The sequence below is a fragment of the Sylvia atricapilla genome, chromosome 1 (genome assembly GCF_009819655.1).
Source record: "Sylvia atricapilla isolate bSylAtr1 chromosome 1, bSylAtr1.pri, whole genome shotgun sequence".
NCBI lineage: Eukaryota > Metazoa > Chordata > Aves > Passeriformes > Sylviidae > Sylvia > Sylvia atricapilla.
This window is the reverse complement of record NC_089140.1, coordinates 67,697,582-67,841,760: the sequence shown is the minus strand read 5'-3', so window position 1 is coordinate 67,841,760 and position 144,179 is coordinate 67,697,582. Positions and strand designations below refer to the sequence as shown.

The 144,179-nt window shown below is 38.4% G+C and overlaps 1 protein-coding gene and 1 long non-coding RNA gene across 2 annotated transcripts; one reads left to right on the top strand and one right to left on the bottom strand.

Annotated features, from left to right (window-relative positions):
- The first annotated feature begins 37,522 nt into the window (after window positions 1-37,522).
- On the top strand, window positions 37,523-141,459 carry CDYL (chromodomain Y like). The gene is made up of 7 exons (XM_066325253.1): window positions 37,523-38,050; window positions 84,908-85,574; window positions 130,165-130,421; window positions 131,003-131,175; window positions 134,203-134,413; window positions 138,491-138,634; window positions 139,557-141,459. Exons 1-7 carry the CDS (start codon window positions 38,027-38,029, stop codon window positions 139,713-139,715), a joined length of 1,635 nt encoding a protein of 544 aa, XP_066181350.1. The 5' UTR covers window positions 37,523-38,026; the 3' UTR covers window positions 139,716-141,459.
- On the bottom strand, window positions 52,874-62,328 carry LOC136364999 (uncharacterized). Its single transcript, XR_010744245.1, has 2 exons — window positions 60,007-62,328; window positions 52,874-53,023 (listed from the first exon to the last, which is right to left on the bottom strand). It is a non-coding gene; the product is annotated as an uncharacterized lncRNA (long non-coding RNA).
- Window positions 141,460-144,179: the final 2,720 nt, after the last annotated feature.

Genomic DNA, 144,179 nt, shown 5'->3' with positions numbered 1-144,179 from the left:
CACATGCCTCATATGCCTATCCTCTCTGCTGGAGATGCTATATAGCATTTTAAGCCTGATGCTAAGCCCACTTTGCTATATCCTGCTGTTCAACAGAGCATTTTACATCAAATGCAGAAGTGCAGTAACCACAGCTACTCAACATGCAACCTCTAAGCTGGTTAACTCTGGCTGTAAGCAGCACTTGTGTAGGCTTATCTGAACAGCATTAAGAGGAACCTCTTCATTTAACTTTGCTATCAATTTATTTTTTCGTATTTTCATCACATTTTACTTTTGATTCAGTTCTCTAACCCAAATGTAACTCAATTTACATTCACATTGTTGAATCTAAGCTTGACTGTCTCCTACATCACTCCCCCAAACGTGCCAATCTGTAAAGCTCAGTTCTTTGAGACAAGTTAGGGTTTGGGCTTATACCAGGTAAGTATGTGACTTTTGGGAATGGATGGATGTAAAAGGTCATTGCAACCAAAGGAACACCTCTTGCCTCCATACCAGCTTCTTCTACCAGATGAGGGGCAAAATTGTCTGCTGATTCCAGGGCTCTGCCTCCCCAGGCAAGGTGGGGAGAAAAAAACCTCCTGAGACTCAAATACAATTCTCCCTATCATTATGCTTCTTCTCAGTGTCATCCTGGTAGTAGGAAATATTCAGTTCAAATTAAAGAAAACTTCAGAAATGAAGGAAAAGTTAATTTGACTCTTGAGTCCTCCATCTGCTTCTTCTTCTTCTTCCTCTGCTGTGGAAGAAGTTTCTCAGTGGTAGTTGAATAGAAACACCTAGTTGTTGTTTCAGTCCTGCTGGCTTTCCAGAAAGAAAAAATCGAACTTCCCAAGCAAACTTCCATGGAAATTACTGTCCCCACTCACTTCACTCTTCCTTGCTCTTCTGTCCTGTGTTCACAGCCATACTAGACAAAGCAGTGACTATCCAGAGGAATGACTGTACCTGAGTTTAAACCCTGGCTTTATATACGGTGCAAAAATCATTGGCCAAGAGTCACACAGAATACTAAAATAATCTTCACATTCATCATCCACAATAATTTTCTGGATATCTAATTAAAAATCCATTTTCTAGACTCTGAGGAATACCAATGATTCTTAGAGATGAAAATATTAAAAGTGAAATAAATAGTAGATAAATAATTGGGTTGTTACACCTTATACAATATTCCCCCTGTCACATAAAATGTATGCAATTTATATTTGTCAGGAGTCTGGAAACTGGAAAAAGAAGTGAAACTGAAATACCTCCCCTCAGACATTCTTCCTGTTGCACAGTCTGCATCAGAGGAAGACACACTGGAGGAGGCTCAGTCTTCTATTGAGATGCAAAATTATTAAGTCAAGGTATTCCTCATCTACATTGTGCACAATTTACCCACTGGCTCTACGACCTTTTTATTTAGATAATTTTTGTTGATTTTTATATCTTCCAAAAACAAGTGACATCTGATTTTTCATAATGTACATTGAATAGTTTCTATTAATTAAAACTATTTTGGCTTCGCATCATTCTATCTTTTAATGCGGTGGATTTTTTTCTCCCTTCTCCAAATGTATCCTATTCATGTAAGTTTCAGATGTTTTTAACTGTCTTTAAATTATTCTAAGTACAGAGCTTGAGTTTTAATTAAGTGTCAGATCAAGTGAAGATGAGTGAATATCTGTTCAAGTTCAGTGTATGTTTTCTGTGCACAGAGTGCAGAAGATTTCATGGTGCTGCCAGTTTAAAGAGGTGGGAGATGAGAAAGGTACCTGTAAAAGGGTACCTTTTGTACTGATGCTGTTTCTACAAGAGCAAGTATTGCGGACAAGTAGAGTGGAAGAGCTGGGGCTGAAAAGCCAGTAAGCACTCTGTACAGGTTTCAGGGCTTATGGATCATGATGTAAGCAGGGCAAGCACAGCTCTGGTACTTCTGTGCCCATTTCTGCACTCTTCTTCATTCCACTCATTGTTTATGTGGTACAACTGTGAGAAAACCTGCCCAGGCATGCTGTACAAGAGGTGCTGAGGGCAGCTTCATTATCAGATGAGGTGCTTCCACCACCCTTTCTGGAGAGTGCTCAGAATAATTTCAACAGTGTGAAATTTATGAAAGAAAAGACCCTTCGTTTTGAAGTTCTGAGCACAAGTTTTGCGAGGATTGAAAAGTGATGAACTGGATCGGTTTGAAGCCCAGTTTGCATACTCAAAATAATGAAAGAAAAAGTTCTAGTGAGACAGACCTGAGGATATCTTTTATTAATAATGCAGACATTTGGACTGTCTCCAAAAGTCATTACTTTGACAACCAGAGTCCATAAATTTTAAACTATAAATGTATTTAAAAATACATTTGATATTGTCTGTTATTTTTTACTAGCACTAGTAAACATTTACTAGCGCTTTATGACATATTGTTATAGCACTTTCATCATGTAATTTCTCAATCGACACTTGTTTGGAGAGGTTCTGACACTTACTTTTAGTTTGGTCCATCAATCTTATTCTGTTTGCAGAACAATAAGGAAACAACATCACAACCAAAGTAATACAGAAAAAATTACCTATGCCTTTGCAGAATTTGACATGTATTATGTATGTTACAAAAATATTATCCTGACATGAAAAAAAACAAAAAAAAAAAAAAAAAAAAAAAAAAAAAGGATGACCAAGCAAGGTTGGTTCAAAAAGTCATGTGTTAATCAAAAATGTTCAGCCTAAAAGCAGTCATGAAATTCAGCATGGAGGTTTAAAAAGTAAAAAAATCCTAGGTATGTAAAAAAATATTATTATGTCTTCAGCCTAAGGTAGACTAAAGGTGAGCACTTGTTAATAGTTTTAACATAGACTCTGTTAATAGGAAACTGTTGTTTCACAATTTCTGTTGGGTTTGTCATTCATTCATTATGAAAAGAAAGACAGGATTTGCTGAAGCATATACATTGCCTAGCTCAACCACAGTGCATTAGGAGACTTGGATATTGCTGGCAACACAGATTTCCTAGAGGACAACTCAATTAGCGTGCAAGCAAAGATAGGAGGACTACTCAGCATCAAAAAGACTGAGTTATGAAACAATTATGAAAAACACCTAGCAATAATTTTAGCAGTTGCAAATCAAGTATTATCTTTAAAGGCAAACGAACAAAAGAAGTAATTCGGTTTTCGTATCTGCTCTGGGCACCAACCCAAAAGCATGGTAGTACTGGGTCTGTGTAGCCCAGAATCCACTTTTGGATGGTTGCCAAGAGCGGGTGGAGGTCTGAGGCTCAAAGATAGTTTTTCTGCAGCACATTTTCTGGCTTTCTTGTAGAGACTTGGGTTCATATCCTGCTCTTGACATCCGAATTTAACAGGCATAATCCCTCCTCCTGGTGGCAGTTCTTTAGGTACACGCCAAGGTCGGTGATCAAAAGCAGATGGCTGGGGAAGAGTACAAAAATGGGACAAGTATATGATGACACTTTTCCAAATACTCTCCCAGCAGCCAGCAATTTGAGGAAGCATCTGGGACACAACAAAATTAGGGAATCTATCACATCTCTCTCTGGGAAAGCAACATGGCTAGGGGCATGTCCCAGTGCCTGTACATAAATGCACACAGCCTGGGGAGCAAACAAGTGAGTTAGCAGTTCATGCAGTTGTAGACCTGTGACCTCACTGGGATTACAGAGACATGGTGGCATAGCTCATGGGTTGGGAATGCTGCAGTAAATGGATACAGGCTTTTCAGGAAAGACAGGCTGAGACAGCAAGAAGGAGGGTTTAAACTCTATGCAAAGAAGTGGCTAAAGTGCATGGAGCTTTGCCTTGGACTAGGTGAAGAACCAGCTGAGACCTTATGACTAAGAACCAAAAGACAGACCAACACAGGTGATGCTGTGGTAAACATGCTAGAGACTGCCTGATCAAGAAGAGGAAATAAATTACGCTTTCTTTAGACATCCAGAAGCCTCATTATTGCACGTCTAGGTACTCAGCCATCCTAATGCCTGGTGGAAGGACAATAAGGCTGGGCAAGCAACCCAGGAGTTGTCCGGAACACATCAATGTCAATTTTTGACACAGGTTATAATGGAGTTGCTTAGAGAAGGTGTTCTCCTGGATCTCATACTCATGGGCAAGTCACTCATATAAAGATGAACTGACTTAGCTGCCATGACTATAAGATCATAGAACTAAAAATCCTGAGAGGAGATAGATAAATAGAAAGTTCACAACTCTGATTCAGAAGAGCAAGTTTTGAGTTAGTCAAGGATCTGCTCAGTAGAATCCCAGTAGAATCCAGTAGTCTCCTCAGTAGAATCTCTGAGGAGACCACCTTAGAGGGCAAAGCAACCTATGTCAACTGTTTATCTTTTAGCAGAACTTCCTCAAGACAGGTCTACTCCAATGAGGAGAAAGTTGAAAAGAATTAGGAATACCAACACTCAATTGGACTTGACAGTAGCAAGGGATATAAAAGGCAAGGAATAAGTACTTCCACAACTGTGCTGGCAGAAAAAAACAAGGCCAAAGAAAATGAAGGATTGGTGATTAATGAGGGAGAATTTAGTGAGCAAGGATATGGAACAGGCTGAAATATTCAATGTTCTTTTGCTCTAGTTTTCACTAGTTAGATCTTCCTCTGACAGCCCAGTTTGCACTGCCTAATAACTGAGAGAGTAGGAGTGTAGAGGGAGGTACAATTAGGGAGCTCTTAAGCTAATTGGGCACATATAAGTCTACATGACCAGATCAGCTGCATGGAAAGGTATTGAGAAAAGCCAAACACCTTACTCATCTTTAAGGAGGGCAGGAAGTATGGGAAAGTACAGACTGGTCAGCCTCACCTTAGTCCTTGAGAAGGTAAAGGAGAAAATCCTCATGAGAACTATTTCCAGCCACAAGAAGGAGAATATGGTGACTGGAGCAGCCAGGATGAATTGACCAAGGGCAATTCACGTCTGTGTTCATTTGTTACAGTGAGATGGCAGGCTGTACATAATGGTACAGCAGGAAACATCCTAGACTTTCACTTAAGCAGATCTTTGACATGGAATTCCCATGGCAATATTTAGACAAATGAGTAAAATATGGACTGGATAAGGTGGGTAAAAATTTAGCTGGACCATGGGTCTTGAAGCACAGTGATCAGAAGTAAGAAATCCAAACAGACTGACAGTTACTAGTGATTATCCCTCAGAGGCAAATACCAGTAGCGAGAACATTCAAGACCTTTATTAACAAGCTGGATGATGGTCTAGACTGTACTCTCAGCAATTTTTCCAGATGGTAGAAAACTAGGGATAATGAATATGATGCCTGGCTCCTGTGTAATTTTATAAGTATTTAAGCTAGAAAAATGGGCTGAGAGGAACATCATGAAATTCAATGAAGGCAAAGTCCTGCACCAAGAATAAAATAACCCCATGTAGCACTACAAGGAGCTAACAGATTAATAGCTGGAGATGAGCTCACCTTCAAGCTAGATCAGGCAGGGACTTTCTTCTTGGAGGTGCACAGTGGAAGACACAGTGGGAAACCTGGGAAATTCTCACTCTGTACAGGTTACTATGAAGGTGGTCAGACCTTCAGTGAAGCAGGTGCCCAGAGCAGCTGTGAAATCTCCTCCTTGGAGACTGTGTCTCAGATGTGAGACCCCTCTGGACACAGTCCTGGACAACCGCCTCTGTCTCAGCCTGCAGGGTCTGCTGGACTACAAGGGGTGGCTCCCAAATCTGGGTGATATTTCTTATTTCCAATTTGCAGCACAGGGACACCCTGAGCCTGAGGCTCTTCCAATGTAAACAGTAATTCTCAGTCTTTCATATCTCTGCAGATTAACAACATGCTAAGTGAAGAATCACTTCTTCCTTAGACTGAATCTGCCACCTGCTTTTGTTGCTTTGTAATTCTTATATATGAAGAGATAATGTAATTAATTATTTCCTATCTTGTCCATACCACTCAGGGTTTTATCATACTCTGACATTTCCTCCTCAAACATCTTTTCCAGGTTGAAGAGCACTAATCCACCTATTTGCTGCTTCTGTAGAAGCCATTCTCAAATTCTTTTAGATGTTCTCTAAACATTTTCCAACTTTACTCTCCACTTTTTGAGGGCAGGGGTTTTGGCCTAAGGGGTCAGCAGGTCTTCACACAGCACCCTGGAAACAATTGAATCATGTAGTCATACTAAATCTTCTGTTGTATCCTGTGGTGTTTCCCTAACAATTAATAATATTCAATTTACTTTCTTTACTTTGTATTAAGCATTGAGGTAATAGACCCATGCAAGACAAGAGACCATCCAAAAGGATGGTTTGAAATGTTACCATCTATATTTACAAACTTAAACAAGATTTGGCTATCAAGAATCTAGAGCCTAAGGAGCTACTAACAGTTTCCAGTTGGAAATTTATTCTACCACAAGACATGTATGTGAAAGCTGGAAAGCCAAAATGGGCAAAACCAAACATCTAAGCCTCTTCAAAAATCAAATGCCTGAAAAGAGTGCTAGGCATTACATACCCACATTCACCAGAAAGTTTGGCAGACACATCTTTCCAAACTTATCCAGAAAGGAAAACAGAAATATTTAGAGGACAGGTTAAGAATGAAGCCAAAGCATATGCCATAACCTTGTCACTGAGAAGATGGAGGAACAAACACAAGAGCCTAAATGAAAGTCCTGCAAATATTTCTCAGTGATGGAAGATTGATGGGACTTGACAACACTGAGTATATACAAAGATAAACAAGGAACACTGGATGGCCATTTTTGTGCACCTTTAGTGATTTGTAATTTTGCATGTTTCAAAATTTTGCAGGAAGGTTTCAAAATCTGGCTGATGACACAGCATGTTGTACTGTGATAAGAAGGTAACAAATAGCAGCCTGTGAAACAACTCTTGTCTACATTTTGTCATGACCAGACCTTACACCAGTCTCATGGCCATTTGCAAACAGCAATCTGTTTACTTGTATATTTTAAATTCTGGATACATCAAGGAAATGTAAAAACTGGAACAAAGAGGATGCAGTTCAAGATTTATAACAATAATGCCATGTGGTTACTCTGTTCAAGCATTTAGAGGACTTGATAAGTCAACTAAGAGCTGCGGGTTTTTAAAACTATATTGACTCAGGTCCTGCAGTTTTCATGGAAGAGGCAAATCTTAAAATAGGATTTTGAATGAGCAGAATCTGCCACTGTGGTTTCTCCAACTATTAAAATACTGTTCATAGTTGTCAATTAATGTGTTAGTTGTCCTTCCTTGTCTTGCCATTGGTTAACAATCAGCCCTTATAGTTTAAGGAGTGTTGTGACATGATTGGCTGCTTACGTATGTAAAAATGGAAAAGAGCTAACAGGAGAAAATTGTTATCTGCCTGCCTTCTAACTCCACCTGTAATTAGGACACAGTCTACCTGCTGTTCTAAAAAAAAAAAAAAGATCTGATTATTAATTGGATCTGATTACTTATTTTAATATAAATGTAAACTATTGGTTTTGTCTTCAGAGTGGCTAGGTAGTGCCCAGTTTCCCAGCAGAATAGCAGGCACATTCCACATAACGTTTCCACCTGCTGTGCTTTTCTGTTCCTAACCTAGGAGGTAACAGTGGATTAACAAAAAAGCAGGAAACACCCCCCCCCCCATTAGAAACCCAGCCTCTTCACATTCCAACAAAGCCAGAGGGAGTATCACATACAGGTGTCTGCAGTTTCACACCCACACTCCAAAGGAGATCAAGTGTTTGACCTATCAGTCTTCAGAGAGTACTTCAAAATCCTGTGGTCAACAGGCAAGCCAGTGGAAACAAGACTGTCAGAAGAGCCTGTTCTAACAATTTTTAGAAGTCTCTATATTTATTAATGCAACACAACCTTTAGAATATACATCTTGTTTAAAAAAGTAATTTTTTTTTTTTAGGGATTACAGACAATGGTAGTGATAATATCATAATGTCAGATTTCTGCAGGGAATTTAACTTAGTCATGCATAGCATTTTCATTGGAGGAATTTGTGTTCAAAACAAGAAAAATCAAAGAATCTCACAATAAGTAAGATTAAAAATATGGATGATTTTTAAGGTTCCTTACAACCTGTGATAAGAGTAAATGGTGAGCTGCCACCCTGCTGTGGGGATAATTTGTATATTCTTCAAACACCTCCAATGAGTCCCATAATAACCACTATTTTTCGTAAAGACCTGAAGAAAATATGAAATCTTTCTGGAAGTGTCACAGAAGACATGAACTGCCACAGCACGCCAGCTCCTTGGCCAGACTCTCTCTGCTTCACCTTTCCATGCTGTATTGTATCTTCAGGGTTTGTGAAGTGTTCAACTTCCTGTAGTAAAAATGTACTTTCTCCCTTTCAGTTATGCTGTCTTCAACTGGAAAAACTCTACTTGACCAGTTCAGCAGACTTCCACTTGCATATTCTAGATGTCTTTTTACCTATAGCTGGCTTTGTAAGCCATTCTTCAGATGTTTTTCCTTGTTTCTCTGACATGGAAGTCACTGGTTTGATACAAGAGAAAATTTACAAATGATGGGGTACTCTTCCCTCTTTTTGCCTAGTCTGTTCTTCCTCTGCTTCAGTTGCATCTTCTTCATAACCAGATTTCTCATCTGATGACCCCCTCCAACCCTGTTAGTGAGTCCTTGCAGATCAGGATGCATTCTTATAATTTATAGTATCTCCCTGCTTTTCTCATTGCTTTTCCTTCTTTATCCTTTCTTTCACAATAAAGAGTATGTTTTATTCTCTCCCATTAAAAAAAAAAAAAATCCAGTCTTTCCCCCCTATTTCCACTCTCAAAGATCACACTTTAATTTCTGTCAGGTGTGTCACACCCTGATTCCACCCTCTTTTCAGGTCACCTGAGGTTTCAGAACCATTCTCTTCAACTTTTTATTCAATTGAACCTACAGTAGGTATTACTATACTGATCCACATCTCCTGAGGCTCAGTCAAATCAGTCCCCTCTCCTCACCATCCTCACTTGTCACTTGCCTTTATCACAAAAGCCAAACTCCACTTTTGAATTATTTTCTTTCCCTAGCTTCAGAGACTTAAGCAGCTTTGTTCTTTCACATTTCTCTTGCAAATTACGCTGTTACTGTGTACTTTCAAGGACCATGGGTATTTGCACATGATTGTATGGAATTCCGATTTTGGCTCCTTTCCCTCCTTTGTGCCTGCCTATCTCTCAGTAGTTTCATCCACGAACACAACTGCTATTTCCATGGAGAAACTCAGATTTGTACCTCTGCTTCATCCAAAATATCTTGGCTTGTCTCTCAACTTCAGCCTCTTCTGATAGCTATCAGTTCAAATGCAGTATGACTCAAGCATTTCACACACTCCTCTCTTCCCTAGTCAGTCCTTACAACTTCCCTCCTTTACAACAACCGTGAATGATGGGATCACCAGACTCATCAGACAGGCAGGTGATGCAAACAAGCTTTTAGGTCCAAAAACCAGAACAAGTTTTCATTTTACATCTTGTTTCTGGAGTTGGAAAATTCTAAGTCTTTACCAAATTTTTATAATCTTTGCCTTCAAACCCTACAACCTTTTTCAGCTGCTCTTAAGAGAAACAACATTCACACTATTGCTGCAAAGATTTTTTTCTAGGCTTCCCTTTTTGATTCTCTTCTCTAGTTGTTTTAGTGGGGTTTTTTCTATCACATAAAGAATTAGCTGAGTTTTGCTAGATTTTTCTAAATAATGCCTTCCAGGCATAGTTCCACTTTTCAAGCTGTCCTGTTCATTCTCGGTATGTCAGTTTTTGTCTGCAACTGATTACCTGTAGGAGTTGTCTTGAGTTTTCCTTTACCTCTTCATAGGTTTGAAAGGACAGCCCTCCAAATGACCAGCCCTTCTGCCCCAGTGGATGTGCTAAGTATAGGAGTCCCTGGTGCTCCCACAGTGGAAATAGTAATGATTAATGTGTACAACATGAATTTTTAACCTACTAAATCAAGATCAAATATGTGTTACTGAATCAGCACATCACGTAGGCTGGAACAGACCAACAATACTCTCTAGCCCAGCCCCATGCTCAAAGCAGACTCAGGCGGAGCAGGATTCCCAGGACTGCATCTGGATGCGGCACCTTGTCCCCTCTGGACATCTGCTCCAGTGTCTAATCATTTTCATAGTATCTCGCCCTTTGACAGTGTCCCTCCAAGAGCATAGATTCCTCTTTTGTATGCCCCCCAGTCGGGTATCTGTAAACAGCAAAAAAAAGTTCAGACTTCTGTTTTTACAAATAAAACTGTAGGCTGAATGAGTAAATACTGAGAAATCTAGAGTTTGAAGTCAATACGAGATATGTTCAGGTAGGAGAGGGTATGTTCTTTTTTATTTTTAACTGACTGGAAGTTAACAAGAAGTTAGAAGGATATGCTTGATCTTTGTCACTTGTCAGCTAAGTTAAAGTTTGATGTCTTTCTCTATGAGTCTCAAAGAAACACTGAGGTCTTGGTGAAGAAATTACAAGATGAGATTTTTTGATTTGCATTATCAGAAAAAAACCAAAATGCAAAATCAAATATTAGGTCACTGCAATGCTCATTCCTTTGTTTATAACATTTAACGTTAACACCTGAAAGAAAAAAGGAGGTGACTTGAAGCTAACAGGCTTTTCTTAATGTACAATGCTACAGTGCTAATATTCCTATTCCAGGCATCTGATTTTACAACAGTGAAACTGTTCAGTCCCTATCATACATAAGATACAATCTCAGGTAATTCATATGAAGTGTTCTTCAGCCCTAGAACAGTGGTACTGCAACACAATTTTTAAAGGAACATTGAGACTTCCAGGGTTTCTTTGTTAAGAAGGCAAATGAAAAAGGGAGATAAAGACATATCCTTCATTAAATTCTTGTGATGGATTAACCTCTGCCAGATGTCAGGTACTTGCCAAGCTGGTCTATCACTTCTCCCCCTCAACTGGACAAAACAGACCAAATTCATCCTCTTGAAAATTCTTTGGTACATTAAGTTTAATATAAAAGGAAACAGAATAAAATATGTTGAATCTGTTCCTACTGAGCAATGCTTCCATGTCTGTGTGTAAACAAAAAAATACATTCACTCCCAAACTATTCCCTGTTTCCTGACTCACTATCATCATCCAGTCTGTGACTGGTTCCTCCTTTGTCCATAACCAACAGTTCTTTTGAGGTCTTTAGAGAGGTCTATAGATAATATGGAAATCATATAAATCACAGATGTCTGCTCAGAAGCTGAATAGAGCAAAAAATTTGGGAGGTGTTTTACCATTCGGAAATCTTTCCTTTCTACATGCCAGCACCCCATCAAAAGCTCCTGACATTAGTTGTCTGCTCCTGAGAGCTGCCACTTCAGTGCTGAGTGATTGATTTTGCTTGTCAGGGACTAACAAGACTTAATGTTTCTCCCATTGCCTTAACACTGATCAGCTTCTCTAAAAATCCCACTTTTAATAATGAAATTGTAATGCTTCAGCAAGGCGTATGATCAATCTCACCTAGTTCTAGCTTATAAGCCTTTCTATCTGAGCTGCTCATATTTGGCTCACTCAAGTCAAAAAAGAAAGAGAATTTATAAGGAATGATTAATTTGACCTGTTTTAAACATCTACCTTATGCTTAAGCAAATCAGATCCAGGAGTGTAATTTTCTCTCTCATTGATTATAAAAGAAGTCTAGACAAAAAGTTCAAAAGATAGATACTGTTGACATCTACTTCTGGTCAGACAAATCTATCTCTTCTTCTGTTTATATTTTTACATCAATGATAAAAGTCAAATGTTTAATTCTCAACACATAAGATCCAAGCACAGTTTATTGGTATGGTGGACCCTTTATATATTCTTATTCTACAATGTTTTATATATATAAATATATTGAATAATAATACTTCTCTTCATAGGGTTCATAAACCAAAGTTTTCACATCTTCATAAACCAAAGTTTAGGCATCTCTGTGTCACCATTTTCAGAGATGAGTGGACCAGCTGTGTTTGATAGTTTTCAGATGCACAGAATGGTTAAGAAAAATAGATATTTCAGTAAACATCCAGAGAGATATGAAGTAGTCTGTTCTATGTATTGTTCACATGTACAGTTAATATTCTTCCAGCACAACTCTTGAAGGCAGAAGTGAAATAATCTCTATCATTTGACATCCTTACAAAAGCTCTTTTTAAGGACTTCAAAATTACCTGGAGATGATGAGAATACTGAGGACTACACCAAACAAGTTAAGAATTTTGGTTATTTGTCTGACAAAACATATCTGTTAAAGCAGCAAGGTTTCTGGATATGTATATTTTAATGCTATTTTTATTTTATATGTATCTTTATATACATATATATTTATATATATATTATATAATGTATATATATATATGTATATTTATATTTTATATGTATAACTTATTCCAAGTTATACACTTGAAATGCATAAGAAGGACATGGAACTGTTGGAGCAAATCCCAAGGAGGGCCACAAAATTGATAAGACAACTGATGTAATTCCCTTACAAAGGCAGGCTGAGAATGTTGAGGCTGTTCAGCCTGGATAAGAGAAAGCTGCATGGGGACCCCACAGCAGTCTTCCATGATCTGAAGAGGACCTACTGGAAAGCTGAAGAGGGACTCTGCATGAGGAACTGCAGTGATAGGACTACAGTTATTCAAAGGAATAATGGGTACAAACAGAAAGAGGGGAAATTTAGGTTGAATTAGGAAGAATTTCTTTACTGTGAGGGTAATGAGATACTGCAGCAGGTTTCTCAGGGAGGCTGTGGATGCCCCAGCCCTGGCAGTGTTCAAAGCTTCGAGCATCCTGGTCTAATGGAAGGTGACCCTGCCCATGGCAGGGTGGCTGGAACTAAATAATCCCTAAGGTCCTTTGTAACCCTTAACATTCTATGGTTCTAATATGCTCATGTGACTTTCATCAAATAATTAGAAGATAAAGCATTAAAAAGCATCAGACTGCTGTTCTTCTGATCTTACTAAGGGTGGGATTTAGCTTACTGATATTAATCATATAGAATATAGACTCTTTCTATCTAACTGAGTTGTCAAGGCTCCCTCTATAGTCAACACAGAGAGACTGGCACTTCCCAACTATGTTTAACCAAAATGTAGAATAAATGTCTAAGGACATTAGCTGAGTCCTTTTTGAAGTTTCTAACTCTATTCGTTGATTAAAGAAGATCTGCCTGATTATCTCAGAATAAATAAATAACTTTTAGATGAATAGAGGCATAAGAAATTAGGCTGTATCAAATTTTATCTTACTCACGTAGTAGCTGTTAACTTGTAATGACTTTGGCCAAAGATGTATACGATGAAAACATTTTGGTAGAATGTGGTAGTATTTTGAAAAGTCAAATTACAACAGCCATCTGAATATTAGGGAAATCTTCACAGACTTACATTTCATCATGCTTATTGTAGACAGTGTTGAAAAAATTTCACTGAGCAACCTATAGAGTATCTTGACTTCATTTGTTTGAGGCAGAAAATAATCGTCATGCATGAATCTTAAATACTATTTTCAGAAGAAAAATCATTCTGAAATATATCCCACTATCTTTAGCTAGAGACATTTTATCTACAGTGTTAAGGAATTATAAAAGAAACTCTTGTGAATCGTTTAGCGCATTTTTAATAAGCAACTTTCCCTTGACTTGCTTAGAGATTTCACAAAGGAGTCTTGCTCTTGGAGCACGCCAACTTAGTTACAACATGAAATTAAAGGTATGATAAGGGAGGGTTCTCAAAACACACCTACCTTTGATCCAGTGCACTGTTAGAACGGTGATCTAATAGTCAGGACAGGGGAATGGAAGAACTGTTTGAAGCTTTGACATTGGCTCTCTGTGACATTGCATAAGTCACAATTCTGCAAAGTCAGAGAAAATGATTAAGCCGGGGGGAGGGGAGGAGGCTCCTATCCACTTTCAAAAGTACAGTCTCCATCTGAGAAGTGGAAAGACTGAAAATAGAATTCAATCCTTACAATGAATCTGGCTCTCAAGAAAGTAATATTCCCCCTAATTAAAGGTTGAAATAGTACAAACACATTTTGTCTCCCAGCACGACTGAAATGGCACACCCATGGCCCGTTAGCTTTTTTTACAACTGTATTTCAGTTCATCTCTATAATTGTTTGTGATGTCAGTGGTTTAACTTTTATAATTGGCAAGATGTTCCAGTGGATGGATTGGAATTCTCCAAAGGATGCAGAAAATGTTATGTGTAGGAAAATTACATACTTGGTTGCAAAAAAATTATTTATTTCAACAATGAATACTGGGCAGATTCTCTAGAGATGACTCTTGCACCTACACAAAATCCCATTGATGTTAATGGAGCTTCATGTGTTGTCAAGCAGATGAACTTGCAAAATTAGAGCTTTAAAGCAGTAATTTTTAAAGCTCTGTGACCTCGAGCAGACTGCTGAAGAAGTGGATCATAAGAAACAAGCTCTGTGTAATCAATGAAGTCCACTTTCTGCCAAGTTCTCACCCTACTTCTTTCCTTTTCCTGCTGCAGTGAATAGAATATTGACCACTACCAAGAATATCCCCCTAATTAACTTCTAGACTCCATCCCTACTGTACAGGTTAGGAACTGCCTAAGCTCTATCCAAGAGCCCTGTGAACTAATGAAGTAGATAGGATCTCCCTCAGAACTAGCACTTCACTTTTGTGCACTTCTCTATCCTCCCTTTCTGCTTCTGATTTTTTTTCCTGAAGAAAGGAGGAAAAATAAATGTTTTTTGCTTTAGGTGAACTAGGTGCCAAAGGAGCTACATAATTGGGTCACTAATATTGACAAGTCAGGGGACTTCTACTCCCATTTTAAATTTCGTATGTCATTGCTAAATAAAATCAGGAAATTCCTCTTGCAGAGAAAAGGTGTTTATTGCCAGTTCCTCATTCACTTTTAGAAAAAGTATTTTCTTTGACCAGGAACTACACGAAACATTTAAAGTAACAGGTAGGGAAAACCATATAGATATACTAGTAAGTCATTAGGTTAACTTGCCAAGGAAATGTGACTATGCTAGTTAAACAATTATTCTTCTAAGATTAGAGTATTGGAAAAGTGTGGCTAGGGAACAAGTGACACAGAAGAAGTAAAGTAGTTAGGATAGGTTGGGAAGTAAAGTAGATAGGATAGGTTTTCTTCTTCTCCAGTTAAGAGACTGGGGAGGAAGAAAACAAAGAAATTCGCTTTGTGATTCAAAAGGTGAGAAAGACAGAAGAGATCACAAAATAGGAGGAGACAGGAAGAAAAGGTAGTCAGAGAATATAACCCAAAGGTTACACGTAGTTCTGTAGCAAATTTTTAAGTGTGTCAGAGCAAACTTGAACACAGGGCTCAAGGCCCTCAGCCCTGGTGCGACTTCCACCCTTTTCTTCTTCCTCTTCTTCTTGCCCTTTTTTTTCCAATGATGACATCATGACCATGACATAAAGAAGCCATACTTCCTCAGTGCCTCCAGAGTTACAGCTGCACTGAGAAGAGCCAGTACACTTCAGCTTGTTATGTTGTCTATTTGTTTCCAAGGCCTCCCTGTGACATGCAATGAATTTTATCAACGTTCCAATCTTAAATGTTTTTAGTACAAGAATAAAGAAGTTTCCTGTTAAGTTCTGTGCTACCTATAGGCTTGGAATGTGTGGATGACTTACCCAAGAAATGTAGGAACCTACATCAAAGGGTATAGAAGCTGACTCAGTGAATATGGAAACTATCTATGATACATACCTGATACTCATGCATATGTTGGCGACTATCCCAGGCTTATGCCTTAACTTCTGCTTTGTCCTCCCAGATGTGTCATCATTGTGAAATTTTCAGAGCTCTGCTTACTAAAATGGATTGTATATTATTTCAAAATAATCCTGTTTTACTGCAAACACAGATCATTCCGTGTCAGGCTTTTTTCCAGTACCTTTAAGTTTTGAGTGATAGAGATGTAGAAGTAAACATGGGTTAGAAGTTGTGGCACTGAAGAAACACTAGGAAAGAAACATGATATGATTCAGACACAGATGCTTTGCCAAAACTGTGTGTAGTGTAGAGAATCTTTGTGCTTGGCTTTAGTCACATACTATTCAGAAGAGAATGTAAATCTAATCATCCCAAACAAATCATGTAGCTGCTCTGGAGGCTGCATGTGTTATGATGCTACTCTGGGAAAATTGCTAGGCAAGGGCAAAAGGCTAATCATTAGCACTGGTGTTTGTGCTCATCTGGTCAGAGACATAAACAGTCAAAAACAGCCATCCATCTCACTCAGCTGGATATAACTCACACTTGAAGTCATATGCAGGGTCTAGCCAGTTTGTGCACTCCTATGCATGCTTCCCTTCCTGATGCACACTTCATAGGCTGCTGGGCAACTCAAGCCTCTAAAGTATTTTTTTTCTGATTAGCTCTTGATCTATCTTGTCCACAATTGTTCTGGATCCGAGGGAAAAAGATTTGCAGAATCTGCTATCTGTATATTTAGAGACAGAAGCATTTCACTACCTCTGCAATGGAAGTCCCTTGCAGGGAGGCGTGAGACACTGCAAAAGTGCTGCTGATATTCTCTAGACGTGAGAGAGCATCATGGGATTGGCTGAAAAGCTGAAGGAAGGTGACTCTGCTAAAGGCTGCTAAGACCCAGAATACATCCAAAGTTAAATAATTTTCTAATTAACTGAAAGATATTTAGTATTAAAGGAATATTGGAATAAAGCAGCACTGCACTGAGAGACCTGAGCTCTCACCTCATTATTGTACCACAAACAGTGTGGACCATTATGTTACTCCCCAGGAAGAAGCATGTCAGTGAAAACTGCTCTATCAGACAACAGTTAATAAGGTTCTCCCCACCTTTATTCTCATGTTGCATCAAGTTTTATCCTACATATGTCATGTAGCATCCCAAGTTACATAAGTACCCAATGTGGTTGGATCCAATGAGCATGACAAAGCTGGATGTTGCTGATTAAGTATTTGTGTTGTTTGTTGGTGTACTACACTTCTAACCTACAAAGGATCTAGTTAAAGTTTATGATAAAAATGCGTGACTGAACAAGACTCCCTAAACCACAGTTCCTCTAAAACACTCATATAACATCAAACTGCATAGATATTTTAATATTCTCAGACATTTCTTGCCCAAATTTTAATGCTGGTCCTTCTTAGAATAATTGTATGTTTCAAATCTGGCCAAATTCAACAGGGAAAGCAGCATGTTAAAAGATCCTGAGAAGAAATAAGAAGGGAGTCATGTCTAGGTAATGACACAAATAAAACAATTTGTACAACAGGAGTAGGAGTCCAATTACAAGCCTGTTTGCAAGACAGAGTAGTGCAAAATAAAGAGGTGACTTATGGTAACATGGTAAAGTCATCAAACCCAAACAGCACTTGGATAGTATGAATTCAAGTCTTGCCATTGTTAAGAATTTTTATATGTGTAGTTTGCATTCTGAAGGAACCCTTTCAGGAACATTTGTACTGAACACAATAATTCAGGTTTAAGAGCCAATATTTCAAAATGCTTTCTAATCAATGTGCATAAGCAGATTATTCTCAAAATTTATGTGCTTAGGAAAGAATTAAAAGTGCAAGTTTAAGGTAATTTGCTTCAGTTGCCTTTCTACTCAAAGGGACTAATTTTCATAAACAAGGTGCTTGATTTACATATATAAGCACATTATCTTGAAAATTGCAATAGTAGTGGCTGAAGCAGAACTACTGCTAGAAACTCAAGATCTTTTGACTAAAGCACTTCCAATATGCAATGTCCACAGTAGAACACCTTTCAATTTTGAATGTGTTCTGAAGTCTATTTAAATAACTGAATGCTGGTGTGTCCAGACAATGAATCATTTTCTTCTGCAGGAAAATCTTGAGACATTTAGTCCAAGCATTCAGATGTAGTCCTCCTCAGGAAATAGCTGGGTTTTTTTATCAAGAGTGCTTTAAATTGCATGTTGACAATGCAGTTGTTTGGAAAACTATCAGACTTTGAACAAAGGTAGGTGAATACATTAGGTTGACAAGTTATCTTAACCCCCAAGAACTCATGTGAAAATCTCTCTTAATTTCCATTGTCTCCTCTCCTATTGGTATGTATGAGCTATTTCATATTTACTCCAGAGGGGCTAAGGTCCCTTTCTTAAATATTATCCATTCAAAATCAAGTGAAATGATCTAGGTCTCTCCCATACAGTCATTATTCTTACTGTAATGATCAGATGTTTGCCTCATGGCCTGTCAGTAGTTTACTGTGTACAGTCTTTGCAGTAGTCTGTCTTAGACTTCAGCACACAAACCTTTCTCATGGTGGCAAAACCAGCTGGAAGAGTTTTTATCCTACCCCACCCCGAGCCATTAATTTCTGCATTTCTCATAGGAGTTCACTGCCCAGTTTTGTTGTGCTAATAAGACTGTGAGGTTGTGTTGTAACATGGACCGGCAACGTAATCTGAGGTTAAAAATTAATGTGGTTTTTACCCTAATCCAAGTTTCTGGCAATAAGCAGAACTGAAGTATGATTGGAGATCTGACTAGCAGAACCTGAATTTATGTTCTGAAGTAATGCTGTGCTGGCACATACATCTTCTGAACCCTGAGAGTGATACATTTCACCTTTCCTCAATGAGGTGCACATCTGTAGGCTTCTTCTTCGCTCCTCATCCCCATGCTTACTACAGCTTTGTTTTGAAATTGGGTAAAATAGGTATACATTTTAAACTGTCAATAACAGCAGTATAACAGTATAAATAATAGCAGTTGTCTTATTTCAGATTTCACTGGAGCAATTGTCATCTGGCCAACTTTCCAGGAATTGTCCAGATGGAAAAGTTATCGCATACAAGGAGTTCACGCAGTCAGTTTACTCAACTAACCGTTCACTCTCTGTCATGAAGCTTTCATGTGGTATCCTCTGTGTAAGTTCCAGGTGTGCATCCTCATTAGCAACACTTTACTGAAAAGAAGGGAAACTGATTGCCACCAAACTTACCTACTAAAATTCACCCTAAACAGTGTCTCTTTACATTATTCCCACATGTGAGCTGTACTTAGGCTTAAAATCACTGAAAATCTGTAATACTAATAAAGACCTTAAATTTGAAGGGACCAGAACCTAGAGGATTGGAGTAATGCTCGGGAAACACTGACAGCAAAGAAGTGATTGTTTTCCTGCTATCAGTGTTTCTATGCGTAAACATATATAATACATGCACAGCAGGGAGCTGGAGCTTTATTTAGTGTTTAGATCTTCCTAAAACTTTGAGCAGGAATGAGCTGGGATGCTTTGGAAAGGAAGTCATATGGAATAGAAGTATGAGAAGCAGAAGAGTGTTATCATACTTAGCTAGCAATGCTCTCAAGGCTTTTCCAAAGAAAGCCTAATAACTACTGAGCGAATTTTTCAAGAAAGAGTCACAACCTTGCCAAATTCAATTCTTTGTCCAAAATTACTGGAATGTAGCATCTAGTTAGTTAGTTTTATTCAAACACAGAGGGAGAAAAATCCACAAAGGTTATATATTTTGTTTCAGAAGAAACTTCCCCCAGAATCTCAAAATTAAACAAACCTTGTGGAAAACGGTAAGTCCAAATTTGCGTCCAGATGACTTTTAAGTTTTTTTAAAAATAACAGTAAAGTGAAAATAAACATATAATTGAACATGTTGAGCAACTACTGAGGCTCTCTGTAACTAAAAATTACTTAAAAAATTAAATTGCCTACCTTGTGACAGGGGTTAAGCTATGGAGAAATAAATTCTTTAGTGAGCAGGGGGAGTACTGAGGAAGCTTGCTTTTTTATTTGCTTCAGTCCTTTGTCCCTAAACATCCACATCACAGTTCTTCTCCCAGAGACACCATAATGGGATTAGCTACCTTGCTGCTGATGATCACTATGTTTGAGGGAACTCTGAGATCTTTAGCCTTCTGTTAATTTCATTTGAAATTATTTAACAGATTTATAGGTCGTTAGAGAGACTGTAATAAAATATATCACATAAGCTGTAATTTATCAAGCTACCAAATAAAAACATTCTTTCATTTCCAAAATGAGAATTTCCTTATGAGAGTGTGCCTTATAATACACAGCTTATATAATTAATATAAAGAGCAATTTTCTTATGTAGACAGTTAGGATTCAATTAGGTAGCAAGACTCCAGTGGAAAAGACCTGGACAAAGCCAGGATGCTTCTTAGGAAACCAGCTCTCAGATAAAATGCATTAGCTGATAGTCTGTGTATTCTCTGCTATGCAAATGCAAATAAAATAAGTTAGCACGTAACTCTTTTACAACAGAAATAAAACTGTTGTGACAAAAACTTATGCTATATTTCCACTGTAAAATAACTATTCATTAGTGACTAATGGTATGTCTCCCTCTCACCATTATAGTGAAAAATGTTAGATGATTACTAAGCAGCTTTTTCCTAAACCTCAATGGAAAATAATGTATTATGTATTCTTTTCTTAACTTTCCTCTGAGAAATAAATAGATTACAGTTGATAAGTGATGCCTGCTTTTCAATGCATTTATTTTAAATTGTTGTGACCTGCTTAAAATACTAAAATTATTTATATGAGATTCTCCTATGTATTTCTTATGTGGGTGAGTGACTCAAAATTTGGCGGCAAAATAGCTTCTGTGTCAGGGATGTGCCTTTTGTAATCTCCCTGATGAACTGCCACAGTGATAAGGCTTTTATGAGAACCACTCTTTGCTCATGTCCAGCAGTGCCTCACCACAATTTGACAGCTACAGTCCCTTAAGAGTCTTTCTGCACTGAGGTGCTGAGCTGGACAATCCCTGTCGTCACTGCTCCAGGCTGCTGTAGAGCACTGCTGGCATCAGAGCTGGAAACAGGAAGACTCCTCTCTGTGGTCTTGATATTTTCGCACTGACAAGTCAGTACCAGAGAAAGAACCTGAATGAAATAAATTAGAAAAATAGGAAAGTCAATCTGTCTGAAATGCTAAAATGTAGCAAAAGCTTGGATTGGGGGAGTTTGGATGGATTTTGGGGACAAGATAACTTGTTGTTGTTATTGGTAAATTTAGAAAAGGGTATCAGCTTCAGGAAAGTGAGTTTGGGACTAATATATCTAGTGCATGAGCAGGCTGAAACAGAATGGGAAGTTGAACGGAATCCTGAAACTAAATAAAGAAACTAGAGCAAGAGTTGAAGGAATGAAAGACAGAGAGGTTGGAAGTGGCAAGGACAACAATGCTCATGGAAAATTGTAGCAGGACTGAGAGAAGCAGCTCTGTGTTTGTGTGTATGTGTGTGTGTGTTTGATGCAAATTATACAGAATAGGGAGCCAGAGCTCCTAATCTTGCAAATGGCTAAGCACTCTGACCAGAGCAGGAACCTGGTGGTGAACCACAGCCAAAAACACAGAATGAGGGTCTGGAGCTGCAAGATTAATCCTGTACCTGCAGTCATACCACTTTGGCAGTAAGTGAATGACAGAGAAACGATACTCAGATTCTAAAGAAAAGGCGAGGGGATGGAAGGGCCAGCAAGACAAACCTGAGTGGATGTGGACAGCAAAAATCTACCTGTGGTGAATAAAGTCCTCTAGTAGATCACACCCTGGCAGCACTTAGACCTGAACCCAGGTTTCTTGACTGTTCACATTCTTCTGCTGTCAGCAAACACTTGTGAAAGTCACTAAGGTTTGAGTAAGTCAGTATTTGGTCTTCAGTGGATTTGAGATCACACTCCTACAGAAAAGAATGAACATGCATTCTCTCTTGTCTCTGGCTGCCCCTTCCTTGCTTCAGTATAATGAGTGTGGGCTTACAGGAAGAGGTGATGCAGCCCACAGAGCTAATCAGACACGGGACACTATTTCGCAGAGATAGCTTTCTGTAAGATCCGCAAGCTGATCTGATTTACTGTATTGCCACTCAAGTGCTCATGTTGACAAAAGTTAAAATGGCAGAAGCTGCAGCAGAGACAGATCTGAATGCAGGGAATATCTTTACTCTCAATTGTTTTGGACTTTCTGGCCCTACATTCACTTATACCAGCCCTGAAATGAAATTATGCCCTCTTTCCCTGCCATTTATGGACTTTATGGAGAGGATAACTTAAGGATACTTTTTACTCACTAATTGAATTGTAGGAACCTCCTTTCTGTAACTAAAAATTATAACCCTGCTAATGAATGGTAATGCTGCAATCTGCATGGTGCCACACAAGGAGATCTTTAGTTTCATTTCTTCAATTGTCTAGAAAAAAACCCTAAAATTAAAAAAAATAATATTTCTGAGTTAGCAGATTATGAAACTTGTAAAACAAGGATTCTGAGAAAAGGAATTAAAGTTGCCTAGTGGAAAACCAAAATGTAATGGTATAACTAAAACCAGTATTACCACAGCTATAAAATAGTGCTCCCTCAAAGCAGCCCCAGAGTTCTTGATCTTGCAACTTCCATAATGTTCTTTTAAAGTTTCCTGTGCACAAGCAGTAGAATACAAGCTCGTTTGAATCTCTGATTAAGTATTTTAGAAAGGATGAGAAAAAAAGGAGAAAGAGGAATGTGTGTTTATAGGTATAAGCAAGCAACGAAAGGCACCATAGCTGAAATAAAGTGAAATAAAAGACACATCATACAGCTTTCCTGCAATAAAACTCAAAACACACCAAGGATTCTTGAATATTCCCTTGAGGTTGCTTATTGGCACCTGCAAAGCAAAAAGAACTCTCTGTATTGTATTAATTATAATGTCTCTGTACCACTACAAATAATGCAAAAGTACTTGCTTTTTCACTCTGTGGGAGAAGTGGAATAGTCTGTACCACTCAGCTTTTTAAAATAACTTATATTAATTACTTGAAATTCCATTTACAGAATTCATTTTGCTGCACTTACAATTTGATTGAATTGTATAAATTTTAATAAAATTTTAATCGTTGATTAGGGAAAATGTGTGAAGTTTGCAAAAGATGGCTCTAAGCCAACAGAATCACTCTGCCTTTATAGGAAGTGGACTTTGGTTTGGCAACTCAATTCATTACCAACACACTCATGGAGGAAACATTTCCTTTGTAGGGGCTATCTACTTGGAGATGGTATAAATGGTATAAATGGTATAAATGATGGTATATATACCTGCATAAAGTGAGATTGACTGGAGCAGGCTGGAGCTGCATTTGCAGAGTGGACTTTGAAGAATTATCAGGCTTGTCCCCAAAGGGATGGTAGATGATGGCCAGGCTGTCATGTTGGTCACCGCCTGGCTCAGAGCAGAATTCTAAACCAGCTAGTTTCTCAAATAAGTTGATCTCTATAGAAGTGATTTTCTTTAGACTGGACCAGAAAAGAAGAGGCCCTTACTTTGCTACTCTTTATATCACCGAAGCCAAACAGATTGATGAGTAGGAGGACTTCTATTTGCACTTGTGAGGTTGAGCATATGCATGATGAAAAGTTTTTGTGCTGTTTGCACAATAATTATTCCCACTTTTCTCCAAATAAAGGGCAGTTATATGCATGTTCTCAAAGGATACTGTAGATGCAAAAAAGTAATTTATAGTGATAACTAACAAGGTCTAGCTTCAATTTTCAGAGCAAAAAATGAACTGCATGAAATGGAAATGGAAGGCTCTAGGATTTAGTTATTTTGTTTTTAAGACAGAGTAATAGGATTAGTTCACTTCAGCCATTGTTGCTAGCTCTGGCACATGGTAGAAGAGACATATCGTAGGACTTAGCGAGCCTGAGTTGGCAGCTCTTTTCATCAAAGACTTGTCCTAGTGATTTAATTGTGGAACATGTTCATTTTTCTGTGTTTTGAAACTGTTATATGTTACACATACGATTATGTGATACGCAATTAATATTCTTATCTTGGAGCAGAGGACACATTGGACGATAACTGGAACTGAATGTGCATTGATCAAAAGAACCTCCTCTAAATCATTATTACCGAAACTTACAACAAAAAACACAACCAAAATGATTTTGTGGAAGTTGTAAATTGGTTGAGCAAACGGGAGACTCACTTGCGGATGAGGAGGAACATATTTACACCAATATTCATGGGTTGGCAGCAATACTGCAGACTCTCTGAAATGCCTGTGAATATTAGTAAATTTTAGAAAATTGTTCCACCACTATAGTAGTTGATCCAAGTGTGTAAAAGCCCGCTTAATTAGAAGTAAAAACTCAGTACTGACACATTTGAAAGGTTTGTTGAGCTGTAGCTTGAAAGCAGATTCGGTGGATACTACGGTATCACAGAACGAGTTAGAAAAGGCTTCAGGGAAAGTGTCAGAACAAACTGTACAGGCTTTTTTGCCAAGTGTCATTATTTTCTATGAATGCATTGCATTATCTGGTAAAATAGCTCAAATGTGTCACCAGGTATGTCATGCCCACCTGCACTTGGAGATTATGCCTGAAAAGATCAACAGAAAATCTCTAAAGAGCAAATTCCACATTATTCACACTTTGAAAACCAGAAATGTCAAAGCTATTTGCCACAAGTGTATAGCAGCTTGGTAGTATGGACAGTGATGGAAATCTCTATTACACATTTCTTGATTCATTCTATGTATAGCAAAAGTATAAAAAAGCCAGTGTGAAAAAAATCTTAGGAAAAAAATCTTAGTAAAAAAATCTACATCAGACTTAATTTGAAAGGGTTTTTTTAAATAATGAATTATTTGGTTAGGGTTGCAAAAACAATGCGACTTATGAATTCTAACTCAAGTGTATATATAAATTAAACTAAATTAAAATATGCTTTCTGAGCAAAATTACTTACAGTGGTGGCAGTGTGGCCTTCCACAATATTGTTAGTGAATACTGAAGTGCAACTGTACTGCTCTAGAATTTAATGGACTAAATTCCTAACATCAGAAGATATACCATCTGCTGTTTAAGATGCAATAGTTTAAACAGAATAGGAAAAAAAGCACATGGAACTTTATTCCTCAAATAACATTTTGAAAAACAAATTACTTTTTTTTCTGTGCATAACAATAATTATAACCACTATAGTAAATTATAATATTTTTTCTCTTCAGATTGAGAGGATGTTGAAAAGACCTTTAAAAGATATTGAAAAGAATGATTTTCATGCCATTTGAAGGAGAATAACAGCCTCTTGCAAAAGCCAGAAAGAAAAAAGGAGTCTTAAAGAGTCAATGAGGGCCTCAAAACTTAGAAGTGCCTCAAAACTTTATTCACAATGAAATCTGGCTGAAAATGTTCATCTCTGAATGGAAGTCAAAGCTGACCAGTCTTTTAGACTTAGGGATCCATTTTAGGCCTAGTGCTCCTTGATATCTACATAAACTGCTTGAGGGCAGGACTTGAAGGAATACTAAGTTTGCCGATGACACTAAATTGGGAGGGACTATTGACTCCCTTGAAGGTAGAGGGGCCCTTCAGAAAAAAACTGATAAATCAGAGGGCTCAGCAATCACCAACTGTATGAAGTTCAACACGGGAAAATTCTGGATTCTGGACCAGGGATGGGAGCAACCCTGAAGATACGGACAGACTGGGGAATGAGACGCTGGAGAGCAGACCCATGGAAAGGTACCTGAGGGTCCGGGTCAGTGGCAGGTTGAACACAAGTCAGCAGTGCCCTGGCAGCCAGGAGGGCCAGCCCTGTCCAGGGGGGATCAGGCCCAGAGTGGCCAGGAGGGCAAGGGAGGGGATTGTCCTGCTCTGCCCTGCACTGGGGCAGCCTCACCTCCACTGCTGGGGGCAGGTTTGGGAGGCACAATATAAAAAAGTCATTAAGCTGCTAGAAAGCATCCAAAGGAGGGCTACAGAGATGGTGAAGGGCCTTGAGGGGAAGCTGTATGAGGAGCTGAAGTCACTTGGTCTGTTCAGCTTGGAGAAGAGGAGACTGAGCAGAGACCACACTACAACTTCCTCATGAGGGGAAGAGGAGGAGTGGACACTGATCTATTCCCAGTGGTGACCAATGACAGGACCCAAGGGAATGATCTGGAGTAGTCAGGGGAGGTTTAGGTTTGATATCAGGGAAAAGTTCTTCATCCAGAGGGTGGATGGCCACTGGAACAGGCTCTCCAGGGAAGTGGTCACAGCAGCAACCCTGAAAGAGTTCAAGGAGTGTTTGGAAAATGCTCCCAGGAACATGGTGTGACTCTTAGGAATGGTCCTGTATAGGGCCAGAATGTGGACTTGATGACCCTTCTGAGTCCCTTCCAACACAGGATACTCTATGATTCTATGATTCCATATCTCTAATTACTTCTGTCACTAATAGAAAAACTGTAGAGATACATTCACTTGATTTTGTTGCATGCAGGAGAGAAGAGATGAGAACAAATTTAGCAAAGGTGACATGGGTCTACATTAAAGGATTTGTTTCAGGATTATGAAAATCAGAAGACAAAGTGATAAAAAAAGCCCAAAACACCCCAAGAAATTATAATCTGATCTTTCAGATTTTGTCCTAGTGGAAGACTTAGAAATAAATTAAATTGATGCTTGATTACCATTTGTCAGTAATCCAAAAATTTAAATTTCTCATCAAATTTACCTTAGTAGACTCTTAACAACCAGAACTTGAAATTCCACAAAGGAATTAATTCGCTCTTTCCAGGCATATGATTGTTTTTTGAAATAATATCCACATGGAGACTTTAAATTTTTGCCAATTACTTCCCAAAAATATTTATAATCCCCCAACAAGATTTAAATAGAAATTGCCTTTCTTCAGCAAGCCTGAATCAGCAGGACATCAGTATACATGTTGAAGACTATTTATAGTGAAGGGGAAAATCTGTGTACGTGCATAGGTGTCTTGCTTTAAGGTTTATATTCTACTGAAAACAAAAGTTCTTCTCTTTATATCCTAGAATGCAAACCAAATTTTTACCTTGGGCTGCTCTTCAAAACCCAAAGATCCTAACAGCCATGCAAATACTGTTTTAAATATTTTTCAGTGTGTCAAGAATTGCGGAGTATGGTTATTAATCTTCAGCTTCATAAATTCCCCTCACGCCCTGAGATTCCAAATTAGCTGACAGGGTCAAAAACTCTCCTTAACCAGTTGGACAGAAAATGAACCTACTTACCTTGTTCACTGCTGCATTTTCATCAGCAGCAATGTAATTGTGTTTCATGTTACTGAGAAGGTACCCATGTTGGAAGATGGCAAGGCTTCTGTGACCAGAACAAATAAGAAGGTGCAAAGTGGAATTTGAAAATACATATATTTATCTTCAATAAGTACTGCGTTGTATCATCTCTGTTGAGAACATACCTACAGCTGCTCTTCTCATCAGCTTTCTTTAAGAAAACTCGTATTATATATCTTATGTGACATTTGCATGAAAACAATGAACATATGTTTTAACTGACCTTAGAATATCAGATAAATGCAAAAGTATTGTAGTCAGTTCTTTCATTCATGGGTCCGTGTTTATTTTACTTTTGTCAGATATTGTTTTCTTCTTACACAATGTAATAGGAATGTGACAGTGACAAGAGCGGGTGTGTCTTTGAATAATTTTTCATGCTGAATTTGGATCTGTCTTTAATGTGAGGTTTCTGTACTATACATAAGGCACTGGATGCATGATTTTCAGATCTTGATGTGAGTTTTCACTTCCAGCCAGGTGACAGACACAGACATGTGAACACCTGGGTTAACCTTCTGTGGATGAGAGTGCTCCCGCAATGGAGCAGTAGCATCATTAATATCTCCACTGATTTTTAAACTCACTCTTGTAAGTCAGGTTATTTGAGCCAATATACCTTTTCTGACTGTGTCAGTTGTTAGAGGTTGCCTTCCTTGGCGGTGAAGGAATTGTGAGAAGCCATTTGATGACTATCAGCATGACTACGTTATTTCTGCATATCCCTGTGAAGTGGATTGGTTCCAGCTGGACCTTAACCAAAATTGAACTAAATATGTGCTTAGGCTCTTTGGCGTTTCTAAAATCTCCTTTTCTCGCAAGCTTTATTCCAACTGCTAAATAAAGACGTCTTCTTTCAAGGAGCTGTTTGTCAATATCAAAAGAAAAACAGGTGCCTGAAACCAGTCATATCTGCAGCATGATAGACATCGGCACAGTGCTTGCCTCCTGAATGAAAATAAAAGAAAAGCAAGATGGCACACAAACAGAAACCCAGCACCAGACAAGTCAGAGAGGAGCCAGAGGTGAAGTCACTCCTGTAACATTGGAGATGACATGTTAGGACTCTGGAAAAGGGTGATACCAACTCCATTGTCTACTCCTACAGCTACAACTCCCTGCAGAAAACCCCACAACAACTCACGATACTTTTGAGTTTATTACCCCTTGAATACATTCTCTGCCTATGAATGAATACTTATCTTCAGCAAAATTTTATCTGCTGACTCTAGAAGTTGCTTTATAAAACTTTGACCTTTGAAGTCAATGAGAATATTATCACCTGAACAATGAGTATGTCCATAAAGCATAAAAAATAGTTTTCTCTTATTATATGCCACTTGCTGATGATTTTCTTTGGCATGTTTCAAGTATGCTCAAGAACAACTAATGTAAATTTGAAGAATTTGAAATAAGCCCATGGCTTCCAGTTTCCAGCAAAGCAGGGAAATTTCTTCTCTGATGCCATCTCTAGTTTCCTTGACATGTTCCACATGACAGAGTCTCTGAATAGAGCCAGAAAGATGAACAGTTACTCTTCTCTGCTCTGGACTTAGACAGTTTTTAAAGAAATATAAATGATTTCTGATACATTTTTAATGGTTGACAGGGTTATGGTTTTTCTTCCCCTTGCCATTCTGCAGAGCTTTTAGCAAAAAAAGTCTATTCCTTTGGGAAATCCCAAAAAGTTCCAGACTTTGCAGGTGTAGAAAATCCTTTATTGCACTTTAGAATCACTTCCACATACAGAAACAATTCCAAGTAGGTCTGAGGTCTTTTGCAGATATTCCTTTCAAGCCTTCATCTTATCTGAACCTTGAACTATTACAGTCAAGTTAATCAGAGCAGCCTTTACAGGTTCAAAAGATTCAGACAACAATTCCAATACGATTTTTACAAATTTTCAAATATTTTTGAAATAGTTCCTCTCTGATATATGTATAATATGGGAAAGATGTAACATTATGATGTTATATATAAAGATACTATCTTCTGCACTCATTTGGGCTTACCTGCGTGACTAATTCATAACTATGCTATTCATGAGTAATGGCATCATCCCATATTTATTTTAGAGAACTTTATAATAGGTAGTGCTTATGCACGCCTGTGATGATCTAAGATTGTATCTTTGGAGACTGTTACACTGTTTTATTATAGCTAATACATATAGTAATGTCTACTGTTAATGCTGCTTGACACTAGTGAAAGACATTGCACATTGCTATCTTTGCTGTCTTTAAAGCATTGGATTGCAACTTTTCAATATATGGCCCTTGACGAATTCTTGAAGGAGTACTTCACCTGAAAAGGTTCCATTTGTGATTGAGTTTGGTTTTTTGTTGTTCATGTTTGCTTGTTTGTTTGCTTCTTTTTTCCCAGAACAATGTTCAAAAAAATGTTATTCTTTGAATATCTTTTGTAGTTTTCATTATTGGGATGTGCCAACAATACCACCTGATAGTGGATTGACTCCTTGAGAAAGTATTAAATGGAGTGAGTGTCTTGATATCTTCTTTGCTCACCTCTTTTTCTCACTGCCTAGTGATCTTAGGGTAAGATTACAAAAGGCAGATGTAAGGAACTGTTAAAGGCAGGATTTCCTTACAAACTCTGTTCAAACTGTGCTCACTTCAGCAAGCCAAGATGACAAAAAAATACAGCAACATCAACCAAAACCACCACAGGCATTTAGTTAATTTCTCTGTTTGATTAGGCATGAGTTGAGATAATTTTGATTTATTAACTTTATTTTGCTGCTTTTAAAAATAATGAATGTGCTGCAACAAAATAATTAATACCAAAAAAGGATAGTAATTGTGACTTGTATGTTTGACTTTCTAGAGGAAAACTCATTCCCCATTACATTCCTGTAGAAAGACTGGTAGAAACACATCCATGCCCTTCTAAAACATGATCTCCTTGGGTGAGGACGATGAACACAGTCCAAGATGACATAGAGGCTTGATGGCAAAACCTAGTAAAGTGTTTACTAGTGAATCTACCCTTGTCTTTTGACAGCAAAACTTGTATTATGGTACCAAATGGTTGCCAGTGAGCAGCTGCCAAAATATAACAGAGCAAATCCAGTAGAATTCGGCCTATCCTAATACAGGCAAACTTCTGGAACAAGGCCTTTTGTTCCAGTGCCGCCAGTCTAAACAACAAGGCTATTGACTGCATGTGCCAGCCTTTGTTACTGGGGGCTACCTGAAAAGATTAAAATTGCATGAATCTGCAATTTCAGATCCATCAATTTTCAGCTGCAAAACCTCCATCTGTAAACTGACCCAGGAGGAGTAAACTGGTGACTTAAGCTTCTATGTTAAAGGGTCATACTGTCATAGTCTACCCCTAGGAAATGAATTAATTTCCAGTGCCAGTGCTAAATAAGTCTCAAGAAGCTGTAGCATAGTTTTGATCTTTCATATTGCCACAATTATTGCAAGAGGCCATTAATTCATCTATGGACCGTCAGTCTAATCAGGGAGTCCCTTAGACAACAGAAAGGAAACAAAATGAAAAGCATTCAGACCACTTCCTCTTCCACTTTGTCACAATTTTACCAGGCAATATACTGACATCAACATGCTTCTCCTAAAAGGAACTGTTTGTGAATCCTCTCTAAGACAAGCCACTAAAGATTCCTTACCTTTTGCACCACTTCCTTTAAAGAATATAGTATTATTTTTGTTCAGGCTGCATTGAATCCACAGTGAAACCTGCAGGCTAATGATGAATCAAGTATACATTTTACTTACTCTTCTCTATGCTGAAAGGCAGCTTGCACAGTTTTGTGAAAAGTTTTTCAAGCACTAAGCCTAACATTAGCATAATATTCTTATATGAGTCAAGCTTCTGGTAAGAAGTACTGGTAGAACTAGGCTGCACTGCAGTGTACTGAAAAATATCTACATTATGATGATCACAGGAAGACTAAATTGTCCTGGTTCTGGCCAGGACAGGGGTAATTTTTACAGTAGCCAGGAGGGGCATGGCTAGGACCCAGAGGTTATTCTGTACCACCTCACACCATTTTCCAGGGATGGGGAAGGGCTCCCTTCTGAGTCAGTATAGTGTGGCAGACGGAGCAGTTGGGTACTGTCTATTGTCAGGGCATTTCCACGTGAAGTGTTTGGGTTTTGTGTCCCCTGTCATTAGTATTATTGGTTATAGTGTTTGCTTTCCTAGCTCATGGCTGTTTCCAGTAAATTGATGTTGAATCTTCAAACTGAAAAAAACCCCATAGATCTTAAGTTCATATTGTTTATTCATTAAAAAAAAGCATTTATATTGCTTTAGAAGATGACTTTCCTCTACATGGCTTAGTTTTCTCTTTTTCAGTTATTTAAGAAGAAAAGATTGTTAGGCTTTTTTATTTTTCTCACCTGAATGGAAAAAACCGATGGTTTTTAGTCTTTCTCTAATTTTCAGAAGAAACACCCTGTTCTTTCTCAACGTTTACAAATGTCCTTACTTTCCTAAAGGAAAACAAGTAACACTTTACCACCCAAACTAACATTCTCTTCACTGGAAAACACTGGCTATAGGATTCAGAAAATACTTGATAGGACATGTTGAGAAAAACCAAACTGCTGACATTTACACTCTTGAAAAGTCAACCTGTAAACACTATACCCATAACCAGAAAAAAACCCAAAGTTCTCTATGAAAAAATATCCTGCATGAGCTGTAACAGAATATATACTTCATTAAAAATCTGTAAGGCTCTCTGCATTCTCTGTAAAAACACAGAATTTCAGATGTCCCTATTCTCCACGTACTTACTCATTCTAGAAGTGTACTTAGTCATGAGAGCGCAAATTACAAATTCAAAGAGAAAAGCAAAGAATGTCTGTCTTTCAGATATGGCACCTACATTTGCATCAGTCCTCAGCCTACCCTCTTCTTAGACTGTGACACTTCCTTTCAAAAACTGAAGAGGACATTCCCTAATTTAATGTTCAGGTAATGCACTCTTCATAATGATCATTGCATTGACTATGAGAATGAGAAAATTGTTAAGGCTGATCAGACATTTCAAGTGTTCTATAAGGACAAAATTATCCTTCATCTTCACTCCGTGCTCCCATCCCAACCCAACTATTCAGCTAGGATTTTGTTTTCTTAGTCTTTTTATAAACCTGTTCTCACCCTCAGCATGGCAAGGGAAGCTACATTCCAGTGGTAAGGCAGTACTACTTTGAATAGAGCCAAGGAGTTCAAGGAGGTAGCTAAAAGTTTTTATCTCTGACGTGGATGCAAACATCTGAACTCTGCTGGTGACCAATAGGGTGAGCTGAAAGGGCGAGCAACGTGATGGCACAAGATTATTTTTATTTTAAATTTTCAGTTTGAGGCTTTTAAACATAAACTCATTTTAAGTTAGGTAATATTGGTACATCTTCACTTTCTATGTGTGTTCTCCAATCACCTGTTCGAATTGCCTTTTCCGTGCCACTTTTGTCTCATTCAAGGCACAAATCCTCTTCTAGGAATAAATCAGAAATGTGTAGAACATATGTGGACTAACCAGGGACTTAAAGATATTGATCTCATCTCTGTCAGCATTGGCTTCACGGCGCCCATAGTTAGGGCTATCTATGTCTGTTGCAGATGGAAATTGCTGCATGTAAGATTCCAGTTTCAAGCGTTGCAGAACTAGAAAGGCGGGTGGGGAAAGTGTCAAGAGAATGCACAAAGAGAAAAGTAGGTCCTGTAGATAAAATGTGCGTTCTCTTCCATGTAATTTAGTCCTAATTCTGTTGTAAAACTTCTGTACGATACTAGAGCAAGCCATTAAAACATAGTCAAGAGTGAATTCTATAACTTTGGAAAGTCAATTCAAGATATTTGGTATCCACCTAGAGGTACAAAAGCATCTAGTATTTACACATGTAACAAATATCAATTAAAATGCTACTTTAAACATAAAAGATACTATATTCTATTAGGATTTTAAATCTAGGCCTCTTTAATTGAAGGCAGAAGTCAGTGGACAACTGACAATATTTGCTGTAATTTCATGTCTTAGTTCTACACGGGTAGAGACTGGATAACAAAACCCTCCTTATTTAATGGGTATATTGCAAAGAAAAATTATTAGTTCTTACACAGACGTCTACATTGGGTTTATCATTGAAGTCATCAAAGAAACAGTAGTGTATTGATCATATTCTTTGAAAGCAAAAATTTGGGGAAAGAAACTCTTCTCATCAATAAAGAACTAAATATCATAATGTCAGTCCAAAAAATTACCAAGAATATATTACTCTAAATATTGCTATTCCTTTCTCCAGTTATTTAAACTTGATTGTGTTAGTCTTACTCTAATCTAGAATCAATGTTTTTCAGATCAATGGAAGGAATGTCTCAGTAGTTTAGAGAAATAGGAGTTCCTCTCTCTCAGACTTTCATGTAAAGAATCTTGTCGAACAGTTGTTCCTTCAAGTGATCCCACTTTCCTCCATGTGTTGAAAACGAACCCATTTTATCTGCCTGAAATGACTTCTCCTGAGACTGCACTCACTACAAAATAGGAAACATAACTCTCAGCTCTGGAGAGCTGGAAGTACAGACTGCAAGAAATACATTTTTCTATAGTTTCTGTTTCTCCATTTTAACTTAAACATCTCAGACCACTTAAAAGACGACAGACTGAGATGGAGATGAGGAAGAGGTGAGGAAACTAAGGGGGACAGAATTTACAGAGAATAAAAAATTCCAAGGATGAGCCATACCCCAGAAGTTGAGGGCAAATGAGCATAGGATCAAAACAGGAGAGAAAAAATATTAGATGCAAAGGGGTATTATGCATTCCAGACCTAAACTGCCAACATAATTTGGCCATTACAGAGTTTTAAACCATTCAGTTGTCTTAGATCAAGAAAGCCTGGGTTATAGAAACGTGAGTAGGATTAATCTCAATTTTCTCTAAGCGGTGGCAGAATAGGTGACATAATTCCGATCAGTAAAAAAAAGTCAACAAAATAAATAAAGTTTAGACTTTGATTCAGCTGACCAGATATAGGTATCTGCATTAGGATGAGATGAAGCATCCACCAACAATGCTGACTGTCTTTCCTCTGACTGAAAAAGTGCATAGTATGATATGATCAGGTGTTAACACCTACAGCACAGACCATCCCATTTAGCCATATCAATCCTGCCTTTTGAAATCCTCTGGCTAATCACTGGCTGTACCTCAACGACTAAATGTTTCCTTTCTAAGCCTTACTCCCAAATACTAAACGGCAGATAATCACCCTAATATAACAGATGTTTTTGATAGTCACTGTATAATCAAGAGTCACGATCTTGTGAATAAATCTCTGCATATCAAACACTGATCCCTTGGTTAGAGCAAATCCTAGAGATGTAGACCCATTCCCATCCCATACAGATCTCCGTGGTATTTTCAATACTGTAAACTTTCTGCTGGCTGTGACCTACCACCACAACTATTTCAAATTCAGCTGTTCCAGCATATATGAAGATCTTCATAGACATTACAGTGGCACACAGCAAGGTCAAAATTGAGTTGACCTTTCAAATGAACTCGATTCCATGATCTGTATTTGGCCCATAAATTAGAACATTCTTTGTTCTGCTAAATGGAAGAAAAATTGTGCTCCTGACTTTACCAGGAGTGCCACTAAGGCAATTGTCCACTTCAAACTGGAAGCTCTGTTATGCAGATTGCAACACTTCCTGCCTGGCTGACATCGTCTGGTTCTTTTCCAAGGTGGATTAACTGAGGCTGTTCAACCACCTCTGAAAACATTTGCCACTGTCGGAACTCAAACTGGCCTGGTTTTCCAGTCTTCCTAGACTGCTCCATTACTGCATTCCATACAACTTCTCTTCTGGAAGTATTTGTGTGAAATGTTAGGAAAGCCATTTAGGAAGCTCACAGTACGGTTGGTTTCAACAAACAAAATATTGTTGAAATTTGATGCGTCCTGCCTCCAGTAAGAAACATATGAAACACCTTAAGAAATAAGAAAGAAACAATGATTCCAACAATTCATCATGCAACATTTAGACAATCGGATTTCTTTTTCTAGAGAAAGCAAGATGACAGTAAGTTAACATGGAACCTTGTGTAGCAAAATACAACTGCAAAAACTGGTCACAAAAACCTGGTACCTCTCAGATGCTTGAACCATAGCACTATCACATGGTATTTTTGAATAGTGTGATTGATTCTCCTGAAAAGTCTTACCAAGCAGCAAGGACAAATGGTTAGAGTGGAAGGCAAAAAAGAATGAATGGCAATGCAAGCAACAAATATGTGTAAAAGAAGAAATTCTTTCACTATAGATGAATTGTAGAGTGTGGTCAGAACACTAAAAACTAGTGTTAACTGACCTTTGGCTCTTTCCTTGAAATACTAAAAATGGAGAAGTACTGATGGACAGTATTTCTTCTGAATCATCCAGAAAATCAAAATACCTAAGACCTGGCTTACTGCAATGGTGAGACCCTTAGTACAGATTAAGATGTTCTATTTTCATGCCCTCGCAAAGCAAAGGAACATGTTCAGCAACTACTGCTGCCGTCTCTTTGCTATCATGTGAATACTGATTACCGTCAAAGACTGTCCTTCAAAGGGATGCTACAACAGTGACATTACACTGTGTACAGCTCAAAAAAATATTTGGACCACCTCTCAGGAATGGTGATTAAATGCTAATCTTCAGAAGGCAGTCACAGAGTCACTACATCATAACCATCTTAATTTTGTGCATAGGCCCATCCTTCCACTAATGATCCTGCTGCTGTCACTGAACGACACCCTCTTTCACCACCTTAGATTAAGCCTTGCCCTTAAAGGTACCAAGGAGTGGATTAGAAACCTTTTTGTAGACTAGTTAGAAGATTAGGAAAGTATGAAAACTATGAAAGTTCTTAGATGTTTTATCTGCACAAATGATGTCCATCTCGAAGTCCAGTACAGAATTTCAGTCATCTAGATGAAGGCTGTTGACCTTGGAGACATTGACATATTTGTCATAAAGAATGGGCAGATTAATCAAGTCTGAGAAAGGGATCTCCAGCGCTTTCTACATAAATCATCCAAAAGCCCATAAACAGACCAATGTTTTCCAAACGAGTGTCCTCTGGACATCAGTCCAAAACTTGTCCATCAAACCAGAACACTTGAGAATATTTTCTTTGAAAGACCTTTGAAAGACTTTGAAAGAAAAAAAAAATAAAATCTTTGGTCAAAAATGAGTTGACTCAATGGGTTGGCTGATCACACGAAAGTGACAAACTCTGTGTCAGCCTGTGCTGTTCCGTGGCAGAGAATGGCTCCCTGTCGTGCCACGGAATAGGAAACACTCACTGGAACAACACTGCGGTGTGACAGAACACGCAGTTTGGCATTCCTGGTTTTGTCCCACCCTTCAGCCCTTTTGAGATGAGAAACTACGCCTTGAAGAATCTTTTCTCGAAGAGGTAACTCGTTACCTCTACCTTTGCGTAAGGAAGCCCTGCATTCATCAGGTTAATGGCTTGCTATGCAGCACCTCACGTGCGGCACCCCCAGATGACACACGAGGTGACAAGAACAGGTTGCGGGGTGTAACTAGCGATGGACTCATAAGCAAGTCAACAGTTCAGCCCCTTTCTGTTGGCCCATCGTCCCACGGAGGCCCCGGCGGGGCCTTCCCGGCTTGGCGAACACCGTCAGCCCAGAGATGGAAGGCACATATCCGGTGTTGGCAGCCACCTTCGAGGGCTGCTTAGTTTCCTTTACGGCGAAGGCATCCAACCGAGGAAGTTTGGAGGGGGAAGCAGCGCGTTGTATGCGGCACCCCCGCAGGGCGAGGGCCGGGGCGATGGTGGAGCCGGCGGGGGCGCGGAGCTCGGCGGGTCGCGGCGGGGCGGGCACGGCGGGGCCGCGGGCGGGGGCTCGGGGCGTGCCGAGAGCCCTGCACGTGCCTGGGGCCCCGCGTCCTCCCGCGGCCGCCCCGCTCCCAACTCCGCGTCCGTTCCGCGGGCACATCCCACACGCCCGCGCCTATCCCCCCCCCCCGCGCCTCCCGCTCCCGTCGCCCGCGGTTTCCCGGGCGCGGCCCCGGGCGCGCGCCCCCGCCGCCCCCCGCGCGCCGCCGGGCTCAGCTGAGCAGACAATGGGAGATCAAAGCCGGGATGGGGTGGGGGGAGGAGAGAAGGAGGAGAAGGAGCAGCAGGAGGAGGAGGATGGTGCCGGGCGGGGGGGGGGGGGGGTCGGCTGGTGGAGCCAGCGGGGCGGAGAGCGGTGGTTCGCGTGTGGCGCTGCCTCTCTGCGCTCGATTAGTGTTCCTGGGGAGGGAGCGAGCGAGTGTAGCCGGCGGCGGACGGAGGGGTGCGGGGGGGGCGAGCACGCGTCTGAGTTCTCCCCGCGCGGGTGCGCGCGCTGCGTGTTCCCGCGGGCGCGCGCTCGGGCGCGCGCTCGGGTGCGTGCGCGCCGGACTGTGCGAGGGCGAGCGGGGAGAGCGAGCGAGTTGCGCAGCTGCCGTGCGCGCACCCCCCCCGCCGCCGCCGCCGCCAGCGCCAGCAGCAGCAGCAGCAGCAGGGGCAGGAACAGGAGCACCTCACTGGCATTTAACGAGCGGAGCTGCTAGTTGCGCTGGAGAGAGACGCGCAGGGAGGAGGAGGAAGAAGAAGAGGAGGAGGAGGAGGAGGAGAACGGGAAGAGGAGAAGGAGGAGGGGAAGAGGAGGAGGAGAAGAAGAAAAAGAAGAAGAAGAAGAAGAAGAAGAAGACGAGGAGGAGGAGGGAGAAGAGGAGGAGGAGGAGGAGGCCAAACGGACACCAACTGAAACAAAAGTATTTCCAAACCAGCACCCAACTCCACCTTGTGAGGCTCCCCCAGCATGGCTTCCGAGGAACTCTACGAGGTAAGAGCCCCCGAGCCCCGCCGGCCCTGCCCCCGGCCCCGCCGGCCACCCCACCCCGCCCCGCCGCACCCGAGAGCGTTTTTGTTGCTCCCCGGGAGCGCCGCGGGCTTGTCACCCACACTTGCCGCGGCTGCTGCCCCTTCCCGCTGGGCCCGGCGCCTGCGTGTGTGCCCAGCCTGGCCCCCCGCCCCCCCTTCCCTCCCCAGTTTTGCCGGAGGAGGACGGAAATGTGACTGAACGGAGGAGACGGCAAAGTGTTACCGTGGCCTGCGCTCCCCCCCCGGTCCTTTCCCCACGTTCACACAACACTTGGACTCCGTGAGGGGAAGGGGGGGTGCTGGATGGGGCGAGCGGCGCTGACAGCCCCGGCAGCGAGCACGTCGAAGTGCGAGCCCGGCGCTGTGCAAAAATGTGAGCGAAGCCGAGTTATTGCCTCTGTCCGGGCCGGGGGTGGGGGGGGAGGAGGAGGGCAGAGGGGCTTTCCCCTTGGATTTGTGTCCGTGCCAAAGTCCTGTGCCACCATCGTGTGCCTTGGCCGTGCAGCAAGCTGCGGCGGTGCAGAATATTAAAATTTAAACTCTTCGGCTCTTCGTGCTCCGACGATAGGGTTGAGGTTGCGAGAGAAGCCCAAAAGATTGAAAGTTAGGGCTCTGACACGCCATCCTTCGCTCGTCACTCGGGAGGTGGTCAAAGCGTGTGCTGACGGGAGAGGGAGGTCTTGGGGTGAAGAAGGGAACAAGGTGACAGCCGAACTTTGAGTTTCCTATCTCACATGAGGCAATTTCACATCCTTGCCCTTAACTGAAAAGCATCATGGTTCTCTTGGATTGAACTTCCTTGTTTTTATTTTTACAAGAAGTCATCCCTTGCAGTGAAAAGCCGTTGTTGTTTTGGAGCTGTTCGTGCCTTTTGGGTAGAGAAGTGGCCTCCCAAAACCAAAAATGTTCTTATCTGATTCTTAATATGCATCCAGATAGTGATCTATTAAAAATATATATCCAGAGGCTGGAGCTCTTAAGGTTAAAAGGAGGCAGATAGCCTTCAGGACACTTGACAGAAGATGTCTTACTGTACAACTGGTGCACATGTATCTCTCTTTAATGGAGTTACGTCTCCGATGCCGTCGGTGAACAGACGCTGTGGAAGTCAGTGGAAGGTGCCCTGGGTGGGCTCGTGTTTTAAGCAAGTTGACTGTCAAGCAGGGGTGCTGAACTGATAGACTAGAAAGAAGACCAAAGGCCTGTATTCCCAAGACAGATAAATCATGGTTAATTGCTTTGGCAAGTTTCCCCGTCCTCACAATGTGGCTTAAGCCAATCTTGAAGAGATCATCCCTGGAAGTAGGAGGGAAATTTAGGAACCACTCTGCCGTCTCGAGGGATTGCCAAAAACTTGCTTTGAGTTTGGAGAAAGTTCTGTTGGGTTTGTGGAGTTGGGCCTGTAGACTGTGCTGTGGCCGGTACTTGCTCTTCGTGTGCTGCTGTGTTTGATCAAAGACGGACAGTGAGATATCGGTTTCGATGGGCGCAAAGAAATGACTGGGAAAATTCTGTTTGCTGGGCATTGGACTGGGGCTAAGGATGACCATTGTGCATGACTCTTCTTGGCTGTGTTCTTAAGTTGTGTTCAGAATGCCGACTTGTTGGCTCAGTGGTCTGTGGGGCGCAGTCGTCCTCTGGGCAGGTGGCGCGTGGTGGCCATTGCGCAAATGCTGCATTTGGAAAACACCTGAAGAGATACTCTTTAAAAATTTTAAAAGTCAAGACACATTCTTTAGTCATTCAAGTGCAAAGTTTATTTAAGATGCCAAAATCGTTAATGCTTTGGGACTCACGTGTGGTCAGGCTGTCTCTTTTTTTGTAAATTGTGGTTCATTTTTGACAAGTTTTGTCTTACAATGGATTTTCTAGCCATGTCTGAAAAATCGTAAAATAATAAATTTTTTAAATACAGTGAGCACTAATTTGGAAAGGATATAGCTGCAAGTTGACCTGGAATGTTAATTGTTAAGTAATTTAAACTGTTTTGTGAACTGCCTGTGTTATTGATTGTGGGTTTACTTTTGTTTCATGGTTGTCTTATTTATAAGTCATGCCATACAATATTGTTTGAATGTGGTGTTTGAAATCTGGCGCCATTTGTTATACTTCCATTTTCCTTTCTGGGTCTTGATCTGGTGTCTTGATCAAAAAAATGTTGTGTAATCTATTTGCAATTGTTAGCTTAAGTATGAATGCCAACTATTTCTGCTGATATGTGTCATGGTTCTTCCAAAATACAAATGAAAAATGCTCCTATAAAAAATGAAGGTAAGTTCATTTTTCTTTTTTTTAAAAATAATCTTAATGGATTCACTTGTTTGTGGGATTCTTTTTATTCTGGATGTCATGCCTGAGGAGAGGGAGCCGATTTCTATGTAGGCCAGTGATTTGGAATTCAAAGATCAAGACCTTGAAATCTACTAATGGATTGGCAGTGTGACTGTGGGGCTGGCTGTGTATCCTCAATGTCATTTGTTCTCGTGCATTTTAGAGGTTGTGGTGATGACTACCCACTCTTTTTTAAACTTTTTTTTACTTCTTCTCATTTTTTTTTTTTTTTTTTTTTAACTGAGGTAGAAACATTGAAGAGACTTTTTTTTTCTAGATGGTAAATCAAACAATCAGTAATATTGTTAGCCTTTGTGGATGAAGCAAATAACATACTTTTTCTGTTTGCAAGTTTATTTCTTCAAGGGACAATGTGTTTGTTAGTGAGGTGGACAGATACGGAGAAGCTGGTGAACAGGACAGGTGAAGGAAAATGTAGGAAAAGGTGCATTGGGTTTTTATTTCCCCACGTTTGTTTCAACAAGCATTGACATCTTATCTCTTTGTATGTGCCTGCTGCAATTTGTTTGCATGGTTTTTGAAAAATCCTTTGTACAGCCTTTGGGCTGATGGTGGTAGGGTTACCACATTCTTCAGTGTGACAGCTTTCCTTTGGCTTACTGACCTGTTTCCCACCAACTGAAACATTGTTGGTCGGAAATGTTACTTTTTCTCATCATCTTAGTGGAGTAATTAGAAGTAGACCTCATTTCCAAGGTTCATTCCAAAGCGAACTATGTTTGCTCTCTCTGCAGTCCCTTGACCTCTTTTGGCAAACTCTGGCGAGTGATGTCTGGGATTGAAGTCATCCCGAGTTGTGGTTGGCATGACAGGTTTGTTTGATGAAATGTGGAAATGGTTCCATACAAGTGCTCCGTGGGGGAACTGTGTGCTAGCTAGCAGGTCAGATGTACCGAGTTGCAGTCGGTAGACAACTACTAATCTGTGCTGAGTTTGGAAGAGTCTCGTTCCTCTTAAAATTTAATTATTTGTTATTGTTTTAGGGGAGGTGGAAATGCATTGAAGTTCTCTGCTGTTGGGCATTGTATCTAGTCAAATTACTGAGTTTTTCTGCCTTTTCTCAGGGAACTACTGGTACACCTGATATCCATAATATACACGGCCCACTGGATCCATTTGTGTAGCTCTGGCTAGGCTTGGGTCACCATTGCTGCTCACATCAAAACATTTTTACTGGGTTTTACTGATGAGTAAGCAAAACATTTTGTGTGAACTTTGTTGGAGCACCTATGCCATGATGCCTTTTCTTCACTCTATTTCACATTGGCATTAGTCATAAACGTAGTGTTCTAAGGTGTCTTAACCAATTTCCACTACAACATTACAGATTAACATATTGAAAGGCCTGTACTTCAAAATTATACATTTTTGTATGTTTTATAGAATGGAAAAAATATATTTATTTATTTTTAATTCTTCCAGTGCCTTGCAGAAAACATCTGCATTTTTTCGTACCGGTGTCTAGTATTCTCAAGGTGATACTTCACTTCCAATGATGATTCAGTACTTTCGGTTTTATTTTTAGAACTAAAGCCTTTGACATTAAATTATATGCATACAGTGAAATTACAAACTGAAACAAATTTTGGGAGCAACTGGCTGAAGTTCTGTGGCCTGGCATTAAGCTATGTGTCAGGTTTAATCTCCTAATAAGTAAGCCCAAAGACACATATTCCAAGAAAATTTAAGCTTTGTATGTAGAGTAGTGGCCACAAGTCAAAAAAAGCAATCCTATAGGCTGTTCTTCATTTAGTGTGCTAGTTTTTTAAGTGATAGACTGTAGAAAACTGATGGAGAAATGCTGTCATTTTGTCGAAAATTTGATACTGCATAGGAATTGCTCACTTAAACCCAAAGTTTCTCTCACAGCCCTAGTAACACTTCAGCAATCAAATCTTCATCATGTTTTGTGTGCATTTACTGGAAAGTTTAAACATTTCTTTTGCTTAAGTTAACTGAAAGGGTAGATCCATTATCTACAGTATACAGCTTGGAGTTGTAGTTTTTTATGGATATTTGATGAAAAATTACTATTAACAACAAATTAGAATTGGCTGTTCAGGTAATAGCCATTTTTTTTCTCATTGAAATGGGTTGTTTTCATTCAACTCGTCTTGCAGGAAGTCCAAATTGTCTTGGGATCTGTCTTCTGCTGCTTGTTTCTGACATGCTGATTCCCAAGACCTTGGTTAATGATTTTGTTCATAAGGAGGGTCTTATAGTCATTGAGGTATAATGCCTGAGTTTTTATGAGTTTATTTTGGCAACTGGTGGAAATGTTACTGCTTGTTTCAGGACAGGTTAAAGACATAAATTTGCTTGAGTGACCCTACCCAACTAAGTAAGACTAGGAATTTACTTCAGACATGTTTGTGTTGCTTCCACCTGTTAGGAACTGCACATCTGACTTAAAACAGAGTTGAGGATTAGCTGTTCATCCTCCATGGGTGACTTTCACTTCTTTAGATCAGAGCACAAATGCAAGAGCACTGCAGGAACGGAGCCATCACATTTAGTGCAAGAAACTTGACTTTTCCATGTCCCTTGCTGAGCTGCTTTTTGCCAGCATGATTCGTCCCAAAACTCTGAACAAAACTGAGGACTAGTGCCCTGTCTTCTGGTGCTGCTGCAGGGAAAGTGTCTGAGCTGCCCCTGGGATTTTCTCTATTGTGCCCTGCCCTTCATGGTGCCACTGGCCTGGCAAGCCTTGGGGTTGCTCCCAGGGTGAGCTCAAACACGTGCAAGCAAAGGAATGAACTTCTCTATGTCCTGTGTGGAATGCGAATGGTTCACAGATATGGAGATGTCTTAGCAGGTTTTATGCACAAAACTCCTTTATATGTACATGTACAAAATCAATACAGTAAAAAAAAAATGTTTCTATTTTTTTCTGTTTTGAATTGCTCATGTCAATCACAGGAAAAAAATGGAAGGGAGAGAAAGTGGGAAAGAGATGCCTCATCCGTAAAGCACGTGAGACTCTGATAATTCTTAACCTTCACAGTCTGTCTTTTCCTGTGATTTAATTACTTGAATTTTTTGGTCAATCAGAGATTTGCTACTGCAGTGCCAGTCACGTTTCGAGTTACAGAACAATTACTTCCAACTTGCAAGACTGTACTATCACAGAAGGTTGCTTCCACTATGCTGATGTTCAGTACCTCTTGAATGAGGATAAATTATCGGACACAAAGAACTTAATGAGACATGCCACAGCCTCTTGTTCTTCAGGAAGGTTGGCGTAGCTGGAACAGCATCAGCGATGCTGTGTCCCTTTTAGACCTCTCAGTAGGTGCAGCTTCATTTCTTCCTGACTGCTGCAGCACTTCTGATCTATGCCAAAGCAGTAGAAAAAACAAAGTTACTAACAGTTATGCTTTCATCTTATTCAACCAGAATATGTGATAACTGGATGTGCTGATCTGTTGGATATAACAGATAAGCAGCTCTATAACGCCACTCTTATTCTTCTGTAATAAATTCTGAATCTCCTGTTACTGGGCAGTGTATTATTTTTGTCTATATGTTGGAAGCACGAGCTCCACAAACTGTGTTTGCAGGGCACAAAGGGATTCACAAGTCTCTCCCTGTTCTCTTCTGTGCCTTTGAGGTTTTGAATGGCTTGATGCCACGTGATAGATATTATGGGTCAGTAAATACAGGGTTGATTATGTTTTTAATCTTAGAATAAAATATTTATAATTCACATATTAAACATACCATGTGGTTTGTCTGACAGTATGTTGTTAGTCCAGAAAATATCTTAAAAGTTTGGTATTCTATATTATCAATTGTATTTTCCAGAGCTGTAGTATCTCTCTAAGAAGAGTTTTTATTTTTCTAGTTTCTGATGAGCTTTTAATATTTACACACAAGAATTTTGTTCTCTTTGAAATTATTTCTTTGAACTTCTCTCCATATTACTTAGAGGAAAAGAAAACTGGCATGTTACTGGCTCAGTACACTATAAAGGCAAAAAATATTTACTGTTTTCATAAACATCCTCAGGAGATTTACATGTGTCCCTTAATGGTGACCTGTGGCAGATATTTTTCAAGGCATCTATTAATATGTATGAATACATAGGATGGATGTGGATTAAAAAACATTTTTTAATCATAGATTTGTAAATTACTTTAAAGCCATTTTGGTAAGATTAGTTACGAAAGAAAGCAACTGTTTTCTAAGTATCTTTTGACTGTAAATTAGTTGTATTGAATAGTGGAACTATTCTAAGTAACTCACTTTTGTTGTGATTCTTCAGTGAGGCATCACATTTTATTATCCCAGCACATACAATAAATTAGTAAAGCTCTGATCAAATCTTTCTTCTTGGCCATGTTAAGTGTGGGGGTTTGTTTCATTTCTTTTGTGGGGAAAGATAAAGTATGTATTTCAAGTGGCCTAACCACATTTGTAGTTGTGCTTCTCTAACTCTTCTGCCCCCACAGTTTCTTAAAGTTTACGCCTTTTAAGGAAGTTAAGTGTTAATGCTCATTCTTGGCTGATTGTCATAGTAGCACATGAAAAATCAAAACTGTTGTTTTTTTAATATCCTGCATTGAAAGGGAGGGGAGGAGCCCTTCCCTTCCCTTCCCTTCCCTTCCCTTCCCTTCCCTTCCCTTCCCTTCCCTTCCCTTCCCTTCCCTTCCCTTCCCTTCCCTTCCCTTCCCTTCCCTTCCCTTCCCTTCCCTTCCCTTCCCTTCCCTTCCCTTCCCTTCCCTTCCCTTCCCTTCCTTCCCTTCCCTTCCCTTCCCTTCCCTTCCCTTCCCTTCCCTTCCCTTCCCTTCCCTTCCCTTCCCTTCCCTTCCCTTCCCTTCCCTTCCCTTCCCTTCCCTTCCCTTCCCTTCCCTTCCCTTCCCTTCCCTTCCCTTCCCTTCCTTCCCTTCCCTTCCCTTCCCTTCCCTTCCCTTCCCTTCCCTTCCCTTCCCTTCCCTTCCCTTCCCTTCCCTTCCCTTCCCTTCCCTTCCCTTCCCTTCCCTTCCCTTCCCTTCCCTTCCCTCTTGGTTTGTTTTTTTTTGTTCAAATGACTTTGTGATTTTCATTTTGCAGAGACATTTAAATACTTTTCTAAGCATCTCCACTCCCTGTAAAATACTGGATTATGGAAATTTGCTTAGTTTGGGGAAAAAAGATAAAATATTTACTTTACTTGGGAGATGCAACAGTTTAAAGCAAATTGTGGGAAGTGTATTGTGGTGTATTTATCACAGAAAAATGTTACATGTACATTTTGGAAATGCGTATGTAGGGGAGCCATTGAGATACATTCTTAAGAAAGTGTTGAAATGGATATATATCAACTTCAAAATACTTTCAAGACTGTGCTGTGTTGGATGTTGTATTCAGTGGCTGTTTGGAAGTCTGTAATTTATGAAGTTCCTTCCATTACATGCCGTTCTTCAATGAAGCATCATCAGGATATTGCTGACATTTTTTGTTACTGATAACTAGATGTATTAAGAGTACAAATTTGTGAGAGTTAACTGAAATATAGTTTGGCTAGTTGCTAAATCATGCTCATTTGTTGTGTTTTGATTTCAGCACCTGATTTTCCCCAGTTCTATGTATGTATAAAACACAGCTCATGATAGCACAGCGTGACAATTACATTTTACTTCAGTGGCATGGTCACTTACAGAGTTAAAACCAACAGACCTGGGATTGTGTCTATAAGAAATAATGGAAATGTAAGGCTCTGTGTACTGACACAAAAGATCTATCCAGTTCAGCACCCTGATTCCTATCCCAGGTCCATAGTGTCTTACTGTAGAGAAAAAAAGAAGAGAAATGTGGCACAGCAGTAGTCACAGGGAGCTTTCATGGCTGGCTTTGTTGGGACAAGGCATATTTCAGCCTTGGTTAGAAAGTACTGGCAGCATAACCTGAGCTGCCCAGATGTTCAGAGCCCACGTTCGTTACCTGCAGACATCTGCCAAGGGGTTGTGGCTGTAGGCCACAAATACATTGTTGTTCCTGAATTCTGTGTTAACTTGAACTCAGATTTTTCAAGGCGAAGTTGTTAGTGTATGTGATCAAACCAAACAAACACTAACTCTGTGTGAAACCTTAGGTTATCAGCAGTGTGTGCTCTAGATAACCTACGGAGTCTTCAGCACAGACTTGATGTGCTTAAAGACTGTTTCCCAAAATAAGGTCTAGCTGGCAGCTTTGTGTGAGTACACTCAGCCTAGAAAATTTGGAGAGAGAAATGTGCCCACAAAATAAGACAAACTGTAATAGCACTTGTAATAATAACTCTAGGAATTAATCTCATTATTTGAAGTTATTTCTATTTTGTAAGTATAAACCACAGTAGATTGTACTGAAGTATAATATATAAAATGAGGGAGCCTGAAAACAGGAAAAAACAGTGTTTGTTTCTTCTCTGTAGGATTTTGCTATACAGTTACTTTATAATATAACTCCTAGGTGGCCAGTCATGTTTTCAAGACTAGCACATTTTTTTTTCACATGTTTTGGTCACAGGTAAGGACCAAACTTATCTTGGATTAGCAGTGCTTTCTAAAAACAAAGAAACACAAAGTAAGAGCAATGATGTTTACGTCAGACAGAATCTTCAGCTTTTATTCTTAGTGTATTTTTCTGTGAATTGGTTTGTAAATATAGTTACACAAAATAGATACATTCAAAGCAACCTGTCAGTTGAGTGAGCATTTCCAGCAAAACAATTTCTAATGTTTCCTGAAAATGATGCTTCGACCCCAGCTTGCAACCCTCTTTTGCAGCTGAAGGAGTAACTAACTAGGTGTCCAGGCATTTCCAAGTGTAACAGAAGATTTAATGGAGTGCAGTTTTAGAGCAGTCAATCAGTTTTCATTTGTGATATAGCAAAGTCAGAAGTTTCAAAGAGAAAATTTAAACTGTCGGTGCACATCAGGTTTTTTTGTAATGTACGTATGTAGAGAATGTTAAAGCCCAGCTTTGAAATTTGTTCTCTGTCTGGTTCATATGCTTAGTGTTACATGCTTTGGGTTTTGATTTGATTGTACAAAAGGGAATATGTTGAATCGGAGGAAAAAAGAACACTTGATCTCTATTTGGTTATAAAATGAAAAAACTTCCATAAGACAATATAATATGGAAGTCTAGGACAGGTTTATCATTATATGACTTTTGAAGGCATTGGCTTCTGAAGAAATAACATTAGAACGAGCTGTATTTTTACCCAGGTTATCAAGGAATGATCAAATAACAACAAAGAATTTTTTTCAGATGCTGAAGGCAAGTGAGTTAGCTTCCTGTTTCAAAGATCCATCAGTGTTTCAGATTCTATTTCGCTCCTGTTAGAGGCATCTCTCTTCTATCAGGGTAGCTCCTTAATTGATTTGTTTTTCCTCTCTCCCACATTGTACTCATCAGCTCTCCTGAGGTTTGTGCTTATTTATTTAAACTACCCAAGACTAAAATATTAGGTTGTGAATGAGAAGATGGAAATCACTGTATTTGAGGATGCTTCTTTGAGATGTAACATTGTAGGACTGTTAAAACATGGAAGCTGGTGCATCAAGCAGATGTTGATTTGACAGCTTATGTCAAATGTCAAAATTTCCATGACTACAGAAACCCAGTAGATATAAAGGATAATGGCTTCACAAAACTTTAAAACTGTACAAAGATGAGATCTTGTACATTTTTTCATCAGCAGGATATATGTGGCAGGTGTATGCAAACTGTATACTTCTCTACTTTCTTAACAGTAAAGATTTAATAACACGGTTGCTTGTCTTTTATTGGATTTTTATTTTAAATGTTTATTGAGGAAAATCATTAAAACACCTTATCTTTAAAACTAGTTCTTAAAAGGATTGATTTGGATTTTAAGCTCAGCTTTGTCCTGAAAATGATGTGATACAGGACAGGTATATTGAATAAGATGGTGTTTTGGGGGCTATCTGTGCATGCCACAAAACATGGATTTAGTGGGGAGATAAAAGGAGCGCTGGGATGTGGTATGGTTTCTGTCCCCATGAGTGTTAGGTTTTGAGCCACTCAGTGACAGATGAAACTTTACTGTTACTCATTTATATCTATACCCATATTATTTTCCTACATTTATCCAGATAAAATCACTATGCTCTGTTCTTCATACCTTCGGAGACTTAGGAAAAAAAAGCAATGATGGACGGCTATCTGTTAAGTTATACTTAGAGTTTGAGATGTATTTTTTCAGTACAAGTGAATATCTTAGCTAAACATAATGCTGGTATTGGTTTGTAAAATGTGAAGTTCTTTATTGGTGTGTGTTATTTAAATATATTCAGTATTAATTGAATTATCCAACTCTGAGTTCCTTGTTTAAGTAATTACAAACAAGCTTATTCTAAAAACTTCATTCCTTCACACCTGAGCATATGTGTGTGTATATATATATAAAAAATGTATATATATATATAAAAAATATAATCTATAAATATAAAATAGCAAAGCTAAGAAATGTAACAAAACTGATTTCTTGCATGCACACAAAATAATTTTTTTATTACAGTATTCTTAATGTCAAGCAAAAATAATGGGAGTTAATGAGAGTCATCATTCTAGCCTATATATCTCTATTTGTGGGTTTATTAATTCTATTAGTAAAATAATGTTTTATTTGACTCTTTATTTTTTCTTATGTTCACTTGTTTATATTTATGAAGCTTGAACTTAGTGTGCGACTGAAGGTGATTAATTTGGAGAAAGTGATTTTATATCTCTGTATGCTAAGACTTAAGGTATACTGAGACAGTAAATTATGAGAAGGGGAAGAAGAAAATAGTGCTTGACTCTAGAACCAGTGGAATTTTATCTTGTGATTTTCACTAAATTAGTGTTCTCTTTCTATTCATTTGTCCCTTTTGTCAATATTTGAGTTCTACCTTCTCAGTGTCTTTTCAATACCTGCCTCTCTCATTTTCAGTCCAGCCACCAGAAAATTCTTTTTCCATCCAACTTCTTCAGGAAAGGGCACTTTCAGTGTGGAATTGTCTGTTGATTGTTAAATAAGGATGTTTTCTGGTTTTCTGCAAGAATCTGGAACTTGGTTATGTAGTGAGAAAAAGGCCTATGCATTAAAATTGGTTTATCTTTTGTAGAAAGATGGGTAGGCAGGTGTTGTTGAGTGAAAATTGAGGTTCTCATCATTAGGATACCTGAGTGCTGTCTCAAAAAATATAATTCTCTCTTTTCTCTGTCACAGTCTAGCATTGAGTGTATCACTCAGACTCGGTGTTTCGGAGATGATTGCTCATCTCCCTGACAAAGTTTGAATCCCTGAGCCAAAGCCCAAGCAGAATAAATCCTTTTTCTTTTTTGTGTTTCTTTTTCCCCCCAAGTAAATATTGTCAGAACATCTTAGAATGAAGAGCAGGCTAATTGGGTCTGATAAAGAGAAGCTATGCTCCAAGTACAAGCTACAGGCAGACCTTTACAGACAGTCCCATTTTATATCGGTGTTTGGTTTTCATGGGGCTAACTGCAGAGAGGTATTCAATTTGCATGCAGTGTTCTATTTGATGTCCTCTGCAGTAAGTGAGGACTTTAGGCCAGAAGGCCCTTTAGACCATCTATGTGGAATTTCTCTGAAAGGTCATAGACTTCATCCTCTTCCTCTGTAAAAAAATATCTAAAAGCTAATTGGGTTAATTTAGTCAGTTAAGTTAAATATACTTAAATCTGGCCTCCTAAGCAGTAAGGTTTTGTTTCCTTTTTCTACAGTCTTCTGATCCTAATGCAGGATAATACCCAACTTTTCATTCATTATAGGCTTTCCCTTGGGGCCGTAAACTGTGTTAGTAGGTGAATGTTGCTAAGGGATTGTACTGTTGAAGCATAAAGAGTTTAGGCTCAGCACTGAACTACTGTGTTGTAAGCTAAAGTTTGTTATCTGAGTGACAATAAGTGATCAAGTAATGTTTTAAAATAATTGTTGTATTTTACTTCCTTTTATATTAAATCTTGGAAGGTGTTTGGGTGGCTACGCTTTATGATTGACTTCAATAGTCTTTGCTTGGATTGCTCAGCTGTTCCTTCTGTTTGAGCCACAGCAGCATCTTGGCCATGTTTTAAGAGGACTGGAAAATTGATCTGGCATCATTAAAAACAACCAAACGAAAAGCTCCAGCTCAGAAATGTTTGTTTGGTTGAAGCAGTTCCTCAGCCTGTTCCTGTGCGTGGCCATACATGTACTTGCCAGGATGACAAAGCAGGCGTGGAACGTTATTGGAGCTGTTGAGCTTCTGAGTGATGGCCACAAAAAACCAGCCTCAGTGAGCAAGCCCTAAGACCAGGGGAAAAACTATCCTGACCGTGTTTGTGCTGGTTTTTCCTGTAATGGTTCTTTGAATGGTGTGATATTTAACATTTAGGGGACTGTCTATTCCTTGTCCGCTTTCAGCTGTGAGTACTAGGGCTCTCTTCTCTGCAGCTTAAACAAATTTAAGTGCCACAAGTCTTGCTTGCCACCACTGTCTTCTCAAGGAAACCGCTCATTCTTCCTCCTTCCTTTGCACCCACACCGATTTCTGTCGCTGGCTGAGGTGAATGCTCATTAAGGAAGCTTGCCTAGCCGAAGGTTGCCCACTGCTTTTACAGAAATAGTTTTCTGGCAGTTTATTGACTGGCCAAGGTTGAAATCCAAGAGGTGCCGCTTCAAAGGAGGAGACAGAAATATATGGCATATTTGAAGAGAGACAGGAGAAAATGGGTTAGAGATGGGGGATGGTTGCAGCAATGACTTGGCTCTGTTGAAAAAAAAAAAAAAAAAAAAGGAATCTGTCAAACTGCAAGCTTAATTTTCAGCTGGATCAACTCGCTGGACAGACTTGCAGTGTGACTGCACAGCTTGTTGCCCGTGGCTGGAGCTGACTCAGAGCCGTGTGCCCGGACTCCACCTTGAGGTCACGCAGCCCGTGCGGGATGGGCTGAGGAGCAGCGCTCCTGCGGGACAAGGGCTGCAGCCAGCGGCTGGCGGGCACGGAGCTCTGAAGGCACTGTGCTGGGTGGTTACTGTGCTAGTGGCTGCTTACCCTAACATTTCTTGTGAAAATAGCAAACGTGTGCTTGCAAGAATTTGGGCTTCCGGTTACTTCTCAGTGTTGCAAAACTTACAATTCCCTGAATTTTACTGTCATCGTAGCAGTTGCAAAGCTTGGTGAAAGGTAGTACCTTTAGTCTGCTATGCAAGTAAAGATAATTCTGCAGCAAGGTAAGGCTGTATTTTCCTTGTCCACCTTGATTACACTGTAACATGCTCTGAGGCTGTTGTGCAAACCCAGTTTGAAGATGCAGGTGACATACAAGCGTAGTTAAAAAGTATAATTTATTTCTCAGTGTTCTGGTTATTCACTGAGTGGGCAGTGGGCAGGGAGTGGGATGAGACAGGATGTCTCCGTGTAGTTGAGCTCGGTTTAAGCTGCATTTCATTTAAAATGCTGATATTCATAAAGGTTATTTTTAGCCCCTCCAATGGACTTAAAGTTCAGAGTATAAGTGCTGTCAGTATCTTTTGGGTGGAAAAACTTAGGCTTTAATTACTTTTGGTTTCAGTTTCACGAGCAGGAACAAATTATTTTCGTTTTGAGTGTGTTTACGTAAAGGTGGGAAAACTGATAAGGAAAGTAAACTGCGTTGCTTTCTAAGTCCTTCCAATATGTAAATAAAAAACAGTTAGTAAGAAAAAATATCTATTAATTCTACAGACCACAAGGCCAGTGCTGTGTTATGGAAGTATTTGAGAATATAGAGATAATAATTGAGTGAGAGTTTAGAAAGCAGCTGAGTGCTTTAAGTGCCCCAAATCCAATGTTCTCAGTTCCTTGTGTGTGTGTAAGCCCCTTATTTTGCTTATATTAAGTAAAAATATTCTCTCAGTTATTTAGGTAGAGGTAATAATTAAGAAATTTATTATTTCTGTACAGTAAATATTATTATAAAATACAAGACTGTGTATTCAGCATTTAAAAGACAATTTTATTAAAAAAGATTTAATATAGTTATTACAAATTCTGCATTTGTATGCAGTTTGAAAACATAAAGTAGCTTAAAATATTGGTTATCCAGGGGTGTAGCACTCAAAAATTAAAATTGCCTGAATGTACATTCAGATGACTCATTGTTTTAACAGGTGCATGTAGCAATAAGTTTGAAAGCTATACTTAGCTTCTAAACCAGTACAATTTTATAGTATTGCCAGCCATTGACATTAGTCCTTCATTTAGTCAAAAAAACCCAAGCCAACAAATTATTTAATAAATAATTTAAAAGTAGAAAACAAGATTACAGTCAGAAAAAAATCTATTGATCATTATCTAGAAGTTCAGTCCAATATATTCAAATTTATTAACTTGCCAACAAAGTATTTAAAACAAACCCCAAAACAAACAGTGAATACTTTAGACTACTTATGTGAAAATCACTAAGTCAAACAAACTTTCAGTGCGCCAATTTTTATTGAGTGCCCCACTTAAGCAAGAGCAGAATGAAAATATAAAATCGTCCATTATTATTGGCTCTTCCACTCTTCCTCAGTTTCAACATAGTTTGAACAGCCAACCTGGCCTAGACACTAGGTTCACTACACCTGGAAAACAAGGAATAAAACATTCTGGGTTTGATTTTTCACAGGGTAAAAATAAATAAATAAAGTATACACTTAAGGATAGAAAGTTGCCTCAGGAAGTTCTGTAAGGTCTACATTTTATTTTTTTAGACATAAGGCAGGTTTTCCTTGTACTTATGTGACAGAGTAATCTTTCTCTAAGTGTCTAATTGCAAAGAAACTGTGCACTGTTATTTCAATGATTATTGACATTTTCTTGGAATTACTGATATGTCTAGGTCATTCGTCATATTTTTCTGAGAAAAAGCAGTTGTGTTGTCTTCAATTTTACTCTTCTGACAAAAGTGAAATGGTATGTAAGATCATTTCCATGAAAACAATCAGCACTGATAGTTATCATTGCTTATTTCAATGTTCTACAAATACTGGCTTTGTCAATAATACATAATCTCTCTAAAGGGATGATTTCCTAAAAATAATGAAATACAGATTTTACTGAAAATATAAAGAATGCAGTTTTGTCTCAAAGTTACATTACTTACAAATAAAAGGCACTCAGGTGTTTTATAATTCCTTCAATGAAAAGTCATTAGGGATAGGCATGAAACTGTCATAGTGCAATAAGGCAGAGGTGAATATTCAAATGTATGAAGATTCAGAGAAAATGCCATGAACAGTAGTGGCTATTAGCTATCCCCAAAAAGACCATTCATAATAGATTGTACAGACATTAATCATAAACCTTCTATCCTATGGGGCTAAGAACAATATGAAAATTCTCTTATCTGTTGAGAGCAAAAAATGCCAGTAATGGCATGTGTCTACTAGATAGGAACATTAATAGTTGAGACAGAAATGCTAAAAAAAAATACTATTCTATGTTTTTTAAAAAAACATGCTGTGAGTCAGACTACTGTTGTTTTCTGGCCAAAATCTGGATGTTTTGTTCTCAATTTACAGTGACTTACAAATAAATATTTCTTTATTCTGATAGAAGCAAACATATTTAAGTTTTTCTTTAGTCTACAGGAGACCGGATTTAAAATAAACAAACTAAAAATTTAAACCAACTGAAGATATCTAAGGTATTGTGATTTGTATTTTGGTTTGTGTTAGTTTTAATTGTTTAGAAGTGTAAATTAGATAGGATAGGCCAGGATGTGACTAGACTGGACAGGTTGATTGCAGAAAGAACTCTAAAAGGTTGAAATGAGAACTGCTTAGCAGAAAATTAAAAAATGCAGAGTCACTTCTTGTCCAAGTGTTGATGACCATTTGAACTGATCTGTGCTTACTTCTTTGTTCTGAAGCTGAAAGTTCTCATTGACCAAAATACTCATGTAGGTACAGTAAGCTTTTGTAAAGCACTTGATGAAGTACTGCTTTGAGGATTTGGGTAATGGTCTGGAGGAAAAAAAATGTAATCTCTGGTAAAATGCATATGTGCAAAAATGGATGGATTAATAAGTGTGAGGGCTGGTCTGTACCTAGTTAATAGGGATCATTGGAACATACATTAATATAGCTGAAGATACCTGTCCTGATAGTAGGGTCATACATGCAGAATGGAGAGTGGTGCTTTGGAAAGGAGTAATTTGGTGTTAAAATAGAGCAGCTAAAATACACATTGCAGTCTCTTGGATTGCAATACACATTGCAATCTCTTGGGATCTCAAGTGGAGTTTGGTGTACTGTTACCTTGCTATGTAGCTTTTAGTGAGATGTTAGAAAATTGTATCTTACTTGAGCCTAAAGTGAAAAAAACCACCAAAACCTAGACAAACTTACTAAAGATTGAGAAAAACATGTTAAGGACAATTAAAAACCTTAAAAACAAGTAAGTCAACAAACCCTGGTGTACAGCAGGAGCCTGAAAAAGCTCACTCTGTGTGGTATTTAGCAAAGGTGACTGATGGCCTGTAAGTACTTATATGGAGCAAAGATTTCAGACAGAGTAATCCTTTAGGTACAGCAGGTTTTGGATGACAAAATTCACGAGCTCAAAGCTGAATTCAGGTGTATTGCTTCTAGAAATAGAATAAATTTAAAATTGAAGTCAGTTACCTATCAGAACAGCTTATTTAAGGGTGTTCTGGATACATCAGGAAAAAAAAAAAAAAACAAACCTCTGAATTTTTCCAAAGAGATGCCTTTAGTTCTAGCACAATATGGTGATCTGATGCAGGAATTTTGGAGTTAAATTCTCTCTTATACAGGAAGGCAGACTAAGTAATGGTTGCTTACACAGGTCATCTACAAAATCTGGTTTGAAAAGTGTTTTCAGCATCAAAAGCACACCGTGCTCTGTTGTAACGTGCGCCTGAGCTTTTGATGGGAGGGCTGAAAAAAGAGGGGGAAAGGCAATGTTGGGGATGTAATGAGAGGACATAATAAAGAGGGGTTTAAATTTTATTTTATAGAGAGGAATTAAGTATGAGATTTATTAAATCAAAATATGTGATCATCCAAGCAACACATACATCTTCCATATAGCATTTCAAAAGATTTTTTGCATGCTAATTGTGTGAATTAGCAACCAGCTGGGAACAATACCCTGCTATTTGTTAAAGGAGAGACAATAAAGTTCTTCTAGACAGGAAAGAATCTACATTGTTAACAGATGACCTGAAAGTTCAGCTCATTGAAAAGGCAAATATTTTGACCAGGAGAATAATTCTTCCTGTGGAGCAGTATGAGTTGCCATGCTAAAGCCCTACAGCTATTTTTAACCATGTCACAGCTATTGAGCTTAGTCTTCAATTTAGTTCATAAACAGTGTAAAAAAGACTAAGTAGGTCTTTCTTTTTGATGAATGTAGAGGTGAATATGTTGGAATCCCCCCTTTTTTTGCAGTTTTTGTTTATTGTGTGCAATTTCTACATTGGTTTTAACAGTTTATATGTAGATTTTTGTCACTTGTCACTCTCTGCCACATTCTGTTCTGTTAAACTCCAGGAACACTAGTGCAGTGGAGTAACTGGGCGAAAGATGAAGTTACATGTGAAACGAAGGTTGTTACAGTCTAGGGGGAAAAAAGTGGAGGGTCTGTATAAAATCCTACTTCTTTCCAAATGACACAGAATTTTTCAAAAGTTTCTTCTTGAACACTTCTGTGGTTTAAAAAGTATTATTCCAGTTTTGTTTTGTGGCAGTTGTGCGGCAGAATTGGAGTTCAATATGTAACTTTTGAGCTTGCCTAGAGTCTTTTGGATGCTTGAGTATCTAAAGTCTTTATCAGAAAATCTTTAATTTCCAGTATTCCAGGTTTTTCTGTTTTAAATGCTGATATTTTTTTTGTTTTGTTTTTTATGATGATAAAGATCTCTGAATTACTTCAGTGATTTCCAACAGTAAAGTTGTTGCCTAAATTATGACTGCAAGTTAAAGTTCTTCACAAGGTATGTTTGTAATATAATTAGTATCTTATTGAAAAATATTTGTAGGAATGAAATGCTGTTTTTAAGACCTACACGTATCGTAGATTTAAGATACCTCATTTTTCAAAGACATTAGACTGGGAAATTATACATCAAAATAAATAAATATATTTTGACTTCAGAAACGGACATCACGGAGAGGCTTATGTATCTATGTAGGTAGGTTTTTGTGGCAGTCTCTGAATGTTATTTGTGATATAACTCCTGAGACTGTGTATTGTGTATTTAGATGCTATATGATTTCTTTGAGACATGCTGCAGATTTTGTGCTTAATCTGTGTATGTACGTGAGTCTGTACTGCATTTTTTGGGAAGAAAACAAGCATCTTATCTAATTATCATTCCTTGCAATGTAGAAAATGTGTAAGAGAACGTGACCCGAGCAGGAGAAACAACTATGAATCGCACAGAATGCAAAGCCCAATGAATTTTATTCTTTTCACTTTTGCAGTTAGTGTATTTACTCACTATATCTATCAAAATGGTGAAATTGGGTCAGGCCTAATCTTTTCCTTCTTCTTTCCACCACTTCCCCACTCCATTGCTAATGTTTGTGGGACAATGGGAAGCGGGCACGATGTACTAAATTTGTGATAACTTGATGGTTTGGTGACAGGCTGAGAAAAGACCAGACTACTTTTGAATATTATTCATGGAAATGAACTAGAAAATGTAACCACACGCATAAACATTTCTTATGTTAGGGCACGTTTTGATAGTTCACTCCAGCTTTTAAATAACTGCTTTGAGAATGACCATTTGACCAAAAAAAAGTGATACAATATAAGTGAATTGGCAATACATAAGTGTTACCACAAAAAACCACCAAAAAAACCAAAAAAGAAAAACTTCAAATTCAGCTTCCACCAAATTATGAGGTGATTACTCTTGCTTGCCTGATAAAGACAATATAAACAAACCAAATTTAGGTTAGCCCCTTGTTCATATATACTAGATAAATCTAATAAAACTCAAGGACCGTGCCTAAGCATATTTCTTTTTTTCTTTATAGATTTTGTACCACACTGTAAAAATACTGTTATTTATGTCACAAATTGAAACACTTTCAATTGAGGAAATGCCAGATTAAAGGTTGCCTGTGTGTTCTTAATTCTCTTTATATCTAATTTATGCACAGACCGGATCATAGGTCTTGTGGTCAGGGAAGAAAATCATTTGCAATCATAATTGCCAGAGAACTGGAAGGTTCACAGATTAGCACATCCTTTTGGATGGATTTAATGGGAAGAGGTTCTTCCCCTTTGGTGCTCCCAGAGGAGAAGCATAAGCCATGAGCAAAAACCTGCCAAGCTTAGGTTTACCTGTTTGTCCTTATTCTCAAGGACTAGAGATTCCCCACATATTTCTGAGGCAATGTATGTTGATAGTCCTGCCGTTTCCTCATCTCCTCAATTGGGTATTTCCTCTACCAACATATGTAGTCAGGATTCCATATAGAGACATTTTAGGGAGTTTATCCAGCTGAAAAATCTCCCTCATAACCCCCGATCATTTTTTCTTTTTTTTTTTTTTTTTTTTTTCCCTCCTGTTTTGCTTAATAGAGTTAGTTTGAGGCTAGATTTTGTTCCACAGACAGGTTCAGTTTAAATTTTGGCAATCCTATGCATATTACTTTAAACAGCCATGAAAGAGCATCCTTGAACTATCAATCTGCTGAGTTTCAGAAGCTGCTGACAACTTTAGAGGTGGTATAACTTCCAAACGAGACTGCCATTGTAATGAAACCTGATATTTTCCATTATTTCTCTACCAACTCTCTTATAATGAAGTATCTTTAAAGTGGCATGAGAATTACTTTAAAAGTATAGTAACTTTTTAGTAGAAATACCAAGTTTTTGTATTAGTTGCAAGCATCTAGAGTGAATTTGTTAGTTAAAAACTGGAGTTGTATCTATCCGAAACAAAAATGCAAAGTCCTCAAATTTTGAAGTTAAGAAAACTTCCTAGAAATTGTCTTAAGACTGCCCATTGTTTTATCACAAGAGAGCAGAGTCAGAGTTTTTCTCTTGTAGGATTTGCTCTTTGTTTTTCAATAATTTTCTTAAATTAGCATATGAGGATCTGATGATTTTGTTGATTTTTTTTTCCCCTTTGCATAGTGAAAATTATGGAGTAGGGAGACTACTTCTAGATAGCATTGCTGTGTTTCAGACAATCACTGTTGTCATCCAGCTGTATTGGTAAGGAGTTGGGACTTTTTTCCATACTATCAGACCTGTAATTCATAGCAATGATTTTATTTTTCTTTGTTTACATGGGTTTACATTAGTGTATCCAACTCATATTCATGGGATCAATTTTGTGGGCTCTTACCTGCTTCCTAGAAGCCATTGCTCCTTGCCTTTCACCATTTAAACTTAAGAGTAACTGTTTTTAAGAGAGTAATATATTTCCTGTCCATATAGCTTCTCTTGTGTTGCTTACCAGGCTTACAGAACAGCAGCAACCTGCCTACAATAAATATATTTATCTCCTTCAGTAGTAACTTTGTCAATGGAAGAGCAAGACAACCCCAGAGCATTCATCACTGCCGTCTACCTGGGGTTAGTGCCCTCTCTGGTCTGCTGGCTGAGCAGCTCATGGGAGCTCTCCTTAATCCAATTCAGTCAAATTGAGCCATGTTAGGAAAGATTTGTTATTTAAATTACTTAAGCTGATCTAGCTTATTTTGACTGACATGTTTAGGGAGTTCTTATATATGCAGCTCAGCCAGAAGATTTGAGAAGTGGTAACCGTCAGCAGGATGTGATGATAAGCTGGGACAGTGGGTGACAAAGAGCATGTCTTTCCCAGCTATGCTCAAACTGGTTGATGTGTACTCATCTACAGCCTGAAATTTGGGAACCTGACTTTTTCTTCATGGAGCACTCTGAAGGTTTTTGGGCCATTAAAAAGGAGAAGTCTGCCTGTGCCAGTTCCTCTCTGAGTGCCCCCATTAGCCACAATTTCACCCAGCACCACCTAGAGCACATTGGCCAAGAGGCTTTGATTGTCCACTTTTGAATGACTCCTGCCAGCATTATTTCATAGTTGAACTAAAGTGCAGGTCTCCCTCTGGTGCCTACTTTGTAAAAGCACAAGATTTTATAATTGGGCTGAGCAATTGAAAACCAACTGTATGAAAAGAGAAAGGTCTCTTTGTTGTCCTGGTAATAGCAGTTCTGAGAGCGCTGACAGTAACGTTAGACAGTAGACTAGTTTTTTCCTTGTGGTACAAAGTGCTAATCTGCACATACATTCAGAACTCTGTAGTCACCGTCAGCTGCAGCAGTGTTCATCCTCTGCACCTCTTCTAACAGCAAAATCTTCTTTTTGGGAAGTGTGTTTGTTAGTGTGTGGATATATGGGTAATGGATACCTGGATGTATATGCATATATGGAAATAAAACCAGTAAATTTTCATCAGTTCCTAACCTTTTGCACTTTCTTACTGATTCCTTTTAGCTGTTCATTTTTGGGAATTAGTTGAACATACAAACATTGATATTTCTAATACAACCAGAATGTTCTGCTTTGATGGATTTTAATCTAGTTTAAAACACTTACCCCGCAGCTGGAAAGGCTCAGACATTGGTACATTGAGAGGAGCACACCACCACACATCCTCAACAAAATACTAAAAACTGAGATCATCACTGTGGGAGAATCTTTTCATTTACATCGCCTTCCATTTCAGGCCCTCTACCTCTTTCAGAGAACCACATTTTGTGTTATCAGTTCTACCACTCAGGGCTATCTGTGTGTAAATTTTCCCATTCATATTCCCAAGAACACAGAGCACAAATATTTCTCAGAAAGATCCTGGTTATGCCTTACATCAAAAGAGCTCCATGCCTTTTGGACTTGGTACCTTTTGGTTGTACCTTGCTGACACAGAGAGTACTTTGACAACGCCTGCTATCAAACAAACACAAGTGATGTGTATGACTCAGTCCAGCACGTTGCTATTTCCTGATATAAGCCTGCTCTAAAAATGCCTCAAACAATTTTTAGGAATACAGTTCTTGAGGAATTCTGGTTAATGTTTCAGACACATGATTTTTTTTCATCCTTTGTTGTAAACCAACATGTGTCGAAACCCTTCCCTGGTATGAGAAACAAAGCAACATAAAAGAACTAGTTTGGACTGCCCAGCATGAGCAAGGTCAGGCTGATGCTTAGAAGTGATAAGCTGAAGGCAGCCCCCCATCAGGTCACCTGTCTGATACAGTCTTACAGCACAGCCTAATCCTGCATTTGAAGCTTGCCTGGGCCTATCTCTGGGGACAATGTCCAGCACAACAGCCTGCTTGGCTGAGACTTAGGATCCTTAGCTCTAAAGCAGAGGGACAAGGAAGCATGTGCAACGGGAGTTCATTGTGGGGAGTCCATTCTTCTTGGGATGTTCATTGGTGTCTATGTGGGGGACAAGCTGACAGCCCTGAAAAGAAGCCAAGTGATCTTTTGACTCATTCTTTGGAAATCTGCAGAGGATGATGATGTTCAGGGGTTTTTAGGGGTTTGTATGGGGGCTGGGGTGATGTCAGCCTTTAGTCTCCCTGTATTTCTCTACTCCCTTTATGTAAAACTAGTGTTTCTCCTGACTGTTAGGCCGTAGGTTTTGTATGTATTAAGTCAATACTGCAGTGGGAATGGAGGAAGGAGACAACATTTGTTTTTTGGGTGTTTTATTCCAGTGCTGCTTCCCGTGTGCTGGCTAATCTGTTTTTATGGCTGGATGTCAATCAGGTCCAGAAATTCGGTTAAAATATAAATATTATCCTTCACAGCAGAATTAGTTCTATGAATGAGTACAGTATGCATCTGTTCAATCACTATGCCAGTGCCAGTGTCCTTTTTTTTTTTTCTTTAATAATTAAAAAAAAGGGAAGCAAGGAAGAGCAGGTAGCAGGTCACCCAGTGGGGAATGCTTTTCTGCAAGCTGCCATTAAAGAGCTTCTGTTTATTCCCTTTAGAATGAATTCTCAGCTTGAGCATCTGGATGTAACTGGTCCTTGTCTTGTCCTCTTGTCACATATTTTTCGAGGTTCTTTCACAGAAAACAAAACAAAGTGTTGGAGAAACTCTTTCACACGTTCCTCATCTTCTTTCAAAAGGAATAAATTGGCCTCAAAATGCTTTGTAATTTTATTGTTCTCCAAGGCAGGTCAGTGGCCTCCTCTAAGAGCAAATCGGAGTACTAGATTACATCCTCACTGCTAGCACTTAGTACCTCCTTAAATTCTGCCCTTGAGTTTAAACAGCCTCTGAAAGAAATAATATCTGTGTTCTAGTGGTAGCAGATGTACATGGAGACATGGCAAAAGATTGCCTGAAAGGCTTTCAGTTTTCTGCTAGTAAAAATAATTGTTTCGTCCTGATAGCTCTGACAATTTATAGGGCTTTTGAACCTTACTCCTCCATTTCCTTCCCAAGAAAACTTCATTTCTTCAAGTAATTGCTTTAAGAATTTGTTTGTTTATAAGCTTCCAAAGTGTCTTGGAATCAGAGAAACCCTCTCTAGAATACTGTGTTCTCAACGTGCACTCAGTGCTGTGAAGGAATAGTGCTCAAAAAAGCTTCATAATAAAATAAAGAAGGCACAAAAGATTGAAGGAAGGTACCCAAATGTCAGTCAGAGTCAGATTATGGTAAAGTTTGATGTCATGTAGTTGTCCATCTACCTGTTTATACCCACACTAGATCCTCAGACTGGGAATCTCAGTAAGGATTGCACTGCAAGACAAATAATGAAAACCATTCTTCTATGTTGAGAATTCAAATTCAGACCTTAAAATGGCTGCTGGAGGGAAGGAGCTGTTCAGAATATATTGCACAACCATAGAGATACCTCAGAATGTCCAAAAGTTTTTCTTGAGAAAAAACAACACCTTTCTGAAAGGCAGTACTTAAGAAGATGATAATTTCAATGCTGTCGAGTTTCACTGTGTAGAAATAATTCATGTTTAGCCTGAGAGAAAAACTAAGTGGTGGTGCATTTCTCTTTCTCAAAATGGCCCTTTTCCTAATTTATTTTTTTCAGAATTGCTTAAATTATTTTTAGACACATCTTGAGCAGATGCCTTCAGTGAAATTTGAGTGTTACTTGTAGTCTGAGCCTATCTGCTAGACCACAACCTTAACTAGAGTTTAAGTACATATTTGATCCCTTGTGAGCATGACTGAGTGTAGCCAGGAACTCGTGTCTCAAACCACTGAGCCACGAAGCATCAGCCAGGCAGCTGCTGTGCTCACGGAGCTGTAGTCTACTCCTTGATCCACAGTGTTTTTCCAGCTTTTCCATTTGACCATTTTACTCCCGCCTTCCACTCCAAGTCACCTGTAAATCTGTTACTGCATGCAGTGCTAAAAAGTCACCTGCTTGTCTCTTTGATGACACTACTGCTGTACTTTGTATGTGCAACCTTCATACCCTTTGTGCTATCCTAATCCTCACCTTCTTTTCACTTGGCTTCTTTCACAGACACTGTTGCCTCTTCTCTTCTGCTTGAATCCTTATTCTCAAAAAATATTTCCTTAAGCCCTTATTAAAGAAACCCATACCATCTATTCTTCCACCTTAAGAACTGAACACAGCAAGGGATTTGGAGTTGTCTTTAATGTTCTTTTTCTGAGTGTTAGAGTATTGTTCCTTTCTGTTAACCCTCTTGTCCTCTTCACTCTTTTCTTTCTCTTACTGTATTTTAAATCTTTTTGGATCGACGATGTAACTAAGTGCTTACCAGCAGGATTTCAAGTTGTTTGTCAGGTGCCAAGCTGAGCATTTTTTAGATTCCCTCTGGTGTCACAGTATGATCTGGTTCTTCTGAGTTGATGTATTAGTGTTGTTGGTAGTCAGCAAAATCTCTCTCAAACTGCGTTGGTGTGAACCACAACACTAAGTATAAAACTAGGTATTTAAAGATGAAACAATTCAGAATAAAGTAAATGCTGGTGTCTTGCTAAGTAGTAGGATGTCCATTTCTGTTTTCTAAAAGAATACAAAGCAAATCTTGCAACTTTTACTTACGTGGAAAATGCATACTATCCATTGTCTAGACTGAATATTTGTTTTTTCCCAGACAGTTTTAAGATATATTTAAATAATTGTTTGTTTTCTCATATGTGAAACATGTACATATTTTTTAGGCCAGAAGAAGTTACAGAGGTGTACATGTATTGGATATACTTCATAATAGTTTGTTAAAGAAGCATATGTTGATTCATGGATCTGAAAATGGTTATCTGAACAAATCCTCATATACTGTGCTTGGGGCTCCTCATGTTCCTTGACATACTTCCCTGTTCATTTCCTAGGTTTAAATAGCTGTCCTCAGCTGTTGTGCATTAGCAGATCCTCACTGCTAGTCTAAAAAATTGGCTGAAACTGTTCTTTAAATTTAGAATTTGTTCTGAGTTTAATTTAGGCAATGTTTACTACTATAACTTCTCTTTCTCTGGAGAGAGGCTCAGGCAGTGAAGTAATAACATTTAACAGATAGAGTAACTCTTGTGTAGCTGTAGGAAAACTGAATCTGAGGAATTAAAAAGAATTATTCTTGACAGAGCATTAAAGTAATGATAAATTTTGCTAAATAAGCAAAAATATGCAGATTAATATAAAAATCTGAATAGGTGATGATATGATGAGGTGTATTTTAAATAAGTATTTAACTTCATTGAAAAACTTACTTAAAATATGGTACATGCATTAAAGTCTGAACTCTTTATAACTTACCAAGGTATAGGAAACAGCAGAAAAATATAAAATACTGTGTTTTTCTGCCATAGAACCTACGTCATTGAATCAGTCATGAGCAGGTAAATTTAAGTACCTGATCCATTCTTAGCAGTAGTGGCAAACCTTTTGTAAATGTACAATGTACACCTTCTTAATTCCACCTTACTCAGCTGTCAATAGAGTAATTTACTAAAAGCTAGGAAATAATTTTTCAATTCAGAAATCAACGTCTTATATATTCCTGTCTAAATAAAATAATAGGTATGAATTCAGATATTTTACTTCCAAAATCTTGGAGCATAGACACAAATCCAAGTTTAGCTCCCTGCTAAGGATTATGTTCTCAAAATGTTTATAAGAAAATAATATTAATTGAATAAAAAAATCAAGTATTTAAGTGCATAACCTATTTTTAGTTACATAATACTGAAATAAACAATCAGAAATGTAAGCTTCATTCATTGTTGCAAAATTTTAGTTTACAACCTATTAAAAATAAAATTTATATGAAACCCTGTGTCTCCTTAATTCTTTAAGGATTATTAATTATGCACTTCCTGACTGAATAAAAAGCAGTTAAATCGTTTCACACCTTTAACAGCACACTGTGTTGTCCTGTTTAGAAAAATCTGCTGACTATGCTTAAAATGTGATATTTATCATTTTGATTATACAATACCAACAATCAAAAATAGGCCTTAAAATGTTGGAGGCAGCTGCTGTTAAAATGTAAGATTCAAGCCAGCAGAAAACCTTGATTGAAATCAGGATTGCATCTGTGGTGTTCTTAGATTGGTTGCTTGTGTTGGGGTTTTTTGTGGGGTTTTTTTTGTTTGTTTGGTTTGATGTGTTTATTTTGGTTTTTTGGGGGGGGGGGTTGTTTGTTTGTTTTTGGCGGGTTTTTTGGTTGTTTTTGTGGGTTTTTTGTTTTGGTTTATTTGGTTGGGTTTTTTGGGTGGTTGTTTTTGTTTGGGTTTTTTTGGTTGGTTGGTTGGTTGGTTTGGTTTTTTTGGTGTTGTTTTTTTTTTTAATTCCAGTGAATCTATTCTGCTGCTCCCATGCCTCTGAGTTAATTCATTCTTATCTTATTAAAGCACCTATCTGGTGGAGCAGGGAAGGGTGTTCCTGTAAAGAAGAACTGAACAAACTGAATCATAAAGGATTTGTTCCCAAAATGTTATGAAAGAGAAACAAAACTGGATCTTGACTCTTTGGAAGCTGCAGATATGGTTGAAGAGGAGTAAAAAGATTATTGAAGTGAACCAGAGAAGCAGCTCTCGCTAAATTGATTTGATTCATTCCCATTGTGTGTGTGTGTCCTGGGGAGTTAAAAGGAGTAGGAAAGAGGGTGGGAACGAAATTGAGTTAAAGTAAATTTGATTAGTGGCTAGATGAAGAGAAGGATAGAGTGGGAAAAGTAAATTTAAAAAGCAAGTTGAGCAAGAGCTAGCTGAACTTTGTTCTAGCCCGTTTGCAGCACCTGAATTCTACTTTATTTTCTCCTTTAAAGTTGGCTTTCTATTTGCTGTGGTTTAGTTTTTTCTTATTCTCTGTCTGCAGTTGTTAGGTGATGGGGTTTGTTTTTGTTTTTCTGATAGCCAACACTAAAAAACTCCACCAAACTCAATTCGAACTTAATTGAGAAAGCAAAGGTGGAGTTAATTACTCATCAAAGTGTAGGATGACTCATGAGTCAGGAGACTCTTGGATTGAAAATGTCCTCAATTACAGGGGGCTGGACCTGGTTGTCCAACAATAGAGGATGGAGCTGAGTGGCTTCCAGGTGCTTTTCAATTGCAGCTTTTAGTCTGGGCTGAATAGGAACTTTTTGAGGTTTCCGTTTTGACCCATCCCAAGCTCCAGTTTCCTGCCTTGTATGAGAGCTGCCGGTGAAGTCATGATGCACTTCGGACAGCTGGTGAGTTTTATATGGTTTGAAAGAAGAATGCGAGCATGGGGGGATAAAAAATTCCTAAGTCCTCCCTCTGAGATCAGATGAACTCCAGTGCTACTCCGAAGGGAAGGGTCTGGGACTATAGAATACTTGTCAGGAAACTTCCCTCATAAGAGAACCAGAGAAATGGCGATGTGGTGAAATGACCGTCTTTAAGGCTTTGACTTGATTTGCTGAATCGGTAGGAACATTGTAATACTTGAGAATTTATTTGGTTTTCTATGAGCTCAGTTAGTAGGGGACAGTGGGGAAGAAGAGACGAGAGGAGGGAAGATAAAACCAGACTTTAAGACGTATTGGCACAGTGGGACAAAATGTTCCAAAGGTATATGCACAAGAACAGTTGTAATTGATCACTGAGTACTGCCGTTTCTCGAGTCATAAGAACTGTGAAATGATGTCAAGGAGACGGGAGAAATTGCAGTTCCAAGGAAGACTGTCTTCAGTGGGAACTGTATCTGATGCCTGCAAAGGCCTTCAAACCCAACAAGGTCTCTGAGCTGCACCCAGCTATTCTTTTTAAAGACCTTGTTGTCTGTATTGGTGTCATATTCTAGTTACTGTCAAAGTTTCAGAGTAAAAAAAATCTTTCTTATGCCTGTTAGCTGGCAGAAAAAAAAAAAAAAAAACAATTAAAGGAAAATAACCCAGTTATTCCCCATGATGACTAGCTTTCCACTGATTAAAGTAATTAAAGTGATTTTTCAGGAGCTGTAATATCCTTATAATTTGTATAAGTGGTGGGAAAGAGTAATAGTGAAATTATGATGGCCTGTTTTAGTTATTGTTTATAATTTACCTGCAACATAACAGCTTACCGTAAGCATCTTTAGACCTTTATGCTGTTCCATCAGCCCTAAATGGAGCTGCTGAAATTAATGTTTTGTTGGCATAAGTTAGCACAGGTGCCACAGAATGCACTTTCCTACACCTAGCTGCTCCTTCCTGCCCCTCTGCATGGCAGAGATTTTGATCAATAGTGATGTAACATGATACTGGAAACAAAGTTAAGTTTAAAGTATTTTTTTGTTAGTTGTAACATTTTAAACCTGGATCTGATTCTCCATCTAGTTTGTTGTGTAGCTAAAAAACCCTGTGGTAATGGTGGGGAGTGGTCTAAAGAGCATCAGCACCCATACTAAAAGGAAAATTGTATTAGATACCATTGTCTCCGTTATCCTGGTACTTTTAACATTAATTCTTATTAAATCATAAATTATCATTAATACTTTTAATTCTTACGAAAGTGTGTGTGGGGGTTATGTTTTAATTTAGAAGGCAAGACTTTTGTCTTGCCACAGGCCTCTGGCATTGGTATGCCAGGTATGTGATTGCCTGAGTATCACCTTGTGTTAGGATATGATTGAATTCCATTGGAGGTGTGAAGTGCTGGGACTGGGTGGAACATCTCGCTTCTGGGGTCGGTAATCTGGATCTGTGTGGTGGCTTTCTGCTCCTAAATGTGTTGTGTTTTCAGGTCCTGTGCTTTGCCTGATAGGGAGCTAATTAACCTTCAAACATCAGGGTCCTCGTGAAGGCATTTCTGTGAAGAGCTACCTAATACTTAGAATTTTCAACATGGAATTTCTGACAAACACGATTGGTTTTTTTTTTTTTTTTGAAGAGTTTGGGAGGAACCATAGAGGTTTCCTTGGGGGCTTTTTTTTTTTTCTTGGGTGGAAGACAATTGAAATGAACTTCTTAACAGCAGAAATTCTCATATTTTTTGGAAATGTTGACATTGAGCTGACTTGAGATCCTTCAACCTGCATTTTGCCTCTGTGGCATATCATCTTCAGGGATTTGCTGTCTAGGACCTGCAGTGTATCATTTACCCAACTGAACTGAGAGCTTCGGCCAAGTTATTTCTCCCAGAATGTGCAGAGAGTTTTGTGTCTTTTGTGCCTCCTGGACGGGCAGGTGGGAATTACTGCCTTCATAATGTGAGGAAATACATAGTTTTCTGAGGAAGGACTTGTGATTCTCTGAAGGGTGGAGGCTTTAGGAGCTCCAAAGAGAGGCCATCATGTCAACTTTTCTAGGAAAATGAAGTTAAATTGGTTTTTAATTGCATTAAGGCAGAGTGCATTAAGTTGCTTTAAGTGTCATGTTGAGATGTTAAAACTTGTATCAAAGAATTAAAAAGTATCTCATGATGTTATTGATCAGAGAAAATTTGCAGAAGAATTTAAATTCCTTATGACAGCATGGATTTAAGGAAAACAGCCTCACTGATAAGAAAATACTTAATTAGAAAAGTTTCTTAAAGAGTTAAATTTAATGAGTAGTTCTCTTTATGTTGCCTGCATTTTCCAAACTGCCTCTATAACACAGACTCTGAAATGTCACTGGTCTGAATGAAACAGAAAATAAGGGCTACTACTCCAGTTCAAGCACTTGATTGATCTGATGGTCGCCTTAGCTTTTCCATAAAGCTTCTTTATGCTGTCAGTGAAGTGTTAATCCTTATCTTTTTACTTATTAAACATGCCAAGTAGCTTTTGATATAAGGAATGCTCTACTGGACTAGCCCAAAAATCCACCTATGTAGTAATGAACAGATAAAGACAAACAAGATAACACAAAGTGAGTCTTCTTTGGCATACCCTTCTTGTCAGTGAGGAACAGTAATTTAAGAGCTTCCTGAGTTATGGTGTCTCCACTTAGTGTTTACTAATCTATAATGGATCTGTAGATCCTGAATTTGTCTAGTCGCACCACTATGCAATGAGACAATAAATTCTGTGACTTGGCTGTGTTTTTAATAGATGTTTTTCCCCCTACTAAGTACTTCCTGCTTTTTTTTGTTGTTGTTATGGGAAGTATAGAAAACATTTCCTATTAATTTTCCTATTCATCATATCATACACTTCTTAACTGAAGAGTCAGTATGTTCTGTTTTTCCTTCTTTGGAAACTGATAGCTCTCGCTACTTGAGGTCATCTGCTCTTAAAAAAAGATGTAAAAACACCCGTGCATGTGATGTGGATAGTATTTGAGTTCATACCATGCAGTTCCTGAGAAACTGAGGCAAACTTCAAAAATTTCTTTAATTATGTTTTGGGGTTTTCCAAGTTGGAAAAAGTTGTGATCCTCACAGTTCAACATTTTCGTATTTGTGATAAGTGGTTTAAACAAGATGAACCCCATGGCAAACAGGTAGTACAAAAAAAGAAGAGAGTGCTTTTAGGTTCTTTGAGGAGAAGATGGGGTGAACTAAAATAAGGTTGGACAAAACGTAAGAGAAGAGAACACTCAGAAAGCCACTGGTCCTCATAAAGATTTGTTTAGAGGCTTTGAGCTCCCAAGCTTGTTTTGGCAAAGGATTCAGTTTTACACGTAGGCTAGTGTAGCTCATCTTGCCATTCCTTGCAAGTGTCAGAAGTTTCAAAAAGAAGCCCCTCAGAACACCCCCTGTTCCTGGAAGTTGGAGTGTAAAGTTGTCTTGTCTGTCCAGTCCCACCAGTATAAAACATTGGCATTTCCATCCCGTAGACACGTATATTTTAAATACTGTCAGCAGAACCTTAATTTCAGTTATCAGTTTAACAAAGTCTTGAAGATTTTCACTTTAGTTCTGGATGTCACCACTTTCATTCTTCAGAAGTAGCTCCAAACTCTTTGATAAAGAGAATCGCAGCACTTTATTGTGGGAAGCTGTGAAGGTGTAAGAAAGAACCAGCATGACTTACGCAGCAGTGATTTTGGGTGTAAGGAGGCAGATTGAAACAGTAACTTTATGGCTGGTGGCAGAAGAAACCTTAGACTGCTTCTAATACACACATTACTCAGCAAAAGGGCTGTTGCTATCAAAATGTTAAGCAAAAAAAAAAAGAAAAGCCAAAAAAAGTATACTTTAGAAGTTGTTGGTCTGCAACAGTGTATCTCTTCCATATCCTGTCATAAACTAGTGTACGGAAAAAAAAGCAGCCTATTTTAAGTTCAGGTGCTGGTAGAAAGATGTCTCAAAGGTACGTACATACCACTGCATACAAGAATCCTTTATAGAAATAAACCATTTTCCCCCGGATTTCTTTTTCCAAGTGACACTGGGTGTTTATGTATAGTGGAAACCAAAATGAAATGTCACATCCATCAGTAACCTTATTCCTTAGAATTAAAGAGTTGTTTGTTTCACTTCTCTTTTTCTTCCCTCCTGTGAGATGTCACAGACTTATGGAACTGTCAAAAGAATAATTTCTTTTGGAAATCTGCATCTGGGTATTTAGATTTAATTTTTTTTTTTTTTTAAGATTGACTGAAATGTGGTTGTAGTTTGGAAGCAGTCATGCATTGTTTTTCTTTGGGAAACACAACTCTGAATGAAGATTCTACTTTGGCCCTTGAATAATTACTTCTAAATGTGAGATGACAAGTTAAAATGACCTTGTGTCTATAGACCAAAAATAAAACATTTTACTTAAACCTTCTTGTGTTTATAGCAAAAACTGATGTAGCTTCCTTACAATTTTTTTTTGTTTGTTTTCTAGATTGGAATGACTAAATTTTTATTCTCTGCTTTAGTTGTTAGAAAGCAAGTGTTCTTTAAACATGCAGTAATCAATGTAAGGAATACATAGAAGAAGAAATAAAGTCCTAATCCTTTCTTTTGACACCACATTGTACTTGAGTATTGTAAAAAGATTCATGTCATGAAACAAACCAAGGCTTTGGGTAGAAAAGTTTTTGAAAGTGAGTGACATTTCAAAACTGATATCCTTGTGTAATTGAAGACATTGTAAAAACAAGGAATAAAAGACAAACATGCAAGCAAGAAATTGAAAGGATTTAATTCATACACGTCCCAGTACTTTTAAAATGTAATTAATTAGTCTTTAAGAATTCTTGATTGTGCATTAAATTATATATGATACTGATATACAATTTGTAATTATTTTCATGCATATAACTCAGTATTCAGTCTTTAAAGTGATCTCCAAAAATAATGCATTCCTTCAGGTAACTCTCTCACCTGTCTGGTTATTTTTCAAGTGAAGGTTCCTGGGGTTAAATTTCCTTTCTGTTCATGACAAACCCATATAAACCGTGCTGCTATGCAACTGCCTCAATTTTCACCATAATTCCACATTATATTATTCCAGAAAAACTTGCCAATTCTCTATCTCCACTTCCTTTTTTCTCTGCTCTGTCTCACTTGCATCATGTAAGGGGATGATTACACAATAAACCCGCTGAAAGCCAAAACAATTTGGATGTATTTAAGTTCAGGGAGATTCATTCACCAGTTTAATTTGTAACGTTGCTGCTTTTTGGAAGAGGAAGGAATCAGCTATGTTCTTCATAGTAACAGAGCCAAGTTGTTCCAGATTCAACAGAATATGAAACAAAGATGTCTGTTGTCATGGATTTTAATTATGAAAATTAAAAAGGTGGGTTTTTTTAAGACCATGTCTGTTCAAGGGAAAAAAGCCCTAAATAAATATTACATTCCCCCAGAAATTATGTTCATACGTTACTACCATGTCTTAAAAGAAAGAAAAATTTATGAGACAGTGTTTTTCTTAAAGAAAAAAATTGGAAGAGCTATTAAAGTGTATTTAACTTTATCTAACACTTAGCCTTTTTATTTGAGCTAAAAAATCTATTTCCCATTGATAGCATGACTAATCTCACTCAATATTATAAAAAGCATAGCTTTAAAATGAAAATGTAAAATAATCACTGATATATGTAGAATCATAGAATGGTTTCCTTTTGAAGGAACCTTAAAGATCATCTAGTTCCAACCCTGTAGCCGTGGGGGTTCCTTCCTTCTTTTCACTAGGCCAAGGCTGCTCGAAGCCCTATCCAGTCTGGTCATGAACACTTCCAGGGACAGGGGATCCACGACTTCTCTGGGAAACCTGTTTCATTGCCTCACCACCCTCACAGTTAAGAATTTCTTCTGTATATCTAACCCAAATTTCTCTTCTTTCCGTTTGTGCCCATTACTCCTTGTCCTATCTACAGTTTCTGATGAAGAGTCCCTTTCCAGCTTCCCTGTAGGGCCTTTTCACATACTGGAAGGCTGCTACAAGATATCCATGCAACCTTCTCTTCTCCAGGCTGAACTCTCCTCAATCAAGATTTTAAAGGATATAGAGAGAAAGCCCTATGGAGAGTGGCTGAGGCCACTTGGTCTGTTTATCCTGTAGGAGACTGAGGGGACATCTCACAGCAGTCTACAGCTTCCTTACAAGGGGAAGAGAAGGAGCAGACACTGATCTCTTTCCTGTGGTGCCCAGTGACAGGAATGGCCTGGATTTCTGTCAGGGGAGGTTTAGGTTGGATATTACAAAAATTTTCTTCACCTAGAGGGTGGTTGGACACTGGAATAGGCTCCCCAAGGAAGGTGTTACAACTCCAAGCCTGGCAGACTTCAAGAGGCATACTGACAGTGCTCTCAGGTACACCGTGTGAGCCTTGGAATTGGTGCTGTGCAGGGCCAGGAATAGGAGTTGGTGACCCTTCCAGCTGAGGATATTCTATGATTCTGTGATAACCTTCTCAGCCTGTTCTCTGACCTTCTCCAGTCCTCTTATCAACTTTGTGGCCTTCCTCTGAACTTGCTCCAACTGTTCCGTCTCCTTGTGTTGAGGGCACCAGAACTGTACACAGTGTTCCAGGTGGAGTCTCATGAAAGCAGAGTAGAGTAAAGAATCATCCCCATCAACCTTTTAGCTAGTCTTCTTTGGATGCAGCCCAGGGCGCCACTGGCTTTCTGGGCTGTGACTGCACACTGCTGGCTCATGAGTTTTATTGTCAGCTGCCCTCCACCAAGTTCTTCACAGGGCTGCTGCCAAACACTTCTCTGCCCAGCCTGTGGCTGTTCCTGGGACTGCCCTGACCTGTGTACAGGACCTTGCACTTGGCCTTGTTGAACTTCAGGGGTTTGCACAGGCCCAGCTCTCCAGCCTGTCCAGTCCCTCTGGATTGCCATCCCTTCCCTCCAGCACGTCGACCTCCCCACACAGCTCGATGTCATCAGGGAACTTGCTGAGGGTGCCCTCGATCCCACTGTCCATGTCACTGACAAAGATACTGACCAGCACTGGCCCCAGGACCAACTCCTCAGGGACACCACTTGTCACTGGTCTCCACATGGACGTGTAGCCATTGGCTGTAGCCCTTTGCATGTGGCCATCCTGCCAATGCTTTATACACTGAATGGTCTGTCCATATATCCATATCTTGGTGACTTATTAATAATTATAAAAACAGCAAGGAAAAATCTGAATTTTTGGGTTACTCAAGTAGCAAGGTGTGAAACATGCGGTCTCATGAGTTACATGATAACATACTGGACACAGTTTACAAGAAATCCCTTTACACACAGTCTAGATGTTTTAGATTGCATCTAAATTTGTGCATTTGTTTTAGACAAAACAAATTCTGTTCTCTGTACCACTGCTGTAAGGGTAACAATATGAATTAATTTAGTTAATTTCTAGTAACTATGGAGATAAGATGAAGACCTGTGCTGAGTATACTGTGGTGCTAAAGTATTAAAAATGCTATCCAAAATGATCACAGAAGACCTCTGATATGCAAAAATATTTTTAAGTTATTCTTTAAAATATATTGAAGGTTATCACTAGCTTTTGAATTTACAGATGTTACTTGGCATGGACAACAAATGACTAGATTAATTAGCAGCACCTGATAAAAGAGAAAGTATCTGTTTTAATGAAGATTCTGAATTCCAAATATTTTTAAAATGTGGCTATTTCTATAAACAGTTGGACACTTGGCAAGGAATTTGCAGCAGAAATTCTTTGGATACACTGTCCTAATGCTGAGCATAAACACAAATGTATAGGAAAAAAAAAGGAGCTCTCACCTGTCCTTCCAGGAAAATTTTAAAGAAAGCAAAATATGCCTTTACATTTCAATGTTACTGCAACTGACTTGTGAAAAAATAACTATGATGCCATATTCTTATAGTTTGGAAACTTGTTTCTAAATAAATTATCTCTATTTTCTGGAGGCAAGGATTACCAAGGTTAGAAGTTTGGAAGACCAACCAGCAACCAGCTCAGCCTTGGCTGAGCATACTGTGAATTTGAGCACTTCTTTGTGCAAAGAAACCTACTGGCATTGCTTCTGTAGGAAAGAGGCTTTGTGAGCCTGTAGCTGTTTCTGAAGCGTTGCTCCCCACTGGTGACACTGGCCTGTGATGACTGTTTCTCAGGATAGGCAACTGTAAATAATGCTTATATTGCAATGTGATGATAATTTATGTAAATTTTCATGTTCTCATGTTGGTATTACTTTGGATATCAGAGTTTTTTGGATGGGGAAAGAGCAATATGGCTAGGGTGCTATGTATAAAGAACAACTCTTAAGTAAAAAAGTGTTCATGACTACAGTGCGTATTTAAACTGACTTTAGATATGAAAAGACACATGGAGGGGAAGAGAGATTCCAGTGTATTGCATACTTAAGTCTTGATACTCCATGCACACCTCAAATTAGTGAATTTGTCTATTTCATAAACAAAGAGGTAAGACAGTAATTTATTCTCTGCACTCTAGAAATAATTTGAGATTTAACAGTGAAATAACTAAGTTTGGGTCTAAATTGAAATGCTTTTTATATAATAAAAACCTGTTTGTGAACAGTTGTTCTACTACAAATATTGGCATAAATTGAAGTGAACATGATGATTTCTAATTTTTTTAAGAAGTTTGCAAATTTGCAAATTACTTCAGTGTTGGATCTGGAGAAATTAGTTGAATACACCTTTACAATGTAAAATTATGAGGTAAATAATCGTATTTTGGAGAGCAAACTGTGATGTGTGATTAGGAAAAGCACTGCAAATAGCAATATCAGATTCACACAGATTCAGAGGGAAAGGAATAAAAAGCTACTGAGAGTGAGGGAGACAGCATGAGAGGTTTTCCAAAGAACAAAAGAAGTTCTGCAGGTGGGTAAGGATATGCCAAAAAGCCGATATAGTATCCATATCTGGAGGAAAATATGTGTTTTTCCTCTGCAAAAACCATGTGATAGTTTGTTTATCTTTTTTTTGTAGTTATAATAGAAAGTTGACAGATTATTTTGTGTGACATCTGTGCAGAGGGAAAGACTGTAATGCAGACAGAGGATGTTCATGCTTGAGAAGGTAACTCTTGAGGAAGGACTTTAGCAAGCTGTAGTGCTGTATCATTTCTGCTTCAGTTGTCCTTTTTTAGGAAGAAGCTCTAACTATTCAGGGACTTTAAAGACCAATGGCTAAATCTGCAGTACAAATAGTTCAGGTTGCTTTAGTGTCTGTGTTGTGACCTTAAAGAGCACAATTTTTAAGTGTTTTGTCAAGAGTTCAATGGCTACTTCATGCTACAGCCACTGTTGAGGTGATGCTTTATGGAGGAAAATAAGAGGTGGTTTGAGTTAAAAATAACCTTCTAAAATATTTTATTACCCAGTTCTGGAAACTGCATTTTTTTTCCTTATCCTACTTCATTCAAGATTACAGGAAGTAGAAGATGCTTATTTAGAAGGTTTTTATATGTATATTGGTTAAGAAATTAATATTAACCATGTAATAGAAGCTACCCAGCTCTTTAAAAAAAATCTGAATTATTGAAAGAGGAGTTTAATTACCTCAACAAAAGCTGCTGTTAGTGAAGCTGACATTTTCCAAGCCTAAAACACTTTGCTTTTTCTGCTTTGTTCTCCTTGCCAAAGCGTGAGGGATTTTGAAATGGGAGGTGTTTTATTGACCAACATCAGAGTAATCAGATTATTACCTAGTGTCTTTTAGTATGCATATATGAACTGATGGTGGATAGGATCAGTAAGTAACAGAGTTTAAGACAGTGCATATTTTCAAAAGGCAGCAAAACCCAATCTTAGTCGTCAATCCTTTTGATTCAGGAGTTTTAATATCAGTGTAATGTATTAGGTTGAGTAATTAGTGATTTGATGTTAAAATGTATGTAAGATGCATTTCAGGAAAATGGTAATTGTTGGGAATGTATCTTCATGCAAATTACACCAGCAGGAGGGATATGTGTGTTAAAACCAGTGATGCAGTGTAGGGTAGTTTTATTTCTGATTGACATGTTTGAAGGGTAAAGCTTAGGAAGTTACAAGTAGTGATGAAACAAGAAAGTCATTTGAATACACACCTTACTGCAGAAATTGTGCTACTCATGTGTAGTGTGCAGGCCTAGTAAAAAGCTAATTATGTGTGAAGATCATCAACTTTTTTATATTTACTCTTGAGTCTTTTTCTTTTTTTTTTTTTTTTTTCCTGTTAGGAAGGTACACAATGAATGGACGTTGTAGAACCTGTTTTTATGAATAAACTTTACAACCTTGAAATTTTGAAGAAGAATCTTTGCCAAGCAGAGTTTGCAGCAATCACACAGCTTTATTTGTACCCTGGTTACAAAAGCAGATGGGAGAGTGTAGTCATGGGAGCTGCAGTGATATTAACTAAGAAATGAGTTCAGGTTCAGACTAAAGATGGAGAGACTTGAGACCCAAAACAGAGAAATACCTTTTTCCATCTGGAAAAAATAGTTCATCTACTAATGAATCTCTAAAAGAAATAGAATGTCAGAACTAAGAGGCAGCTGTGCAACAGCACAATCAACACTGAGGTTGATTAATTAGGGGGGAAGTTCTGTATCACCAGCTTTTCTAGATCAAGTATTGAGAGAAGTCCTCTTGCGGGCAGAGTGACCAGGGACACACATTCCTCGAGGACATGTTGGCATTGAGGTAAGGAATACAGAAGGAGCCAGAAAAGAATGTTGTTCTTAACTATGATCTAGAATTGTTTAGCATCTTTGTATTAAAAAACAAAAATTCAGTCATGGTCTTGTATCCAGGAACTTTATTTCTTATGGAAATAAACTGTTGATGCAAGGGTGAAAGGAGCCAGGTAGGAGGCTTCAAGTATGTATTGCACCTTCTTGGATGGAATGATTCCAGAGGAAGCTTTTGCTATTATATTTAGAACTAGTTCTATTATATATAGAACTATAGAATAGTTCTATATTTGGAACTATTTAGAACTATCTTAGAACTGGTCCTTGGGACCAGGACCTCTTAGAGGAAAAAGGAAAAAGACTGCTACTGAATAAGCTTCTAGGAACTGAGGTCTGTGTCCCTTCTTACTGAAGTTTGGTCAGGTTTACAGTAGATCTGATCTACAGCAGCAGACTTGTCACTGCTGTTTCTGCAAGCAGTAGGCTGCTGAAAAGCCTTATTTGGTGTTGGTAGATGAAACCATTGTAAAATTAAATGAAATTTGATAAATGGACTGTAGCATACCAAGTTCACTCTGCAACTGTCCTATGATTTTCTTTTTTCTGCTTTTCTTTCTTTCCCATTTCTGAAGTTTGCTTAGCTGTGACAAGGTGTTCTCTCCTTATGACATTCTTTTTAGATAAAATATTTTGAATCTTTATCAGTCATTTATACTTGAGCACTGTTGAAGGTCCAGTTTCTCTTGCTTTGAAAGCAAGTCTGTAACCCTGATGTTTAATATTGACAAATTCTTTATCTGCTACTCTGTACTATTGTCACTGAAGGACAAAGTGACAATATTTCTGTTGGCCTTATCCTTTAAGTAAATAGTTGTCAAGGTGTCGAAGCTGTGAGGTAGCTTTAGATTATTTCTACATTTTCCCAATTTATCACATCCAAAATACAGACATCTTTGGGTGAGAGTTCTTCCTTTCACATTGCCAGAGTTGCCAATAATAAGTATGCATTTGGTTTTCTATATTTGTTTATTTAGCAAAACATTGGCAACACCAAGTTTTGGATCTTCACTTTTTGTACTGCAGTGGCGAGATACAACAAGAAAATTTGGCAAGTGTAGACAGAATATTTACCTCTGGGAAAAAAATACCCAGGATTTGCCTCTTGACATGTAACTTTTACAATGAATTGAAGATGGGAAGTTTTCTTTCGTGTTCCATATGTGGATGATGCTGAAATCTTCTAGTAATGATAAAATTTTTAGTAACTTAATAACATAGTAATGCTTATGTAATAGCCTTGACTGCCAAAAATGTGTATCCTAAATCCAATGCTAGTGGTTTTAATAGTTTCTTCTAATTAGGACCTTTTTCATTTAAGATGATAAGCCTATCTGATGCTACTTGTTCTTATTTCAGAAGGAGGAAAACAGTGCATGTTTGGTAAGAGTCCATTGTTGCAGATGTTTGTTTGTATTATGTTTGTACAGATATTAATAGATTTTCATTCTGCTTTTGTGCAAAGTAGAAAATGTATGTCTGTCTTACCTTAGTGGAAATGAAAGTTTAGAACTGTTGCAAACCATGAGTTGATACAATGAGATAAAGATTTTCAAACCATTCTTGCTATAGCTAGGTGACTATAATTAGGGTAAAGCAGTTGATGAATTCTGCAGTAGGCTGTAACTCACATTACAACTGTTGTAACTATTTCTCTGTAAATTATATCTGGAAAGATTTGAGATGCTGGCAGTTCAGCATCAGTCATCACTGATGACTTGTGAGGAAGTAAATCTTAGGCAAACTGTTTATCCAGAGAGTTAATTCTCTAAAGCAAAGTGGCTTTGTCACAGGTCCTCCCTCCACACCCCTTTCCGATGTCCTGTATGAGAAAGGCTTTTTACAAAGATCTGCTTTCTGATTGTGATCTGCACTTTTGAATATGTCATAAAGGAGTTGCACATACAGTGATTGGTTTGTTTAATGTAGGTATGAGGTATAGAACTTCCTGAAATGCTTTTTCAGGAGGTAGCTGTGCAGTCAGGCATGGCATGCACCACAGCTGTGATTCCCTGGAATCACTGGCATTGATGAGAATGCAGTAATTAAACTATTTTATCTATTGTCTTTGCTAAGACCATGAAAGGATGCAAAACTTCAAGCTGATGAGAAATAATGAACTTCACTGGGACAATTGTAGTTTTATAGGCAACTTGATTAGACATTTATGTAGAGGGTGAGTTAAAATGTGAATTATAACGCGCAGGACACTGTATTAATTGAATCTTACAGATAGCCTCAAAGTTAGCTCTTGCATGACTTGTGTCCAGGAATCCTAAAGAAATGGACAGCCTTTGGCTGAAATAGAGTTTGGGAAAAAAGAGAAATATTAATATTTGTTTTAGCACAGCTGTTAAATTTTTGAAAGGAGGGTTGAGCTGTGTAGTTCTCTTTATTGCACTGCTAACATGAAGGACCACAGGAAGTGCATTAGTCCCTTGTGGGACTCCTGCTCATAGACATGAATGTGTTCCAACCTCACTGCATGCACTGCTGCCTCCAAAGGAAGTTGGGAGTGGTTGTGGGTTGAAAAGTGATGATCCTGTATGAACTCATCCTGCTGGTCCCAATTGCCTGAAGACAGTTGAGTTGATGTCAGGCCTTGGGCCAGATGAGGCATCATCCTTCATCACAGAGCTGTCACAAAAGCAACACAAAAGCTGCATCATCTGCTGTAGCTAATTTGACAGAAAGGCAATAATCTCTCCCCACGTTTATTTTGTACAGCTCTGGCTTCCAGAACAATATATATGTAATACAGCCCTCACCATGACCAGTCCTGTCCTGTACAGACAGTCTGGTCAGTCATGCCATAAGGATGCAGCAGCTCAGTTTACAGCAATTCATCGACTGTTAATCCAATCAGTCTGTTCTGCTAATCAAATCAGTCAGCTCCGGGAGCATGTGGCAGCAGGCTTATGTGTGCTCTCTCAGGCTCGTGTCAATGGACAGCATGGAGCTGCAGTGAAGATGAACTCTTGGATTTATATGATATCCCAGTGTAATTTTTTAATGATGCTGTTTAAACTTAAACCATACAATATTGGGTTTTTTTAATACTAGTTTTGATACAGATTTTGATATTCTAAGTGTATGTGTTAAACTGTTTTTAAAATTTCCCTGCTGGTGATAACTGCAGTGAGCAATAGTCTAACTTGGCCTTAAGTCATCCTATGGGGAATTATGTATTTTCTAATAAAATGTGTACATTTAAGATTTTAGTGCACATTTTACAGACCTTCAGGTGTGTTTTGGCATCCTCATCAAATATCATTTTGAATCACTGTTTTCCCAAAACTACTTTAAGTGAAACATGTTACTTAATGGTTTTTGTGTAGTAGGCTTCTATTCATAAGTTGATTTTTTTAAAACATAGAATGCTTTTATTTTATTTGCAATGAATAGTATTTGAGTACTGTTTATCGTTGACTTCTGGAAGGTTCTTATAAATGGAAGATACAATCACTTGGTAAACATTGCTGATTGCTTCTCATTTAGGTCTCATTTGTGTTTGAAATAGTTTCCAATTTAAGAAAGGGTGGCTGTTCACTTGTGCATACATATGTCATGTAAGACTTGCATTTATTCTAGCTCTCTGTCTCTGACTTGGGGAATATCTCCAGTAGTAATTTGGCGGAAGTGGAGAAAATCAGTAGAGTGAAGCAGTTGGTGCTGTGACCCCCACCTCTACATATTCTGCTTTACAGCACTTTTATTTTGGACTAGATTTAGTGGAGCCTCTCAGGATCAAATATCCATGCCACTACATGTATTGAAACTGTTCAGAGGTGTTAGTTGCTTGGATCTGTGTGCCCACTTAGGGGTTGAAGTGTGACAGATGCATTGGTTCATTTCTATTTCCAGTTTATATTTCTCCATAAAGAATCCACATCCTGTATACCAAAACTGGTCTGTGAATAAAACCATTCCACAGTAAGCAGGAATAGTGCAGAGGAGGGAAGGATTTGCTTCCAACTTGCACTACTGCTCTGAACAAAACCAGTAATGGAAACATAGCCTTCAGCTAAAAGAACAAGGCCTTCTCCTATATTTCACAGACAACAGATAGAGTATGAAGTCCAGTAGATTGTATTCTGTAAACTTTAAATTAATTTAGCCTGACATGAATGTGAAGACGTGATGGAAATGCACAATGGATTTATTATAAACAAGGCAATACTCGTTGAATATTTACGTGCCCACATGTGTTTATTTTGGTCTTTCTGGTTTTTGTTGCTTCCCACCCCCTGACAGATGTAGCTTTAGTTTAATTTCTTCGAATGTTCAAAGTGTGATCTTTTTAATAAATATACATATACAGTGACTGAGAGCATGCCTTATATTGAGTTTACAAATGTGCCCAAATTACAATGCTTTAGATTGAGAATGTTGTTTTGAATGTCATGCTTATTTTTATTGACCTGAGCTGAAGAGTTTTCATCAGGGATTAAGAATGCATGTCCTTTTCCTGCCAGTGAGGTTACTGGACCAGTCCAGCCTTTAGGTGTTTGTTATCCTCTGCTGAGAGTTGCAGTCTCTTAGATGTGTCAGAAAATACCGCATACGTGGCCGCTTTCCAAACCAGTTATTTCAGGATGCCTACATTAACAGGTATTCTTAATATCTAAACCAGGTCACTTTGACAGACCTACATTAGGGAATAATTACAGAAGAAGGTGTGCTGGCAGATGGGGAGGAGCTGTTGTCTCCGAGTACAAGACAGGGAGGAGGGGTTGCAGTGTTGCCATTTTCACCTGGTGCAGCTGTAGCCAGACAGCGCTTCAGCCTGCAGCCATATATTGCTTTTGTTTGTTGATTTGTTTGCTTGTTGAGAATTGCTTTGAGTGTAAGTTCCATATAATTCACTAATAAGAGCAATTAAAATTCTCAGGGAGGGAGAGCAAGCATGAACCAATTTTACCACGTCCATGGAAAGAAGGGAAATTTACCGTTTTACAGATGGGAAATCTCAGGTGTAGTTGTGATGGGTGGGATGATAATTCCTGCATTTCAGCGTTGGCTTATACCTCTGAGCAGCTCATTGTTTTTCAGTCAGTTCTTCTGCTGCGTGAGTTTTTAAATGTCATTGATCAGTATCCCCCAGGTGGGGAAAGTGATAACTTAGCTTGCTAAAATAAACTGGGGGATGTTTTGGTTTTGGGTATTTTTTGCCATCCGGGTAGTTTTTTGATAACTTTCCATCACACCTGTTTTATCTTTTTTTAATGTTATTTTGTCATCTGTTGTGATTCTTCTACAACACTTGAAAACTCACCATTAGGGGCAAATCCTGCAGTTCAGAACCTTTTAATCTCTAAAAATAAGTACTACCCCATGGCACAGGGCATGGGACACTGTAGAAATGGTAGTTGCCACAAAGTACTAGTCATCTTTTCTAGTGTGATTATGACAAAGGGTGTACCTTGTTCCCAGCTCTGGATGAGAAACATTCATGTAGCGGTTATCATCAGAAAAAGTATTGAGGTAGAATTTTCCTGAGCACTTTTACAAGTGCTTCTGGGGGAGTCAGACTAACCAAACTTGAGTTAATCCAAAAAAAGAAGTCCCTCATTAGAGCTCTGAAGCTGCACGATAAATTTCATATCACAGGTTAATTGTTGTAATTTTTGTGCTGTAAATAAAACAAAAAATGTATTAAAGAAAAAATAAAGGGTCACAAAAAAACATCCTTTTAATCAAATAGAGCACTGCCAAACTAGGTTTTGTTGCAGGCTTGGACAATACAGCTAAATATAACTGTTTTCTTTGTGCACTTCTGCTTGCTCCATAAATCATCCGGTTAAGAATGGATTTTGTGTCTCCTGTTCTAGAGTTCATCTGTTATCTCTACAAGGTATCTGGTTTTTTGGATGAGAGGGATGGCTTCCTACTTGAAAAGGGCATGTCCTTAATGGGTGGCCTTTCAGTGTAGAAAGAGAGTGGTAGAACTTTGTGCTCAGTAATTGATGCTGTTCATTACAAAGATTTCGTACTAGAGAATAAAAATACCTTGTTAGTAGTAAAGACCTTTCTCTGAGAATTGTGCTCTTAAAGTCTATTTTCGAAGGTCAGGAGAGGCAGAGAAGTTGAGCAAGACTATCAGTAACTGCTTTTTTGACAAGATAGGAAGTTTGATTCATGAGTTTGTTCTTAGTTTTTAATTTAACATTTCTGACTTAATATTTGAAGGTCTTTTTAGTCAGTCTCTACTAAGATTGAAGGCATGTTTCTCCATCATGACTCTTCAACTCTTGGAGTTGCATTTTCTTGTAAGGTGTCTTTAAATAGTTTAATGGAAAAGCAAGTTTCATTTTTCTAGCTGCATTTTTTTTTAATCTCAGTAACTACTAGAAGGATAAATAATCAGTATAAAAATATTTTCATGTATTTTAAGATTTTAAATAAAATTTGGAGAATTTATATTGCATGTGTCTCTATAGAGTGCCTTGAACTGATTAACAAGGCAAAGGTGGAGCTTGTTTGTATTTGATTCTTATTTTTGTGTTGTTGGTTTGGGTGATTTTTTTAAAGACCTATGCAGACAGAGCTGAGCAACATCCTGATGACACAGTACAACACCTGCAGGGTATCACATGCAGTTGTAGGGTATGTCCTTGTATTGCTGCTAAGATTATAATAGCAATTATAATTTACCTTACTGTTGAAAACCAGGGAGTACATTATTATAGCACACCACGTGTAAAATTGAGATGCGCTCTTAAGAAAATCTGTTGTCAGCAGTCATGTGATTTGGTAATGAATCATATATGTACACTGTTTATATGTGCACCATATATACTTGTATTTCCCTCCCATCCTTCTAAGCTGTTCTGTAGACATTCCATTTGGTTGATACTAGTCCAGTAAATGTCACTCTTTCTTCAGAGGTTCTTCTAAGTAGGTGTGATCTTGACTTTTATGCATGGTTTTTGTTCATGATGGGCTGGGAGTTAAATTAATAAGTAATACATGCCTTTGTTTTTTTGTTGTTTTGTTTTAATTATTGCCAAAAAGAAGAGAGTGATGAGTAAGAAAGCTGTGTCAGTCCCATAACTGAAATGATGTGGGATGGAGCATTTACCAGAAGAATCAGCCTGGTAGGAAAAAGGAAATAAATAGGGGAAACCCTAAGACTAGCCTTGCAGTTACATCTTTTTCTGTAAAAGAATTCCCTTTCCACAAGATTAGCATGATTGGCATAAGTTTTAGTCTGAATTTGTCCCTGCAGCTGCTGCTGTCTGCCCTGCCTGCTTTACCCCAGTGCCTGAATTCCTCCAGCCTGTGGGTCCCACATGCAGTTGCAGAATGTGCATGCTTAATACTTGTAACATAAATATCATCCCTGTTTGCGTATAAGTGAGGCATGGTGATTTGTTCAAGTATGTGTATCAAAGGCTCTGGCAAAAAAAAATTCTCTGTTTTCACCAGAAGCCTCTAAAAAAAATTATCTGAATTTGCCCCAGTTCCTAAGCTGTTCCATATTGTCCCTGTTCGCTAAAGGTTAGCTCACTGTAAGTAAGAGATTCTCACATATGCCTTATGCTAAGCAAGCAAATTATTCAAACAATATCAAATTGATAAGTTTGGTAAGGTAAACACACTGTATTTATACAGCATATTTAAACATGACTTCTATATTGAGAGAGGGAAATCGTGTCCACATTGAGGTTAGTGCAAGAGCTTCTCTGAGGCCAGTGCTGATTGTCAATTTTAATGTCACATTCAGATTCTTCGGCACACAAAATACTTAGTGAAGAACAATTTTGGTATTCTGGAAGAAGTTTTTGAGATAAAAGTAACAATCTAATGTTTGAAGTGAGGGATTTCCAGTCAGCAGTGAAAGGTTATAATACTATAGATCTACAGTACAGAATTACAAAACAACAAGACTATTTTATAATCTCTCTACACTTAATAAATTATTTACGTACAGGTCACTCTCTTGAGTTGTGTATCTGCCCATGCCTAATGCTTACTTTTGCTTTTTAACAGGTAGAGAGAATTGTTGACAAGAGGAAAAACAAGAAAGGAAAAACAGAGTATTTGGTGCGATGGAAAGGATACGACAGCGAAGATGATACGTGGGAGCCGGAACAGCACCTTGTCAATTGTGAGGAATATATACACGAGTTTAACAGACGCCACAATGAAAAGCAGAAAGAAAGCACATTAACCAGGACAAACAGGACCTCTCCAAATAATGCCAGAAAACAAATTTCTAGATCTACTAATAGTTCTTTTTCAAAGACATCTTCTAAATCTTTAGTTATGACTAAAGAACACGAGTCAAAAAATAGTCAACTTTTTTCTGCCACACAGAAGTTCCGGAAAAACAATTCACCATCGCTTTCTGGACGTAAAAATATGGACCTTGCAAAATCAGGTATTAAAATCCTAGTGCCCAAAAGTCCAGTTAAGAGCCGGACAACCGTTGACGGATTCCAGAATGAAAGCCCAGATAAAATGGACAATATAGAGCAGGATCAAGATGATTCTGTAGCACCAGAAGTAGCAGCAGAAAAACCTGTGGGAGCTTTGTTAGGACCTGGTGCAGAGCGTGCTAGGATGGGGAGCCGACCAAGGATACATCCATTAGTGCCACAATTGCCAGTGCCAGTAACAGCCACAATTGCATCAGCATTAACAATAAATGGAAAAGGTAGGTGTACAGGTTGTCATTTTGGTGGTGATTTTTCATTTGACGGGGGTTTTTTTTGCTGTTGAGATGCAGACAAATTACACACACTGTTTCAGCCATGCTAAATCTGGAGAACTTGACTTTATTTTACATAACTATATTACTACAAAGTCATTTGGAATTTTACCAGTTTCTGGTTTCCTTGCAGAGATTCGTTGGTATTTCTGTTTTCAGAATCACCATAAGATACATCTGTGTTTGCCTTGACATTGTGTGGTACACATATTTAGTGTACCATTTCCAGATATTACATCATTTCTTTAAGTTTATTTGAATAGGTCAAATTTGATATAAATATTAGAAACATTAATTATGGGAAGAGATGAATGGTGTGAGCAGGGATTCTTTGCAACAGTTTATATATTTTTTTGTTATAAATATTGTCTGGAGAAAAAAACTGGTGAGAGTAATGTTGCTTAAAAAACAAAGTTAATAAGCTTTGTGTCTGAAAATTTGAGTTAGTTGTGGAAATACATATGCCTTCTGCCTGGATTAAAATTTGTTTTCATTATATTTTATCAATATTTTGTTGTTTATACCTCATTTGATATTAAGGAGTGATGTCAGGCTTGCTAATATCTCAGTAGATCACTGATCAGTTTGTAATGTGAAATTTATGACACCAAAGTAACCCAAACTGCTCGTCTAGGAGGGAGCTTTGTCCCCCATCCAGCTGAGACCTTTGTTTAAGATATCTTGGTCCTTATTGTTGTGCCCCAAACATTTGTTCTTCCCTGACAGACTCAGTTGTGTGGTAATAAATGTCCTTGTAAGCATGCTTTTGAAGCTAAATTTCCAAGTTTAAAATTTCAAGTAAAGACTGGGCCCTCAAGTAAAATGCAGCAGGTCAAATGTACAGGTGTGCTATTGATGACGGCTTGCTGGAAAAATTGTCTGGAATTTTTCAAGGACTGGGCCTGCCAAAAAACACACTTAGAGACACTGCATAGGGAAAAACTGCACTGAAGACTTCGTGTTGGGTACTCCACTGGGGTTGCATTGGGGTTTTCCAAAAGAACAGGAGAGGTTGAGAAGCAGTGGACAAGGGAGGAATGTGTTCCTGGAGCTGCAGTGTCAGGTCATGGACCAACCCATTTTGCTGCAGATGAACTAGGTAACCATGGCAATGCACACACGGATGCCAGGAATATCTCTTGCTTTGCATGGGCTAAAGAAGGAATGCAAATCTCAGAGGATGTAAACAAAGCTGAAGGGAAGATGCAAGAGATGCCAGGATGAGAGTTCTCTGAGTAGGTGAGGTAGAGGAGGTTTTGCATGGGATGGTTTTATGATAATTAATAGGCATTTTGGTATGGTGGGGTATCTAGTGAAGTGATTGATAAATTCTGCCTTTAGTGTCCTGTTTTTTGCATCATGGAATCCAGGAAAAATACCTGGGACATGAAGGACTTTTTTGGGTAGATCAGATTAAGTCGTTCCAACTAACCTCTCACTTGGGTAATAGTGGTATGGCAATGGCCCAGTCACAGGGCATGAAATGGGAGGAGAGAGGCCTGGAGAAGAAAGGGAGTGACACAGAAGGTGTTAGGTGAGATACATTCCTGTTCCACCGCGGTGTGAAAATTTCCTCAATTGCGACCACCTCCTTCAACACTTCCTAGGCATTTGTCTGGGCAACTAACAAGCAAAGCTATTGACTGGCTCTAGGGATGATGGCAATACGAGTTTTCCCACACTTATATGTTCACGAGATCCTAAGGTGTAGATCAAGAGAGGAGAGCCAAGGAGATAGTCACAATACGTGGTTGATGAAACATACACAATATGTTCCACCTTCTGTCTGCTGCTGGAGGCATATCAGTGCATTAACTGAGGCTTTCCCTGTCTTCCCTGATATACCACTGCCAATCCCCAAGCTGAGCTGTGTGGTCTACTGGGAAATGGATGCTGTATCCATATTTATTGGGATTTTATTTGTTCGTTTGCAACACTTTCAGGGGTAACCATCCAATCATGCAGTATTTCTGTGATTATAAAACTAGGGAAAAAAGTTACAAAAGAAAAATACTTTGCACTTTTATCTGACATCAGTCTATTGTCTTAACTTTTCAGGATTTCTTTGACGTATCTTCCTCATGAAAGCCCAGGCTCCAGCTCAGCCATTAATCGTGGCTTGAGTGCATTTATTTAGGGAGAAGCAAAGAGAGACAGCCTTGTGTTCTAGAGCTCTCCTGGCCTTGGAGCTTCCTGAGCTGACACATTTGGTGTCTTTTCACTCCTTGAAGATGCACTCTTCTCCTTGCTGTTTTTTATTTTTTACTTCACGCTGCATCTCATTAAAAGTGTAGTAAATAGGTGCTTCCCTCCCCTGCATGGGGCTGCTGTAGTTCAGGATCCTGTTTTGCTCCTTACTCAGGACATTCCTTCAGTCTTAAATGGACACCTCATCACATTTTCAGCATTACCTCAGGAATCATATATCATGAGGGGTGTTCATTGCACAAAAATGCATCTTTGTATGTACCAGATCTGACATATTAATAATACAGAGGATAGATCTGGCATTTGGAGCACTCTTTCCAAACTTCCCACCTCTTCCACATACACCTTCTGTTAATTTTAAGAATTCCTACTACCACTTGGAGGATGCTGTCTAGAAGACAAAAGCATATTTTGAAAAACAAATGCTTACTTGAGCTGGTTTAGGAAACTTTTTATCAAGACGTGTTCTTTGGTAAACTGAATTAGTCAAAACAGAAATCACTAATCATAAAGCATCATTTTGAAAAAGTCTAGAAAAAGACATATAACACTTCCAAAAAAATTTGGATGACTTTTAAAATTAAAACTGAATTACATTTTTTGAAAGTAATATTGGAAAAATAATTCAAGATTTTAACATGAAAATAGTGTTCCTGATTTTGAGTATATTGCTATGACTTTTTGAATAGTGTGACTCAGGCTGATCTTTAAGTCCTACCTCAGGATGGTGAAAGTCCTCAGTGTTTAGTCTGTTATTTGTTTGTTTTCCCCAGCCTGCCTTACCTTTTTTTTTTTTTTTTTTTTTTAATTTTTAAGAGAAGTGCATACCAAAAATCTCAGAAATGTATGTGCATATGAAAATACTGTGACGGCAATTACCAGGAAATATTAGTGTCATTGTAGCACCTAATCCTGCTTTTTCTGAGACAAACATCAGTGGTGCTGTTCATGTTCCGGAATCTTGCAGTCTCAGGAAAGGCAATCATCAAATATCTGTATAAATATATGGGGATTCTGAGGAATAAAATAACAGTAATGTTTACTCTGGGAGCTGGTGGTCTCAGCACACTGAAATCAAGCTTCTATCAAAAGAATAGTGTTGTGTTGAATGTTCATATTTTAAAGGCTTGTAAACTGAGTCAATGGAGTAATATATGTACAAGTCTAAGAATTGGGGTGATTTACTGAAGAAGTGAGGACAAATAACTGAATTGAACCTTGCTGTGGTTCTGGTATTTTGAAATACGTGGTGATTATCAGCTGTTACTAAAAGTTAATAAAAACAGTCCTGAAATGGATGAACAAAATAGTCAACACCAAAGAAATGAAATATTGTGAAAAAGGTGTTAGTGGCAACTACAAGTAAGGCATATGACTCAAACTAGGCAAGACAAAAAGTGGCTTTGTGTTCTAACAACAGGTTCTGATACCTTAAAAATTTTTGAAAGTTTCCTTCATCGAAGTGGTATTAAAAATAGCTTTAAAATCTTATTGCAAACGGTTTCAGCATAGTATGGTCATAATAACCAGGGAAGTTATGTTTAACAGAGTGCACAAGAAAAGAAGCTATAAAGGGAATCTGATCTGTCAGTCACACAGGGCTAGAGAGTTGTCTTGAAATTTTGGAAAGGACCATAAGCCAGGGGAATACCATTTCTTTGCAAATTCTTTTATTTTTTGTTCTGAGTAACCCTATAGTTGCTACAGTTTTTATTCAGCTAGCAATGTCCAACATGTGGATGTAATTGAGAATAAATGCCACAAGAAGAGAAATTACGGGCAGAAAGGCATGCCAAGCTCCAAGTCTAAAATAAGCAAAAAAATAACATCTAGCTGCTTATGTTGTCACAACTAGAATGAGGCAGGCTAGTGCTGGTATTTGGGAAGAGAAGAAATACAAGAAATGCAGTGAATTACATCACTTGTTAGACAGACAAGCACCACCAGTGTGAACAGAGGCATTAGCATCTCCCTCCTTGCATGTATTAGTTCCGATGAATGACTTGCAGGAGCAGCAGGCTGACAATACAAAGATGCTTGCAGTGTACCACCCTTCAAGGAACAAGGGTATCTGCTGATTTTTTAGTTGGATAATGGTGCTGGTTTTATCTCAAAACAATGGTATTGTCAGCAAAAGAGAAGCAGGCATCAAAAAAAAAAACAAGAAGAAAAGACTGAACTTGAGTTTTATTTGTTACCTGTTCTCTCCTTTCCCCAAAGCAGCTTACGGGATTAAAACCCACTGATTTGGATAAACAAAAATCCATGCAAACACCAAAGAAAAATAGTGTCTATTTGTTCAAGTGTCTGATAGCTTTAGTCTCAAAAGTAATCAAGCAAGCATTGAGGGGATTATGGAGGCCACTGGAACTGAGGAGAAACATCCATTCTCAATGCAATACCAAGCCCAGCTGAAAGAAGTTCAGTCCCTCCCTGTTCATTAGGGTGAGGGAAGCTCACACACTTCCCTCCTAGATTCTCCCGGTTACTTTTTCACCTCAGCCTGTGTGTGCCTGGGTGTTGAACTTGCACAAAGAAAGCTCCGCTGTCACCGGCATAACTGGCCAAGCTCAAAGTCCCATGGGAAGAGCACAGCACTGACAGAGCTGTGAACCACAGAGTTGTACAGATGGACCACAAGCCATGCATATGAACCCTCTGAGAAAGCAGAATTAAGGGTTGAAGAAGTTAGAGGTGTTCATAAAAATACCTTTTATTTTTTATGTGTGTATATATATATATATATATATAATATTGCCCTGGAACAACTCTACTTCCTACCCAGCCAGAAAATTTTCGGTACTCAAGGTGGCATAACCATGATCTGCAGCTGCTGCTGTGAGTTACCGATAATAATACAATGAAGTACTGTTACTTGAAAGAAAATAAATACAGAAGCTGTATGCTTGTTACACTGTATACTTTTTTCCCAAGCATAAATATCTACATTATCTGCTTCATATACCATTTATATTATAAACTTGTTTAAGAGCACACACTGAAATGCATTAGGCCACAAATTATTAAACAGTTAATTCTTCTTTAGTAACTGTTTTCTTCTTTAGTAACTATTTTCTTAATTTTGCAGTCTTAGAATGCATAAAAAAGCTTTTGTCTTTAGTAAGTGTAATTTAAAATCCTTTAAAGTTTATTATGTTTTAGACACCTTTAAGAAACAAATGCAAATCATAAACATTGGCACTTTGAACTCTAATATTCTAGATTTGAATGCATCTGAAAACTGGGAAGTCCTAAAATTTGATGTGGAAGAAGAGGAGGAAAGACAGCATCATACTATTGTATTAAGAGTTCTTTAAACATCTTATTGAAATACGGATAAAGAAATACAGACTGTCATCTATTTTCTCTGAAAATATTCCTTGAAAGAGGCAACCAAAGAAAGTAAGAGAGTGCTTCAAAAGACTGCTTTGAAGCTGACTGGAGAGAAGGAAAATAGAGTAGGCTTAATGGTTCATTGTAGTTGTATCACAAAGTTGACAGTGGGATCTATGTTTATTTGTATTTAGAGATCTCTTTTTAAAAAAAGTGTTGCAGTGAGCAGCAAAAGTACAAAACTTGCAGAGAAACACTTTATTACTTAAGGTACAAGAGGACAGAAATTTCAGAGGGACTACCTAAAGCAGGAGGCTAAGTGAAGTGATGAACAGCAGGAAGATAACTTGAGCTGATCATTTTTCTTGCTAGCCCCTAAATGAAATTTTTAGTCTGGGTTGCAGATAGGAATGCCTGAACACTGCTGAGGGCAACTCCAAGAAGACTTGGCTTAATATTGGACTTCAGAAGCTCTCAAAGTTTCTCTGTTTATCACACACATTTGTTATTACTCTTCAGTTACACCTGGTGTGTAATTAATCTGTAGGTAACACGTTGGCTGGCACAATGTCTTCCATGCCTTAGCACTGCCATCCTTTGGATTTCAGCTTGAGTTCCTGTGTTGTTTGAGATGGGCTAGAATGAGAGGGAATGGGGTAAGTGGCTGAAAAGGTCCCTGTGAGAGGTGTCCCAGTGCATTTCCAGTGCATACACAGTTGGGAAATCTAGGCCAAGCCATTGGTGAAAACTGGTACAACAGGAACAAAGAGGATATTAAGTAACTTGTTTAAAAATTCTGTATCTAAGGGAATACAGTAAATATTTTGGAGAAGGGACAAATTAAAGACATGATGAAATGCTGACCGATGTAGTTAGAAATTTCTATTCTGGAATTGAGTAAATAAGACAAGGGGACAGCTAGAGAAATAAAAGACTGTCAAATTCAAAAGAGAAAGATTTAGTTATAGCTTTAGTTGTAGCTTCCATTTAGTCCTGAGAACTCTTTGCTAAAACATATTTGAGTCCAAGAGGGGGAGGTAATGGCCATTTTAAAAAAAATAGGCAGTTATGAGGATAATGGGAATACACTGTACTTACAGGCCTGGTATAGTTTTACAAAGAATGTAAATTCTCTTTCCTCAGAAGTAAGGCAGTTTTTTGTGATGTATCTGAAAATAATAATTCTGCCATGTTTATATATTTTTCTGCATTGTTAGCCAGTACTATTTATGAAATTATTATCTTAAATATTACTCATAGAATTAGCTTTTTACTGTGCACGTGTTCAGAGATTCTAATTATTGTCCTGTTAGGGCATCAGGGTAGACACTGGAAAAGCAGTGAGAAGTAGAGCTCTGGTCTGGTTCCTGCTGAGGTCCTTATGTGAGGCACCTCTTCTTTACAAAGCTTGCTTATAGAAATGTATAGTTCAAAGTTCGGATGCTTTAGGTAAAGAACACTGATTGTCATTCCTTCTCTTTTGGTTTGGTATAGTCAGCTCAAAACCCCATCTAGTGTAAACAGAATTACTGTGTTGTATTCTTTCCTCATCCACTGGTTTTCTGGATGGATTTCAAATTCAGTGGGCACTTTTGAGAAATACAGGAATGAGTTGGAAGCAATAGTAAGTGCAAAGCTTATTTTACCAGACATGACACTTTATTGACAGAGCTAATTTAAAAACGATTTTCAGCAAACAGAAAGAATATCCTGCCAGGGCTTCTCTCAGAGTTGGTGTGTGAAGATGTGTTTGTGGCAGTGCAGGGTAACACCCTTTGACAAAGGCAGTGGGTTTTTTCTTACATTAGTACAAGCAGGCAAACTCAGTATGGTCATAATGGGTATTTCAAACAAGTTACTATGTGGTTTGTGATTTTCTGTTCCAACTTCTGAGTAGAAAGGATGACAGATTATTCTGTGTTCTTTAGAGAATTGTCTTTTTTTAGAGAATCGTCTGTGCATGGCTAAGCAATTAGCTTGGAAGCCTGTTTTTAAATATTTAAAAGTTTATACAAAATACAAGTTACATCTTTCTTATTATTGAAAGCTAGTGGGGCATTTTGTTTTCTTACTTTCTTTTCACATTGATAGTGCTTTTTGTTCCATTAACTTTATTGGTTCCTTTGTAGTCAGTCAGGTTTGGGAGGGGTTTTTTACAAATTATCTTTCTGAGCACAGACAGTGGAGCAGTGAAAAAAACCTTTTTAAATAGGTAAAAGGGAGAAAACCCCCAAAATTTAAGCAATTCTTATTCCATGTCCTTGTAGGAAGTGGAAAGTTTTCCATTTAAAAGATGGTAAAAAGTAAAACAAATTAGAAATCTACATACATACATACATGCATATTACATATACATACATATTAATATGTATAATATTATTATATATTGTGTAATAACTCTATAGTAAGAGAATGGGTTTTGTCAAAAGGTCATATAGTACCAGATAGTAATGATAGCACGTGGAGGGCTTGCCCAAACCATGGGTCAGGAGCCAGGACCTCTTCTGAAAGAAATACTCTGAAAATAGGGTTTTCTGAACTTGATTTATTTTCTACTCTTAAGAATCAGAGGAAATATTTATTTCAAGGATTTTCTTTCTCTTTCTGGAATGCTGGATTCCACAACCCTTTAGATCCTCTAAAGAAAAAGTACAAAGTAACCAGTGTATTATGTTTAATAAGCTTTGAAAGCAATGGGTGAAATAATTTAGGTATGAGTACCTTTAAGACACATAAAGATTGGTGGGTTGAGGTACCTGTTATGTTTATTGACTTAATGGAAAAGTGCTGATGCTTTGCATTCAGATTTTTTTTGCATTTCCAAATACAGATATAAGTAGCTAACATTAAAGACTGAGCACTAAGTGTTCTAATAAAGATATAGAAGCCAAAACAATTAGTATTGTCTACTGATCCTTATTTTTCAGCTTTCTGTGAAGCTTTGAGGAAGAAAATGGACTTGTTAAAATACGTTAAGATATTTTGGTCTGAAGTCCTTTCTTTTTTCTAGTGTTAAGTTTTACACTGGCACAGTGGTCACTTTCGAGGAATCATTCTTCCTGTCTCATATATTGTAATAGTTAAGGCTTCTCTGCTGCAGTTTTGTTGGCATAGTCCAGTTTGAAATGTAGTTTTGTAGTTTAATAAGGTGTATTAATAGAGTAGTGATTGGTGCATGACATGTTAAGGAGCAGTCTGTTCTCTATTAAATGTTTTTGGCATGTCAGTAACACACAATTTTTAAAAACAGTAATAAACCCTATAGTCTTTTCAGTTAAAGTGTAATATGAAGAAATTTCCACCACACAATTGTGTATTATAAATTACAAACCTTATAGGCTACTGTAGTACAGATGGGACAGATACTCACATGTTCAGGTTAAAAGGAGTGGGAATTATGATAGATAACATTTATATCAGGATACACCTGTATAAAAGTCAGCGGGTGTGTAGTTGACCTGATATTAATATCTCTATTTTTTTCTTTTTGTAATTTTGTCTAATGTTTAAGTACTTAGCCAGTGTCGGCATTAGCTGTACTTTGATCTTCTAACTATTCAGTCCAATTCAGTGATCACATTTTCAAACATTTCAGTCTTTTATCTGTTGAGAGTTTTTAAAGTTACTTTAATATATTCTGTCTTTCTCCTATAACTATTACATATACTCTTTGGACAGGCCTCATACTCTTTGAAGATTAAAAAAGAAAAATTCGGTATTCTGAGGCAATTTTAGATTCTCCGGCGTAAAAGTGAGTTGTGCAGCACTGTGTCAGGGTTAGGGAAGGCCCTTGGGAGGTTGTTGAAACCTTTGGAAAACTGAGATAGTCCAGCATCCCTGGCAATCCTCAGCAGTTCAGGAGGATTTCTATTGGTTGCAGGATGATATGAACTGTTTGTTACATGATCTTTGTGTGCTTTTACAGACCTTGTTTATAGGTCAGTAAATTCCTTGGTATGTGTCCAGTTCTCACAGATACTCTTGTAATTCTGCTGTAATTGTATTGTGACTTCATTTATGAGTAAAATGTTTTTGTAGAAGGCGAAGTTAGGTAGGCAAATGGTTTATATTATTTAAGTTTCTTTTAATTTAGATTTTTCAGAAACTGCAGTGAAATCCTAGAAGTGTTCTGCCCAGTGTTTGTTGTACCTCAGATCAGTCTTGTTTACGTCTGTTAGATACTGTGAAATGAGTGTTTTGAACAAATCAACAAATTAAATGCAGTACTGCTTTGTACTGTCTCTGCTACTGATAGCCTTGGCTGCAGTGGCCACAATATTGTAGTTTGGGATCCTGCTGAACACACTGAAGGTTAATATTAAAACAAATGTTTTAAATTTTAGAAGAGAAAACTTTGGCTTGCTCAGAGCTTGATTGGGAGGGATTCTGTGGGAAGCTTCTATGGAGGATAAAGGAGACAGCGAGTGCTGGGAGGTTTTCAAGAACGCTCTTCTGGAAGCACAAAAACCATTCATGTCCTTTAAAGGTGAGGGAAGTAGCGAGAGACCTTTGGTTTAACTTTGAGCTTTTAAGCCTGCTCAAAGCCAAGAGAAGTGCACCATAGATGGAAAAGCAGACAGACACCCAGTGAGAACTCCAAGAACACTGCCAGGATGCAGAGATGCAGTTTGACAAGCAAAAGCTCATCTCAAATTGAAATTGGCCAGAGACATGAAAAACTACAAGAAAGAGGTCTTTAGGTAAGAAAACAACAAGCAGAAAACAGAAGGAAAATACTGGCCCACAGGTTAAACTGGAGAAGTGAACAGGTACCAACAGTGCTGGAAAGGCAGAGAGGTACTCAACACTTTCTTCACCACCATCTTTATTCACACTGCTTAGTCTGTGGCCTTGGGAATGAAAATCCATGTGGATGCAAACACAGACCCATCATCAGTGACAGAAGAGTTGGTGTGGGACCTGTCACAGGAATTAGACCCATACACACTGATGGGCCCTGTCACTGTCCACCAGAGGTGTTAGGAGGCTGCTAACATCGCCACAAGGCCACTCCATAATTTTAGAGAAGTCAAGAAGTTGAGATTAGGGATGTCCCAGAAAACTGGAAGGCTGAGGTCACCCTCATGTAAAAGGCTTAGAGGAAAATCCAGGAAATTATAGGCCCATCAGTCTAACTTTAGTCCCTGGGAAAGCAGTTTTGAAATTAGTCCTGCTGGGAGCCATCACAGCTCAGATGAAGATGTCATTTGGAAGAGCCAGCACAGATTCACCAAGGGCAATTCTTGCTTGACAAACCTGACCAGCTTCTATGACAAAGTAACCTGCTCAGTGGATGTGGAGGGTGAGCAGTGATATTGTCTTCCTGGATCTCCAGGTTTTCCAAGATGGTTTCCTACAGCCTCCTCCTAAGGAAAGTCATGTGTGACAGTCTGGCCTGGTATCCTGTATAAGGAAAATACAATCCAGGAGTGTGTCGTAGGCTGGGATCTACCCAGCTGAGAGGCAGCTCTGTGGAAAGGAACTTGGGTTCAGTGCTGGTGGACAAACAGTTTAGTGCTGCTGCAGCAAAGAAAGCCAGCAGGATGCTGTGCTCTGTCAACAAGGGCACCACCAGCAGAGGTGGAGAAGTCACTGCCCCTCTCCAATTGATACTTCTCAGGCTAAACCTGGAATAATGTGTTCAGTTTTGGTCCCCACAATGCAAAAAGGTTTGCACAGGCTGGGGAGGGTCCAGAAGAAGGCTGGAAAGATGATCAAGAGTCTGGGCAGCCTGACATGTGAGCAAAGACTGAGAGAGAAATGTATGTGTTCAGCCTTGAAAAAGGAAAGCTCAGAGAAGACCTTATCACCATGTCCCAATATTTATAGGTGGCTACAAAGAAGATGGAGACTCCCTTTTAACAAGGAGTCATATGGAAAAGATGAGGGGGAATGGGTTGCTCCTGGGGAGCAGAGCAGAGGAAAATTTTTCACAAGGCCACTGGAATCAGCCACTGGAATAATCTCCCCAGGCAAGTGGTGTATTCTCCAAAACTGAACACTTTCAAGAATCAACTGGACAGGCTGCTAAGTCTTCTTGTCTAGACCATGCTTTTGCAAGAAAGGTTGGACCAGAAGATCCTTGAGGTCCCTTCCAACCTGGTGTTCTGTGACTCTGTGGTACTGTTTTGGTGATGAAATTTCTAATAGTCTAGGCATTTAGTTGATTTGTTTAAAATAAATTTATGTATTTAAAAATGTGGTGTAGAAAGCTGAAGATTTATGAAGAAAAATACGCAATTGAAATTTTGTTGACAGAATATCTGCATTCATGAAAAAAATATCACAAGTTAGGGTAAAGCCTGTTAGAGGAATGGATAAAAATGGGATTGTACTCTAGTCTTCCCTTCCTGCCCTCCTTCACTTCTGAATTTTTATAGCCACAATCACTTGTAATATCCCTAGTTAGCACAGGGATCCCGACTAGTTTTTGTTCTCATCAGGGATCAAATAAAAGACTAAAGCCAAAAAGTGACTACATTGATTTCAGTATTTCTCAGTTACAGTATATGAGGGGGAAAATGCTTTTTGTTACTGTCTTTTTCAGTTACAGTACTGGAAAGAACAGCAGCATGATTTCAGTTCCCTGAAGGAATTATTTTCTCATTCATTACATTTTTATATGTAAATTACATAATTTGCTGTAACCATTCATTTCTCCAACTATATCTTTTTTCACACTCACAAACAGTAACCAGGTTCATCTCTGAAAACACAGGAAATCTCTGGCTCAGCAAGTGAGTTTTACTATTAACTTAAAGGTAGGAGGCCATGACCCCCAAGTCTTCATCTTCTCTTTATCTTAGTATTTCATGAGATGCACATTTAGAATTTGGTTTGGATTTGTTTTGTTTTTTGGGGTTTTGTGGGGTTTTCTTAAGAAACAGTGAAGTCAGGTTTGACTAGCCCTTACCAGGTGGTTTGCTAGGTTCTCACTAGCGCTGAGTTGCTAGTTGGCTGCATTTCCATGGGATTAGTTGTGGGAGAGCCAGGCCATGGAGGGAGATTGAAGCTTCCTTCATATGGAGCTGTAGGAGCTCAGTCATCACCTCAGCTGTTGTCTCTCTCCCAAAAGAGGATGGAGAACACAAAATCAGACCAGCTGGCAATGTTTGGAAATAGGCTTCAGTATGAAAAACCATAGAAGAAAAAAAGTATGAAAATTTGAATTTTTGGTGTTCCTTTCCAACCTCCAGTGATATTTAGGTACCTGTTAAGTCTCTTTATCATTCTTTATCATGAGAACTTCGGGTACAATTTACCTTGTGATTCAGTAAGTTTGAGAAAAGATACAACTGGAGGGGTTTTCTTATCATCCTTAACTCCATATAGTAGTTCATCCCAACAGTCAGGTCATAGGCTGAGTTGGTCCCAGAGGATCCATTCTTGGAGTCTTCTGCCCATTCCTAAAGAGATGGGACCAAGTGCAGTCCAAATCCTCAAGTCATTCCCTTTCCCCTGCCTTGTCAATGGAAGAAATGAAAGGCACAGGGAAGAGGAGTGGGAAGGACCTCCTTTCACAGAGAGTGGAAGCAGGTGATCTCAGATAGGAGTGCAGGGGAGATGTTGAAAAGAAAGTGGAAACACTGGCAGGAAAAGAAAGGGTCCTTAGAAGTCTAATGCAATTTCAATGGCTGCTGAATTTGAACAACCTTGGTAAAGTACGTAACTTAAAAATTCCTTGAGTTGATATTAGTATTCTTTCAATGTGCTCTTATTTAAAAACAAACCCAGTAAATTGTTAAATTATTAGAAAATATTAGGAGTGGTCACATTCTTCATGCAGAAAATTTTAAAATTATTTTATTTTGTGGGAGTCCCTTATATTTTAATTACGTGTTGTGTGAGGCCGTAATGAGAGGATGACTCACTTTTAGTGTCCTGCATTGTACAACTGGCAGTGGAATGTACAATGTGTGGCAAATTAACCTCAATACATCAATACATTTGGATATGTATGACTTCCCTATTAAAAGGAAAACATGTAGTATGTATCAAAGATGGCACACAGTGGTATCTGAGTTGGGGTGTGGAGTAGGAAGGGTCAGGAGAGAGGGTAGTATTTGATAGTACTTGACTTTCTTCTAAATTGTGTTTTGTCTGCATGAAGTGATAACATTTTCTTCAACATTATATCCTTCTACAAGTCTTTGTGGTATTTGCTTAGACTTTGCAATGAATGGAGATTAAAGGTCATGATTCAGCAGGAATTACATAAAAACTTCATATGAAAGCTATCAGCTGTGTCACACAGAATCCTACAATACAGTGATGGCATGGCAGTGTTACTAACACTTTCTGACAAGATTTCTTGCCTTTTGTTCTCCTTTGTACAAATGCAAAAAAATTGTGTTAGGCACTTGTGAGTAACCATAGGTCATGGGGCTTGTCTATCAAATGTGCTTGTCAGCACGGAGACTGCAATTTGTAATTTTTTTTCCCCTACAGTTGGAATGCTTTTTTATAACATCCTAAGTCAAAAGACACTGGGGTCATCTAGTCCACACTCAGTGCATTACAAGTCATTACATTTCATCACTTACTGATGTATCCTGAGTTAGCTTCAGTTAGCCTATAGTATTATCAGACTCTGGAGACTAAATTTTTGTTTGTCACTTAATGATGAATAGCAGGGAGTTGATTAGAAAAAATATGCTCAGATGAAAATACTTGTTTTGTGTGTCATGTTCTGCATAACATCTTGAGAGGGTGCCATCTGCTTCTGAATAAATAAATAAACTGGATTCCTATTAAAAGAGCTTGCTTGCAGAAAAGCAGCTTATGTTTCAGTCATGTACACATAGCCCAGCTTTGGTAATGTGCCCTCCAAACGCTTCCTTCTTGCAACTTCTGCACTTCCCACCAAGACCTGTGCAGATTGTTACGCCTCCCTGAATGCCTGAGTGTGCTGACAATGAAAAACTGTGTAGGCTGGTTATTAAAACTTTGGCTGAGGTCATCCTAATAAAAGGCTTGCCTTTGCCGTTTGTAATTTCTTCCTTTAGCCTCTGTCTCAGCTGAGGATGGGAGTACAGCTGGACTTGCAGGATAACTTGTTAGACCTCTGCAGCTCCAACTCCTGACTTTCTCTTGGATGTGAAAGCTCAGGGGCATAAGGGGCTTGATGAATACAAGAGAAGAGTGAGGATTTTTTTAAATTGCTGTTTCTCCCTTTAACAAAAAAGGATTGCTTTGTTTTGGTGTGGTCTTTCTGTGATTTGTTTTTGTTGCAATTGTCTATAGACTAGCATATCACCAGAGAGACTTCTTAATTTTAGATGTGTCAGGCTGAGCTGTAGTCTGGAAAGATACCTGCAGGGACATCCTGTGTGACTAGATTTTAAGATAGGAGGTCTCACAAACACACTGCCTTTTTTTTTTTTTTTTTTTTCCCCTTGCATTGTCTAGGCTGTGAAGTTCTGCAAAAGTAAGGAAAATTTTAAGTGTCTTCTTCAGTTTCATTCCATCTGTTGTATGCAGCCTCTTCAAAATCTTTGTTCTATACTGCCTTCTTGAAAAGAAAGAGAAATACAGCCACAGGTTGATATTGGGCAGCCTAGCCTAAGCCATACTTTCCCCCCTATTAAGTACTGTGGTTAAATATTAAGTAGAAGTGCTTCTCTACACTTGCTTGCACAATATCTTTTTTCCTTCTATCTGCCCCGCTTATCACTCCGTGGTTTTGGCTGCTTGTTCTTGTCCATATCCTTTAATTTGTGACAGCCTGTTTAAAGGGACTGAGCACGGACTGAAACCAGTGGGTAACTGGGCAAAGCAGGACCTTGAAACTGGCAGTGCTGCGTACTGAGGCACGCCCTAGGTGTATTTTGAAAAGGCTTAGTTTTTCTAAATAGCTGGTAAAGTGGTGGGAAGAGTTACCAAAGCTGATTTCTTCACTGAGCAAAAGCCCTTAATACAACGAGTAGAGATACAGAGATGACTCTGAGGCCCCCTAATTAAAAATCTCTGAGTTGGCCTTAACCTGATGCAATAGACCAGTCTGCTACCCTCCTATAGATGCAATCAGTGTCATTAAGCAGCTTCTTCAAATGCTGGCAGTATGTAATATATGAACATAGAAACCTCTGAACTCTTGCAGCAGTGGAAGGATTGCTTTTTATTTCAACTCAGCTAATACAGAGCCTTTTTAAGGACAGTTTAGTTTAGCCATTTCCATTCTTTGCTTTGGCAGCTGTGTCCCTGTGGATGATAAGAATGAAGGTACCCGATTCCAACCTTTGCCTCAGATGAAAAGTTTGTAATGCAAAGTTTGTAATTCAAACCCAGCAAAATGCGGCGTGGGGCATTAGTCTGTGTAGCTTTTTGGAACTGATGAAGGAAGTTGCCTTTTGACTTAGTTTAGAATAATGTGATAGTAAGTCATATAGAGAGATGGAAGCTAAACAAATCTTAAAAGCCAGTATTTAACAGGTAAATATGTCGATATTCTTTACTCAGCTCTGTAATAGGAATAATTACCAAGATCTAGCAATTAGTCCAATGAACAGGATATCTTGGATTGTATTTAGTTATTGAAAAAAATTATGTGATTCTATCTTGTGTGTGAAGTTCTGGATTTTTTTGTTTTGCTCTTCATAGTACATTTTGATGTCCTTGTGAAGGTTGCTCAGGGCTGGTTTAAAATATTTGCAAGGACATTTGTTCCAGTAGTTGACTTACCTCTTTGTGAACTCTTTTTTAAACCTAATGTCAAAATTTCACTGATTACAGCTTTTCATTGCCCCACATACCTTAATGTGCACCTTGGAGAATAATCTGGTTGTGCTTCTGCAGTAATGTATGTTTGGTAGTTAAATACAGCACGATCATCAGCTCTCGTTAAGTGCTTTTTTCTAATGTGTCATGCCATCCTACATAAACTGCAGGAACCAAAATCAAAATAGTTTTTATTTGTTAAGTTTCAGCACTGGAAATTTGATTTCAGAGAGAAAAGAGGGACTTAGTTCTGAGAATCTCCCATCTACTTCAGCAAATAGTCAAATTGAGCCTGTAAACTATATTCAGACCTTGTTAAGTATTAGCCATGCTTGAATCATTTGATTATTTGGACATGTAGCCTTCCAGTCTTTGTTACAAGTTTGGAGAATTTGAGAGGTCAGTTAGGAATTTTCAAGCAGGTGTTACCAAGTGGGAATTCCATGGTGTATGCTCAAGAGTAGATTTAGATCTCTTAGGTAGTTAATGTCCATACTGGCTCTGTCTTTAGTGGTGCTGATTTCTACCAATAACTTCAAACTAGCAAGATGGTATCTGTTTATAGCAAGCTTGTTACTCCAACACATTTTCTCCAGTTAGAAATACCAAACATCTTAAGTTTAAGAGCTGTGTAGAACAACATGTCACTGAAGCAATAAATATTGGCCTTCGTTCAAAACACAATAGCATTGAAACTTGAACTATGTATGTGGAAAGCAGAATTTATTTTTAAACCTCAGGGATCTTGTATGGGCTACAGCTTGGACTCGAGATGCTGATCATCTTGGCCCATTCTTGTTCTAAGGCAGAATTGAGTATTTGTTTTCCCTGACGCAGGTTGCGTGATTGCTTCCTAAAATACACCTATAATGGAAATTAAACCATCTCTAACTCTCCTTTCATACTGCTTTTATTTGAAAAGTCCACTTCTTTTCTTTCCTCAGTATATTCAATAGGTACAGATCCAGCCAATGCCATTCAGTAGTGATTCTTCCAACAAAAAATGTCTGACTTGCACATGCTGTAGAACAAGGTCAGGATCTTTATACTTACTCTTGATGGACTAAAAAGACCCTAATCTGTTAATCTTTCTTCTTACGTTTTGTTTTTAAATCTCATTACTTCATTGATCAGCCATGAACAGTGCAAATATATATCTTTTCAGGTACATTTCTCAAAACTGGATTGTTTAAGCAGACAATTAGCAGAATGTATCATCATTTGCACATACAAAGTTTCCTTATCAATGTGCCTCTGAATTGGGTGTTGCCCTCTTTTATATATTAACATTGTTCATGGGTGTAGACTTCATTATTGATTATATATCCCAATAAGCTTTCCTATGTTCTGCCCCATAATCTGTTATTCCATATTTTTAATGCTTGTTTTATTTTTCTTCCATGCAACTAAAAATTCTCTTTTCAAGCTGTCTTTCAAATTCAGCAATATAATTTAGGAATGTGATACTCCCCTTCTAAACATTTGCGGTCCTTCCAATTTGATGTAATTGTTAATTTCATTAGCGTAGTTTCTCCTCCATCATCTGAGTCTTGATTAAAAAGTACTGACTAGAATTGGGCCCAAGGCAGACCTTTGACTTGAAAAGCAATTTGATAGTGTGTGAATTTCTTCATGTATTTTTCAGTTATTCATATACCTTGCTTCTCTCATCTTCCAGTGGTTTGTTGCCCTTTGTAACAACTTTTCCTTGTTTTGCCACCAGTCTCAAAAACACCTGTTCTCTTTTCTTTCTTCTTTACTGCTTATCATTATATTTTACTTGATTTCAAGCAACTTGTAGAGGTTGGTTGTAGGTGTGTGTGGTGGTTATGCTGGTGGTGACTTTGTGTTGTGTTTTTATGGGAGGCTGGAGATTTTGTGTGTCTTCAGAATTGAGTGGCCAAGAGTAGGAGCCAAAATTTTATTGAAAAAGTAACAGCGGTGTCCAAGTATATTTACAGCAGGAAACACAATACTTCCATTGGGGAAGGTTAGACCAGTGTCATCCCCCTATCAATTCCTATAACTAGTGTCCCAGTGACCCTCCTGATCTGTCACAGCACAGCTTTTTGGCCAGGATTGTCTAATCTAGCAAGATCTCCTGAGATTTTCTAACCTTGTTTTGTTGTTTCTCAAACTTAGGGGTGACATTAGCACCTGTGATACTTTCTAGAGTCTGAAGACTTCCTAATTTTATCCTTGTAAAGCTAAAAAGGTGCTAAAGACAACTCACATGGTTCACAGCACAACTTTATACCTTATTTGTTTCCATTGCACCAATATGTATTTCACTATGGCAAGAAAATTTAGTTCTTTTTTCTTTTTGGTTTTCTCCTTTTTTCTTTTCCCTCTGTGAGTTTCCTGGATTATGGTTATGTTTTTCTGACTGGCACCAGAAAGGCCCAGCATTTTCCTATCTCCTTGCAGGACTGCGCTGTGCTCACTGTCCTGCCTTCCTGCTCTGTAGAAGGGAGTAGCCTTGTGACCTACTTGGAAGTTGTGACCCACTCTCCCCTCCCTCTGCATGACCTCTGGGTGAGGGCAGCCCCCTGAACTCTGCCCCACATGAGGTTTGTGCATCCCACTATCGAGGGCAACCTTGGGCTTCTTTGATTTATGCGTGTCTCAAATTTTGGTCAAGTTTAAATGGAAATGTGTGCTGTTCCTGAATCAGCTGAAAATGCTAAATGTTTTGCCTATCAGATTTTAAAGATTACTCCAGTTTTATAGATCAGTGGCCCAAGATCTGTAGCTGTCTTTGCTATGCATTGCTTGCTCAGTCTGGCCAGGTGATGTTGTTTGCAGATACTTGCAGCATGCAGCAAATTCACTTCTTTCTTACTTTCATGACGTTTTTTCTCCATATATACAGTTCCCAGTGTTTGTAGTGTACTGACTCTTACTGCAGAGTGACCTGCAGTTTCAATAGTTGACACTGCTGAATCAGTTGCATTTTGTTTCATTTTTGTCTGCAGACTTTCCAGAAAATTATGCACTGTGTTTGAATAATCTGAGTTCTATGCTTGTTCCTCCTTGTTTCACAATGACAATCTTCCTTTTCCCACATATTTCCCAGTGATCCTCATCCTTTCTTTTAAAATGGTGCCATAGTTATTTTACTCTTTTTCCATGTGAAGGTAAATGATTTATAGATCACTTGGGCTCTAGGTATGTGAACTAGTAGCCTGGTTACTGGGCTTCAGCTCATTTATGTTAAGGCTGTTATTCAGAGGGTGGAGGGAAATACACATTCTCAGAATATGTCACAGATTTGTATAATACTAGAATTTGTATTGAAATAATGACTTCCACATTAATTTTATCACTTCTAGCTTGACATCATACAAAAAAGTCATCTTCTAGTTTCATTTTGTTTGCTAGCTGTACAGAATTATGGAAAATGTTTTTGGTCAAACAATTGCCTGGTTAAGATAAAAAGAGCAAATCATAATGAGTGAGGTCCCTAATTATAAACTGGCAAAGCTTCAGTTAAGTGAATTCTGCTAAGAACTTTTCCTGTCTGGGCTCTGACTTCCTGTCTCAGGCTTAAAGAAACAGCGTTTGTATTCTAAAAATCCACTTGTCCTTGGTTTGAAAAGCCATGCATGCTTTTCACTTTAAGACTGTCAAAATTATTTATGTGGACCTGTTTAATGCCATAAGCAGTGAAGCATTACCTGAGATTTTCCTGAAAACCTTTGACTCTCTCTGGTTTTAAACTTATTTTAGAAAGTTGACAAATCTAGCCTGTGTTAGGTTTTTCTTGTTTGCAAGGTAAATATGACCTCAGGCTTTTAAAGAACCAACTTCACGGGGTTACTACTGAAATGGATTAGAATACTTCATTGTTAAATTTAAAGGAAAATTCTTTGTGCTTAACAAAAAAATCGGTAGTTTTTGTCCTTTATATTTTCTTTTCAAGATACCAGCAAAGACCACCTAATTTCAAGTGTTTGTGCAAGGGTTTGACAAATAAAAATGCATGTCTCAACTTTTAAATATAGTCTGCAGTTTATGGGCTATCATGGGATGTTTACAAGTATCTTTATAGTTCTGTTAGAGGTAACAGTTTGCTAGAAGAAAGAGGCAAAATGCCCTCAAGAACAATATACTTCTAAGAGGTAGTAGTCTGGAAAGTTTGGAGTGTAGAATGATACTTTTGACATTGGACAGTGACAGAAAAGGTATCCTGGCTCACTATGTAAATGAGAAAATGGTCTTCATTTACAGGCTGACCAGAAATACTTAATTTAGGGCCTCTTGTGCTTGCATGCAGCTGCAGGTTTGCTTTTTTTTTTTGTCAGCAGCAAATCTTTACTGCTGTGTGAAAGCTGCAGTGGGGTAGCTTCTTTCTAGTGCACCTCCAGGGAAGTGGCATAATAGGATTCTTAAACATAGATTTTCTAAGGTGAAATATTTGTGTATTTATTTTACGGTACATTTTCTGGTGATGTGTACACATTCTAGTAGAAATATATTTGGGATGACATGGAAAATAAACTTAATTGTGTCTAGCATTCACTTTGTCTAATATTACCTGCCCCATAAAATTCCCAAAACTGATGCCCAGTTCTGGAATGACTGCTACTCTTGCCTTGTAAATTCACAGAACAGGATGGTTACTGATGTAATACATATCCAAGCTAATTGGCAGCTTTTGTGGTCTAGAGGTAATAATATAAGTAGAAACCAGCAGGAGGCCTGTAGTCAGTGGTGTTCCCCGGGGAGTAGTAGTGGCTGCAGTATTACCCAACTTGTTGTGAATGACCTGGATGGAAGGATGGAATGTACCCTCAGTAACTTTCCTGACAAGACTGAGGGGAGTGGCTGACACACCTGAAGGCTGTTCTGCCGTTCAGCAGAACCTTGATAGGCTGGATAGTCGGGCAGACAGGAACCTAATGAGGTTCAACAAAGGTAAGTGCAGGGTCCTGCACTTGGGGAGGAAAAACCCCAAGTACTGACATAGGGTGGGGGCTGACCCCATAGAGAGCAGCTCCGTAGAGAAGGACCTTGGATCTTGGTGGGTGACAAGTTGATGATGAGCCTGCCGTGTGTCCTTACAGCCAGGAGGGCCAATGTTATCCTGGGGTGAATGATGAAGAGAGTGGCCAGCAGGAAATGCAAGGTGATTGATCCTGCCCCTCTGCTCAGCCCTGGGGAGGCCACATCTGGAGTGCTGTGTCCATTTCTGAGGTCCTCAGTAGAGGAAAGGCAAGGAGCTACTGGAGGGGGTCCAGTGGAGGACCGCAAAGATGATTTGGGGTCTGGAGTACCTCTGATGAGGACAGACTGTGGGAGCTGGGCCTGTTTAGTCTTGGAGAAAGGAAGACTGAGAGATCTCAGTAATGCATATAAATATCTCAAAAGCGGGTGGGTGTCAACAGGGTGGTGCCAGACTCATTTCAGTGGTGGCCATAAATTAAAACACAGGAAGTTCCACCTCAACATGAGGAACATTTTTACACTGAGGGGGGCAGAGCGCTGAAACAGGCTGCCCAGGGAGGTCGTGGAGTCTCTTTATTTGGAGACATTCCAAACCCACCTGATATGTGCCTGTGTCACCTGCTCTAGGTCACCCTGCCTTGGCAGGGGAGTTGGACTCAATGATCTCCAGAGGTTCCTTCCAAACGTAATGACTGTGAATAAATAGTAAGGGTATGTGTGTTATTATATCTCAGTTAAATGAAATATGTGTAAATCAACACTGTTTGGTTTTTATTGTCAGGATAATAGGCTTTTGCCCACAAAATTTACTGGACAGACTATAGAATCAAGTGTTTGGGGTTTTTTTTGCCTAACTTGGGGAGAATTCAAGTTTCATTGCCTGAGTCTGCTGCTCTGAATTAATAACATGAGTAAATGTAAAAGGGAATAATCTCCATATCTCTACTGTAAATTTAAGACTATATAATTTGATACATTTGATGAGGTATTTTATTGTTTGATTGAGACTGCTTTTGTTTGGTGTTTTTTGGCATGTTACTAAAGGTCAGGATACTAAGATATCCCAAGTCTGTGTCTGTTAAGTGTATAGAAAATCCCTACTTCTCAGCCATTCTGCTGTCTGGTCATGCCAGGGATCTAAGATCAACATGAAGTCATTAAGAAAGCTCTTTAGGTTGGTTTTAAGTGCTACAAAAGCATCAGACTGATCTAAATCCCCAGGTTTTATGAAGGCATTTAATACACTGTGAAGAGTAATTTCATTAATGGAAATGAAGGGTATTTGCTTCCTCTTCTGTTTCTTTTAGTCTTCACATGATTTTTCTCAGGCGATTATTGAAAAACTCAGTTTCGTGGAAGAAAGGCTCAATAGCAAATCATTGAATGATTTGTGACTTAAAAAACTAAGAGTGTTTCAAAAAGGAGAACAGGAGACTTTTCCCACTGTTTTTTGAGAGCATCTCATCAGAGCTTTCCCATTACACTTCTGAAATTACTTTTCTGAGCCTTGTTTCAGTACATAATATAAATAAAATAGATGGCTCCAGTTGGGAGGTAAAGGCCATCTTGTTTACCTTACAGATTATAAACTTAACAATTTTATAAACTACTTCTGGTAACCTGCTGTAATGGGTAATTAATTGTAGCATTCCGGAGATTTCAATTTTTGGCTTAAAATAAGCAAATGCCAAGGACATAGTACTCTTTCAGTATCAGGTAACCTATCTTATGTTTTGGAGCGTATTGCGTACGTTCTTTCTTGCAGAGATTCTTTGCTCATTTCCAGTATGTATTTTCATTACGGTCACTGGCATGTGTGATTTTTTTTTTTTTTTTTTCATAATTATAGTTGCATACTTCTGATAGCTACTTGTTTTATGATAATGCAGGATAATTTACCATATTCTGATCTTTCCATAAAAGAGCTTATATTTCTTCAAAGCCATATTTTGTGTTTTTAATAAAAAGTTGGATTTTACTTGTGATGATGTGGATGTGTTTTAGGGTGCTTTTGGAACACCTCTGTCTTCTTTTTTCTTCAAAGTGAATTTATTCTTTTATAGTAGAGGCAAATACTATGATACTGTTCTATGCTTGTTCTAACCAAACAACAACAAAAAAAATTTGTATAATACCTCAGAACCAAGTTCACATTTATACTTTTTATTTCTATGTGTATTACCTTCACTTTTTCTGCCCTACTGTTTTAGCTTTTCAGTACAATCCCCATGGGTTTGGGTTTTTATACTAATAGGTTTGTTGTTTTTTTGGGGGGGTGGGTGGGTGTTTGTTTGGCGGGGTTTGGTTTTGTTTTTTTGGGTTTTTTTGGTCCATGTTTTTGGCTCTTACTGTCTTACTATGTAACAGTTTTTGACTTGCTGTGAGGTGAAAAGTCATAGGGAAGGGTAGTGGGATAGAAATGAAATCTTCGGAGAATGTTACTCTTTGATTTCCAGATTACTTGAGAGGATTTAAGCAGTAAAAATCTGTAAGACAGCAAGCAACACTATATAAGAGCGCCACAGGCTTCACTGAGTGCAGATTTCTGTAAAACATTTCCTACTTTGAAAGCCTATTCCCTCAAACCTGCCTAAGTTTCCTGAGCAGAAGACACACTGCTTCTTCTGATGCTTGCTGTTCCACAGCCCCCTTTTTCTGCCAGTCAGTTTTATTGTCTAGGCCTACAGAAAGATGTTCTGTGTTTTGTCTTGGTTCCATCTTGAAAATATTTAGATTTCTGTAGGATGTCAGTATTTGTGGTTGGTCTGTATTTGTTGGGGTTTTTTTTTCTTTCTCTTGCAATGATTGTTAGACATTTTAAATTATGAAACATGAACTGCTAAAACACAAATATTTTAAAGTTTGGAGGTTATTTATTTTCTTTGTCTGTGTGTTTTTCTCTCAAAACATTGTACATTGTTACAAACCAAAAGAATTCCATAGACAAACACTCTGTTTTACCAGATGGGTTTGCCTAAATACAGAGGATTCGGTTACATTTATTTTATTACAGTTGTTACCAGCACAGCAGAAGTAATATTTTATTCTTCAGTGCTGTAGTGGTTGGGTGCTGCCTTAATGTTGCTATTCTTACCCTCTCATGAGGTTATGGTCTGGCAAGTGTTGCAAGTTGCACTTTTTTGCTCTAAATCTCATGTATATGCTCATGGACTACTGTTAAATGTTTTATTTGTTTTATTTATTTATTACTTTATGGAGCTTGAGCAATTGGAACTTTCAATAGGGATGTGAAAACTCAATTTGAATAACTAATTTTCAAAATGTATCAATTTTGGGACGAATGTGTATATACTGAAAGATGTCTGTGTGCTTCTGATTGTTTACATTTAATTATATGCCATTTTTGCTGTTTCATAGTAATACTTAGAAATACTTACTTTGTCATATTTTGTGAAAGAAAATACATCTTTAAGTGGTCACATTATTAAATTATCCAAGAAATGAGTCTTTACTAAGAGCTAACAAGAGCTATTTTTGAAATATAGGTTATAAATGTAAATTTGATTAGACAATGTTAAATTACTTTAACAAAGTTTAATACTAAAATCCATATAATAAAAGAATCAATTACTCTGGCAAAATTCACTTTCTTTACAGAAACTGAATTTAACAATAATTGATTCTTTTGAAGCATAAATGTTGCTTTGCTAAGCAGATGAGAAGGAATCCTTTTCACTGCAAATTAACATCTCTTAGTATTATAGATAAAGGAACATGTTTTCCATGAAGAAAATTTTAAAACCAAGAACTTTGTGTGTGTGTGCTCACGCAGGCAAACTTGCAATACAATGCCTGATGGTTTGTTTTTCATTGAAGGTGTAACAGGGAGTCATTGCTGTAAGTCACATTTTTTGAGGCTGGATTTGTTTTTAACCATCCTACTTGCAGTATTTAAACTTTGTGAAGGTGATGAAACTTTATGGGCTTGAGATTTTAGTCTTTTAAGAAGAAGAGGGGTAAAAACCTCAGGGTCTTTACCTATTATCCAAACTCAAATTACTAGAGAATAAAGGAAAGGAAAATGTCAATAGCAGAAAGTTCTGCAGTGACTATTTGACTTGCATTAGAGGAAATTATATGGTAGAAATGTATGAGATGTCAGGAATTCCCATATCCTGAAAATGTCATGTGTTGCTGTGCAGTTTGCTTTCTGAATATCTTTGTTGTCAAAGGCGGTGGAGCTGATAATCTGCTCCTCACACAAGCCTTTGTGGAATGATTTGCAATTTAACAGAGATTTGGCCTGTGTATCATAGATGTGCTTTTGCTGTCATTATCATTTATAATCCGTTCAGACTTGGCCACCTTTTAAGTCTTTCTAAAAATGTTTGGCTGTGTGCACACTCAGCAAAACCCTCTTTGTTTTTTATCCATTACGTTGCTTGAAGATCGCCTACGCTGAGCACAGTCTGGCTTGGAAATGAATGTAACGATGCCTGCAGATGTTTCCTACTAACATGATGCTAGCAGCAGAGGAAGCAGTCTCCTTTTTAGCAAACAGATCTCCTCAGCATAGAAATAGATGCCCTTAAAAAAGATACTTTGTTTGTTTTGTGGGTGGATTTTGTTTGTCTTTGAAGTGATTGGGTTTTGTAAGCAGCTCCTTTTGCTATGGGATGGCTGGACCCGGGGCAGCTGAGGCTCTCTCTGGGCAGACCAGGTGGGGAAGGGGCTGCTCACCAAATTGCAGCCAGATGTGGCTGCTCTGCTGGCAGACAGCTAAGTGCTCTTTCTGCTTCAGCTCCCTTTCCGTCCACCTCCTTCCTCCTTGATTAGTTTCACCAGCTTTTTTAATCTTTCTCTAATGTAACCCTGTGCTTCACTGTACAGGGATGTCTCTGTGCCCTTGCTGTGTCCTTTCCATGCCTGTCCTGCTGGGAGCCCATCACCTCCTGCCTGCCAGCCTGGGACAAACCACTGTGATCTGGCAGAGGGACAGAAGCAGTGCCGGCCTGGAGCACCCTCCTGCAACTCTTGTTCAGCTACTGAACACTCTCGCGGCTCATGAGGATGTTTCCCTGACAAAGTATTCCTTGATTTAGTGGAGGGGAAAAAGGAGGAACCTGAAAGCCCCTCAAGAGAGAACTGGCTCTGTTCTGGCTGAGACTCATGGAAAAGTAATTTCCCCCTTCCCTCCCCCATATGCTTTGTATATCAGTAAACTTCCAGCACTCATGAGTAGCTAGCAACACTGAGCAATGCTGGATGAAACAGGCAGTAGCAGAACCACTATAAGTCAAAAAAAGGGGAAAAAATACCATCAAAAATTAATGTTGTTATCCCACCTCGATAAATGCAGTAAGCCAAGGAAGCATAGCACTCTTAAATTGTATATGTCCACTCTTGCTATTGTTTTACCAGTTAGTCCAGACTCTCCCAATGTCATGGTCCACACTTAAATGCCAATATATTAGGGGAATCAGACTGGCTTTACTTCTCTCTCTGTAACCCTACTAAATTCTATTCTAACACGAAGCATTGCACAAGGTCATCTCAGAGAATGATTCCTAGAGGTAGCCATAAACTCTCTTGGGCATTCCAAAACGTATTGCACAAAGTTTATCCAATAACATCACCCATATTTAATTTAGACAATATTTTGGTTGTACTGAAACTAAGGAGAAACATTAATCAGTTTCCCCTGATGAATGGCTGTTCTTGTTCCTTACCCTTGAAGAAAAATGGAAATGTCATTTTTAATCTGATCATCTGGAAGTTTCCTCTTACCCCAGGCTACCTTTTTCATCATTATTTTGAAATTGTTAGAACAGGGCTATCACTTCTTGAACCCAGTCATAGATCCAGTCTTCTGATTTGGAAGTATTCTGCAAATAATGTGTAAACCAAGAGTAATTTTTACAGCACTGAGATCATTGCAGAAATTATCATTTCAGACTAGAGACTGTAATCAATAGGAACATTTTTACAATGACCTGACATAGCATGAGGCCCTAAGCTTTATGGCAGAGGTGCAGATACTAGAGCTGTGGTTGTGGCTTCCCAGACAAATATTCAGGCCTCTCCACAGAAGAGGACTGTTTCCATTCAGGGTTGATTCAAGGACACAGGCTCTCCCCATCACGACTGAAAGCAGCAGTTAGCTGAGAATCCCGTTGTCACTGTCCACAGTTTGCTAATCTGCACCTGATACTATGGATCCAGGTACCTTGTTTTTGTATTCCAGCTGGTTGAAGAGCAACTGCCTTTAGGTAGCAGGAAAAAAAGGCAGAAGTGTGATCGCATATGCATCACAGAATGCTAGGAAATAGGGTTGGAAAAGACCTTTGTCACCTAATCTGTCCTCCTTCCCCCTAGACTGCTCTACAGATGCCATTGTTGATTCAATCAAACTGTTTTCACATGCAGAGGAATCCATGGGGTCACTGAGAAACACCTGTAGCTTTGGGGTTACAGAATGTGCCAGCTAGTAACTGTTGTGTCACTGTGCAGGAATAAAAGCAAGGAACTGCAGAATGGAGGTTCATTTTCTCTGAGGGTCATCTGGTGGAACAGAAGGTGTTTTAGGCAATGTGATGGAGTCAAAAATGCCATCTGCTTTTGTAGATGCCCTCGGGACATCAGAAGTGTTGATAACTCTAGCTGGTCAAGGATGTAGTGGAAAAGAGTTTTATGTGTGAACTTTTCATTGAAAATAATATGCGTTTCTCTGGAGATGGTTGCGTTGCTGTAGAACATTTTTTCGTCTGTGAGAACTACAAAATGGGGGGAATTCTTGTTTTCAGTGTTTGACTGAAGTTTCCTTACTGAAATGTTTGGTTGTATCCAGACATTATGAGGCAGCTCTTGGGGATATAGTAGGGTGGATTGCAACACACAGCAGTGACTGTACATTATTTTAAATGGACTGCACTTAATTTTCTTTGCTTATGAGTCCTGGTTATTTGCCACGTTGTGTAGTATGACTGCACAGGGCCGTCAGTGCTAGCTCACTAGAGAGTCTGTGTGGGACAAATGCTTTGGCTTTTGTAGAGGAATCCTACCAGGGGAGGGGTGTTTTTTGAAGGAAAATAATTGTTGCAAGTTGTTGTTTCCAGTTGCTTTGTGACAACTGACATGTAGTTTTTTTAAGTTACCAAAGCAGAGCAAAATCAGTGACAGACCCTTTCAAAGGGTGATCTAGAAAGGGCACAGGCCTGAATTTAACCATTTATTTCACTTTACCACATGAAGAAAACATTTTATCAATTAAATAAATTCAGCCTTTCAGCTAAGCACATGTGGGACTAAAGTTATGATCAATTTAAAATGTAGCATATAGTGCTGGGTTTCTTTTGCTTCAGTTTTAACCTTCCTCAAGGAGAATACAGTGAATTAATTGCTGTATTAGAATTTGCGAATTTTATTGTTTCTTTTTTTTTTTTTTTTGCTACAAGTAACATGAAGACTATGGATTCATGTTCATACACCAAAAGAATTAAAATTACTACAGTAACTCCAGTCTTAAATGCTAAAATTATATTATTCCTGAATGGATACAGGTGATGTTCCTTTTAACGATAGAAATTGCAGCAGAAGTAAAGGTTTAAAGAGGCAAGCATAGAATCCTATTTACAAATTACTGCAGTTTATTAGGTATGCATCTGACCCTGTTTTGAAGCAGTATTTTTACTTCAGAACAGTTTGGAAACTGATACATAGAAGGAGTAAATCTCAAAACAAAAGAACCACCTGTTTAGGTCTGCTGTGTTTCCGATTTACCCTTTGAGCCAAAATCCATTGTTTGCCCACTTCTGCATTTGATTAATTCCTACTTCATGGTCATACTGGATTTTCATATTTTACAGGGAATATATATAACCTAGATGGAAAAGAAGGGGAAATTTTGATCTTTAAACCTTAACCATCCTAAAAGGAAGGGAGAGACTTTGTTTCCTGGCTAGTATTCATGGTTAAAGACACATCTTGGGGAGAAGCAGTTGTGAGAGAGCCACCCAGGTAGAACAGTTTGAGTCTCTGTCTGGGAACAAAATTGTTTGATGAGCTGGTAATCACAGAATCATTTAGGTTGGAAAGGGCTTTAAGTTCATCTCAACCCAGCACAGCCAAGTCCACCGTTGAGCCATGTCCCTAAGTACCATGTCTGCATAGGCAATGTATTATGGCATGTGAAAGGAATGTGTTTTGCAGTGAAATCTACTGTTTGCCATAACTGTTAGTTTAGGAATAAAACTTTACCTAACAGCTTTAGAGTCTGTATCCTTTGCACTGTTTTTTGTGCCCTTCAGAAGACTGACGAAGTTGGCAACTAAATAATCCCAAATCGGCTTTTTGAGTATGTATTGCACTAATAAAGATCTCAGAGATATCAGGGTGCTCTCTAACAGCATTTTCAGGGGCTTACTGGAGCATTTGTTAGACAGATTTGTGAAGCCTCAGCTTGAATTTTAGTCCCTTTTCTTTTCCCTTGTAGTCTACTCTAGCATTTATTATAGTCAAAATTCTTGCTGCCTGGACCTAGCAGGCAGGGAAGTCCCTGCTTGTGAAGAGGAGGTGATGAACAGTCACACTTCTCTGACTGTCCCTGTTCGTGCTTCATCCCACTGCAGACTGTGGCAGCCTCAGCGGATGTGTGGCTTTACCTCCCACCTCCCGTTGTACCTCATGCCTCAGCAGGACATCTTGTTTGCATTTTCTTTCCTGGGACAACTTTACTTGTTCTTTTTTTTTTTTTGTTTCTCTAGCTAAGCATTGATAAGCTACAAATTGATGGCAGCAATGAAATGGCCCTGTATTTCTCTTGCGGATACCTGCAACAGTTTTTCTCATGATTTTTTTGGAGCTTAAGTATAAGGAGTTTACATCACGGACTGTTTTCTATAGTGAAAATAACCTAGTCCACAGATGTGGTGTAAAGTACAAGTCCTGTTGTGTTTGCAAAAGTAATTCCCAATTTCAGTGTATTTTGTAGCCACAGAACTGAAATATTAGGAAATAGATTCACAGCAGGAAGTGGGTTTTAAAATGCTAATTGTTATTTGCTAGTCATTAAACTGGAGAAGAATGTGTTGATGTTATCTTTAGCCATGGTGCTTTTCACGTTAAGCTGTTATCCTGTCCTCCTTCCCCCTACCTCTTCCAGATGAGTTCCTGGTCAGGGGCAGCACATGGGAATTGATCAGGCTGAAAGTTAACTCAGTGCACCCCACAAAAATGTTTGGCTTGTTCCTGCTGTTACGTTATTTTTGTCAGTTTTTGTGAGGGTTCTGGTATGTCTTCATTTGTTTATGTCAGTTTATTACTCATTTCTTGACACTTAGTCAGAAGTTGATATTTCTGTCCAAATAATGAGCCTAGAGAAGGAAAACACTAATACTTTTGCCCAGATACTCAGCGGTAGTTGAACTGTACTTACTGTTTTTTGGAAATTTGGTTTAGGATTCCATTAGTCTTACTTGAAACTGGGAAAGGGAAAAACAAGGGAGGAAGAAGTACAGGTGATAGTTTTAAACTGGAATTCGGTTAAACTCTGGAATGGTTCAGCAGATGCATCAGTGGATGGAGGGATGGTATTAAGGAACAGCCATTTAAGCTGGCTTGTGTGTGGGTTAGGCAGAAATACCTGCTATGAGCGACTTGTTTCTGATGTGGCAGACTATACAAGGAAGAAACAGAGCAGTGAAAGGAAAGTAATCTTAATTTTGATGTTATGTAAACTAGATTGATACTTAAGTACCTCAAAGTAATTCAGTATGTGCTGCTTGCCCAGGTTCACAGGAGTATGCTGAGGCTTATGGAAGGAGTGGTCTTCCTGAATTTTCCGACTGAATGGAGTGCCAGTCTGTAACAAGAGTAATCAAGCCCAAGGACATACATACAGCAGACTTACTCCTTGTAGCAGGAATAAACTTGGTTACTCTGTTTGCTGTGTTGGTCTGATACGATCGTGCTGCTTCTTGCTTGTAGTCTCTTACCTGATTTTGTGGGGTGAGAGGTGTGGTCAGGAGGGGAGTAATTCCTCTTTGACAAACAAACCCCACGTTAATTCTTCTAGAAGTTTCAGTAAGTTTATAATTTTGTTTAAAAATTAATGAAAAGGATGATCCCACAGCAACATTTTTCTTATTTGTGATGATTCAAAAGAGCTGCTTAAAAATACTTTGAGATTGATAGTATTTTAACTGAAATGTAGGGGGAAATATCTAATGGTGTGGTATCTTTTGTGATGTAGCTGGTGTGGAAAAGTCATCAACTATTCTAACTAAGAAAAGACAAGGTGTTTAGCAAAACATAAATATGTTGATGTATAGATAACTAAATGGAAAACCATAAGCAATAACTTTTGTTCCAGTTGCCTGTTAATCTTAGACAACACATTAGTGATGTGGCAACATATTCTGAAATCAAATGGAGATGCAGAGCTTCTTATAACTCTGTATATCAAACTGCCAGTGACAGAGACTGTGCACAGAACATCCTGATACAGTAACCCTGAAATCTTCCTTGCTGCAAATTTCCACTTTTGAGCATCAAGTACATTTTAGGATTTTTAGGAAGCAAAATTAATTTTGGATAGAAAATTTTTAGTTTTAAGCGTATTTCCAACTTGACAAAACTGAGAATAATTCTATGTATACAGTTTCGATGCTGAGCAAAATAGTTGTGATGAGGTTATTATTTTTAAATCCTCAAATTCACATGTAAGTACGTATGATACAGAAGCTTTTGATTCAGAATTTGTAATGGTATGAAACTGCAAAATATTGGTAAAATATACTTGAAGTAATAAGTGACCTCTTGTAAATAGATGAAATTTCTCTGCAGTACCCAGGATGGCTCTCCTGAGTATTGCTTTGGATCTCCAGTAGGTCTTAACTGGAAGGACACTTGAAACATGACTTTGAGAGCAGTCTTGTTTATAAACAGAAATAAACTGAAGAGGTTTAAGGCTGCCTTTTAAAAAAAGTGGTTCTTCTATCTATATCTGAAACTACATTACTACAAATTTTATTACCCAGGATACTTTCCAAATTTGCTAGTCTTTAAGCAAGCAAGTGTTGGAGGTATTTCACTTATGATACATTTCCTATATAGACTATCACATTTGTCCGTTTCTCTTTTTTTTTACTGTCAGCAGTCTTGCCATGGTCAAGTCTGTCATTTGTTATATGTACAATATAGTCATACCCATTATGAGTATTTTTCTGGTTTCTGATGGTGTGATGGTTTCACCACTAGTATTTTAATTAACTTTGTAGCTTACACTACATTTCACTTCTGATTTTGGTCTAATTCTCCTCTCTCTTTTTTTCTTTATCCCTGGAAAAAATAATTTGTGTTTAGCATCTGTAACTATGAGAACTTCAGAGTTTTACTTTGCATTTCTAATACCCGTTCTTTATCTGTTTTAGCATCTCCCTGTATTCTTCCCAGTGTTCTTTACTTCCTATTTTCTTGTAAGTATAGTATATTCTCTTTTCCCCCTCAGTTTCTATTGACCTTTTTAACCATGTGGAGTTAATTGAAGCTACATCTCACTCCTGAAGAAAATAATTCAATTACTGTATAAGTTCAGTTTCATTTTTACACCCTCTCCTTATGTCTGGGGTATCTTGTTATTTGTCTGAAAAGTATTTAATGCAATATCTTTTTACATAACACAGCTATCTAAAATTGCACAGCATTCATCTCAGTAGAAATTAAATTTCAATTCCATTCTGTTTGTTTAGTGGTTGGAATCTGACATGAACAGGTGGGTCCCTGGCAGGTTTCAGGAAACAACCAGTCATGTAGTTCATCTATCATTCTGTCTTATCTATGACATGTTTAAATGGTTTCCAAGTTAAAATTGAGCTCGCAATTGTGGCTGCTTATGTACTAGTCCCATTATTTTTGTGTACACGATCTTTGCTTTACTCAGTAGAATTCTTCTGTCTTTTGTATAGTGACTCCCATTGATATTTTTGGTTTCTCTGTGTGTTTTTAATAGATTGTTTCCTAAGGCAAGATTTAGCTTCTGTACCTAAAAATGTTCAGACCCTGTCACCCATGAACCACCTCTTAGTAAATATAAGTCTGAGCACAGCTTTATGGACTTCCTGCTAAACACGAGGCTTCAGTACTGGACTTTGGAATTTCCAGTGATAATATATTTAAAAATCTATGAATTTGCTCTTGAGCTGTGAACACATCAGTATGACTGCCATGAAAAGATATTCTCCTGCCCGCATCATCAAATAGTCAAATAAACCTTACTTGCCTATTGCCAGCTACACAAACTATAAGATTCTCTGTGAGGCCACTGCACACTTTGATTTAAAGTATCAGACATGATACGCTTTTTCTTGTTTTTTATGTAGCAACAGCCATTATGGTACCTAACTAAACCTGCCTTGTTTTTGGTAGGGTTGATAGTAGTTGCTAAGTCCTGGTCTCTGAGACAGACCATAATTGGTTTGTCTTTTATGAAACTTGTTTGGAAATTTGCCTTAAATCACATGTTTTTCTGTTGGTTGGTTATTTTCTCTGTCACAGATGTAACTTCCTAATTTCTTGATTTTTTTTTTCCTTCCCCTTCAAAATTTCAGCCTCCTAGTATTAGTCTTTGTAATAATTCAGAGGCTGTGGTTTCATATTTATACATTGGTGCTGCTGAAATAATATGTACCACTCAAATGTCTCTATGCTAATTCTGTTGTTTCTTTAGCTGTCTCTTCTGTATAGCAGTAGTATCATTGTTGGTACTTGTGTTTTAATCTAGATACTAGTAATTTCTATAAAGACAAAAATCCAGTACTTCATAAATGCAGATTCTTACAGGAAAAATAGCTTTTGGGGATAGGGACCACCTGTAACTAATAATCCTGGCTTCTATGTTCCTTGCTTTGTAGCCTGAGGGAAGCCACTTTGGCAGCTCTGAACCATTTTCTATGTATGGCAGCATGTGTTCATGTGTTAACTACTTAATTAGTGGTTTATGGACTTATCAGTTCAGGGGTTTTGTCTGTGAGATTTTTCCTTTGATAATTTGTTCATAAATATGACAACAGTCAATGAAGTAGAAAGCCTAAGGTGTTACACAGACACTTACTGGTTTCCTCAGCAATATGAGGAGTGTGCACCCAGATAGAACCCGTCCATGTGATCTGTCCTGCTGTATAAGGGCAGCTCACTGCCTCCAGCCCTTCCAGCTACTGGCTGAGATGCCTTCTCTGTTCACTGCTTTCAGCTGTGGTTATTTCCCTGTGATTTATCATGGGCATTTTTAGGAGGGGGCAGGTGTGTGTGGTTATTTATTTACCACCTCATTGCAAAAATTGATGAAAACTTTGTTATAACGGGCATTTTCCCAAGACATATGGCCATCATTGTAGAATGGTTTGGGGTGGAAGGGACCTTAAAGATCATCCCACCCCTCTGCCAGGGGCAGGGACACCTTTTGTTAAACCACATTGTTCAAAGCCCCATCCAGCTTGGCCTTAAACACTTCAGGGGAAGGGCATCCACAATTGCTCTGGGCAACCTGTTGCAGGGCCTCCAGATTTGTTCCAGCAGATCTGTGTCCTACTTATGCTGTGTGCCATGTTCAAGATCTTCGCAGTTTCTAAATCCCAGGTGAGCAGAGCTATATCATTTGTACTGCAGTCAGGGCAAAATGATGTGAAGACAAGTGTCTCCTGTGTTTTCTAGTAATTGCCTTCAGTGATACAGGAAAAAGCCTAATTGAGGGAGGATGTCATATTTTTTCCTCATGCAAAGCATCTGATCTGAGTCTTACTCTTGGTAGTCTCCTACTGCTGAGTTTAGTTTTTTTGATTTTATTATTTTGGCGGAGTATTGTTTTGATGTTTATGATTACTATTAGGGTATTATTAGATATGCTCCACAAGGTCTTCAGTTGAGGCATGTCCTCATATATATGCTGATCCTAGCTAGTATAGCCAAGAAGCAGACAGGAGAGACCAGAAAACACAAGCTTTCAAGCTTTCGGCTTGAAAGCACAGGTTGTCTGTCACTTACTCCTTTCCATCATGCCTCCTTTTAGCTGTTGCCAGTAGATCATATCCTCCGCAGCAGTATAAAAGGGCAGATTTGGCAAGGTGATTCTGTTCTGAATTACTTTTTCTGTTCAGAGCATCTGACTATGCAGCACCTGTTTCATGGGATACCCAAAGATACTCTTCTTCCTCAGAGGTCCCTAAAGCAAGCTGTGTTTACACTTTCCCAAGACCTGTAATCTTCTTTTCACCCTATTTTCTCCCACTGGTGCCAATGCCCAGCTCTTGATTTTCACACCACACCCCTTCAGGCAGCAGAAGTGGTCGAGGCGCAGGCAGCTCTCTTAGCTTAAGGTCAAGGATCAGGACTAAATGCCTAGCATTGCAGTGTTTAGTTTTTCACTTGAGAGTTTTGGGAACCTCTCAGAGAAGTCAGACACTCCTCTTTTGCTCTTCCCCTTCCCATCCCAGCCAGTTATTTCTTCCAAGGTGTCTTGGTTTGGGAATACAGGTATCTGCCAGGGAAGGCTGGAGCGTCCCTTGGAATGGAGAATGTAAACCACCACCACCACCCTTTTTCCAATTATAATTTTTTCAGTTAAAAGCTTTTAGGCAAAAGATTTTGGAAATAGAAATAGCAGTTCTTTACTGGTATGTATAAACAAACAAACAAACAACAACAAAAAAACAACTACAGCATTGATAACAAAAACAGTACCAAGAACTTTGAGGACTTTGCTTCACAAAAACCCAGGGCAGTTTGGTCTCGGTGCCATTGCAGGATCCTCAGAGCACCAAGCCGGGAACAGTGGAAAAAGAGTCTCGGTAACTGCAGAGTGGCAGAAATGTCCCGGCAGAGCAGAGGCAGGGGGATGCAGGGTCACTCTGTAGCAGGGGAGCAGCGCTGATGGAACCACCACGGCAGGACAGGGCAGAGCTGGCCCAGCTCTCGCAGGGCGGCAGAGGAGCCCAGAATTCCAGGGTGAGCAGATGATGGCAGATTTCCCAAGACTGGACTGCGGTGAAATCCTCCAGCAGGAGCACCAACCCAGCCGTGCTTTCTCCCCGAACGCCGAAAACCAGAGAGGCTACCTGAAGCTCTGCTCTTTTCCTGCCCCAAACCCCCACCCTCCTCCGAGCTTCGGCCACCCCTTTGTTTTGTTAAATAGTCTTAAGTACGACATTTAGTCTCCTTGGTAACTTATGGGGAAAAAATTCTTTAGAGTAAAAAGGAACAAAACCTAACCCCCAACACAAGGTCAGTAATTTCTGATAAGAGAGTGCTGCTGCAGAACAGTTTTCCTGTGTATATATTATGTATTGCAGGTTTCTCAAGATAGAAAGTGTAGCTGGTGGTATTAAGGCACACTGCTGTGTGCCCTTGTGTACTGGAAGATGGCTTCAGGTTCATTTGCCACCTCTTAATGCACCTCTTGTTGAATGTCCCACAGGAGGTTGAGACAGCTTCTATGAATAGCAGACATCAGATAGTGGCTGGAAAGACACGTGTACCTTCTTGAGGTAGATAGATAAAAACAGAGGTGCATTTTTCCAGCAGGCATGCTCACTCCAGCACTCTGATCGGGGTTTCCTGAAAAGATTAACACATGCACATCACCGTCTTGAACCTCTGAAAGTCCCAAGCCTTTCCTGTCTGCTACTTTTCTGTGTTGAAATGCCAGATGGTTTTGGGGGCAGTTGTGAATGGAGCTCTTGCAAACTCTGATATTGAGAGCCTTGTCTATGTGATAAGAATGAACCTGTCAGTTAGTATTCACGTTTGTTTTCAAAAAGGAGGTAAATGAAAGTGTTCTGCTGATACAGTATTTTACCCATCTATTTAAACTTCATTCTAAAATATCTTAGCTAGATTATGAATGTTTTAATGTCCTTACAAGCATTGTGTAATGTGTATTGTGGCATGTATATGTTTGTGTCTATAGGTGAAACTACTGGGATATCTTTTGGCAGTATCTGTTCTAGATGAGCCTTGCATTAGGATATCCCACAAAAAGAGAGCCATTTTTCACACCACTCAGGGGATTGGATTGAATTGCGTGAAGTGCTCTTAATATAGAATGTGTTCAACTTAGGAGTTAGTGTGAAATAGCTGGATATACTTCAACTTTAAACCTTAGCCTATTTTGCAATAGCTTCCCTCTGTAGATGAGCCCCGAGAGATGTCCTTGCTTAACTCTCAAATTTGAGAGCATTTTGAATGAATGCTGTGGTATCATAACCTGCAGCTCCAAAAATATCAAGATAGAAGAGTTTTCCCTTATGAAATGTTCCCAGTATTAAAAGACCTCAAAAAGGAGTCTGTAACCTGGGAAAGGCTTTTCTTATTTGACTTATTCATGAAAAAAAGAAATGAAACTAACTCTTTGCTTCCCACATCAAATACTTTGGTGCATGCAACTGCAAAATGTGGCTGGGATTTCCTGACTGGAGTAATACTGGAGGCATTTAGGCATTTTTATATATATATATTTTTTTTTTCCTTACAGCCATCTAAAATGGTGAGAACAGTCATGTTCACTGTTTTCTATTTGTCAGTAGCATCTTGACTATAGATTCAGTGGAAGACTAATTATTTCAGAAAGAGGCTAAAACTGCAGTGGCAGGGGAAAGGAGAACGTTTCTAATTGATCGTGATTCATGATACAGGAGAAAAAAGATTTTGCTACTTGTGGAGTGTTTGTTTCTCTATTTTTGGTGAAATAATAAAAATGGAAATGTATTTGGAAAACTATTTGGAGATGTTAGGAGGAGGACATTTTCTTTCCATTGTGAGGCTGTCAGAAGTTTACTTAATATATTATGCATAAAAATGCACAGTTCCTCTTCAAAGAGAGTAAAACTTAATCATACTCCCTTAAAAGATGTTGCCAATTAAAAGATATTGCCTGTTATTAATGTTATCCTTGTTGGTTTTGTGAGCATGGTCTTAGCAAATCTTAGATCGAATGTTTTGTTATTCTCATTTTTTAACATATGTATTTTTTTTTTTTATTTCCACTTAAACAATATGAAATAGTCAGGCTAAGGTAAACCTATTTAACTCAAAGGTGAAGAAGTGCCCTTTTCTTTTGTACTGGTTGCCCACTTCCAGTAATAAAATTTTATGTTCTGATTAGTTGTATTTTTGGTTGGCATTATGAGTCTATCTTCACATGGATGCTTATGGTCTGAAAAGGAGAGATATTCAAAAGCAAAAATATTTAATAGGCTATAACCTACTAAGGTCCAACATGACCAGTAATGCTGCCCTAATACTAACAATACTAAAAGAAAATATAAATATTTTGTATGTATATATATATATTTGATGCTCTAAGTAATCTAAGAAACAGAGAAAACTGTCTACACAAGGGGGAAAAGGCTGCTCTGGACAATATTACTCTAAATGTGACATGGCAGCCAAGATTAAAAGCTAGTGTAGGATGGAAAAACTTCAAAAGTTGGGTAGAGATATATTACTGACGTACATGTGTGTTTCTCTCCTCCTATTAATTTTGTCCACAACAGCAGTGTCCTGTAAGAAATGTAGGTTTAATAAGAGCAATGTTTCCAAGTGACATTTACGATTAATACCTATACAAAATATGTGGAAAAGAGTAGTAATTAAACAGCATGAGAAAACAACTTCTTAGGAGTTGAAGGTAGACATTGACAATCAAGCCTGCAAGCCACTGCACGATTGCATGCTGCTGAGTTGTAGTTTCCTGTTGCTGATGTTCCACCAAGTTCTATCATAATTTGCCAGTTAATCTGTTCTTAAGACCTACAGTCCTCATTGTACTGAAATGTGATGTATTTGCAAAAACAACAGAAGGTGGCTGAATAACATCTCATGGTTCCCTGTGTAACTATTTCCTTGAAGCAGAATCAAAAGTGATTAACTTTATTTGGCAAGGATAATGTTACAGTGCACAAACACTCCCTCCCCACAGTAAGAGTATTGAGGAAGATATCAGCAGCCAGGTATTGCAGGGATCATCAGCCTATACTTTGAAGGAGTATTGTCCTTTTCCCACCCCCTCTCCTCCAAGGCATCTTTGGGGATGCCTGTTCTGATGCTGGGGTGTGCACAACTTACTGCTGGTTGCACTGTTGTGCTCTGTAGCAATGGAACCCCATATTCTGGAAGGAATTGATGAAGTTGCATCTTTCTTACATGTATGATCAGTACATTCTGAACACTTTCAGAAACACAGAGCAAATCAGCATTGTAGGTGAAATGTACAATAAATTGAGGCTTCTTTTTCTTGCAAGTATTTATTGTGAGGTTTTAAAGTAAGTGGAACTTCTGTTTGATTCAAAAATGTGTTATTAATATGCATACTCAGACAAAAATAGGCACATACATAGGAGGTTTAGAACCCTCATTTTTAGTTTCTCTACTATGTGCCAATACAGTACAGTTCTAAGATACTTTCTGTGCAATCGCTGAAGAAGAAGTGGAAAAAACTATTGGAAACTCTTCTGTATTATGTTTGCATTGTGGTATCGCTGTCTGGGATTCCTGTCTCCTGTGAAATATTTGATGTAGTGCAGAGTTAAGACTGGAAAAGCTTAACAGTGTTTACAGTTTGAGATTGCTAATACATATGAACATGTAACAAAACACCTCTTATTTGCAGCCAAAAAATTAAATGTCAGGCAACCTGCACTGGACAACTCATGTTGAACTCTTGTGGATTATATATACAGGGTACAGTGAAGAAGGAAAAGTACAGAAAGGGCTTGGGGAAAAAATGTAACTTACTTCTAGCACCAGATTTTAATTTCTTTTTTTCATTGAAAATTCAAGTTGTTTTTACCAATTAGTTTTCCAGATCATATTGTTCCCTGTCTGGTGCTTGACTTGTAATCAGTTACAGTTGCAGTTTTATTTCTGCAGTTAACACTTTAGGACATTGCTGCTGCTGGTGTTTGTTCATTTGCTTATTCAAGTGGGGTGCTTCTCATTAACCCCTTCATTACTTAGTGTAGGAAAGGATGTAAGTGATGTCAGGAGGTTACAGGAAAGACATGGGACTTCCCAAAGCCCTTTGTGAACACATCAGGCTTCTCTGAAAACACTGAGTGATTTCATGATTAAAATGAGCGCTGATTTTTAGTGCAGATGAACGCCAGGCATTGAGGAGGGGACAAAACAGGCTTACACACCAAACTGTGCCTATAGCAAAACATAAAACAGTGACTGGTTTCCTGGCTATGTGTTCCTGCTCAGGGAAATGGCATTTGGTTTGTTTTGGACAGTTTTCTGCAAGCATCTGTTTGGTGGTAGTTTAGAAAAAAAAAAAAAAAAAAAAAAAAAACAACCCATACTGAATATTGTATTCCCACTTTGGGTCCTATTCCAAGAGTTAGTAGAAGAGGAAGAAGCGTGGAGAAGAATGGCAGGCTTGGACTGGCTTCTGGAAGGAAAAAAGGGAAATAAGATTGGGGATAGTCAATCTGGAGAAGGGCTGTGATGAAAGGAATGAAGGGAAGTCAACATGTATGTTCCAGAACTTGCTGCCAACAGATATTTTGGAAGACAAACCCATAGTAGTTTCAAAAGTAAATTGGACAAACCCGTGGAGAAGAAGAGTTTAATTATATGGGGTTTGTGCAGCCTATGATTCTGGGCGTGCAAATTTTAGTAATTGCTAAGTGGCTGGAGTTAAAGAAAATACTCAGACAGTATTGTTCACACCTCTCATGTTCTTGTGCTTGCTCCTTAGGCATCTATGCTGAGATTTCAGAAACAGCATACCCTGTCAGTCAAACCTTGAATTAAGAGCACTGACACATAAGTACCCAAAAGAAGTGTGCAAAAATGGCTTGGCTGGTTCTAGACAATCTCTTCGGATGTATCCCCACTCTTCTTGCAGGGAGGGGAGTATTTGTATTGGAGGTTTGGTATGTAAGCTAAACTGGACTTCTCAGTAGCACTGAGGCATGAATATCTTAGAGAGGTGCTTGGGATTTTAATTTTGGATTGTTGTGGAGTGTAACTTGTGTTTTTTAAAAACATATTTGTTCCACCTCTTTCCCAAAACCGGTATTTTGTGTCTGTCTTCCTTTGGATAAGACCAGTTCTTTTCTTATCTGTTGCCCATAGCTTTAGGATTTTTTTCCCCTCCAAGGGCAGTTGCATGAAATTGCTGATTGTTACCAGGTTTTGGTCAGGAGCTGCTGGCCGAAGTACTCCTCTTAGCTTCCTTTTGCATCTGTATAATGAAGTTTTGGCTTTGTCCAGTAGCAGTACTGTCTTCAGCTTGGACATGATGTTGTCAACAATTTGCAGGAGAAAGGTTTTAGGAAACTATAAGCTGTTTTTTACATCTAAAACAAACAGTTCTTCATTAGTTGACAATATCCAGGGTAAACTGCCTTTTTTTCTAAGTCCTTACTTATTTTTGGAAGCTCAGTTTGAAAGGAGAGGGCTGTGGTGTTTTGTCTTTGTTATACTATCTCCATTAATATCTTAAAATGCAGAGCTGCTTTTGGTTTGTTACAAAACTCTGTTTTAAAACATTAAAATATAGCTGTACTTATCCTGAAGATAAGTAACCTTGATGTAAAGTTTTCATGTGAGGAAATCTCTGGCAATACAGTTAACTCTCAATTGAACTTGTTTATTTTCACCCTCATTTGCTGTATGTATCATGTGTCCAAGACTGAGCAGCAAAACCACCTTTGCCTGTGTACTTAGAAAATGAAATACTGCTTTTTGTCTCTGAGTTGTCCCTTTGCTTCCAAGGACCAAATGCCAAGAGAAAGAGCCTCTTGTGCTGTTAGCTATACAGGGTCCCAAACTTACACTGGTAATGACAAACATTAACAAACATGTTTCCGCCCTTTTGGTGCAATATTCTGACCTGTACTGGCTGGCCGAGCCTCCCTGTGCAGAACTGTGATTTCTAAAGGTGACAGAGGTTTTTTTATTCCAGTCTAAGTATCCTAGAAGTGTGTTTACATGACTGGAAAGAGGAGACTTCTTCCTCTGAACTGCAACTGTCCCTTGCTTGTGGTTTGAAACTCCCAACTATTGATAAATGTAGGCAGGGTTTACATGAAAAATCAGGAGGTCTCTTGCCAGTTCAATAAGCGTGAAAATTGTCCTGTGGTGTTTACATCTTGATCTTTCTTGCCAGTTTTGTCTCTCAGAGTATATAATCATTGTCTCTCGCATCTCAAAGGTAATTTTCTGGTATTTGAGTATATCTTTGGAAGAATGAGTCATGGGAAAATACAGGCTCAAAGGTCTTGCACAAGTTTACTGACTCCTTGTTTTGGCTTAGTCTAGTCTTTCCTGCTCTCCCAATTCTCCATGTTTTTCACTATGGCTAGGACAAAAGAGCTAAAAAGCTTTGATCAGGGTTTAAAAATTAGAGGTGATTTCAATTGTTTTAATTTACAGTTCTTCTGGAAAACCATGCCAATGAGACCATTTCATCTTGTGTTCCTAAGCAAATGTGGAGCAACATTGGTGTTCCTGCAAATTTCCTTTCAAGCGAATTTTTTTAAACTAGTGTGATTGCCATAATATGGTTTACAAGGGAAGAAATGAAAGCATTCCTCATCAACTTCATATTTAGTATACACCGGGGGTTTTTTTATTCTGCTGAAATGAAAAAAAAAAGGAATCGGCAAATCTGGGAATAAATGTGAAATTTTTGTGACAATACAAAATACTGATTTTCGATTTCTTTTTGTTCATCTCTGTATCTAAAACTAATCACAAAATGAATCCATTTTCTTACTCTTCACTTAAAACTAAAAAAAATCGAAGTTGTCTTTAACTTCTTCACAAAAAAGTGTGATGCTGAGAGGATTAAATCGTTAATGCAACAAGAAAGTCCTTAAAAAGGAGAATAAAATCTTATTACTGTACAGATCCTTAAACAGGCTAATTGCCATTAGACTGCTAATTATAAAGTATTTATAATAAAATATTTATTTTAAATATTTGATATAAAAACTTCATTTATATCCAGAGACAGCTTCTGCAGTATAAATAGGGAAATTTATAATGCTTTAAATTTTAATTAAATTTAGCCTGTTTTCTTATTGTCTCTCTCATACTTCATATGAGTCAAAGTAAGAGCACTTGAATATAGTGGAAATGTCAAGATATTGGATATTCCAGTTACTTAAGTGAATTTCTTTAATGTCTTCATTGGACCCAAGTATTTCAAGTATGTTGTAATTAAAGCAAATTTTGAAATAATTTAATTTTTAAATATAACTTCTTCAGAAAGATAATGACAAATTACAATAGCATTTAATTAATAACTTATTTTTTTACATGGTTTAACTCTACTTCTTAATACACTGTATGCACGGTGTTCTGAAGTACCTGTTAGTGAGATAAGGGCAGTGGCTTTCCAGAAGATGTTAGTCTCAGGGTTCAATTTTAAGGAAAAGTCTTTCAGAACTTTACTGTCTTGGACTCTAACACACTTTCCCAATATTTTTAGTCCTATGCTCAGTTCATTACTTTAGTATGACAAATTCTCTGGTGATTTTGCATGGAGACTTAAACATACAGAGGGATTATAGATCCAGTATGTTCTCTTATTTTCTTTGGTATCATGTTCCTAATGTGGGCGACAGAAGAACCTGTCCCTCCTGTGACATGAGGAATGGCCTGTTTTCTTGAATGCCTTCAAACTCTCTCTGTGTAAGGGACTGGGAACAAGACCTACGAAACTTAATTGTTGATTTGCCAATTCCAATAGCAAAAAATGTTTAACGTGAGAAAGATCTCATTGTCTATGAATCCATTAAAATATCCATCACTGCATGGGTCTTGTGCTCCTCTCAAAGAAGTATAGTCTGCATTTCTTCATTTCCATTTTTCTTTAAAGACTGTTATGCTTTTTATGATCTTGTCAATCAAGTTCTTTATTTGGTTTATTTCTAAGTGTCTTTTCCTTTATAATAACTTGTGATGTTTGAAACAAAGGGCTTTTGCTTTCTCTTAGCAATATTGATGCTGTTAAATGACTTCAAAATGTTGGAAAGGAAGAAAGCAGACTGTTAACCTACTGAAGTGCATTGGTATTAATTAAATACACCTTCCCCCCTTCTAAAAATGAATATATGACAATTGGTCTGTTTGGCCTTTTCTAAATGTATATTCTCAAAGTGATAAAATTAATTTCTTGAATCCATTTGTCACTTCTGTGCACAGTGTGTCTTTCAGTAACTTGCAGGAGACTGAGTTTCATAATTACTATGTGTTCTTAATATGAGTTTCATATTAAGAAATTATGCAGGAATTATGTTTTCATGCTAATAGGCATTTTGAGATGGGTGAGCTAATCAAGTGTAATTGTACTTGCTTAAACTATTTCTAGGTACACCCACCTTCATGGAAGCATTAGCAGCCAATGGTACAACCAACATCCAGACATCTGTAACAGGAGTGACAGCCAGCAAAAGAAGGTTTATTGATGACAGGAGAGATCAACCCTTTGATAAAAGGCTACGCTTCAGCGTGAGACAAACGGAGAGTGCGTACCGGTACAGAGACATCGTTGTCAGGAAACAAGATGGATTCACACACATTTTGCTATCAACAAAATCATCTGAAAACAATTCATTAAATCCAGAGGTCAGAACAATTCAGATTTGGGGATGGGAGGGGAATTTGAAGTCCTTGCCTCATTTCTGCTTGTTTTTCAGGCACAAATGTACACAAAACACAGGTTCTTACTTGCAAGGTGTTACGTTTACAGTTGACTTTATGTGAAATTCACTTGCATTTAAAAACTCTGTTATCTGACCATATTGATGTGTACTGTCTTTTATAAGATGTGCAGTGATTTACGAAGTGCAACTTGAAAAAAGCTTTAGCCTCAATTAAAGCTTTAGCCTCTTTTTTCTGTATTGGTTGCATATGCCATCTGCTGTCCAAGTTACAGAAATGCTGAATGAGTTTAGTTACAGATAACATCTAATAGCTATTTCCTTAATGATTTAATTATCTTTGTCTAATTACATTTTTGAAATGCAAAGCTTCTAATACATTAACTTCCCCTTTTTTGGATAATGAAGGAAGTTGACTTTTCTAATGAGATGGTTGAGTGGATCCTAAGGAAAAATTAAAGATGTTGAAAGGAGGTAGGGAAGAGAACAACATGCCACTTTGTAATGATGGATTTAAATGATTCTTATGAAATTTTTCTTTTTCAGGTAATGAAGGAAGTCCAAAGTGCACTGAACACAGCAGCTGCAGATGACAGTAAACTTGTGCTGTTCAGTGCAGTTGGTAGCATTTTCTGCTGTGGTCTTGACTTTATTTATTTTATACGACGTTTAACGGATGATAGAAAAAAGGAAAGCACTAAGATGGCAGAAGCTATTAGGTATGTATGACTGTCCTCAGTTATCTGATGAGTATTGTTCATTATGTGGCCTGGCTTGTTGTATCTTTATTTCAAACGCCTCTTATTCAAAAATATCTCAGACAGTCACCTGTTATATTAAGTGTGTAGCACTTAATGCTGCTGGTCCTTTTCTGTTTGGGTTGTTATTTCATGTTATTTCATTTAATTTTAAAATTTAACTATGAAAACTGGGAGTATTGTAATACTCTTCCAGTTAAAACCAATATTAAAATACTTCAATAGTCATAGGGTTTCAGGAAAACAAATTCAATACACCAAAATTCAAGATGTGTATTGAATGAGTAAATTGATATAGTACATTCAGAGAAGTGGAATGATGGACATTTTAGAGGAGTAGTTTAATACTGGTGTGGTCATCATCCAAATATTAGGTAACAAACCTAACATTTAAACAAAATGAGCTGAACTACTACCAAGAAGAGGATAATATGGGGAAAAAGTATGGATCTTGGAGACACATTTTAACAATACAAACAAGTACATTTGAGCACTGGTTTTGAGATCCTGGTCTCTTGCATTCTTCTATAGTATCTATATTCTTTCAGAACCCTTCTTCTGTTGTTATCAATGGTCATGTTTCTAAAAAAAAGGCCATGGACGTGTAAATCCTGTTTCATTGGAGGCACAGTTGGTTTGTAAAGATGACTATAGTTATTTTTACCAAAGGAAATTCTTCAGTTATTTCATGTATAAATTGCTTATGCAGTGACTTCAGATATGGCCAGAAGCTCTTAGCACTGAACTTCTATCACTGTTTTAATTTGGGCCCTTCCAGAAACCTGGGGTTTTTTATCTAATATTCATTGTTAATAGAATGGGCAAAGGTGACTTAAAAAACTTACAAATACACACCCTCCCTTTCAAATAAGGTATTTTGCATGAATATTCTGGAGATGGTCCTCTCTGGGATATTCAGACATGATTAAAATTATCTTAAGTCTCTGGATGGGATGTTTGTATGATGACTTGCAAGAGATGGTTTCCGGTTTGGATTTGGTTTTTTTGCATTTAGCAATTTCAGCTTACTAGAATGAGTTAAGTAGGACTGTGATAACCTTTAGTGCTCAATGCAATATAGTAAAATTATCCTGTTTTGCAGAAATAAAATAATACGTAACACAAAGGGAGCAAACTTTAAAATTACCTGTGCATCTGTTCATACATGCATGACTGTTTTTTCCTCAGAAGCTCTTGGAGGCATTACTGTTTGAGACTAGAGAAGCATCCATTTTTTTTTTTCCAGTGGGTACTGGAATGAATTGTCATTTTTTGTTGTAAGTGAGGATGAGAATATGCATATGTCACCCAATAGCTTAGTACCCAGACCAACCCAAAGAAGGGAGATGAGATGAGATGAGGAAGTTTACAGATGTGTGATGTGGGATAAATAGAGCTCTACTATTGATCTTCATAATTTTAAAAAGCAGATTTATTTGTTAAGGAAAGCTCCTGAAGGAAGATCAATAATGCTTTGCCCATCTTCATTTTTACCTTACTATTGTCACTTAGAAACACAGGTAAATACCTTATGCTGCTGCCATACATAAATACAGTGATGGCCAAGCAGGGCAGTGCCACAGTTATGGTGCCCAGAGGTGAGGAAAGGCTGCAGCCCTATTTGAGAGCTGTTGGACACATGAGTATACCAAAGTGCTGTGTCAGCTGATGCTTGTAGTGGGGTGTTAACTCTGCACCTGCCCAACTACTGTGATGTACTAGGACCAGTGCTAGGCTTTTACAGAATCAGAAAATGGTTGAGGTTGAAAGGGACATTTGCAGGTCATCTTGTTCAATCTGCTCAAGCAAGGTCACCTAAAGCAGGTTGGCCAGGACCATTTCCTGGTTGTTGTTGTTTTGGGTTTTTTTGTTTGTTTTTTTTGGGGTTTTTTTGTTTGTTTTTTTTAATCTCCCAAAACTGAGAGTCCACGACCTTGTTGGTCACCTGTTTGGTCACCCTCACAGTAAGAAAGTGTTTCCTGCTGTTCATAGGGAACCTCCGTGTTTCAGTTTGTGCCCACTGCATCAGTGGACACCACTGAAAAGAGCCTGACTCTGTCCTCTTTGCATCCCTTTTTCAGGATTTTTACACATTGGTGACATCCCCCCCTGAGCCTCCTCTTCTCCAGGCTGAACAGGGCCAGCTCACTCACCTGGGTCACCTTGATGGCCCTTTGCTAGACTATCAGGAGTCTCCCTTTCACTGAGAAGTCCACAATGACACTGGGGCTGAGCAGAGGGGCAGGATCAACTCCTGCGACTGCCAGACAACATTCCTTCTAAAGCAGCGCAGGATACCACTGGCATGCTGCTGGCTCAAGTTCAACTTGGTATCCACTGGGAACCCTAGCTCAGTTTCTGCCAAGCTGCTTTCCAGCCTGTCTTCCAGCATCTATTGATGCCTGGGGTTGTTCCTCCCCAGGCACAATGCTTTGCACTTCCCTTGTTGAGCTTTCGGAGGTTCCTGTCAGCTCATTTCTCCAGCTTGTCAGGATCCCTCTGGATGGCAGCACAATCCTCTGGTGTATCACAGCGTGGTTTTGTATCCTGAGCAAACTTGCTAAGGATATGCTCTGCCCCATCAACCAAATCATCAGTGAAGCTGTTGAACAGTGCTGGACCCATCACTGACCCCATGGGGTGCAACATTTAAATCACTGGCCTGTGCCATGAGTCACCACCCTCTGGGTCAGCCATTCCAACATTTTTCAATCCACCTCACTGTCTGCTCATACAGCTCATGCATCAACAGCTTGATTATGAAACTCTTATGAAGAGACAGTGCTGAAATCTTCACTCTGAACTCTGTGTAGACAATATCCACCTCTCTCCCTATATCCACTGAATAACCACCTCATTGTGGAAGGTTATCAGGTTGGGTTTGAAAGTGATGTTACTGTGGAGATGAATTATTATGGAATTTTCAAGGGCTGGTATATTTTACACTCTCGATATCTGTAGTGAGTGCATGTTTCTGTTTCTCTTCAGGAATTTTGTGAATACTTTTATTCAGTTTAAGAAGCCTATCATTGTAGCAGTAAATGGCCCAGCCATTGGACTTGGAGCATCTATATTGCCTCTCTGTGACGTGGTTTGGGCCAACGAGAAGGCCTGGTTTCAGACACCATACACTACTTTTGGACAAAGTCCAGATGGATGTTCATCCCTTACATTCCCTCGGATAATGGGCCTGGCTTCTGTAAGTAGCTTGCAGGGTAGGGGCTGGCAGCTACACAATTCAGTTGGGATAATTTATCCAGTGTGATTTCAAGACTTTTTGCCTTCCTGTGTTGTCTTTTTCTTAGTTTTTTTCTTTCTCTCATGAAAGCCTTTCATGAGAAGCCACCCTTTATAGCTTTTCTGCTCCATGCTCTTACAGCTTACCCTTCACCTGCATGCATGGAACAGAAAGCAGGCACGGGACTTAATCCCACCTTTGACCCTGATGGTGACAGAGGGGTCATGTCTGTGTACCAAGACACATCTCCCCTGCTGCTGCCTCGTGGGGACCAGCCATGGGTGTCTTGCATTTAGTACAGCCCCAGTGTGGCACTTGGTGTCACTGCACAGCGGAGCACTGTGGCACCAGCCAGGAGCAGTCTTATGCCACTATGCAAAATAACTATTTCAGCTTTCATGCACTCCTAACAAAAAGCTATTTAAGAATCTTTTACCTACGTTATCTTCATGTTGCTTAGTGTTTTCTCGTGCTGTATTCTTTGAAAACTTAGACCTACGTCCCATTCCAATTTGGACTGTAAAACAAGCGCTTGTGGCTATGCCTGTTTTCCAAAATTGCTGTTTATTATAAAAGCCACTTTTTCCCTGTAGGTATTTATTGATTTAAAAATATGCATTTCAGTATATTAAAACACCAGTTTTAAAAGCTCTAACAGTTAATTGTGTCATGTTTGGATTTAGTTATTAGAAGAGAACAGAAAAGGTAACTTAAATAGATTAACAGTTATAAGAGTATCTTTAATATCTTAGCATGTTTCAAACTACTGATTGTTCCTTTCCCTTTTTATTTGGCCATCCATCCATTCATCCATCCATTCCATCCATACTCGTCCTTTAAAGACTTGTGGTTGTTACTTTTCATTTCTTTAGAAGCTGTACAAAAAACAAAAGCAGCTCTTCCCTAGTGTACTCTTTCATGTGTGTTTGTGAATGCTCTCATTCTTAAATATAAAGATTTAAATTGAAAGCTTCCAGTGGTAACAATTCTGTAATGATCAGTGCAGAAAGGGGGAAAAATCCACTGGTTTTGTGCTATCCTTGCCTCTCTGCAACACAGCAGTGTCTCTGTGGGACAAAGCTGAACTTTACTCAGCACATTTAATGAAATATGTTCAGAATCCATACTGAAGACTTTGATAAAGAAGCATGCTTTTTGTCTGTAAAAGAGAAAGAGAGAAGTCAGCAGGAAGATGTTATGAGTGAAATGTAAAACATTCAGGTGGACAAAAATATACAAAAGAAAGAGTTAAGGTCTCTGTATGCATCATAACATTTTCTACAAATGTATCAATTCAGCAGGAGTAGTGCCACCCCTGACTCTTTTAAGTCAGTCTTACAATGCAGTGTTGTTAGCTGCAGCAATGTAAAAATGTTCTGTTGCAAGATTGCTGGAAATATCTTCCATGTGAGGTCAGTCACCTTCTGCGGGTGAGCAGGTCTGTCATGGATGTTTGGGGTTTTTTCCCCCACAAACATTTTCAACCGTGAGATTATTACTTTTGAAGTAATTTGAAGGCCAAACCTTAGGATTCAAAACTGATTCCATCTTGGAATTACCAAGATTTTTAGAAGTGTCCCTAAACTTGGCTTTTGAGTTTTGAAAATAATCTGTAATAGATGTTAAGGTGATGTCTGTATGGGGAGAGGTTGTTATGGTCTGCCATGGAGTTCTTGCTCTGGTCCTAGAAACAAAGCTGAGGAGCTGTGTGATCACACATCACACACTGGGTCTTCCTGCCGGTCTCCAGCACACTTGGCAGGATTTCTTAGCTTTTCTGTCAGTCATGAGGGAAACAGGTTCCTTAGTGCCCGGAGTCCACATCACAGTCAGGATCAGAGGCCAGCTGCCTCCTGATCATAGTGCAAGAGAGCTGAGGTGCTCCATGGCCCCTGGTGAGCCTCAAAGCCCTCACTGGAAAGAATCCAGAGGTCCAAGTGAAGTTCCTCTGTGGAAGGACACATTTTCTACTCAGAGTAGAAAATAAAGGTTGCCAGTGAAAATCTTAGTGAAATATTTTTATCTTAGTAATTTCTTTTGCTGTAGAACATTTCTTGGAAAGTAACCACCAAGTGAGTTATGGCAGGTACAAGGCATGATTGTGATGAAAGCTTGTTTAACAGTTGGTCTCCAACAGATTTTGTGTAGAGATCAAAAGTGAAGATGCCAGAGCAAGACTTTTCCCTTCAAAACCTGTCAAATGAGAACATCAATGAGAATGCTAATTTCTTGTTAGATTTTATGCTAATACTGTGTTACAGCTGGCAGAAATAAGATAACTGCACCATTCTCATTTATGGTGTTTCATGTTCAGGAGAATTCAGCAGTTGCAACTAAGTTTTAAGGGGAAAAAATGGTTTCCTAGCATTCGTTTTTATCCTTGCAAAGATACATGTGAAGAATATGTAGACCTGACCACCTGCCTTAAATGTTTGCTTGTTCTAACTGCTAGTTAGATTGACTTCACATTTTAATCTTTTACAGAAATGTTAAGTGTTTTTTTAATTATTTTGGAAGCATAATTTTTCCCCAGCTGTGTAGGAAAAAGGATTCCATTTTTAGACAACCATGTGTAAAAAATCTCTGGTTTTTAGCTGGTATTTCAGGTTGTTATTATTCACATACATTCTGGAAAACAAGAAGGAATAGTTAATGAAGCTTGTATATTTGATATTGTGTTCCTAGAGGGTAGAACTATAGGATATAGAATTTGATCATAGTGCAAGAGATTTGGGGTTTGATAAACTAGTATTTGTGAATCCCAGCTTTCCATAGTAACTGTGAGAGATGTGCTGAGGTAAACTCAAAGTAAAATATGCTAGGAAACTGGTTGGGTCTTTTTCTTGCATTCCTAATGGACTGGCTGTCCGGAAGCAAACTGCCAGTAGAACCCAGACTTTGTATTTCATTACAAAGGAACAAATAAGAGACTGAAGTTTCCAAATTGCTTTATGTGTAAAACGGCAATATAAGGAACATAATAGCACAGCAAATACTTAATTATTTATTAAGTTAATAATTAATTATTTTTAGATCCTTAACTGAAAGTTGCTGAAATAATTACCAAAATTTTCAGTATTAGAAAACATTAAAAAACTCGGTATTTTTCCCTCAGAAATGTTACACCTGCCAGGTTTGTGTTTTGGAACAGCCTTATTTCCTGTGTTTCAAGAATCCAGTAATGGGTTTATCATATTTTTTCAGTGGAAATAAGTCATTACAAAACAATAACACTGATTTTTTTTTTTTTCTTGAGGTTGACTCTTACTCTGACTTTTTAATTTCCACTGCCGATTTCCATGTAAATGTCACTGCAAACAACTGCAAACTGTAAAAAAACTTCACTAAAGCTAGAATTAAAGTGGCTGTAGGACAAAGCTTTAATGGGGAAATTGGTAAATAGTGGAGTGCATTATAACTGGAAATCAAAAACATTTACAGAACCAGAGAGAGCATCTTGTTTCATAGAAGGTAGTACTCGATTCTGTGCCTTAAATCACGTCCAAGATCTTTTAAATACTGGCAGTTTTAATAAGACTGCTATATCAGATTCTGAAAGGATTTATCACTTCAGTATTGGACTCTTGAAGAAAAGTGAATGTTTGTTTTCTGTGAATTTGGCCAGAAATTGGAATACATCATTATAAAGGGCAAGCTGATGTATTCATTGCTGTTTTACAGATTTGCCAGGCATTATAACCCATTCCCACATACACAGATAACCAAGTCAGCCATACTGCAAGAAAGCCAGAGCAAACAACCATTCATGGCCAGGAAATGACAAAAGACATTTCCACATTTAACCATTAATCATAGATGTCCACATTTCAATAACTACTGACCTAGTACTGGTCAGCATCATGGACCAACCAGCTGTAGGCCAGTATTTTTCTTTTTTTTAATCAAAACTTGGAAGAGCTGTAATAAAACAATTTCAAACAGTGCAGGCATATTTTTTTTATTTGTTTTGAACATTTTTCCTTTGATGAGTTTTGTCTCATTACATTTCATACCAGAAGTAACTTTTTATCCCTTCAGGCCAATGAAATGTTGTTCAGTGGAAGGAAGTTGACGGCGCAGGAAGCTTGTGCCAAAGGACTCGTCTCCCAAGTGTTCTGGCCAGGAACATTCACACAGGAAGTAATGGTTCGAATTAAAGAACTTGTCACATGTAATTCAGTTGTAAGTTTCCTTTATCTTTTTGTATTTTATGATTAGACGAATAAGAATTAATCAAAGTAGTATTGAACTGCATCTTTTTGTTAAAAAAAAAAAAAAAAAAAAAAAAAATTCTTTTCATGAAACAAGGACTCCATTATAGTACAGCAATGTTGTTTGACAGATTTTTAATGTATCTTTTTGGGTTTGTTTTTTTTTTAGGATTCTTTTTAAATTTTCTGTATTAACATAGTTTCTGAAGTCCAACTTACTCTAATCGACAATATAAACAGTTGCCCTAACATCTGCACAGAAATCTTGAGTTAGCTTGAGTTGTAATTTAAATTACCTAAGAAATAAATACAGTCTTTGACATTATGCTGGATGCCGTTTTATGGGTAACACGTAGTGGTTGTGTGCACTACTGGCAGTTGCACCAAAGATTTATATCTTTCCTACAAGGAAAGGTGCAATACAACTCAACTGTTCCGTGCAGAAATTTTGGATTTTAAAAGCAAATTAATAATTTTTAAACAGAAAAAACAAAGGGTTTTTTTTCAGTGTATTTGAATGCTCAAGAAATCAAGATCTGCCCAGTTATTAGAGCAGTTTGAGGTAACAGTATTATGATTAGCCTTTGCTACTATGGACTTGCACTTTCCTGCAGTTAGTTCTGTACCATATATTCAGAGTTATTTTATGATTTGCATTATTTTCACATTTTTAAATTGTGCTGGTATAAGGTAAAGGAAATTTTGTGGGATGCCACAAGGAAGATGACTATGAGAAACACTTCTTACAGTCATGGTATGTCCATGAATTGATAAGCTTAAGTTGATAATCACCTCCAGGATTTGTCCATTTTAAACCTGTTATATGCCCATAGAAGCTCATGGGGTGCTCAGGCAATACTAACCCAACTCCCTCTTTTTTAATTTTGGCTTAGGTACTTGAAGAATCCAAAGCTTTAGTACGTAACATCATGAAGGTGGACTTGGAACAAGCAAATGAAAAGGAGTGTGAAGTTTTGAAGAAAATCTGGGGCTCAGCACAAGGGATGGACTCAATGTTAAAATATCTGCAGAACAGAATTGATGAATTCTGATGAGATAACCATGACACTGGAATTGTATTTCTTGGACATCAGGGCAAGCAAAATATGCCCGTTTAAAAAAACCTTATATAAACTAACCCCTTGCTCAGCTTGGGAACAGGAGTGGACACACCCCCCTCTTCCCCTTTTATTGTCAAGGGGTTTAAAAGTACTGTATCTCTTAAATTTGAACAAAACTCCTTTCTCCCTGATTGTTACATGCAGATATATACACACACAAATGTATGTGTGTGCATGTATCTATATATGTCTTTTATATATATATATAAATATATATAAAAATGTAATATGTGTGAGAGTGTGTATGTAGACACACACACACAAGGTAAAAAATGATAGAGTGCACTACCAAACATCTCTAAAAGCTCTAGTTTTTGTTATCTTCGGCTAGTACTGTATCAAATAGAGACTTAATTAAAAAGTGAGTGGTGTTGCATTATTTTCTGTGTGGCAGGGAAGTCTGGAATAATGCTTTTCTTTTTCATGAGAATACAGAACTGAAACGGGTATTAGCCAGCCCTTGCTTTCTCTGCCCAATGAGTCAGCTTAGAGAAAAGGCATTGTCTCAGAAGAAGGTTGAAATACCTCAAGTAATGGAACATTCTAAAATTTTGGGGTAACGAAACCCTGTTATGCTAAATCTACACATATCCCCAAAAAGAGAGTGTGCTCAGGATTAATGCTAAGGAAACGCTCTTGTTATTTTTTGGGGGGAGGTATAGAGAGGTGGGAGGAAGGGGCAGGAGTATGTCTGATTCTTACCCAGACAGCATGAAGAAACCACTGTCTCTTGGGGAAAGGGAATGAGGGAGAGCCAGATGGAAGTGGAAGGGGGAAGGAGGAAAAAAAAAAAAAAAAAAAAAAAAAAAAAAAAAACAACCAACACAAAAAAGCTTGTTTTGCAGTATTAGTGAATCACTGAATATCTTATGTATGAATATCCTAAGTTATAAGTTAGTTTTAGTGGGTTTTTAAAAAGCCTCTCTGGGTTGTTTTGTTTGTTTGTTTTGTTGGGGTTTTTTTAATAACTACATAAGTGCTTCTGTTGCTGGGTGAAAATACTACTTTATATACAGTTTGGGTTTTGTTTTTGGTTCCTTTTTTCCTGTTTGCTGGTTTAATTGATGTATTACACCAAAAATGCATTATATGTTCATAAATTTTAGGTTCACTTAGAATATATTATTTAATAAGTTAAAATTCTTTTGGCACACTATTAAGTAAAAAAAAAAAAACTCTTTAAAAAAAAAAAAAAAAACTACCTTATATTAGATGTTTAATGTTCTTTGTCTACGCTTTTTTTATTATTTGAAATATACACTATATGCAGTATGGTGTAAAAGAGTGCCCTGTGTAAATAGACCTATTTTGCATTCCTTTCAGGAGTGGTTATTGATTCCTGACTGCAGATATCTATTATTACTTGGGTATCTGTGCTTGCAATCTTATTGAATGTATTATGAAGAATGAAAATGAAATCAAACCTTATTTTTGTACAGTTTTGAACTTTTTACTTGGAACTGACCCACCTCCCCTTCCCAGTGGAGAGCTGTACAGTGTGTAAATCTGCCTTTACCTTGGATTGGTACAGTATTTTTGCATCTGTGGGACCTACTTCTTTGTTCTAGTAGTTTGAACTATATATAAACTGTACAATCTGTAAAGTTTTTATAGAATAAATATTCAGCTGTGAAAACTGGTTAAATAAAACTAATATTTCTTAACACATTTTAAATGTGGCTCTCTCACAGAGTTGTCTTTTTCAAAGACATTTCCGTTCTAATTTTAAAGTTGTTGAAACAAATCTTGTAACTTAGAGGCTTTAATATTTGTTTTATTTTGTTTAAAAAGCTCTTCATTTCTTTCAAATTAAAACTTGAATATTAATTTATTGATGTAAATTTTATAGAAGTTTTTTCTTATGGGAGGTAGATGGGAAAAGAAGACAGAGGAAGTCATTCTGCTTTTAATTATTTTGTTAGAATTCAAACTAATGTTCAGTAAATTTTTTTTTGCAATCTCTTGAAAAAGACTTTTCCTTACAGTAGTGGGGGCTAAGTTAGAATTCCTTGGCTGAATTTGATGTTAGTGAAAAGGGGAAGAAAAGATGTCTTTATCTACGAGTTCTGTAATGTTAAACCTTTTGGAGTTCAACTTCAGTTTTGTATAAAGATCACTTTCCTGGTACCTCTAAGTCCATAGTGTTCATATATCTGTATCAGCTGGGGGATTATTTATGCTTTCTTTAAACATGAAAGAACAGTTACAGTGAAGACAGTTGAAGGCAATTCAATGGAAAAAATAATTCTACTTCATTTTTTTGTGTTGCTGCCTACAGTTTGCATGATAAGATGTGAATAATTTATTGACTGTTTAAATTCCTGTCTGATTGGAAAAAGTCATTGAGGCCACTTCCTATGCACTCTCAGTAACTAACTTGACACTATTAACAAATTATATTTTCATGCATAAACAGCTTTTTTCTGTACACTATACTACAGGAATACTGTTTCTTCAGGAAAATTCTGTCCCTTTTTTTTTTTTTTTTTTCCAGTATGGGTCAGTAAATATCTTCTGCTGAGTGTGAAGGTTACAGTCAAGTCTAGTTCAGTCTCTGCAAAGCCATAATAGAACAAAGAGAGGAAGACCTCTCGTAACAAGCAAGAAAACCTGAGAGATCATAAAAACTGACTTAAGACATTTTTTAATGAGCGTTTTCAAGGCATTTCTTCACAGAGGTCTTTGTGCAGTGTGATTAATTCCTGATGCTTGTACTGTTTTACATAAATTTGCAGTACTGCATATATTACCTGACCTGAAGCATCTGATGACTCTGAAGCATCTGAAGGCTCTGATGACTGAGTCCAACCATAGTCCCAAATGTTCTCCCAGGCACATGCAAAACTCTGCAGCCAGCATTTCTTCTAAAGCTCCAGGTTTGGGGTCACAGCCTCGCAGAAGTAGTGGTACTTCAAAATGGCTCTTCTGTGTTAATTCTACTGTGAATCTAGAGGATTTCAGAGCAGCACAAATTGTTAAACGAACCCGTAATGCAAGAACCTAAAAACTATCTTTCTAAATGTCTGCCAAGAAAACTTCCACAGAGCTTTTTTTTATTATTTATTTTAAACAAAAAGTTTCCTGTTTTTTCCTCCTTCAGGCATGAAGGCAAATCTGTTTGGGTGCCAGTGTCTAGTCAATGGCTAGTTGAATTAGGAATAATGATATTAGAATATAAAATTCAGCTAGTTTTAGCCTTGCTCATTCCTGACCCCTGCATCTCCTGTCAAGACTATCCATTATCCTGATTGTAATTGCTACTGCACAGTTTGATTAATTAGCTATGGAACATAGAGACTATCTGTGAGGCAATTGGCTGTGTTGGTGCTGAAATTTAAAAGTAGCACAGGAGCCTTGATAATGCAGCGTAGGAGTCCTTCCATGACATTTGACTTCTCTTTCTGATGTAGGCAACAGCCCAGGCACTACCCAAAACAGCAAACTGAGGAGCACTTCCCATTAATTTGAGCAAAAATCAGAGCAAGGTCTTAACTCTGGGCAAGATAACTGCAACATTTTGGGGTAATCTGAAGATGTAAACCTGCCTGTAGATTTTTTTCCATGTTCACACTCCCCAGTTTCCACAATCCAGGATTTGAAACAGTTCCTCTAAGCAAGTCCTGTACTGGATTGATGACATTGCTAAGAGACACTTCCCTGTAATTCAGAAGCTGCACCATTATTATTATGGAAAAAAGGTTCAGGGGAATTAAATTTCCAGTTTAGGTGGGATTAATTTCCTAAAATCAGGAATACTTGAATAGAAAAAACAGATAATACTGAGCTGTAAATTGCTCAACTTTCTACTGGTAGAGTTCATACTTTGATAAAATAGTACTTCAAACCAGTTAGGGAATGAGGCAGCAAACAAAACATTTCTGGCCCAATGGACAGGTAAAGCTTACTTCAATAAATAGAGCCAATGCTCTACCTAGGTTTGTTGCTGGAGGTTAAGTCACTTTCACATCCATCTGGGACATGACAAGTGTGCTTCTGAGAGTATGAGGAGAGAGTAGGAGGGAGGAAATGCCTCAGCTCAATTACAGTTTGCCACATGATTTTCCATCCTAAGGAACTGCCAGTGGCTGTCAACACAGACTGTTGCAGAGCTTGCAAGAGTCAGAGTTGGCAACCTTCAGTCATGCAGTGCAGGAGCTCAGTTGTGCTGGAGATGGCACACGGTGAATTTGCCTTTCCAAAGAAAGAAGTATCTGGAAGGAGAGCACCTGTATAGTACAAGATCACCAAGGTCCTGCCTTGAACTGCCCCTCAGATTTCTCTAGAAAATATTTCACTCACAGCCCTCTGCATTTTCTTTACTTACTCAGAGGGGATATGACTGAAATAATGCACCAAACTTCCTAACAAACCAACCCCAAAATATAATCATCTCTT

Excerpts from the sequence above, each read along its gene's own strand:
- CDYL (XM_066325253.1), top strand. The coding sequence starts at position 38,027 with ATGGCTTCCGAGGAACTCTACGAG. Across the intron at positions 85,575-130,164 it reads ATTAACAATAAATGGAAAAG|GTACACCCACCTTCATGGAA; the intron begins GTAGGTGTACAG and ends AACTATTTCTAG. Across the intron at positions 134,414-138,490 it reads GGATAATGGGCCTGGCTTCT|GCCAATGAAATGTTGTTCAG; the intron begins GTAAGTAGCTTG and ends TTATCCCTTCAG.